The sequence below is a fragment of the Lissotriton vulgaris genome, chromosome 11 (assembly GCF_964263255.1).
Source record: "Lissotriton vulgaris chromosome 11, aLisVul1.2, whole genome shotgun sequence".
Classification (NCBI taxonomy): domain Eukaryota; kingdom Metazoa; phylum Chordata; class Amphibia; order Caudata; family Salamandridae; genus Lissotriton; species Lissotriton vulgaris.
In genome coordinates, this window is record NC_141699.1 from 380,563,918 (window position 1) to 380,708,096 (window position 144,179).

The following is a 144,179-nucleotide window of genomic DNA, read 5'->3' on the forward strand; positions in this document are numbered from 1 at the left end:
CTCAATAAATGTGCAGGTGATCTGCGACGCTGGCAACATAATTACCGACATTGTTGCCAAATTTCCTCGGAGCACCCACGACTCCTACATATTCCAGAACAGTGGGATCTACACACGCCTTGCTGCAGGAGAATTTGGGGAAGGATACCTGCTATGTAAATCACTGTGACACACACTGATAGATACTGCAGCCAAATATTTTTTAGGGTGTAACTAATGGCACTCTCTTTCCCACCTAGGCGATAGCGCTTATGCTGTGCCGCCTTTTGTCCTCACCCCCTACCTGAACCCATCAACCCGGAGTGAGAGACGTTAGAATGTGGCACACAGATCAACACGCAACGTTGTGGAGCGCACCTTTGGACTATTGAAAAGCAGGTTCCACTGCCTCCAGAAAAGCGGAGGTGCACGTCAGTACACACCCATCATCTGCTGTAAAATCATTGCTACCTGTGCTATGCTGCACAACCTTGCTACAAAGAGAGGTACAGAAGTTGAAATAGTTTATCATGAGAACATTGATGATGGCCTTGAACAGCCAGAGCCCTACGCAGCAGGAGCAGGCCCAGCAACAGATGGGAGACTGAGACGGGCGGAGATCACACACAACTATTTTTAAATAAGTAAGGAGACACAGCCAGGCGTTGCATGTGCATGACGTAGTTTAATGAGTGGGCACTACGTCAATCAGAAATTGGCACACCATGCCAGTTAAATTGGCAACAACCTTAATTGGTAATCACAGGTTACTTCACCCAAATAATGTTCATGAAGCTGTGGGCAGCATTAATGTCTACGCCCACGCATTACAGTGCTGGATGCCTGCAGCTGGCTTTCCACACTGGCTGTTGATCCAGGGCCCGCAGCATGGCACCTGCTGCTCCTCTGGGTTTCTGGTACAGGTGTGCTATTGCTGCTCCTGCTGGTGTTGTCTTTGCTCTCCCCCACACCTAGAGCACCAGCATTGGCTGACTGGGTGGTCAGCAGCAGTTCCATAGCGGATGTCACCTTCCCCATCCCTCTGGAGCAGAGGTCTTCAAACTTTTGGTTGCCGAGACCCCCAGTCAAAATTTTCAGGCGTAAGGACCCCCTCCTGACAAACAATTCTAAACCTATAGGCAGAGCTACTGGAATTATGAGGCAGGTGAGGACCAAATTATAGTATTGCTTCATTATTTTGACATTTGTACGCACAGTAACACTGAGGAAAAAAGATTTCATCTCATCAGTACCAGTTTATAATGAAAATACAGCAATAAACAACAGAAAGATGTCTAGTTAACCTTTGTGAAGGGCCTTCCACTCCGCAGGAATAAGTGCTGCCACATTAGAAGCTCACCTGGCACTGGCCTGGAGCCGCAAGGGTCCCATAAAACCCTGACAGCCTTATGCAAAGTTAAGCAGTTTACCCATGCCACTTTCCTCTCAACCCCTCCCTTCCATCCCTCTCTACTCTTCCAACCCTGGATCCCTCTCTTACTATGCAAGCCATTTTCTTTCTCCCCTTTTTACAACTTCTGAACTCTCCCCATTCAACCTCTCACTTCATGTTTAATCACCTCTTGCCATTCTGTCTTTTCACTGCCCTCCTCTCTCGAATTTATCTAATGGCCTCTCTGGACACATCACCTCTCTCTCCCCTCAGCACCTCTCATTCACCTCAAGTCTCTTCCTTCAAGTTTCTGTCTATTTATATCTTACACCTCTCCAGTCCACCGTTCATCTTTCACATCTCCCCTTTGTTCTTCCACACCTTCTTGAACCAACTTCCCTCTCCCCTATTACCTTAGCACCCACCTCAGTACTCCCTCTCTTCCCTCATCGCTGTTGTCCCTCACCCACATCGTACCAAATTCTCTTTTTATGTCACAGATCGTCACTCAGCTGTCTTCTCTCACGTTTAACAGTATCCCTCCTCTGTGCCCTCACCTTTCGCTCACACTCACTTCTCCTCTTGCTTTTCTGCACTTCTTCAGCACTTCACATTTCTCCTCATCCCTGACCTCTTCAATCTAATTCTCTCGCTCCCATGCTGTCCTCTCTCATCCCATCTACTCTTACCCTTTCATCTCTCCTCACTGGGCATGCCTGTATGCTCCTCTCGGCCTGTGCCAATCTTCTTATTGTTCCCTACTGCAAAAAAACATGAATAGTCGGCCTCACTATTTTGGTGCCGGCCGCACAGTTGTGGAACTTTCTCCCACCTTTGCTTCACTCCACCATTGATCTATTATACTTTAGGAAGCTATAAAAACCTGGCCCTATACCCTGTGGGTTACCCCCTTTGGCTGGTTTTTCTTCCCTCTCTGTGTGTTTCTTATTTGCCATTTCAGCCAGCAGATGGTTATTAGCCCCAGAACACCTTTTTGGAAATAATAATAATAAACAGAAGTTTGACCTGGAAGGTGGGACCCACTTTCTATCAGTCCATGACCCCCCTGGGCGTCGGGCCCCACAGTTGGAAGACCCCTGTTCTGGAGACATCTGTGCAGCAGTGAACAAGCCCCCCCTGCATTGCCACAGAGCGCCTGCATAGCAGGGAAGTGGCTGATGCCAGAAGGTTCATCGCCTTGGTGTGCTGCTGCATGTACTGCCTCTCCCTGCGCCTTCTTGCCCTGTCCTCATCAAGTTTGTCACAGAGTCCAATCATGGACTGGGACATGTCCCGCATTCCCTCTGCCATTTCCCTCATGCTCTCCGCCATGGAGCTGATGCCACGGTCTATGTTGCCCATGTTCTGATTTAAGTGCCGCATCTGTCTCTACACTGATTGCATGGCTTCCCCTGCAGGTGCTGCACTTTAACCATGGTGGCCTCCAGCCCGCAGAAGACCCCCTCACCCTGCCAAGTTGTGCTGCTCTCCCGGACCCTACGGCGTCTTGCACCTGTGTGCACACCCTCGGACGTGGACTGCAGCCCAGCATTGGTTGCCTCCAGTGTAGCAGTTGTGGTGTCACCCTCCCTTTCGTCGTCAGAGGACGTCTTCATGACATGGAGAGGGGGTACAGCATGCCTCCTGGGCCTTACCACTACTGATGAATTTGAGGCTGGTGAGGCTGACTGTGCTTGTGAGTCCAACTGTGGTGATTCATTCAGCAGTGGCGATGCTGGCTGTGCAGTTGTGGCTGGCTCTGGTGGTGAAGCTGCCTGTGGTGTTGGTGCGGGTGGTGGTTCAGTGCTGTGGCCTGCACTCGTGCCGGTATCCTCAGATGTTCCCTTACTGGGTGCCCTTCTATCCTTTTCCTGTGCTGTCCTGTGCGATGACTCTCCTGTGGAAAGACAAGGATGTTAGCTCAGTGGTGCCGCAACCCTGTATTTCACTATTAAATTACAATCCTGTCACACTATCTCAATGTTCTCAACTGCTTCTGAATGATGTTTGTGGCATGCCTTGTTGTTTTGTATGATGACTGTCATGATGGGTCTTTCAATGACTACCTCTCCCATGATGCATTGCTGGAGTATCCCAATACCTGTACTGGAGTGTGAGTCACACAGCCACATTAAGAAGGAGGACAGGGTAGGGGGTGAGAGGATTGCTGGACATGCTCCTTGTTTAGTTGCAGCTCCGGCTGAGCTGTCAGCATCCGCGATCCCAAACACACTCTTGGGCTCCAGGGTCGACTCCACCAGCTGCTCCAGGTCAGTGAGGGCAGGTGCCCTGCTCCTTCCTCCCCCTGTGGCACTGGCCTCTTTCTTCGGTGCTGCCAGCTTCTTTTTGTTAATGATCCTGAGATCATACCTGCGTTTTTTTAAGTCGTCTATCTCTTGTGGGCTCACACCTATAGCGTTAACCTTCGCCTGGATTTCCAGCCAGGTCTTCCGTTTCACAGCCTCTGCTACCTGCAGGGACTGTTTCCCAAAAAGCTGGGTGTGGTGTTTGACCACCTCCTCCACGAGCACCTGAAGCTCACTTGTGCTGAACTTCAGCTTTCTTTTTCTTTCACCTCCTTTCCTCTGTGATTCCTGGGATGCCATCCTGCAGTTCTAATTAGCTCAGTAAAGACAGTGGCTCAGTTGATCACAGTTCTCCAGAAGGTTCTGATTGTCTGCACCTGCATGGGTGTGGCCACTTCCTGGTTGTGGGGTGGGATGGATGCACAGGATTGGCTGGTTCCTCAGTAGCCTGGTTGTGGGGTGGGGTGGATACACATGATTGGTTGAATCCTCAATTGTTTGTTTTTTTAATCTCCGGTTTGGGGTATTTACCGATTAGGTAATTCCCATTCATAACTATGGGCCTGGAGGCCCATAGGAATGAATGGGAATTACCGAATCGGTAAATACCGAATCAGTAAATACCGAATCTGTAATACCGAATATTACCGATTCAGTAAAATATATCAAATTTTTATCTACATCCCATTTACCGATTCTGAAATACCGAATCAGTAAAATTCGGTATTTTAGAATCAGTAAATCGAAATTACCTACATATGGCCCTTAATCTCCCAGTGTCTAAAAGTAAAAAAAAGAATCTGACTTTGTTCTTGTGTAATGTAATTTGGTGCTCATGTAGTAGGAGGATTGCAGGCTGCCATGATCAGGTGTAGCACTGCCCCAAGCCATAAAACCATGAGGCCAAAAGTGTCAGCTTTTGGGAAAAGTTTTGGCTTCCATGCAGGGCTGAACTGAAAGTGAAGGCGCTGCTGCCCTGTTCTTCCTATCTGCACAGTGAGAGAATGGGAGAACTCATTCAGGAGATGTGGAGAAAGGAGGAGGAAAGTCCAGGAGTCAATGCAGAAAAGTGCCTATAGGCCAAACCGGAGAAGGGAGAAGGCGGGACCATCACACGCTGTTACATTAAAAGGGTAATAGTTTCCTTCAGGATTAACTAACCTTTGAAGCTGTTTGAAATGCGTACACACCTTGATGCTAAAAGAGAGAAGGGTCATGCATGCGCCTATGATTCTGTGGTGCTGATAATTAATTGTATTGTTTCTCAGCATGTTTTCAAAGAGGTCAGTGTTAGTATAAACCAGATGTCATGAGGGAGGAGGAAGGAGGGGCCGTCACACACTGCAACAAGAGAAAGCGTGAAGGAACTTCAACGTAGTATGATGGTGATCCAGCGCCGATACCAAAAATTGACCAGGGGTCAATAATCAATACCATCATAACACAATGGCTTATATATATTCTCTCCTGACAGCCTAAGCTCCAACCACACCCCCACAGGCACCCCAATTATACTCTAAAATTGACATGTCCATCCCCAAATTGTTGCAAACTATCATCAAACTCGCAAAGGGATTGGTGGGCTTGAGAGGTGGTGTTGACACACCACTACGATTTAACCTTTCATTCAACAACTTCATTGGGTAAATTAGTTCCCAGGGTCTGAGTCTTAGTTTGTTGTCACGTTCCCTACATAAGATACAAATTTTAACTTTTTCCTTTATAATTTAACATCATCCACAGTGTGCATCTCCAGTCCCACACCTGGGTACAACATTTGGAAGTCGTCTGACACTCTGGCCTTCACCCTTTTCATGTCATCTCCGAGGCAGAGCGCGTCTTGTCTTGCCTCATGACAGAATGGATTCACTCCTTGAAGCTCTTCCTCCCACATTAGCTAATTTTACAAAGATGGCTGCTTCATTCAGCACATTAAAGTAAATGAAAATGAACATTTATTAATGATATGATAAAAAAAACCTTCACAGTTTACCACACCCCTTGCACTATACCCCATTAATGTTACCTAACATAAGCTTAGTGCAAGAAGCAGCATTAATAATTACTTCAAAGCAGGATGCAACATGATAAACACTGATACACATGTGGCCTATTCATGCAACTTTTTCGTTTTCTTTCAAAGCACAAAAGTTATTACAATACTATTTATTTACGTGTTAGTTCAGGCATGCCCAAAGTGTTCATGTGAGGGTACATTCGATGTTCTACAACTGCTTATTGTTAGTGCATATTATGGGGGTGTCAATTCGTGCACATTTTATTTTTGCGAAACCCTGCTCCATCAATGGGCAACAAAAATGTTCTGTTAGCGAAAGCGACGGGGAGAGAACTAAGTATACAAAGGAGGGACATTTAGAAAAATGCTCCAATAAGACAAGCACAGCACAGAACTAATGGCAATACATAGGCATGCTTAAGCCCATCGAGTGATTACTAGTTGTCTTGCAGACAGCGCAAGCACTGCCTAAGCTTGACCTAAAAAGGAAGGAGAGTTTCAAGACTGAGAGTCCTCAATATGACTTTAGGAAGGAGCCACATATGTAAAAGAACATGAGAAAATACTAGAAAAAGGAAGGTTCATAAGCAAAAGTGGAGACTGTAGGGTAGGGAGCTTGGTAGCATGAGGTCACAATATGAGAATATGGAAGAGTGCAATGTCCCAGTATCAGAATGGAGGGTAGGGGGCTCAGAAGAGGATAACGTCTGGAGCTTGAACAGAGATGGAGGAACATAAGGGCACAATATCAGAATGGAGGGCAGGGGTTTAGGTTTATAAGGCCACACTATAGGAAATGCATTGGCTTTTAGGCATATGATGGCAGAGCATCAGTCTGGAAGATATAGGGGTTAGGAGTAAGAGGCCACAGTATGGGACTTGAACAAGGATGAAGGATTATAAGGGCACAGGTTCAGACCGCAGTGCAAAGGACTGTGATTTAAGAGGCCATAATATGGCACTTGCCTGAGAATAGAGCAGTATGATGTCAAAATATCACACTGGAGAGCAGGGGGCTTAGAGAGCCTGGGAATGGAGGAATGTGACTGCACAGTATGACAAAGGAGGGTGGGGCACCCAGGAGTGTCTGGTGGTAGAGGAGTGTGACTGCACAGTATGAGACTGGAGGGTTTGGGGCCTGGGAGTCCCTGGGGATGTAGGCATGTGACTGCACATTAAGACACTGGAGGGTGGGGGCGTGAGAGTGCCTCAGGATTGAAGAGTATGAGTGCACAATGTGAGACTAGAGGGTGGAGGCCTGTGACTGACTGCGATTGAGGAGTGTGACTGCTCAGTGTGGCACGGGAGTGTGGGGGGCTGGGAGTACCTGGGGACTGAGGAGTGTGACTGCGCAGATTGGCACTGGAGTGTGGGAGCTGTGAGTGTCTGGGGAAGCAGAAGTGTGACTGCACAGTACAAGACTGGATGGTGAGGGGCCCGGGAGCAGTGCTTAATTTGTGCCAGTGCTTTCTGGTGCTCAGCACCGGCACTGATTCTACAGGGCGGGTCTATTAAATTTCATGACACTGGTTGTGATTGCCACTGCTTGTTGGACGCCAAGGTGTATGTTTTCATGGTCCTGTTCAATCTCTGCATCCCACAGTATTGTCTCCGCCTCAGAACGGAAGGGGAATCTGAGTGGTAACTTGGAGTTCGAATGAGAGGGAAAAGGAAGTACTGCTGCTCAGACACTGTGCATATTCCGGCCGAGCTGGTGGGGGCCGAAGAAAGCATTGCTCCGTTCTTCCAGCATTTTCTGGATGCAGGGGCTTAACATACGGCTCCACAGCCACGCAGTGCGGGGTGGGGGGGAAGGGGACAGGTCGCCTAGAGGGGCCTTCTCAGTCTGGATTATGTATTACAAAGTTAATATAAAAAACGTTTCGCAACTGCTATTGCCAGGCTGGACCCTGCCCTGGCAATGCCATTTCGGGAATAGAAATGTTTCTATTTCGACATTTTCGGGAGGCAGGAGGCCCGGACTTTGCCTTCCAGGAGTGGCGCTGGCCTCCCTAGGTTCAGTGGATGAACTGATGGGCCCCCGGGCCCTACCTCCTTGAAGCTAGAACTTAGTTTCACGCACAGCCATCACTCCAAACTGAACAGCTGAGCTGTGCTGGAGAAGCATGTGGCCTGACCTCCAGACCCTCTTTCCATCTGCACAGCGCTCGGAGGTGCTGCAAGAGCCTGTGCCCCGTATTCCTGCTTTGAAATCAGGTAAATCAAAGTAGCGACACCTCTGTCCTGCTGGCCTCATTTTTATTTCATGTTTCTCGACTCTGCAGACTGTTATAACATGAACTGATGATCTTTACTTTTCTCTGGGAAGGTTGTCAACCCTAAGCAAAGGCCTGGACAGTATTCTTAGGAAAAACATAATATGAAAAGGCCTCTACTAATTTTAACATGGGATTTCTGTCTTTGAATACTTTAATTATCAGTCTGGTCAGTAGAGCAACTGCAGAACACGTTTCTGCATCTGGAGGAGTAGATCTTCGGGACACTATTGTTTCCACTTTTGGCGTCTGGAATTTGTTTTCTTTATCGCTATACTGACATTGAAATCTACAATGAAAGCTTGACACAGCACCTCAAAGATTAAGCTGTATGCCTTGAGAGCTGACATTTACGCATGAATCACAGCAGCAAGCACACGAACCTTCTAAGCTATGATACTAGGATGACGGAGCGTGACATTATCTTTCACACCGCTAACCAGCAGGCATGTTAACATTCCAGGGCTTTTTTATGATGTAAACCTGAGATATTGCTGCTGTTTGAAAACGGAGCCTGTTATACTTTGTGTGCAACACTCTCTTCCGTCTAAAGAAATCTCTTATGAGATCAGTGGAATCTTTGGGACAGCTCTGCTATCTAAAGCTGAAGTTGGAACATTCTGTACATCTTTAGGTGCAGCTCTTCGGAGAGGCCTGAGCCTGCAACTTGTGTTGCCTTGGGAATATCACTGCTGTCTAAAGACAAATTGTGAGTCAGTTGCATGTTGTGAGGCCTTTTCATTGTGAAATTAGGTGGGGTGCTAGTGAACTCTAGATATGACAGGGGCCCCAATAGGATACCTTGCAGGCCCCCCTCTAAGGATTTGTTACGCCACTGTTTGGATGGTATGGGAAGGGGAAGATGCACAAATTGAGGCTGTGTGATTTTTTGCCACCTCCTTGCCCTTTGAGCTCTCAGCAAACACTGCACTTTGTTTCTAAGGTAAGAAACCACCAATCTTTGATATGCAACGCTTGAATGTAGTGCTTTATGTGAAAGAGGTGGGTGTGGGACTCGGCCTCTCCTCTGTGAGCTTCATAATTTGTACCTGTATTCATGGAGAGGTAGAAATAACCTTGCGTCTAGAGCGGTCGACCTCGCAGCTGGGGAACCGGGTTCGAGTCTCAGCAACAACGCTCAACATCCTGTGATTCAGGGCAAATTACTTAATCTCCCCGTGCCTAACAAAAATGGATGTGTCCCTGTGTAACGAAACTGGTGCTCATGTAAATTGCTCTGATACCCGATATCCTCGGGTCTAGTGCGTGCTATATAAAACTCTAAAAAAAAAAGAATTTTTAAACTGTACACTAAATTGTATTTATTCATTTGTAACCTGATTCTTACCTTTTGGGTGACGGTCTGGATTGCTGCATAACCAAGGAGGAGTGGGAATTGTACTTTAAACAACTGTATTTTTCAGTGGCCGCTGTAAAAGGTGAGTCACTCCCTGGCGTTAGGGGAGGCACTATCAGGTTTGATAGCAGTGAGGTTATGGAGGCCAAAGAAGGACTTACTGCTAGAAAAGCCCCAGAACCTGATGGGATCCCTCAAGACTTGCATAAGTCTGACCCGAGTTTTTGGGCGCCCATCCTGGCTGCAGTTTTTAATGCAGCTGCCAAAGTGGGCTGTCGATGTCCTGGGCACTATCAACAATTGTTCCCGTGTTTAAAAAAGGAGACAAGGGTAGTCCCCATTGTTATCGTCCAATTTCATTAATTGACTCTATGGTCAAAATTATGGGGAGAATTCTGCTGCAGAGAATAACATGCTGGGCGTCTAAGAATAACATCATGTCAATCTCCCAGTATGGTTTCTGCGATGGGCGCTCCACCATAACCCAGTGCCTTAACCTCTTTGTTGTACTGAGCAAATACACTGTTGTGCAGAAGGAAACTGTCCACCTCGCCTTCATGGACTTGTCGTCAGCCTTCGACTGTGTTAACAGGGGAAGGCTGTGGCAGTCCATGAGGGAGAAAGATGTGGACACAGGGATAGTTGATTTTTTGGTGGATATGCACAGTAATACCAGTGCTAACGTCAGGTATTCTGCAAATGGGGATACCATTGGCAACTTTGAAATTAAGAAGGGAGTGCGTCAGGGTTGCATTCTTGCCCCATTCCTTTTTAACTTTTATATTAATGAGTTAGATGCTGTTTTACAGAAGGTACAGGCAGACTGCCCTAGAGTTGGCAGGCAGGGTATTCCAGTTCTTTTATACGCAGATGATGCAGTTTTAATTTCTAGAACTGTGAAGGGACTCCAGGCGCTTTTAAATGCTTTTAACATCTTTATGACTGACAGAAACCTACTGGTCAACAACTCTAAATCATACATTATGCATGTTGGCCGTCAACCTAAAAAGAATTTCGTTTTTAAACTGGATGATGTTCCAATCCCCGTCACGCAAACATTCTCATATCTTGGTGTCTTATTTGATACCAAGCTTAGCTGGGGCCCTCATCTGGCTAAAAAGAAAGGGGAATTGACGAGGGTTAATGCCTCTATTTTTAACTTTGCAACGAAATTGGGGAAGAAGCCAATTAACGCAATGATTAAACTCTATAATGCTAAATCGGTTGCAACAGCTGCATATGGCAGCGAACTATGGGGTTATGTAACTGGAGAACAGTTACAGGTTGTTGAAAACAATTTCCTAAAACGTCTTCTCTGCGTCCCCGCCAGTACACCCAACCTGGCAGTACACAAAGAACTGGGGACACAGTATCTATGTGATATCTTTGCTCTAAGGCCTCTGACTTGCTGGGTAAAACTGTGGATAAACCAAGATATACTTGTTTGAAAACCCAAGCGGGATTGTAAAGGGGGATGTAGTTGCAATCAAACATGCTTTTTACAAGGATAGGCTGGCCCAAAGAGAAAGTGAGGAGCTCATGAAACCAAGTATCAGGAAATATGTTATGCTAAAATCCTTTGACAGTATGGAGCACATATTTAATGGGTACTTTTACTTCTCACGAAAAATTCTTGTTGTCAAGGTTTAGATTCAATATTTTCCATCATTTTTTAATTAGACCAAAGTCAGACATTTTTAACAAGGTTGCAGCTCCCTGTGGCTGCGACGGGAAGTCTCCACAGGATATGCTGCATTTTATGTTTTTATTTAGGTTTTATGAATATCCTTGCAGACGTTATCTTGTTGCCCTCCTAAGAAAACTTAATTTTAACCAAATCAGACCAGCATTTATATATTTACAGCTTTTGTACAGTGACAGTGTTCTCCAGGTAATAGAATTCTTAAAACTAACTGTTAAACTGAGAAACTGCTTAGACAAGTGATACTGTATTTCCCAATGACCGTCCAACCTATTGAAAGATATTTTTCTGCGGTATCATACCCGGCACCATTTGCACTTTACTATCTATCCGGTTTACTTAACTGCCATTGGGACACGTGTAATATAACTTTCTTATGTGACTATGAATTATTGTAATACTATGAGTAATGTTTTTAATTGTATTGTGTATATGTGTACCTTTATGGTGTGAAATATAACCAAAATAAAGTCTCTATTGAATTGAATTGAATTGAGAGAGGTGGGTGCGGAACTCGGCCTCTCCTCTGTGATCTTCAGAATTTGTACCTGTATTCATGGAGAGGTAGAAATAACCCCCTTTGAATTAGAGTTTATGAATGGGGGAGGGGGTCTTCATTAGAACACATGGATTGCTACATTTTGAAGAGTAAAATACAGACCATTTGTTGCTGTTTTAAGAGCCTGCAAAAACCCAGTCGTGATACTAAATGGAACGTTAGGGAAGAGGATGTAGCCTTGCGGCTAGAGCGGTCGACCTCTCAGCTGGGGAACCGGGTTCGAGTCTCAGCCACAACGCTCAACATCCTGTGATTCAGGGCAAATTACTTAATCTCCCCCGTGCTTAACAAAAATGGATGTGTCCCTGTGTAACGAAACTGGTGCTCATGTAAATTGCTCTGATACCCGATATCCTCGGGTCTAGTGCGTTGCTATATAAAACTCTAAAAAATAAAAAAAAAATTTAACTGTACACTACATTGTATTTATTCATTTGTAACCTGACTCTTACCTTTTGGGTGACGGTCTGGATTGCTGCATAACCAAGGAGGAGTGGGAATTGCACTTTAAACAACTGTATTTTTCAGTGGCCCCTGTAAAAGCTGAGTCACTCCCTGGCGTTAGGGGAGGCACTATCAGGTTTGATAGCAGTGAGGTTATGGAGGCCAAAGAAGGACTTACTGCTAGAAAAGCCCCAGGACCTGATGGGATCCCTCCAGACTTGTATAAGTCTGACCCGAGTTTTTGGGCGCCCATCCTGGCTGCAGTTTTTAATGCAGCTGCCAAAGTGGGCTGTCCGATGTCCTGGGCACTATCAACGATTGTTCCCGTGTTTAAAAAAGGAGACAAGGGTAGTCCCCATTGTTATCGGCCAATTTCATTAATTGACTCTATGGTCAAAATTATGGGGAGAATTCTGCTGCAGAGAATAACATGCTGGGCGTCCGAGAATAACATCATGTCAATCTCCCAGTATGGTTTCTGCGATGGGCGCTCCACCATAACCCAGTGCCTTAACCTCTTTCTTGTACTGAGCAAATACACTGTTGTGCAGAAGGAAACTGTCCACCTCGCCTTCATGGACTTGTCGTCAGCCTTTGACTGTGTCAACAGGGGAAGGCTGTGGCAGTCCATGAGGGAGAAAGGTGTGGACACAGGGATAGTTGATTTTTTGGTGGATATGCACAGTAATACCAGTGCTAACGTCAGGTATTCTGCAAATGGGGATACCATTGGCAACTTTGAAATTAAGAAGGGAGTGCGTCAGGGTTGCATTCTTGCCCCATTCCTTTTTAACTTTTATATTAATGAGTTAGATGCTGTTTTACAGAAGGTACAGGCAGACTGCCCTAGAGTTGGCAGGCGGGGTATTCCAGTTCTTTTATACGCAGATGATGCAGTTTTAATTTCTAGAACGGTGAAGGGACTCCAGGCGCTTTTAAATGCTTTTAACATCTTTATGACTGACAGAAACCTACTGGTCAACAACTCTAAATCATACATTATGCATGTTGGCCGTCAACCTAAAAAGAATTTAGTTTTTAAACTGGATGATGTTACAATCCCCATCACGCAAACATTCTCATATCTTGGTGTCTTATTTGATACCAAGCTTAGCTGGGGCCCTCATCTGGCTAAAAAGAAAGGGGAATTGACGAGGGTTAATGCCTCTATTTTTAACTTTGCAACGAAATTGGGGAAGAAGCCAATTAACGCAATGATTAAACTCTATAATGCTAAATCGGTTGCAACAGCTGCATATGGCAGCGAACTATGGGGTTATGTAACTGGAGAACAGTTACAGGTTGTTGAAAACAATTTCCTAAAACGTCTTCTCTGCGTAGCCGCCAGTACACCCAACCTGGCAGTACACGAAGAACTGGGGACACAGTATCTATGTGATATCTTTGCTCTAAGGCCTCTGACTTGCTTGGTAAAACTGTGGATAAACCAAGATATACTTGTCTGAAAACCCAAGTGGGATTGTAAAGGGGGATGTAGTTGCAATCAAACATGCTTTTTACAAGGATAGGCTGGCCCAAAGAGAAAGTGAGGAGCTCATGAAACCAAGTATCAGGAAATATGTTATGCTAAAATCCTGTGACAGTATGGAGCACATATTTAATGGGTACTTTTACTTCTTACGAAAAATTCTTGTTGTCAAGGTTTAGATTCAATATTTTCCATCATTTTTTAATTAGACCAAAGTCAGACATTTTTATCAAGGTTGCAGCTCCTGTGGCTGCGACGGGAAGTCTCCACAGGATATGCTGCGTTTCATGTTTTTATGTAGGTTTTATGAATATCCTCACAGACGTTATCTTGTTGCCCTCCTAAGAAAACTTAATTTTAACCAAATCAGACCAGCATTTATATATTTACAGCTTTTGTACAGTGACAGTGTTCTCCAGGTAATAGAATTCTTAAAACTAACTGTTAAACTGAGAAACTGCTTAGACAAATTATACTGTATTTCCCAATGACCGTCCAGCCTACCTATTGAAAGATATTTTTCTGCGGTATCATACCCGGCACCATTTGCACTTTACTATCTATCCGGTTTACTTAACTGGCATTGGGACACGTGTAATATGACTTTCTTATGTGACTATGAATTATTGTAATACTATGAGTAATGCTTTTAATTGTATTGTGTATATGTGTACCTTTATGGTGTGAAATATAACCAAAATAAAGTCTCTATTGAATTGAATTGAATTGAGAGAGGTGGGTGCGGAACTCGGCCTCTCCTCTGTGATCTTCAGAATTTGTACCTGTATTCATGGAGAGGTAGAAATAACCCCCTTTGAATTAGAGTTTATGAATGGGGGAGGGAGTCTTCATTAGAACACGTGGATTGCTACATTTTGAAGAGTAAAATACAGACCATTTGTTGCTGTTTTAAGAGCCTGCAAAAACCCAGTCGTGATACTAAATGGAACGTTAGGGAAGAGGATGTAGCCTTGCGGCTAGAGCGGTCGACCTCGCAGCTGGGGAACCAGGTTCTAGATTCAGCAACAACGCTCAACATCCTGTGATTCAGGGCAAATTACTTAATCTCCCCGTGCCTAACCAAAATGGATGTGTCCCTGTGTAACGAAACTGGTACTCATGTAAATCGCTCTTATACCCGATATCTACGGGTCTAGTGCGTGCTATATAAAACTCTAAAAAAAATTTTTTTTAAACTTTACACTAAATTGTATTTATTCATTTGTAACCGGACTCTTACCTTTTATTACTTCATTATTAGTCAAGGATCCTCAACTCTTAAAGTATGTACAGATAAGATCTAAAAATACTGGCTTTAGGCGATTCTACTTATTTATGTGCCAGCCAGAATATTAAAATAGCATTGGTGCCATTAGAAACCGATCCGGTAGCAACCCTAGAAAGTGCAGGGAATATGGCAATTACATTTGGGGTGGATGTTAGAGGGGAGGGGGGTATATTTTCACATCTCAACAACAGCAGGGCAGACTCCATTGAATTTTGTGCTTGACTAGTTCAAAAGTGCATGTGGAAGCCTCTCTGAATGGAGCTGAGTGTCTGACTTAATTTTGAAATAGGTGGCAGTGGGATGTTGTGACTTATAGCCTGATTGTGTAATACAACTATTTGTTTGAAGCATGAGAGCCTGATTCTCCATCAAAGCTTAATCCTGATGGTATAACTGGCACTTTATTATCTTTTATCAAGAATACCTATTGAGATGCCACAAAACATATTTTAAGATCAGAAAATAGTAACCCAGTTAAACAAATGCTATTGTGTGTCTTGGACGGCATAGCTATGCATTGATGAGACAGGCCTAAGAATGGTACAGCCCTGTCACCCCATAACTTTACAACATTAATTACTGTATATTTAATAAAGCAGAGGTGTACTTTTTTCTTGTTCTCCCTCAGTATCTGCTTTTCTTCCTCCCCTACACATCTCACTCCTTCTCTTGTCTCTATTCTCCCTTCATTTTCTGCCCTATATCCGCATTTCCTCTTAATTGCGGCCTCCCCAAACTAACTGCTTTTCATTTTCTACCTTCCCATCTTTCTTTTTCACTCTCCTTTCATGTGCTCCTAGCTGTCTGGTCTTCTTCCCTTCCCTTTCTCCTCTTTCCACTTTTAATTCTCATCATATTCCAATCTAAATTTTTGCTTCCTCCACTTCTCTTCACATTCCTTGTCTATCATATTTATCTTTGCATTCAGACCTCTCCTTCCAGCTCACTCTACCTTTTATGTTTTTTCTTCTTGCACATATCTTTACATCCACTCCAAGATTCCATGTATGAGCTCTGGATCATAAATGTAAATCTTGGTGTGGCCACTTTGTCTTTCATCTTTCACAGGTCGATAAAATAAGTGCCATTGGGTTGGATAACAACATTTTTAATTTGGTGTCAAGATTCTCTCTGGTAAATATGTGATGTACAAACATACATTGTGTGTTTAGGACGCAGAAATGCATTTTAATCTTTTGTTTTTCAATTTCTTTGCAACATAACACTGTAATTATTCCCGCTGTCCCTCCTTGACCCAGTATCTCCATGCCTCCTTTCTTCCTTCCATTTGTTTCCTTCCATCCACATTCATTCTCCATTCTTCTTTGGGGCATTTTTTCCCTCTTCCTTCATTAATTTTTTACTTTATTTTTTTCCTGCTCCTTCCGTCACCCCTTCTTTAATTTCTTCCTTTCTTATTTGTAACCCTTCCTTTTGCTTTTCTTCCTCCATTCGTCTTTCTAGTCATTCATTACACATCGTTCACTTCCTTTCTCCCTCTACCCCATCATTTCTTCCTTTCACATTGTTTTCTTGTTTCTCCCTTTCTTCATCAATTACTTATTTCCTCACTCCAATACTCCCCTTCCTGACTGCATTTGTTGTTGACTTCTTTAATGTATTCCTTCCTTCATCCCTTCCTTTTTTTTAAACAGCACAGTACAAGCACATTTTTCAAAGCTGCCTCAAGTCCTCAAATGACCTTTCCAAAAGCTGCATATTGAGATATACACACATGCTCTAATATGAGTTAACTTTTGAGTTGCTGTCATAGGCTTTCCATATGTTATATTATGAAATGTTATATTGATTTGTATATTGCACTAATCACCCAAGAGGGTATCCAGGTGCTTGGATAGGTGTGTAAGTGTGGGGTCTCGAAGGTGCTTATTTGAAGAGCCATGTCTTCAGCTTCTTGCAGAACTCAAGAGGTGAGGAGGTGGCTCTGATGTGTTGAGGTTTGTGGATGTGGGTGGAGCCATTAAAGGAGATGGGTGGAGCCTGGGAAGTGGGTGTGGCCTTCTAAAAAATGTGAGCACCTGCACTTAAAATTTTACAAATTAAGCACTGCCCGGGAGGGATCACTAACAAAATATCGACCAAGAAAATATCAACCTACAGGAATATCGATGCAGAAATATCGAAGGCAAGAATATCGACATAATTTCTACTACACGGTAAGTACAAAAATATCGAAAAAAATACATAGATGTTAAAAATATTGATGTTAAAAATATTGTTTTTTTGTGGTAAAAATATAAATGTACAATAAAGTACATAACACTAAAAAATAAAATAAACATAGTTAAAAATATCTAATAATGTTTAAATTTAATAAATTATACATATATAATAATACATTAATTAAACATATGCAGAAAATACATAATATATACATACTTAACAATAAATTGTAATAATTATTTTTATAGTTTATAAATTAATAAAAAATATTATAAATTACAAATACATTTACAAACAAAAAAAAAACATAAATACATAATAAAGAATTATGTTTAATAAATTAAAAAAATTAAATATACTTTTAATATTTTTAAAATTAATTATATACTACATTATCTAAATTTATACAAAAAAACTTAAATAGCTAAATAAATAAAAATACTATTCAATATCCATAAGTAAAAAAAAAAGTAATAAAAATGTTGGATAGCATATAACTTAAAATTATCATTCCCACTCCACAGAGCGCAACAGCAGACCCATTTGAATTTCCATCTTTCAAACTTCCTTGACACCTCAGGCTTCCTGGACGGGTCCCAACATGGCTTCAGAAAGCTGCATAGCACGGAGTCTGCCTTGACGAAAGTCATGGATAACATCCGCAGAAAAGTAGATTTGGGTCTCACCACCGTACTGGTGCTGCTAGATCTTTCAGCAGCATTCAACACCCTGTCTCCCCTGACTTTAACATCTAGGTTAAGGGAGGCAGGGGTAGATGGACCGGCGCTCAGCCTCCTGAGCTCCTTTTTACATCAACGAGAGCAGCGTGTCATGCTAGGTGAATACCTCTCCCCTGCTAAGTCTTTGCAATGTGGGGTGCCACAGGGGTCGGCATTGAGTCCGACCCTGTTCAACATCTACGTGGCCCCCCTTGCAAGACTAGTAAGATCTCAGGGGATGGAGGTAGTGTTGTATGCTGACGACACGCAGATTATGGTATCCCTGACCCACTCTGTAAGTGAAACTGCTTCTAACTTTAGGGCCTGCATGCAACTTGTTGCAGAGTGGATGGTCTCTAACTCCCTAAAGTTGAACGGGGACAAGACAGAGGTCCTGGTCTTTGGCAAGGACCAGGACATGTGGTCAGGTGATTGGTGGCCTCCTTCTTTAGGTAGCTGCCCTATACCTACACAATCTGCCAGGAACCTAGGCGTCATCTTTGACACCCAGCTCTCCATGGAGCTTCAGGTTAACAGAACGGTGGCTACCTGTTGGGGTGTCATCAAGACCCTGAAAAGGATCGTGCACTATCTGTCCCCACAGGCACGGAAACAGGTGGTGATTGCCCTTGTTGGCTCAAGGCTTGACTACTGCAACTCAGTATACGCCGGGGCCAACAAGGGCCTGCTTCAGCGTTTGCAGGTCATACAGAACGCTGCAGCGCGGTTTGCTCTGGCTTTGCCCTGGTTGGCATCCATGACCCTAGCGAGGAAGAACCTCCACTGGCTCCCCATTCCTTCAAGGATCACTTTTAAACTCCTTTGCCTTACATATAAGGCTCTAACTGCAGGCTCGGCTGATGCCCTTGGTTCATTACTCACCAGATATGTTCCGAGCAGATGTTAACGATCCAGCGAGCTTAATCAACTGGTAATTCCCAGAGCCAAGAAGGCTAGATGGGGGAGCAAAGCTTTCTCCATACTGGCACCTCTGATGTGGAATTCACTCCCCCTTGAAATCAAACTACTTCCTTCCCTCGACCTCTTTAGGAAGTCACTGAAAACTTGGCTCTTTATTAAGGCATACCAGTAGGCTCTGTTTCTGTCTGCTAACAGCTTTTTATTTGGCTTAGGCGCCTTGACGCCCATTGGGCATAGTTGCGCATTACAAATGATATTTCATTCATTCATTCAGATACCGTTGGATAGCGTAGGGGTAAAAATTACTATTCCAACTCCTGTGAGTGCAACAGTAGGGAAAACGTTGGATAGCGTAGAGGTAAAAATTACTATTCCAACTCCAAAAAGTGCAACAGTAGGGAAAGCGTTGGATAGAGTAGGGGTAAAAATTACTATTCCAACTCCAGAGAGTCCAACAGTAGGGAAAGCGGTGGATAGCGTACAGGTAAAAATTACTATTCCCACTCCAGAGAGTGCAACAATAGGGAAAGCGTTGGATAGCGTAGGGGTACAAATTACTATTCCCACTCCAGAAAGTGCAACAGTAGGGAAAGTGTTGGATAGCGTTGGGGTGAAAATTACTATTCCCACTCCAGAGAGTACAACAGTAGGGAAAGCGTTGGATAGCGTAGGGGTCAAAATTACTATTCCCACTCCAGAGAGTGCAACAATAAGGAAAGCGTTGGATTGCATAGGGGTGAAAATTACTTTTCCCACTCCAGAGAGTGCAACAGAAGGGATAGCGTTGGATAGCGTCGGGGTAAAAATTACTATTCCCACTCCAGAGAGTGCAACAGTAGGGAAAGCCTTGGATAGCGTAGGGGTAAAAATTACTATTCCTACTCCAGAGAGTGTAACAGTAGGGAAAGTGTTGGATAGCGTAGGGGTAAAAATCACTATTCCCACTCCAGAGAGTGCAACAGTAGGGAAAGCATTGGATAGTGTAGAAGTTAAACATAACATACTTATAAATAATTGCTGTAAATAAAATAATAAAAAATTTAATTTTTATATAACTCTACTTTTGCAAATACCCATTAATAATTACTAATAACATAATTACAATTGAATAATTAATTAACAATAAAATAACAATAAATACCAATAAATATTAATCAATAAATATAAATAAAATAAAATAAAAAAATACTTAATTACAATTAAATTACTTCCCACCCGATTTCCCTATAAACCCACAACCCGCTGCAGAACTTCAACGCAAAAATGTATGAAAATTAATTTACAATTACTAAAAATTAATAATTAATTTACTATAATTAAATTACTTTCCACCCTATTCCCCTATAAACCCACAACCCGCTCCAGTACTAAAACACAAAATTAAATTAAAAATAAAATTTTTAATATATAAAAAATAGTACACATATAATTTAAAACAAATAAAATACTTAACAAAAAACATATAACACATACATATAAAATACATAATAAAATACATAACAACAAACAAATATCGATATTAGTAACATCGAAATTAGTGACATCGATATATTTGATATCGATATTATTAATTTAGATATTACTTACATCGATATAAAAAAAATCGATATTACTTACCTTAGGGTCGATATTCTGTCCAACGATATTCTTGACCTCAATATTCTTGGCCTTCGATATTTTTGACTCGATATTACTGTAGGTCGATAATAGGGAATCAATATTTTGACCTTGCACCACCCGGGAGGGCCTGGGGATGGAAGCATGTGACTGCACATTAAGACACTGGAGGGTGGGTGCATGAGAGTGCCTCAGGATTGAAGAGTAAGAGTGCACAATGTGAGACTAGAGGGTGGGGGCCTGTAAGTGGCTGTGGATTGTGGAGTGTGACTGCACAGTAGGGCACTGGAGTGTGGGGGGCTGGGGATTGAGGAGTGTGACTGCATAGATTGGCACTGGAGTGTGGGGGCTGGGAGTGTCTGGGGAAGGAGGAATGTGACTTCACAGATTGGCACTGGAGTGTGGGAGCTGTGAGTGTCTGGGGAAGGAGGAGTGTGACTGCATAGATTGGCACTGGAGTGTGGGGCACTGTGAGTGTCTGGGGAAGGAGGAGTGTGCCTTCACAAATTGGCACTGGAGTGTGGGGCTGTGAGTGTCTGGGGAAGGAGGGGTGTGACTGCATAGATTGGCACTGGAGTGTGGGGGGCTGTGAGTGTCTGGGGAAGGAGGAGCGTTACTCACCCTGTGAGTGCCTGTGGAAGAAGTAGCGTGACTTCACAAAATGAGACTGGAGGGTGGGGGCCTGTGAGTGCCTGGGGAAGGAGGCGCGTGAGTACACACTATGAGACTGGAGGGTGGGGCTCTGTGAGTGCCTGGGGAAGGAGGAGCATGAGTGCACGATATGAGACTGGAGGGTGGTGGCCTGTGAGTGCCTGGGGAAGGAGCAGCATGAGTGCATGCTTTGAGACTGGAGGGTGAGGCCTGGGAGTGCTTGGGGAATGAGGAGCACGAGTGCACGATATGAGACTGGAGGGTGGTGGCCTGTGAGTGCCTGGGGAAGGAGCAGCATGAGTGCATGCTTTGAGACTGGAGGGTGAGGCCTGGGAGTGCTTGGGGAATGAGGAGCACGAGTGCACAATATGAGACTGGAGGGTGGTGGCCTGTGAGTGACTGGGGAAGGAGGAGCGTGAGTACACACTATGAGACTGGAAGGTGGGGCCCTGTGAGTGCCTGGGGAAGGAGGGGCTTGAGTGCACGCTATGAGACTGGAGGGTGAGGCCTGGGAGTGCCTGGGGAAGGAGGAGCATGAGTGGACAATATGAGAATGGAGGGTGGTGGCCTGTGAGTGCCTGGGGAAGGAGCAGCATGAGTGCATGCTATGAGACTGGAGGGTGAGGCCTGGGAGTGCCTGGGGAAGGAGGAGCATGAGTGGACAATATGAGAATGGAGGGTGGTGGCCTGTGAGTGCCTGGGGAAGGAGGCCATGAGTCCATGCTATGAGACTGGAGGGTGGTGGCCTGTGAGTGCCTGGGGGAGGAGGACATGAGTGTATGCTATGAGACTGGAGGGTGAGGCCTGGGAGTGCCTGGGGAAGGAGGAGCATGAGTGCACGATGTGAGACTGGAGGGTGAGGAGTGCCTGGGGAAGGAGGAGTATGAGTGCACGATATGAGACTGGATGGTGGCCTGTGAGTGCATGGGGAAGGAGGAGCACGAGTGCACGCTATGAGACTGGAGGGGGAGGCCTGGGAGTGCCTGGGGATAGGGCAGTATGATGTCACAATATAAGACTGGAGAATATGGGGCTTGGGAGTAAGAGGACGCAATACAAGAGTTGAACGAGAATTTAGAAGTGAGATGGCACAGCATGAGACTCGAGGGTGGGGGGGCCTAGGAGTACCTGGGGATGAAGGAGTGTGACTGCATAGATTGGCACTGGAGTGTGGGGGGCTGTGAGTGTTTGGAGAAGGAGGAACGTTACTGCACAGAATGAGACTGGAGGGCGGGGGGCTGTGAGTGCATCGGTATTGAAGAGTATGAGACTAGAGGGCGCGGGCATGTGAGTGCCTGGGGATGGAGGGGAGGGATATCACAGTATTGCCAGGAGGGTGGGGGGGGGCAGAGAGTGCCCAGGGATGGAGGAGTGTCGTGACACAGGGTTAACCCGAAGGGTGGGGAGCTTGGGCACCTCCAAAGATGGAGGAGTGTGATGTCATAGTAAAAGCCTGGAGGGTCTGGGGCATGGGAGCTTCTGGGGAAGGAGGGTGTGATGTTGTATTACAAGCCTGGAGGGTGAGAGGCTTGGGCGCCCACATGGATGGAGGAGTGTGATGTCACAGCATGAGCCTGGAGGGTGGGGGCCTGAGAGAGCTCTGGGATTATGGAAGGTTATGTCACAGTATGAGCCTGGAGGGTGGGGTCTAGGGAGTGCCCAAGAATGAAGGATTGTGGTGTTACAGTATGAGCCTGGATGGGAGGTGGACAGAGAGTGCCCAGGTATAGAGAGGTGGGATGTCATAGTATGGATCTGAAGGGTGGGGCAGAGAGTGCTCGAGGATGGAGGGGTGTGATGTCACAGCATGAGTCTGGAAGGTGAGAGGTTTGGAGGGGTGTGATGTCACAGCATGAGTCTGGAAGGTGAGAGGTTTGGAGGGGTGTGATGTCACAGCATACACCTGGAGGAAGAATGGCTTGGGCTCCTTCAGGGATGGAGGGGTGTGATGTCACCGCATACACCTGGAGGATGAATGGTCTGGGCGCCTTCAGGGATGGGGGGGTGATGTCACAGCATACGCCGGGAGGTGGGGGCCCGAAAGTGTCCAGGGATGGAAGGGTGTGATGTCATAGTATGATCCTGCAGGGTGAGAGGCTTGAGCCCCTCCAGAAGGGAGGGGTGTGATGTCAGAGTATGAAGCTCGAGGGGGCTCCGAAGTACTAGCCCACGATACGGATCTTGAACAGCGGTAGAGGAGTACGATCCCACTGAAGGAGCCTACAGAGGGCGGCTGATGGGAAACAGCTCTCAATGAATGGCTGGAGAAGGGAAGCGAGGTTTGGGAGAAACATTACACAGAATGAACCTTAAAGCAGGGAGGGCCAGGAGGAAAGGGACACAACGAGGAGGGGCAGAAGTGATGTAGAACATATATTTTAATTGGAACAGCGGTGAACAGCAAGGCACCTTCAGATGAAAAGATGAAAAAACAACAAAAACGTAAAACCTTTGTGACTGACAAAGAGCAGCTAGGCAATGCAAAGTCGGAGAGCAGGTGTGCAAGGTGCGAATTATAGACAGGAAATGAGACGACTCTAAGAACTCCTGAAGCCCAACTCTGTGGTCATACTCAAAGTCTTGTTTGTACATATTTTGATGAGATAAAATAGGAATTAATTAATTTTATTGTAACGATTATTTGAAACCACATGCAACCTTCAACAACTATGGCGACCTAATAATACTAATTTCAAGCAAGTAAGATCAATTATTAATACAACCTTTTCTAACTTCCCAATGAGAGATGGATTATGCATAATATAAAGACTTCTAAGGTGTATGCAACAGCCCTCATTGTGACTTTTATATATACTTTACCCATAAGTCACCTGCCATCGGCCTCAAAAAATTGAACTTCATATCAGTAAAAGTGCAAAAAGGGCACCGTCTTCCCTATTTCTACTAATTGCACATGAATATTCCCTGTCTATTCCCAGTTCAGAAGTTTTGGGACCAATTCACGAATGCATGCAGAGGGACAGGTTTCGATAGAGAAATGGAATAGACAGAAGCCAAATATAGAAAATGTTTACCTATTAAAGGGGGGAGATTAAGGTTCTAAGCAATTGCCCACTTTGCCTGTGCCTTAAAACATCACATTTATGACGACAGTGATTTATTTTTCAAGCTCATGCTTTGACCTAGAGGAAGAAAGAGAAAGAGGCGGAAAGAGGAAGAGAAACGTGAAAACGGCTACAAAGTGAGAAAGCGGGGATGACAAAAGAACCCGAAAGAGTGAGATGAAGAAACAGACAGTGTAGGGTGGTGAAAGAAAGAGGCATGAGGTGGAATCAAGACTGGGTTACCTTGGTATTTAGCAGCACTGGCATCAGACTCCTATGAAAAGGTTTGGGCTCCTACACTTATATTTTTACAAAGTAGGTTCTGGGTGGTAAAACACAGTAGCCACCTTGCAAGCTGCCCAGTACTCTCTACCTATCCCAGGTGGGCATAAGTAGCTGGGAGAAGCTTGAATATGCTGCAACCATATCAGTATCTGCCAAACCACTACTGCAGTTCAATCTGAGTAATGACTCAGATACATCAACAGCAGGTGGTATGACAGAGGCACGCATGGTTAAACCACCCATGCCTCAACTACACTATCCTAGCCATGAATGTGTCTAAGTAAAGCATTCCTTTACCACACATGCCTTTACCACGCAATTTTGTGGTAAAGGCATTATTGGTAAAGGGATATAAGTGATAAAGATTACCACTACCCTGACCCCCCTCCCCGCTCTAAGCCATAACATCCTAACCCCTACCTCGACCCACTGCCCTGAGGCCTAAAGCCTACCCCACATTACCCTTAAAGCTACCCCAACCCCTTCCACTGCCCTGAGGCATACAACCCTGCGCCATTAAAAATACTACCACGACTCTCCCCCTTCTCTGAGCCCTAAAACTTATCCCACCCTTCCACTAAAACACCCCCCTCCCTCTACCTGCCCTAAAGCCTAAAACCCCGCCCCTGCCATAAACTACCCTGTGCCCAGCCTCTCAACCTGAGTCCTAAAACCTACCCCTGCATTGTAATTAAACTAACCCAACACCTTCCACTGCCCTGAGGCCTAAAACTGTGCCCCCGTTTAAAAACGTTCATGGACCCCTTACCCTGGGCAGTAAAACCGCTCCCACTCCTAACCCCCCCCAAGGACAAGCCCTTAAAACTACTCTTCCCCACTTCCCATGACCTGAGCCCTAAAACCCTGTCCCCTTCCAAAAAATATCCCATTTCCCCTTACAGTTAAAACTGTCCACCCCTAAAAACTACCACCCAAACCCAGCCCCCCCACTTACTTCTCCGCATCTGGAGCTTCCTGTTGTGACTCTTCCTGTTCCTCTCCCTGCCCATCCGGGCAATAGACCTTTATCTGGTTCAAACAAGCAAATGCGTGGTTAAGGCATATACGTGGTTAAGGCAAGCCTTTCGGGGAAACTATATGTGAAGCTCAGACCGCACTGTAAAGGTCGCTTCTCTCAACAGCATAGTAGCCACCAAAGTGGACATTGTCGAGAATGCTGTGGAGTTAAACTTTCGAACACTGCAAGATGCAATTTCGATTTGGACTCTCATGCACCTATGCACATAACTAATTGTTGGACATTCTTCTCTGGAAAAGAAACAGATTCAGAAAGGTCTTTGTTTCCATTGTGGGCAGACAGGGCACTGCTGTCTTTGGCAGAGGGTTCTCCTCCGATTCTCTGATATGGTGGTAGAAGAGTACTCAGAGTGAAAATCCTTGTGTCCTTGGATCCCACCAGTCTTGACACGGTAATACAGTCTACCTCGGTTATCACTGACAATAGAGTGAAAATCGACCCCACAGTGAGACAGAGGGTCATAGAATATAGAACAGTTTGGGGGTTAATACATGAACTCAGACGGTTTACCGGTCTTGTGCAGTGTTGCCCTATGACTGCTTTAATATTGGAATCTGTGGGTAGCGTTATTCAATAGGAAATCATTGCGAAGATTTCAGCCATCCCTAGGTCCCTTTCACTCTAAAAGTTTTTATGAGTTTCAAATGTCACAAGATGGCCAAGGGGGTAAGGTGGCAGCCATAGGGAAACAATGGAAAAATTAGTGCCTGTTGTTTGTTCTAGTTTTGCAGCCTGGGTTTCGGGTAAGTTGGACATATGGTATGAACCAATCTGCATCACCAATGTCCCAACCAAAACCTTCTGCCCGAAAAAGCAATGCAATGGGAGGTATTGGATGGCACAGCGGAATGGACAAAGTTCTCAAGTCACAAGAAGTCTGGGGTACCCCCTCGAATAGGCGATGGGGGTTACCGGACACAATTCAGGCATCACCCTAGCAGACCATGTTGCCACTGGTGATGAGAATTCTCCATCTTGTACCACATCCGCAGCATTCTAGCTAGTAACACCATTCACCAGCATCCACACTCCATAAACACCACAAAACACCATCAGACCACAGAGACTCCCTACATACCACATATCACCATCACACAGCATACACTCAAGTGGGAATGAAGGACCCAGATAATGGAGTCTAAATTCAATTTCCAAAGCCGCAGGAAGGAGAGTTGGCATTTGATATGGCTATCTGGTTCACGTGGCATATTACATTCTGCAGAGGCCTCCTACTGCTGCTGCTATCTAAAGAGTTTGTGATATGGGGTGCACTGCTTGCACTTTTGGCAGGTGGGCAATTGAATGGTTGAGGGAACACTGTAAGGGTTGTTGGACATCAGTGGGAATACAGGAGGTTGCAGTGAAGCCCTGCAAGAGGTGTGAGTCAGAAGGCCACGCCTGTGATGCTGGTAATGGATCCTGTGTACTGGAACCTGTTGTATGAATTGTAACTTTGTGGAGTGTGTTGTTGGTAAGGAGCACCTCAACAACGTTTTTATCATTGGACATGGTCACTGAAGCCCTATGTGGTAGATTTCCAGAAAATCTAGTAACGGAAAAACTATCATTACATATTTTTCAGTTTTAGAACCAACAATCATCTTTTGATATGGATATGCATGTACGTAAATACATAGAATTAACAACATCAGGAGTCATTACATTTTGCCCACTACATCAGGAGTCTCTACATTAGGAGTACCACTACTTGGATATGCTGGTATGTGGTGAAAAAACTCTTTCATTTTCTAAAATGAAAAAGTAGTATTTGGGTGGCAGAAAGTTATTTTTAGAAATGTGCAAGCTATTCTTTGTGAGAATTGAATTTATTTAACCAAAATAAATTGCTTACATTTTGGAAAATGTTTGATTTTTTCATAAACTGTGAGGCTGATGTTTTTACACAAAATAATAAAATGTTCCTAATATGTTTAGAAGTGAGCTTTCAGTGATAATTCATGTTGGGGACATGTAACACTGAATCTAATTTTATGGTGCCATATGGCACTTGCTGTTGTGGCTGTTATTTAATGAATCACTTAGGGCCTGATTCTGATCCGGTTAGGAAAGCATTCCCACCTTTGCCCCGATTACGATGCGGTTAGGAAGGCTTCCTAATGGCATTTGCTTCTTCCATATCGGCTCGGGAACGTGTCTTCCCGCCCGGGGGCCAGATTACGATGTTGTTAGGAACATAGGCTTCCACAGAAGTCAATGGGAGTCCAACCAAATTGTATCTGGAAGGACTCGGATACATCATACTTGGCCAGTTGGACTCTCCCGATCCGAGTCGGTCGGGAACCATTTCCAAACCGATTAGATCGGGAAGATTTCCTAACCGCATCAGAATCAGGCCCTTAGAAGCACTTCTTCGTCTATAATATTAAACAGTTTTATAGCATTGTAATAATTTCTAAGTGTGAAGGCAGAACATTTGTAACCCTAGTGGAAGCTTTGGTTACTGAGCATGTTAGATCTGTCCAACTTGAAGGACAGAGCTGTTTTCTTCTCTTTCGGCATATCTGTATATTTGTTCATGTTGACATATGCAAGTACAGTTTCCGTAATAGCATATGACTGCAAAGCTGCTTGGGAGGTCATGGTGGGGAAATTAAAGGAGCAAACACAAGGAGATGATGGACGGAGCGCTGAAACTTTTCAGACACTCACCCCCAGTCACCGACCCGGGTTGAATCCATCATCGTTCTTTAGCTCACTTTGCCACCTCATTTCAGACCCAGCCATATGCAAATCTTTGTTGACCCTGTGCCTCATGGGAACAGTCCAGACAGAACTGCCAAGCCAGGAGACAGAAGAAACATGAAGTAAACTAAAAAGTGTATCAGTGGCATCTTGAAAATGGTTGAAGGTCAGATCAAACTGCCTAACAGATTGTTTGAACGGCCTTGCATCCCATAAAAGTATCAGAACATTGGGGAACCTTTCAAAATCATATGATTTTACTAACTACATAGCATGCAAATCGGGGTGTAAAATGCAGAATATGGCTCAATCTGTCAAATTTTTCCTGGCAAGGAGTGACTCTTCCTCCCAATATGTCTGGGAAGGTCAACTTCAGGTGTTAATTTTTAAAACCATCTTGAAAAACTTGCTGGCTTATGCTCATATTCTTTGCGAATTGAATGGCAAAATGCACCATTTTCCTGTTCGTGTGAAAAATTTTGAAAGTGAGTGGCAGCCTCCCAAACCTTCCTAGGAAGTATTATAAACGTTTCATCCCTCTACCGCTTAGTGATATTCAAGATATGGTTCAGTTTCAGGGGTACTCTATGGGGCTGATTCTGATGCTGGTTGGAAAGCTTCCCGACCTAATCGTTTTGGAAATGGTTTCTGACCCACCCGGATCGGGAGAGTCTGACCGATGGAGTACGATGCATCCGGATGCTTCCTGATACGATTTGGTTGGATTCCTATTGACTTTAATGAGAGCATATGTTCCTAACCGCATCATAATTGGGTCCTCGTCAGTAAGCCATGTTCCTGATCCGATTTGGAAGGAGCAAATGCCATTGGGAGGCCTTCCTAACCGCATCAGAATCAGGCCCTAGGTGGGAATGCTTTCCCTGTCTGGGATTTATTCTCTTGCATAAGGAATAGTTCTTCAACCTTCCAACCCACAAAAAATAGGAAAGTGAAGCCAGCAACACATGCACAGACTAAGCAGTGCAACAGAACAGCGGATAACGTTTCCAGCAAAATAATACATTTAAGCCAATTTAACAAAACAGACGAGCGCTGCATTTACATTCGAAAACCTCAAAGAATTTCAGATCTGTTACTGAGCGCCCTTGCAAGGCGATTATTGGAATCATGAACACATACAGAAATTAAGATAGCAGGAACAGGTAAAGAAAATACAATGCTCCAAACAGTGGTGTGATTGTTGTTCAAGAAGCCCTTGTGGTGTAGAACACTGTCATTTTATAATCTTTACACAGGAAAGCAAATAGCCTTTGAAACACGGCAGACACAGAGTATTAACGTGCATCTCTCCCCACTCTGTGCTCAATACATTGGCATTTTTAATCAACATGACCAGTAGTCAGTATAGTCATGCTTGGTCCTATTAGTCAGTTACGAAGCTGTTGCTTTCCTGTAAGGTTGCTCTGAGTTGCATCTCCCATATTTATTTAGTACTACATACTAGAGTTTTTGCAATTTCTAGACAGATTTTCTTGAACATTTGACTAGATTAGAAAAATATAAGAAAAAAAATCTCTACAAAGATTTAGTAATGGTCTTAGACCCACCACACCTTCCTATCCGGCTTAAAAACATGGGGCCCAATTCACAAAGATAAACTGAGTCAAAAGGCTAACTTTACTACTCGTAAATGCCCTTTGTGAAAACCGAAAGCCGTAAAGTTAGACTTTCATCTCATGTAACCTTTGTGAATCGAGTCCATCTCTTTTAAAATAGGAATGTATGTTCAGGCAACATCAATGCTTTCTGGCAGGCCTGGCAGCAGGAGATGACAGGTTCATGGACATATGTCAGCAGTGCCATGTCTGGAGCCTCTAAAATACTAGAATCCTGGGGAATTGCCCAGGTTGTTTATTCATTAAACATATTGAGGTGCATATGGAAGTTAATGGACAGATTGAGGTGCAGTTCGTAGGGGAAACATGTGAAGGGTCAGTGAGTAACATGCCTAGCATTCCTTGGGCCAGGTTGAAAGTAAGGAGACAGAAATCCATGCTACTAAAAGTAGACGGGTTTAGAGAAGCTGTGTTGGGTTGTTTGCTGAATTAGTAACTTTACAGTAGCTGCTTTTAAGTCAATTTAATGTGGTGCCTGAGTAATCCTATCACAGTGGCTGTCGCAACAAGGCAATGGATCTGACGAGTAAAGAGCAGTTCACAGGCCTCACGGTTTCATGTATAAAGAGTTGTAGTATTCGCTAACCTTCTGATTCGGTAAATCAGATGGTTTGAAAATGCGAACCCCTTTTTTTTATATGTACTAAATCAATTTCACAATTTGGAAAGGGTTTTCTGAATCATTAGTGGGTTTAGGGAACTATTTGGATAGGGCTTATTAAAGGCGTCTCATTTAAATTGAAACTTCTGTTATGGAATAATGATTTGCAACCAAAATCTGATTGGAGTGGAACAGTGGGCAGAAAGGCACAAAAAACGAGTGGAACAGAGGGCAGAAAGGCACAAAATACGAGTGGAACAGAGGGCCGAAGGGCACAACAAACGAGGGGAAAACGAAGTGGAACAGAGGGCAGAAGGGCACAAAAAACGAGTGGAACAGAGGGCAGAAGGGCACAAAAAACAAGTGGTACAGAGGGCATAAAGGCACAAAATACGAGTGGAACAAAGGGCAGAAATGCACAAAAAACGAGTGGAACAGAGGGCGGAAGGGCACAAAAAACGAGGGAAAAACGAGTGGAACAGAAGGCAAAAGGGGAACAAAAATGAGTGGCACAGAGGGCAGACAGGCACAAAAAACTAATGGCACAGAGGCAAAATACAGAATACAGAAATATAGAAACTAAGAACAGAAGGCAGAACGGGTAGAGAGGCACAAGGCAGCGAGGAGAACAGAAGGGAAAACTGGGCAGAGACACGGGCAGCGAGGGGTACAGAAGGAAAGACCGGGCAGAGAGAGCACAGGGACAGCAAGGGGAACAGAGGGAAGAAAAAGGGGCACGGACCACGTACAGGCAGCGGGAAAGACAGACAATAGCAGTCAGAGACACAACAAGCAATACAATAAATTTGCAAACTGCCCTGCAGACCCTTATTTTTGCTCTGTAGGTGTGAAAATGCACCATCTTTTCACTTTTTAAAGTAAACGTTTTGAGTGCCATTTGGCGCCGCAGACACGCACAGTTTGGTTCCTAGCGCACATAGCCATGGTTGCAGCGCACAGAGACCCTCCACTGCTGCACACAGAGGAAAGCAATTAGAGGGAACATTGGTGGTAAGCCATTCAGAAACCAGAAGGGATCCCCAAGACCCCTTCCTCTATGGGAAAGTTGACAAAAATGTTGCTCCGGAATAAGCAGTATGACCACTGCCTACTCCTAAAAAAAGTTTGTTTAACTTTTCATGTTTTTTTTAAAATGCATCCTGTTTTCCCTTAAGGAAAATGTGCAGCTTCAAAGATATGGTGGTATGAACCCAGCAGGCTAATCTTATGATTGCGTCCTATCGTATTGGGTCGCAATTTGTGACTTATGAATATTGTTAAGGCAAGCCAAATCGAAATCCACAGGACGGTTAGCAAAATATTAAATATACTTGATAGAAGTCGGTTCTTTTTATTTGGAATCTTTGTACATGAAGCCCAAAGTGAGTTGAGAATGATTAGTGAGTGTGTAACATTTTCCTGCATGCTTAAAACCAGGTGTTTTGGGGAGTGGAGGCAATGTTATACAGGATGCCAAGAATTTTCAGGTTTATAGCTGTCTTGCAGGACAAGAAGATGTGTTCAGAAAGATGGCCTGAGGCGTAGTTGAACAAAGTCAATGAGGGTGTTTTGAGCTGTCTGACTGTGAACATTTTATTCTCTGTAGAATTTTTTCAAGAATCTAAATTGGATGTTAATCTACTTTTTCCACCATGAAAGTAGGAAACCTTTCAGATGCCGCACAAAACTTCAAATTCCTTCCTTTCACTTTGTGCTTATGCGCTGTGTATTACAAATAGCACTCCTATAGTTTTATATGAAAAACATAATATTTATTTTTTTAAAATTACAAAAATATTCCTTTGAATCACATTTCATAAACACACATATTAAAAATGACAAAAACTTTAAAATATAATTATTCCCAAATTGCAAGCAAATAATTACGAGTGGTTTAAACAATAATTTGTATCAAACATTCAATCCAAAGAATATCCAATTGGATATAAATTATTGTGGCAATGAGTTGTAATTAATTTTCTATAAAATGGAAATAATTTATGACAGATTAGATATGGGAAAGAAAATCATGAGATACAGTGAGAGAGCAACCCATACACTGCCATTATTTGACAAGACATGGGAGCCATGCATCCGCTACCTTTCAGATGAATTTTAAGAACTGACAAGTCCCACATATCTTTGAGTTTTGCACCTAAGACACACCGACAGCTTCCACATTCAGATGGATGGCAGATGATTACACATGATCGTGTTCTGACCCCCTTCCCTTGCTTCCATAACACGCTTTTGATGGCTTGTTTCATCTACTAGTCGCCACCAGGGCCGGACTGCCGTAGCGGGCACAAGGCAATCCCCCGGTGCGCCGCACGGGTGGGGGCCTTTTTTGCCCTCCTGGGGGCCGTTTTTGTTACAGGGCCGTTTTTTTGCAGCATAGCTGCAAAATTGGCCCTGTACCAAAATTGGCCAAAAACCGGCCCTGGCAAAGAGCTTGGCAGCACCCACACAAACCCCCCGACTGGGGAGGGCCGCCGAGCACTTTGCCAGGGCCTGTTGTAGTTCCCAGTCCTGCCCTGGTCACCACCACGTTCCTTCCGTCTCCTCTGTCCCCTTTTCTCTCCCTTTCCTCTACCTCACTATCTCCCTTCTCAGTTACTCAGTTATTTAGTAACGCCATACCGGCCATTGGATGTATGTGGATGATTGTTTTGTTGTTGAATATATCCCTAATAAAATAGATCTTAAACCTAAACAAGCATTTACAATGCAACGGTTTCGCCTTTGCAAAAGTTAGAGCTTTTGGCATTGTAAATGACGAAATTGTCATTTATGTGTTGGTTTTGAAAACGGATAAATAAATGGCATTGTCATTTACAATGCCAATAGCTTAATCTCTCACAAATGCCACACACAGACCCACACCTACACACACACAGACCCACACCTACACACACACAGAGCCCCCCCACACACAGAGCCCGCCCCCCACACACACAGAGCCACACTTATGTCTACTATAGTCAACAAAAACGTGTCCCATCAAAAGAAAGATAGAAGGGCTCATGTCAAAATAGAGGATGCTCTTCCAAAACGACTACTCAGTTTTCAAAATTTCAGCCATTATATCTTTGAAACATGTTTGACATCTCAGTACACGGTACTTCGACTGACAGAACAAGTTCAGGTTGCCCTAAAAAGGGAGGCACCTCTTCGCTTTAGAAATGCGCCCAAAATGACAGCCTCTAGCACTCGTGACACGCTGAGGTCGCGGCCTCAGCAATTAGCATATAAACTGATTGAAAACTGCATGAATTAAAAAGCTTTCCAGAAATGCCCTATGATAGCATGGAAAGCCAGGTCAAATACGGTGTCAGCGGAAACAGGCCGCAGTGACAGCAGTGGGAAGAGCCCGGGGGAGGGAGGCTGACAGTGCCAGGAACGGCAGCTCAAGAAACGAAACCTAGTGCCACTGACAGCTACCCACGTGTGAGTGCCGGTGGGGGCGCGGTTATCAACTGATAAGATCCACGGTCGGAGGCTACAGAGCTACCTTTAGGCACACACGTCTTCTAGAGGCGCCAGCCCACTCTCTCTCAGCATTGGCAGATGTTTCACATTTTGTCTGTGTTCCCGCACTGTGTCAAATAAAAATGTGGTACCAGATCTTACGTAATCTTGTAAAGAATCAGATAATATTTACAAGAGTACTCTGATACTTCCCAAAGTTCTATCCAGATTTCTTAGTGGTATTTACCGCACGCACGGCTGCCTTTACTGTTTGAAGATGCCCTCCAGGTACCAGACGGTAGAAACAATTTCTATCCAAGAACTTGGTAAACAAGTTGGGCCGGAGACACGGATAGCGGGAGGGGGGGCGGGAACGGGCACACGGACAGCGGGAGGGGGGGCGGGAACAGGCACACGGACAACAGGAGGCGGGGCGGGAACGGGATAAAAAAGTAGTAAAAAATGCCTCTTACCTGCAAATCAAGGAAAGTGAAATCGTGCAGCCCACCCCTGCAAAGCACACGTTGGAAATGAAACAAACATGCCAAGACAAAAAAAAAAACAACCGCCCACCGCTGCATGACATTGTTAAAGGGGCGGAGAGCGAAAAAATCGCCGGAACGCCCACGAATCTGCTTGGGCAATGACTGACAGATCTCTCTTCCAATGGCTAGCCTCCATTTATGGAGCTAGCCAATGGAAGAGAGAGGCGGGACAAAGCCCCGTACTGCTAAACAAAAGATTTCGCCTGCGTGAACACTGCTGCGCAGTGGACGCCAGGCGAAACCTAGAAAGGTCAGTAATGCACTTACAGCACTCCCTTCTCCTGTTCTCACAACCCTAGTCCCTGCTTGATGAAGTGAAGTGAGAATTGCTGTGAAATGGGGAACAAGGTGACAGGAACAAAGTCAGCTGCAACTGAGTATTATATATTGTGCATGTGCACTAGTTATGTTAATAAATGTGTAGAGGGTGCTGTTACCCATGGGGTGCTCTGATGGTTGATACATCGCTTTGCTAATTATAATCTTCCTGGGCCTTTTCTCATTATGCTTAGCCTCATGTCAGTCTTCCTGGGAGAGGGCGTTGTTCTTTTAAAGGACAGCATAGTTTACTCCTCAATACTTTGTTTTCAAGAAATTGTAACTTTTGCTGGCCCTTGGGTTTACCCAGGTGGTATACATGCTAAGGTGGACTGTATACCTCTTGGGTAACCTGAGTCACTTTAAGGGTTGATCCCTTCAATTTAATTCTCGTCAAGTTCCCTCGCCCCTGAGGGACCTGGTAGAGGCCCGGAGCGTCAGATCCTGAAGCAGATATAACATCATGTGGAATTAGGTTATTCTTAAAGGTAGCTATGCTACCCAATGGGTAAGTAACCACATTGTGCTAATGTTCCTAAGAACCACAGAGTAATTATCTTTTTCAGAAGGAAGCTACATCCTGTGTGGAATTCATTCTCAAAACAATTTTCAACAGGCTTAGTAGGGTGGAACTGTGCATATGTTCACCCTATGTTCGCTCCAAAGTCATGCTCAACACCTTTGATTTGTCTAGGTTGACATTAAGCACCATGACATTCCCAAAGCCCCCAGTTTCTGCCCCCAGTGGTCATGAATCTTTCAGAACTAGACGTGGCACTCTTATGAGATTTGCAACAGCACCATCATTTCTAATGACCTACTGATGATGTAGTTAGCAAAGTCAGCAATGAGAGTGTTGTAAATCTCATAAGAGTACGATATTCTCTCAACCACAACATTATTCTTAATTGTGTGTGCATGGAGATCTTCTTCTAAAGCAGCGGTTATGTTATGTTTCATTTGTATAGCGCTTAAATCAGTAAATATTCCCTCAATGGTTTGAAAAATGGCATCTTGCCTAGTGCCCCTACACAAAACCACCAATTTGACAGGAAGTCACTCAGACTAACCCTCACACTTGGTTTTGTATGGAGTATAAAATGACTTTATACGTTTGGGATCCAGACCAAGTCAGTTAGGCTGTCAGGAAAGAAGGGCCCATCAATATGGCTTAAAGGTTTTCCACATTGAAAGCAATCACCACTGCTGCAACTGATTGCCTTTTGCCAACATCTATAAGTAGATCACTCTATCAATGTTGTCACAAGCTTACATCCGTTGATAATCCATGCCCAATCAACATTTATCAAGTGTGGGACATGTGTCTTCTGCCTTGTGGCTTAATCTTTGGCATCGAGCTTCCCATCGATATCACACTCAACATGTGGAAGTTTTACTTGCTTAGATGCATTATTCATGGGTAATCATGGCCTCCCAACATAGATGGCACCAACACATCTCTATCATTTCAGTAATTGAATAACTTGTATAAAGTTTCGATGAGGGGCTGCTAGAAGGCACTATCAATACCATAATCAGATCCTTCAAGCATATTGCTCTTGTTAGATTTCGAGGTCTCTAGTTGGCACAGGTAGGTACTTGTGACAAATAGGGACCCTGGCCTCTAGTCAGGGTAAGGGGGATACACTCTTTAGATAACCCCTGCTCACCCCCTTGGTAGCTTGGCACGAGCAGACAGGTTTATCAAAGGCAATGTGTAAAGTATGTGTACCAACACTCACAGTAACACAGTGAAAACACCACAAATGGACTCCACACCAGTTTAGAAAAATAAACGTATATAATCTAAACTAAACAAGACCAAAAAGACAAAAGTCCAACATACACAGTTCAAGAATATGGTTTCAAAAGAGTTCTTAAGTTTGCATTAAAATAATCCACAGTTGTGTCACGTTTTAGCCAAAAGTACCTTTAGATGCAACAAAAGTCCCAAGTGAAAGCTGCAGCGTTGATAAACAAGTGATGCATCACTCCTGAGACCCTGGGGAGGCAATGCGTCAACCCAGTTGGACCCAGTGAGCGTGTTGCGGTGACTCCGGTCTGTATGGGGAGGGATGCGATACCTTGTATGGATTCCGGTGCGCAGGTTTCATAGGAAGCGTCTTGCAAAGGTATGATGCGACGATCTTCGGGATGGTGACAATCTCAGGTGCGGCGGCGATGCGCAGCGCTGCATCAATCTTCTCCTCTCGCGGCCCCTCGATGCGATGGCTTTGCGACAACTCTCGCAGCGACGTGAAGCGGTCCGCAAGCAAGAGGTGCGACGATCTCACCTAGCGACGACAGGCTCTGCGATGATAATCGCAGCCATGGTAATCTTCCCGCACCGGAGTGATGCGTTACGTAATCGGAGGGTGCGTTGGTTCTTGCAGCGGCAACAGGCGCCGCAACGATCTCGATCTTCGCGGCGGCGGGAATTTCCTCGCACTGTCGGGGATGCGCTCCCTAAGCGAGCGATGCGTGAAACTTTGCAGATTGTCCTTAGTTTCTTCTTGTCCAGCTTCCCAACAACAGGTACAACTTCCGAAGGCACCACAACTGGCTCAAGCACTCTAGGAAGGACAGATCTCTCTCAGTAGAGTTCAGGGGGGAAGCTGTGGGTGAAGTCCTTTTGTTCCTGGGACTTCTTAACAGGGAGCCAGCTCTACTCAGGCCCTTGGAGATCTCTTCAAGCAAGGGGACACAGCGCAAAGCAAAGTCCTTCCCTTCTCCTTGGCAGCAAAGCAACTGCAGGTCTGCCCACAAACATACAGCAGGACAGTCCTTCCTCTTCAGTGTTCCAGCTTTCTCCTTGGCAGAGGTTCCTTCTTGATTCCAGGATGATCTAATTTTCTGTAGTCTGGGGTTGTATACTTATACCCCTAAAAGGCTTTGTTCCCTTTGTGCAGGAGGGCTCTGAGTCCGGTCTGAACCAGTTCTGGGTGTTCATTGAGCCCTTTGTTTTCCTGGCTTCTCCTTTCCTTTCAGAGAGAGGGGCAGGGTCGTCAGCAGTCCTGCAGGAGGTGGAGCCAGCATTGTGAAAGGCAGGCACAGCCCTATTCAGGCCCAGGTGCTACCCCCTCCCACCACTCTAGATGCAGAACGTGCTATTCAGCCCAGGTATGGCCCACTCAGCCTCTGGGAGCCACCAGGCCCCTGCCACTCACAAACCAGACAGTCAATTCACAAACAGGCCAAGGCATACAGAAAGGTCAGACAAGAGAACAGCCACTTTCTAAAAGTGCTGTTCTCAAACACAGGATTTAAAAACCACCTTTCCTAAAAGATGTGTTATTAAATTCTGAGTTCAGGGATACCAGACTTTTATGTCCTATCTTGCTCCTATGGGAAGATATGCAGGTAACCACTGTACACATCATTCCCCATTGTAGCCTATGGGCAAGATAGCCTTACAGCAGTGAAAAACAAAAATGGCTGTGATTCACTATCAGAGCATGTCACCTGCACTAGTATATGCTCTACCTCCCACATACACTACACCCTGCCCAAGGGGGTACCTTGTGCCTTCCATGAGGGTGTCCAATGTGTACAGAAAGGGAAGGGTTAGGCCTGGTCAGTGGGGACACTGGCCAGGTTGACATGGCAGTTCACAGACTGCACACAGGCACTGCGGTGGCAGGCCTGAGACACCATTTTAGGGCTGCTCATGTGGGTGGCACAATAAGTGCTGCAGACCCACTAGTAGCATTTGAATCACCAGCCCTGGCACACTCAGTGCACTTTACTAGGGATTTATTGGTAATACAAATATGCCAATCATGGATAACCAATTACAATAACAATTTACTCAGGGAGCACTTGCACTTTGACACTGATCAGCACTGGCAAAGTGCCCGAAGCATCTAAACCAGCAACAACGAAATCCAGCACAATGTCAAAGCTACAGAAGGTAGAGGCAAAAAGTCAGGGGAAACTACACCAAAGATGCCAGGTCTAACAGCTCTTATTGCTCTTCTGTGTTTTAACTGATGGTACAATTTTCATTGTGGTGATAGGGTCATTCATTTGCTCCTTATCCTCAGCAGAGATTCTAGTTAAGGCTGCCCTACCCAGATATGATCTGGACTCCTCTTTACCGATTCAGCCATTAGTGTACAGCAGCTGGTAAAAGTCAAAGGAAGATACCACTTTATTGTTTTGTGTGCTAAGTGTGAATGTGGTGCAACTCTGGCAACAAGACTGCAGTACCAATCCGCATTCTGATCCACGGATTGATAATCCTGCTGGTACTCAAATCTGCATCGCAAACTCCTGCTTAGCTGGGATTCTGGTAAATCTGGGCTACTCTTCCATTTTGAGTTTTAACCAAGACCTGAAAGTTGGATGGAGGTAGGGGAAGGAAGCCCATACAATGCTTCTTGCTGGTTGCTCAGGACTCATCTGGTGATAATGTGCACAGCCATTGGAGTTCAAGTGGTCCATCCCTTTGTTAATTGAGGAAAACCCCAAATCTTCATAACACGCTGCTAGATTATGGGCAACAAAGGACAAACCATGAGGTAGATGAAATTAAGAAAGGAAGCCCCGGAAAGACAGGAAATCATAGGATGCAACACATCCCCCCCTTAATACCCCAAAGAAAAACCACAAAAGGTCTTCTTGCAAACATTGATACAGAAATATAACTTTTAATATAAGTAGTACGCCAGAAGATGGCATGGTTGTGTAATGAATCATTGGCTAACAAGAGCAGTGAAACAAGTGTCAGACATCTAACATTATATATCCTAAGGGCAACAACATAATCACAACATACAATGGCAGACAAGGTGAAGGTTACAACCACAAGCCTAGATCCAGAACTGGCTTCAGCCAAATTCATGCCATCAGCCCCCTGTCCAAACTTGTAGATGTGAGCTAAACCTGTTCCATCTTCACTTTTCACATGCCTTCCACCCTCTTCATAACCCACATAATTGACATGGCCATTAGTCCACCATCCACATCAAATGCATTCGATGTTACTATTCTGGACCAGTTAGCTCTCCGTAAATTCACTCAGGCATGAACCTCAACTCAATGCTTTTGACCAGCATGTGCTTGTCATATAATGCCTTTGCTTCCCAGTTAAAATTGTGATATTTCACCCAGTGTTATATCCGAGTGAAATTGCATTAGCCAAAATTACAAGCATGCCAGGGTCCAAATATCTTAGGTGGAAAACTCCAGACCCATTAATGTCTTGATTGGGAGAATTGCTGCAGGGCACGTGCTGAGGATTGAACATCATTCCTTGGCCCCTGCCCACCCACTGCAGCTGTCCGGGGGGAGATGAGGGGAATGCACTGCTCCCTTTGAACAGGCACCAGTGTACCATGAACCTCTGCACCCACAGCTCATTCTCCACTAGCAGTCCCACATACACTTTCTGTCTGCTCAGGGCAGGTGGAAAATGCATTCCAGTGTCACCGAAATCCTGAAAAACTTTACTGTTAAATACCCAGTGAATGCAGGTCTGAGCAGCTATCATTCTCCATTTCAGGGGGGAAAGCTTGTTATGGTCGCACAGGACTTTGTATTAGAGATACCAACTGGTAAATTTAATGTATTTGGCCCCTATGCTTTTTCTGTTTCGAAGTCCGGCCAACTCGTAATGAGGGCCCGAGTCTTTTCTACCAGAGCAAAAGCGTAGAAGACTGCACCTCAATTGACTCCTGACATTTTACAACATCCCCTGATGGAAACTGGTGAGCTTTATTCTCTTCCTCCACATTTCCAATGGTGTCAAACATCTGATGCTCTGAATAGTGTCAGGGTAAATCAAAAGTTTCAAAATGTTATTCTTGTGCTCCTCTCACTCCAATCTTAAGGATATTTGCATGACTCCGGTTTCTTTTAGGTGGTGCACCTTGTGTGATACCCCACCTACGTCCTTTTGCTTTTATCGCTAAACTGTTATGGTGCAAATCTTCCCCATATACCTTTAGCACTCAGTTGTGTGAAAATAACATCTACTTTGTTTTGCATTTAATTAATTCAAACATATATGTTTCATGCAGCTATTTCCAACTTCTTTGTTTTGTAAACCAAAATGAAGTTATGCTCAGCCCAGTTTTGTAAATATCAAAATGCCATCCTGAAATACAGTGACTGCCTTCAATTTTGTGAAACAAAACATGGATAAATTATTGAAGATGAGGCAACTGATGAAAAAAATAAAGGGGTAATCGAGGATAAGGAAAGCTCTGTTCTGTGATACAGATGTGGTAAGGAAACTGGACTAGGGAGTAGGTAATGTCTGGTGGTATGCAGCTAGGTTGGCGTGTTGAGAAAGTTTTTGACCGTAGTTTCTTGTATTTTAGGAAAAGGATGAAATCAACTAAAGTATTTACATTGGGAGACCTTAGGTCTTTACAAAAATGTATATCCTCGGATTTGTTTTTCTATCAATGCCTGGAGGAATCAATACTGATGCACCTGCTCTTTCAATTACTTTGTCCCTACACAACTACTTTCATAAACTTACTCTAAAATCATTTAGAAGGTTCCTCACCTAGTGTTAACAGATATTGTGTCATTTTCAAGACAGTATTTAGCATGAAATGAAAGTGGCCCTGAGCAGCATCATCATAATCTTGCAAGGTGACGTTAATGCTCCTCTTCACGAAATTGCTTAGTCTTTATTCAGAGAATGGATGAAGCATAAACCTCTGACTTACTGATGAGGCCAACCCAAAATGTGCTGGCCTCTCTCCTTGAATCATAAATGTTATGAGTTAAATTGTGTTAAAAAAAGTAAGTTTTCTTAGGAAGGAAACCAAAAGATTAATAGGATTGTGTCCATGAGCGCCTGGGGTGCATTAGTCCTGTGGGGCACAACGTTAATTTGTACTAATTGTATTCACCTCAGGGCACTTTGATATTAAATAAGGGGCCACCGCCACAGATGCTTGTGCGGGCTCGTTTGTAAAATGGATGGAGCGGGTGCACATTTTGTGCCTGACCGATCAAAAGGTGGCATTCCCTCATTTGTGTGCAGGTATAGTCCCATGCAAATGAGAGAACTCTCTGCACCCGCTCACTATTACAAACCAAGGCAGAGTGGAAAACCGTTGTGCGAAGCACTGACAATGCTCAACATACAAAGTAGCAAGCAGCCACTGAGTAAACTGAGGACACCCCTAGTGGGTTCCAATACCCAGAAAGCTTTCACAGTAGGCGCATGTGACACCCTATGCAAGAATAGGTCGTTCTCCAAAGCGCAGCGCCACCTTTCAAAAATGCACTGTCTCACTGCAGGTAGAAGGTGGCTGGGGCAGCGAATTGCATTTTCATCATACAACAGGCACACCTTTCTGACGCAAACCAGGACCATGCACCATATTAATGTAATATCGGCCCCGGTGTTGCATCATAGCTTCCTGACACACTCCCTCAATTTCCCAAAAGCCCAAACCTCTGACCCTGCTCGCCGGCATGTCGCTCCCCAAGCTGCTGCGCGGCTCTGCCTGCATTGATTTTACCTAATCTTGTATTTTTCCCCTATGCCTAACTTGCTTTCTTGCCCAGACTTGTTTTAATTCCTCTGTGCCTGTACTTGCTTTCTTGCCCAGACTTGTTTTATTCCTCTGTGCCTGTACGTGCTTTCTTGCCCAGACTTGTTTTTCTTCCTCAGTGCCTAACTTGCTTTGTTGCCAAGACTTGTTTTTATTCCTCTGTGCCTAACGTGCTTTCTTGCCCAGGTTTGTTTTTATTCCTTTGTTCCTGTACTTGCTTTCTTGCCCGGACTTGTTTTTATTCCTCTGTGCCTGTACTTGTTTTCTTGCCCACACTTGTTTTTATTCCTCTGTGCCTGTACTTGTTTTCTTGCCTAAACTTGTTTTTCCTTCTTGTGCCCAGTTCTCCCGCAGCCCCTGCCCGTTTTTCCCGCCGCTGCAAAACTGCGGCCCCGCCCCCCTCTAATCCCATTCGCCACCCGCCCCACCTCCCAGCTGCACCTCCCTCCCACATCCCCTCATATGGAGGCCACACAGCGGACGCGTACGGCGCGCACACTGCAAGGCAAGCCTGTCTGCGCCCGTCCACGCATGGACCGTGCCCAGCACCAGGACCCCTGGACCCCATGAACGCCACGATGCCTGACACCACTACGATGCCAGAACCCTCCATGCACTCAACACCGGACGATCACACATCTGCTTCCTGGCTGCCCAGAAGCACACCCACAGAGCTTTCACCTGCCGGAACTGCAGCTTCACAAGCATCTGACCCACCATGCAGCCGACCAGGAAAGCACCCAACCACCTCAGATGCATCCTTCTCAACATCCGCTCCGCCCGCAAACGCGCCGTTGAACTCTGGGACTTACTCGACTCAACCTCCCCAGACAACGCCTTCCTGACAGAGACCTGGCTGAACCCCACCTCGGCACCCGACATAGCCATAGCCGTCCCAGAAGGCTACAAGAACACCTACAGGAACTGCACCAATGGAGCAGGAGGAGGAATCGCCATCGTCCACAGGAACACTCTCGGATTCTCGACCAACACCGACGACACCCTCAGCACCGCCGAACACCTGCACTTCCAGATCCACACCGGCCCCAGCACCACCCTCACAGGAACCCTCATCTACAGACACCCCCGGACCCAGACCACAGTTCATCGACTCCATCGCTGACTTCGTCAGCATACACGCCCTTGCCTCCATGGACTACATCCTCCTCGGGGACCTGAACTTCCACCTCGAGAACAACAACAACACCAACTCCACCACCCTGATCGACAACCTAGCCAACCTCGAACTCAGAAAACTCGTCACAACACCCATCCACTGCGCCAGTCACACGCTTGACCCCATCTTCTCCCCAAGTCCCCATGTCTCCTTCAACCACACTACCTAACTCCACTGGACCGACCATCGCTGCAGCCACTTCTCCTTCAAGAAACCCACCACGCACCACCGCACCCAACAGATGCCTCACCGCTGCTGGAGCAAAGTCACCGAAGACCACCACCCTCGCCATAGAACTCACCCCCCTACCCCACCGACCCCGACACCGCCGCCCGCAATCTCAGACAGTGGATCAATGACTGAGCCAACACCCTCGCCCGATCAAGAAACCCTCCAACAGTCACACCAACAAGAAAGCCAGCTGGTCCACTGAAGACCTCTGGGCCTCCAAGCAAACCTGCCGAAAGCTGGAGAAGATCTGGCTACGTGAACGAACAACGGACAGCCACGCAGCCCACAAGAACGCCATCCGCAGAAACCATCACCTCATCAGATGCGCCAAAAGGGCCTCCTTCAAAGACGACCTAGACAACAACGCGCACAACAGCAAAGAGCTCTTCAACATCGTGAAGGAACTCTCCAACCCCAGCTCCAACATCAATGACGTCCCACCCTCGCAAGACCTGTGCGACTCGCTTGCCACCTTCTTCCACCGCAAGATCGCAGACATCCACGACAGCTTCAACGCCATGACCGCCCGACAACCACTGAGACCTTTACCCCTACGACCACCATCCGCACCAACCGCCTGCTCTCCTGGACCAACATCAACAACAATGACACCATCAAGATCATGAACACCATCCACTCCAGATCTCCGTCAGACCCATGCCCACACCACATCTTCAACAAAGCCAGCACAGCCATCGCACCCCATCTCCGGAAAGTCATCAACACCTCCTATGAGACAGCAACCTTCCCGGAGAGCTGGAAGCACGCAGAGATCAAGGCCTTACTCAAGAAACCCAAGGCGGACCCCAAGGACCACAAGAACTTCCAGCACATCCCCCTGCTCCCATTCCCAGCAAAGGTCATCGAGAAGACTGTCAACGAACAACTGACTCGCTACCTCGAGGAGAACACCATCCTGGACCCTTGCCAGTCCGGGTTCTGCAGCAACCACAGCACCGAGACTGCCCTCACCGCCGCCACCAATGACATCCAGTCCCTGCTGGACAATGGGGAAACGGCGGCCTTCACCCTCCTGGACCTGTCAGCCGCCTTCGACCCGGTCTGCCACCACACACTACAAACACGCCTCCACAACATTGGGATCCAAGAGAAGGCCCTGGACTGGACCACCTCCTTCCTCTCTGGCAAAACACAGAGCGTCCGCCTTTCCCCCTTCCGCTCCGAAGTCTCCGAGATCATCTGCGGCCGAGCCCATGGCTCATTCCTCAGCCCAACTCTATTTACCATCTACATGGTACCGCTCGCCCACGTCACCCGTCGGAACGACCTCAACATAATCTCCGACATCGATGGCATCCAGCGGATCCTCTCCCTCACCAAGGACCCCCACACCGCCGAAACCAACCTTCACAAAGGAATACAGGCCGTCGCTGAATGGATGAGGATCAGGTGACTGAAGCTGAACTGGGACAAGACGGAGGTCCCCATCCTTGTATCCACCCCTTCGGCCTGGGAAAACTCCTGGTGGCCAACCACACTGGGAACCGCTCCGACACCCACCGACCACGCACGCAACCTATGGGTCATCCTCGACTCCACCTTCTCCATGACTAAACTGGTCAACGCTGTCTTCTCCTCCTGCTTCAACACCCTCCACATGCTCCGCAGGATCTACAAGTGGATCCCTACTGAAACGAGAAGAACGGTCACCCAGGCCCTCGTCAGCAGCAGGTTGGACTACAGAAACGCCCTCTAAGCAGGATCCTCGCCCAAATTCCTGAGACGGCTCCAACGCATCCAGAACGCCTCTGCACGCCTGATCCTCAACATCCTTCACCACATCCACATCACACCCCACCTGAGAGACCTGCCCTGGCTCCCGGTCAACAAGAAGATAACCTTTAAGCTCCTCACCCACACACACAAAGCACTCCACAACACCGGACCAACGTACCTCAACAGACGACTCAGCTTCTACACTCCCACCCGCCAGCTCCGCTCCGCCGCCCTCGCCCTCGCCACAGTCCCATGCTTCCGAAGAGCAACCTCCGGCGGCAGATCGTTCTCCCACCTCGCCGACAAGACCTGGAACACCCTCCCCATCCACCTACGGCAGACCCAATACCTGCTGACTGTCAGAAAACTCCTTAAGGCCTGGCTTTTCGAGCAGTAGCAGCATTCCCCACCCCAGTGCCTTGTGACCCTCACGGGTGAGTAGTGCGCTTTACAAATGATATGATAGATATATATATATATATATATGATATGATATATACATGATTTATATGGTCCTTCTTCTACACAACTCTCAATACACCTGTCAAAACCAATTTACTAATGTGACATTGTTCTTCTACATCCAGTACTTGAAAAGTAGTGACTCTCCTGATTGTGGCACATCTTGGCCTAGCGTCTGACGTTACCTCTACTAACATTGGCAGTAAAGAATCTAGACCCACATCTACAGACACTTAGAATTGCTTGTCTTGACTACATTCCTCTTGTATGTACTCCTGTTTCCCTCTGGATTATTCATGACGTCATTGAAATTCTTCTGTAATTCAAATTCCCTCTGTACTACACACACGCTGCTGCCTGAATATTTCACCCTATATGTTATATGTTATAAGCTGTTTTGTAACATGCACAATTACTACCGGAGTATCCTTGGGCGGTATACCGCTGGGGAACCTGTCCTGGCTTTCCCTGTGGGATGGTCCCGACTGGGAGTCCCCAAGGTGGAGCCAGGCATCCCCGGCGTTGATGGGACAGTTGTGGAGATTAGGCAAGCTAATGCCCAGAGTTGCCAAGTGGGACCCCTGGTTAGAGTAGGCACCGAGGCGAGAATTATCGAGTCCGCTGACCCTGATCCACGACCCTGCCACTTAGGGAATTGAACCCTGGTCCCGGGCCGACTCCTGCTTCCGGGTCAGCCACCTCTAACCAGTGAGCCACACCACTCCACTATATAGATTCTTGTTTAGAGGGTGGCTGTAATGACAGATCTCCCTGAAATTGTGAGATGTTCCCTCTGTCATTCTCTCTGTTACCCAATCATATTCAGAATGTGCAGAAGAGCTGCTTTCATTATGGCAGAGCCACTGCCTCCTCCGGTATCAGGACAATCATTGTGGGCACCCAGCACATGTGGAAAAGGAGTTAAGGCTTTTTTCATCAAAAAATACCAAGGACAGAGTGGACAAGTTTAAATGATCCCCTAAGTTCTATGATTACATTGTGTTTTAAATTGCGTTTCCAAAATATCCAGTACGACCCGCTCAATCAACCACAAGCAGAAGGGAAAAGACGCTTTGTTGGTCAACTTCAAGGCAATGGAATAAATAGGCCTTTTCACTCTCTGGGTCCAATCTTTTGCCATCAAAAGAAATGAGACAGTTGGTGAATATTTGGTTACTATGTTTGATGGGTCTCTCCCCCAAGAATGGCATAAACAAAGGTGGTCAGCTGAGCAAGGCTACTTTCTGTAAGAGTGGATTTTGGTGCCCAATATAAGTACGTGGCCATGGCATGAACCACCAAGAGTTAATGGCTCACCATGGTGTAGAAAGCAAGAAGCAGAAAGTGTACTAAAGATTACTTGGTGTGCCGGGTTCCCCAAGGCAGCGATCTTTTGAATCCCCTGGCAAGGATCTCATTTCCAGGACTATGGGCCCGATGTAGGTAAATTCCATTTACCGATTTTGAAATACCGAATCCTACCGATTCGGTATTTCAAAATCGGTAAATGGTATGTAGGTCCCAACATCTGGATTCGTTACCGAATCCTTAGCAATTCTTTAATTACCGATTCGGTAAATACCGAATCGGTAATGCCCATTCATTCCTATGGGCTTTGAAGCCCATAGGAATGATTAGGCATTACCGATTCGGTATTTACCGAATCGGTAATTAAAGAATTCACAAGGGTGCAGGGGGTGTCACTTTGACACCCTCTGGCACCCCCAAAACAGGCACAGGTGCCATGTGGCAGGCATACCTGCCCTAAGGGCAGGTCTGCCTGTCACATGACATAGGTGTGCATGCACACATGTGCATGCACACCGGAATCGGTATTTTACCATGGATTTGTATTCCATGGTAAAATACCGATTCTGTAAGCCATGTGCAGAAGGTACATTGCCTACCTACATAGCATTTTCGGTAATTTTACAGAATCGGTAAATATTACCGAATCGGTAATTATTTTACCGATTCGGTACATATTACCAAATCGGTAAATTTACCGATTCGGTAATGATACCGATTCGGTAAAATTACCGAAAATGTGCCCCTACATCTCGGTAGTCCTTTACCGATCGGAAACGGCCGAAAATCGGTATTTTCGGCCGTTTCGGATCGGTAAAGGGCTACCTACATCGGGCCCTAAGTTCCTGCTCGAGGCTCTAAGTGTGCACCACCGGGCATGCAGCCTGGAGAGCCGATAGCTAATGGAGGCTGTCCGTCATGGAAGAGAAGGTCCTGAGGCTCCCTCCAATGTACTCTGCAGATGGTGCTGATGCAGCTAATGGAGTTGATGGTGGTGCTTCAGTGGCTGCCAACTCCCAGAGTGAGGGGAAGGGAACAGGTCAGAAAGCATTGGTGCATCTGTGTTCTGGGAAACAAGCATTGAGGGGCGTATTATCTAAGACAATACAGCATTACAGGGGCTGTGGCACGTTCCAATGTTGATGGAGGAGGGCCTCAGACTGCTGGAAATGAGCTGGAGGTCTGCAATATTTCCTCAATTTCTGGAGAACTGCGACCCATTCTTCATCTGGGCTGTGGAATTGTCCTTCATGGATCTCCGCCCCGGTGGCAGACCCCTGGGACTGCACTGCGGGAGCATTCCCTTGATTGCACTACTTGACTCATTTCCAAAGGAGGAAGTGTTTTTTGCTGGTATAGGTCTCATTGTTTTGCCTCTTCTCTCTGCAGCTACGAGCCAGCGGCAGTCATGTCTTGGAGGAGCATGGGTAAGAGGGATTGCTTTGCATCACAAGGAAAAACTTAGTGGCCTGGGGCAGGAAAACAGCTATAATGAACCCTTCATGCCATGGGAGATTTTTGTTTTCCCAAAAAACAAAGTCCTGCTCTGGGAGTTTGTTTTTGAGAATCAAAAAAAGTTACAAGTTTGGTGAACAGTCATCAAAACAAACGGACATCCACTAAAACGTTTGTGCATTGAAAGGAACAGCTGTGACACACATAGTGGCATACCGAAACGTGAGAGCCCCCCCCGCAAAATACATTTAGGGGCCACCTTCGAGCTCTCTGGACAAGACATTATGCTGAGGGGGGCCCCTCCAGCTCCTGCCCTGGGTGGCTGGGGCTGCAGGGGGCCTTTGTTACGTCACTGCTGTGACAGTTGTTCCCACCAGTGTACACAGATGATTACTAGACCAGTGGTCAGCTTTAAATTTGGCAGGTGACGCTCTGTCTGTGACAGAGGTAATCTCCTCCACTACCTGGACGGATAGTACCAAACTCTAAATCAGACCCTTAGGCCTTTGATATGTGCACATAACTGCTGAAGTTATTTTTTAAATATTATGAACTCTAATTGTACTTATGACAATAAGTGGAAGAAGAAGGATCCTCAACTTGCACAGACTTGTTTATGCATTTTTAACTCATATGAGACTAAGTTGATGAACTTTTTTACTTTAAGCACTATTCAGAGTACAAACTTAATTTATGAATTCCAGCAGCTCTAGGAAGTCACAGAGCTTTAAACACATGCAGAGAATCAGAAATACTCATAGGTTACATTAGGAATAGTGAAGTGCAATTTAAATACTAAGCAGGTTATCTCTTGTTTTAGTTATCAGTGCATCTGTAGAGTAGGCTGGGCCCAGCTGTACAAAGAGGTAGAGTGTACATAGCAAGAATCTCTGTTTCTTTCACTTGTCCCATTCCTTTTATCTCAGTTCTCCAGCTGACTAACTCAGTATCCCTTGCATGGTTGTCAGTCGGTTCAGGGAAGTGAAGAACTCAACTGATTTCAGTTTAATATCTACAACCTCACTGCACGTCTCAAATTCCACACCATCCGGTGTGCAAAAGATCACACAGTTTACCTTACAGAGTAAATCCATGTCCACCAGGTTGACTGGATTTGCGTCTCATATTACAATTTAGTGGTTGTCTTCGATGGACCCTATTTTTACAGGAACCTTAGTTGTTGCTGGTTTGTAATCTGTTTGTTGGCTATGCCTACAACTTGGACTTGTTGTCTAGACAGGGGTAGCTGTGGAACCTCCACTGTTCTTACAGTAGAGCTGGTATGTCCTGTATTGATCAAAATAATACAGCAGCCATTCACCCCTCCATCTACATATGGTCCACTCTGGTCTACCACTATAACTGCACCACGTTTCCAATCCTCCTCCCCTCTCGGGCAGAGTCATTCTGATTGATCTGATCTGATTGAGTTCAGGCGAATGAGATTGTCAAAAACCAGAACTGTTGGAGGATATAGGTGGTTATGAAAGGGTTCTGCTGAACCTTTGGATTGGGGTTCAAGTTGTATCTTTCTGTTAGCCATGTGTTGTTGCTTCATTGGGCCTTGGCGCATTTTGGCATTATGTGACCTTTGAACATGCATATTCTGCATTGGAGTTGCATTCAAATTTGGCATTTGAACATCAATTTTGCATTTCTTTTGGGTTCAGTCTACTTTCTCGTTTCCAGTGTCTGACCCTGTTGCAGTGCTCTTCTTTAACATCTAAATGTCCCTCCCTGCACTGGAGTCAGTAGCTAACTTTTGGTCCCTGCCTTGCAGGCCAAAAGTCTCTGCTTGTGTCATCTGACCAATGCCTTGAAAACCAACTCTGTGCATTACTGCAGTGCCACTGAAGCAGAATTATACCCTGGTTCTGCATAATATGGGCGATTCTCACACCCTTTCTGTGCCTACTTGGTCTGTGTCAGCACATTTTTCTCCATAATCTTTTTCTACTTCACCCCTAAATTGTCACTGCAATACTTCATGGAATGGAGAATTTCATCTAGGGAGTTCGGTGGCCAACAAATCTCATTTGAGAGCTGCACATGAGAGCTATTTTCTTGATTCAAACCAAGAACAAATTGAGACTGGAACTAACTAAGATTCTCCCTTTCAGGATTTGTAACATCACTGCAGTCTGAAAACTTACATCAACATCTTACAATAAGCATGCACAGACTCCGAAGACTCTAGTGTAGTTTTTGTTATTTTAAGCCTATCAAGCTCTTTCTCTGGGATGTTGTCTTCAAATAAGCAATCACATGCTTATACTTGTCCATAACAGTAACAGAAGGCGTGTTTTTCTAGCATCTCTCTGTGGCTCAGTATTTGCCCAATCTACAACCATATAACATTCTGCCCACAAATCCTTAGGAACCACAATGTCAAAAAAGATATTCAAGTCTTGCCAAAGTAATTTTAAAATGTTTACAGTTCTGTCCACCTCTATGTGCCATTTATCAGGATTCTCCCATAACTTTGGAAACTGATTTTTTAATTAAAAAAGAACACCACATCTCCAGGGCACCTCTCTCAATGGGAATGATTCCACCTCTGTGTCACCCATGCTAGAACCTCCTGTAATCTCTTTCTTTTTCATCTTATCGCACGTTCACCATTGATCATTGTACTCTGTGTCTCCCACCACTCTCTAATGCAATCCACCAATTCTTTGACATGCATTTTCAGGCTTGGTGATCTAGTTTTTTAAATAAAACAGAAGGCAGAATTTTGCGGTATTTAACCTCAGTTAATTCTGCCTGTTCCATGGGTGCCCTTAGGTTGGAATTTGGTCCACGTAGTAGTTGGGTTCAGGGTCTTGCAAGGATAGTGCGATGGGTTTCAAGCCTCGCAAAGGGAGAACCTGGTACACTAAGAGCACTTATTCAGAAAGAATTGTTAGGAACTCTAAAAGAGCATTCTCTAATTGAAAACATTTTTAGAATTGCGGTTAACCTGCTTCAATTAGATGAATCTGTACTTTTTACTCTATCTTCATATCAGCTAAAGTCCACTTTGAAACTGGCTTCCTGGAAATTAAGTTCACTATGAATAGGGAAGCCCGTATTTCTAAGAAAGGTGTTGTTCCGGCCATTGACTCTTGTCTGATAAGAAAAGTACAACCTTATATTACTTGGAATCTCCCCCATAGTGTACGCCGTTTTTGGCTTTTATTGAGGCTGGATCTTCTTCCTCTGAATAATGTATTGTCCAGAGGGTATGGTTCTTCAGCTGTGTGTAATCCTTGAAATAACTCAATTCAGGATGTTACTCATGTGCTTTTTGTCTGCCCGGCTCTACTTTTACATCGGCGTAAGTGGATGAGACCAATCTGTCTACAATTAACTATTTTGTCTGCCACCGCATTTATAGACGGCATTTATAATCCACCAAATGAAATGTTCTGCCACAGAATTTTTTACTTTTTTAAAAGCTTTTTAGATATATATTTTAAAAAAATGTTTTTATATGGATGTCATGATCCTTATAGAGACTATATTTAATGCCCTTAAATTGTTATCTCTGTATCTTGTATTCAATTGTATTAAAATGCATATTTTATTTCGGTTCTTTATTTATGTGGATCTCATTGGAGTTCCAAAACCATAAATAAAAAAAAATGAATTAAAAAATTGAATAGTTTTTTAAAATGCATCCTCTGTCATGAACAACCTAACGTTCTTCTTTAATTTTTTACATTTATTCAAATCTACCCCAAACTTGTCAGCCAACCCTTCTAATCTTTCATGTGCCACACAGACATACTTTGCAGATTCCATACTCAGGAACTTAAGCTCAGCCTCACTGCACTGCACTGCACCGGGGTTCTCTATCTTCAGGCATGACAGACCACTCAAACATGGGGAGGGGGATTGGCCATAGTTAGCAGCACAAATCCGAAAATTGAGTGTAAGTCTATTTCATCTACACATTGTGAAGTGCTTATTTTTTAAATTTCTCTGACAAACACTTTCTCATTCACTGGAATTCTTTTATACTGCCTGCCCGGCCCTGGATTCCCTTTTACACAGGAAATCTATAGTCTCTTAGAAGAACATATTCTTTCTGCAAATTTCACTGTCTTCGGAGATTTTCATTTTTACTTAGAAGCTCCTCAAAATCTGGAAACAGCAAATCTTCTCCAATCCATGTCCAGTTTTGCCCTTCCCCAAATGGTGAGTGGTCGTCCACATTGTGCAGGGCATATACTAGAGCCCTAAATATTGTTAAAATTCTTCCACTAGCATGGTCTGACCATAATTTGATTCTTTTTAAGCTAACATACATTGTATCTCCCACTAGGCCCCCAATCAAACCAGGTTCACATATTTGTCTGGCTTGGCATACCATACAGCCAGATAGGATGTTGGAAGAGCTTAACAATTCTCTTCCTGATCTTTCCACCAATATCGACATTGCGGCCATTCAATAAACAGCATGGCTTGATGAAGCTACCCAGCTGGTAACAGCATCCAAGTTAAGTAAAGCCAAACAAAAGACTTTATCAGCTCCTAGGTTTACGGAAGAACTAAGAGCACAGAAACAAAACTGCCAAAGGCAGGAGAACATCTGGAGATGAAATCATAAAGAGATAGAGAAAACTAAATATAAGCAAGCTAAGTCTAGCAACCTACAAATCCCTTATTCTTAGAGAAAAATCATCCTACTTTACAAAGAAGATAGAGGAAGCAAAAAAACTCCTCAAAATAACTTTTTCAAATAGTAACAAAGCTAACTTTGGTTGTATCTGATACATTTAGTCTATACAGTCAATCCTTTTGTAATAGTTTAGCAGATTTATTTCTGGAAAGGTAGAATGAGTTTACAATCTTTTTTCTTCCTCGACCTCCACTCCTGATAATATTGCAGCTTCTACTTTGACATGGTGGAACAGACTAAATCTCAGTACATTTATGCCACCTACCTTAGAACAGGTCACAAACTTATTGAGAGCAACCTCATCCGGCTCTCCACATGACCCATGCCCTCCTAAGATAGCAGGCTTAGTGACGGAGACTATTGCTCCCCCACTCATGGCTATTTTTTCACCCATGACTGTGACCAGCCAATTTCCATCCATCTGGAAGAAAACATCGATTCTTCTCCTTTTGAAAAAAACTACCCTGGACCCAAAAAATCCAAGTAGCTACCGTCCTATATCACACCTCCCTCTCCATTCCAAGGTCAATGAGAAAATAATAAACATACAACTGATGGACCATATTGAGGCCAAAACCATCTTGACACCATGCTGTTTTGTTTTCTCAGCGGTTATAGCACCGAAACTGCCTTAATCAACTAAACAAATCAATCAGGCAGTCACTCGATCAGAAACAAGGAGCAGCACCTATATTGCTGGATCTCCCGGCTGCTTTTGATACGGTGGATCACAAACTGCTGCTAAACCACCTACAAGAAATCAAAGTCAGCAGCACTGCTTGGAACCTATTAAAATCGTTTCTCTCTGAAAGAGAACAGTCCATCAGACGTGGCGAGTATACATCTTAACCATTCTCTTTTCCTTGTGGAGTTCCCCAGGGCCCTTCACTCAGCCCTACAGATTGTCGTAGCACTGGCCAAAAAAGATCCAGGAGTCAGCGACAGATTTCATGACTGTATGCAGGCTGTAAACACATGGGTAAATAAGAACTGTCTTAAATTAAACGCGTAGAAAAACGAAATTATTCTCTTTGGAGCATAAACTTCCTTTTCGAGGCCGTCATGCTGGCCAGCAAAAATGGGCAACCTGCCCGCTCCCATTACCAAAGCTCCACATCAGGGAGTTTTGTTTGACCATAAACTAACCTATACTAATCACGTCAATGCTCTCTCGTCTTTGACTTTCTTTACTTTGAGGATGCAAAAAAAGATTATTCCTTTCATTCCTTCACATTTGCAAAAAACCCTTATCACATCACTAGTTATGTCTAAACTAAACTATTGTAATGGTCTGTTTCTCACTGTGCATCAATACACTTTTAATAGGCTGCACATTATACAAAATTGGGCGGCAAGGCTCTTGTTAAAGATACCAAAACACCAATGAGTAACCTCAACCATTAAAAACCCGCACTGGCGTCCTATCAGACGGAGGTGCACTTTCAAGGCACTCTGTATAAGGCGCTTCACGGTTTAGGCCCAACCTACCTGCAGCATAGCTTCAAGTGGTACATCCCAGCTACAACCCTATGATCGGCTTCTGTGAAACTCACTGTTCTACCCAGATTTAGACTGTCTACCTGGGGCGGCAGGAGCTTCTTTTTAGGTTCAGCTGAAGCCTGGAACGCTCAACCATTAGATGTTAAAAATGCTCTCAACCTGCTGAACTTTGGAAAACATCTAAAAACTTGGCTATTCAGCCCTTGCTAACCAAGACTTATCTGCTTATATTTCTCTACCTTACTCTAAGCTAGCACAAAGACACCTTTGGGTAATCGTGGTCTTTATAAGACTTTTTAGCATAACAAAACATACCACAACATAAAATTGTATGCATTTATGAAATCAGGCTCAAGAGATCCCTTTACAAGCTCCTTGAATTCTGCTTATAATGGTATGACATTCAACTGTTTAGGAGGGCAAGGGGTACCTTCTCCGGTGGTTGTGTTTCTGTCTCTTCTACAGTGGTGACAACAGATGTATTTCTGAGGGGAACATCTTCTGAAGGGGTTTGTGCTCCAATATCTAGAATAGTAGCAATAGCACATGTTATTAAGGGTTGTCATGACAAATAGATACACTAGTGGTGGTAATGACAACAGATGTACTAATGATGGATCTGGAGTAGCCAAGTTTAAAATATCCTATGGGTGTAATGGAGGCCCCCACAGCCCCCACGGTGCAGGGTCCCCCAGGGTTTCCTGTTTCAGAGGGGGGCCCCTCACTATCTAAGCCATGCCATCGCCATTGCATGCCTTGCAGATTGCGTGCAATGGCATGCAATAAGAAATAGTTAAAAGTTCGGAAAAGCCACAAGCAGGCCCGTGCAATATAGGGGGCTCAACCATTTAGGGGCCCCCCATTGAGTCCATTCTGCAGGGAGGGCTCATCATTTTGCGTTACGCCACTGAAACCTCCCCTGGGGGACTATGCTCAGCATGTCACTTGGACCCTCTCCCATGTCTGCTCCTCCTCCCAACACTACATAGGTTGGAGAATGCGCTACAGGTGTAGTGGCAACATATGGAGGCGGTCAAGAATTTAGCAAATCCTGTAAAAACTCATCACCTGAATCATTGTCAGCCTATAACTCTCTTTTTTCATCCCCACCTCCCTCTTCTGACTTTTCTTTACCTCTGTCCCTTCCTTTACTTTTGCAGGATACCACCTAAACTCCTCAATCACATTCTCTCAGCACCCCTGCTATTTTGCATTCTATCTTGACTCAATCTAACTACAGACTGTATTTCTTGTTTGAGTTTTATATTTCTCCTTCTAATGTGAAGCATTTTCCCATGCATTTAACACTTCAAACTAAAGAGGTTTTAGTTGGGGGTTCATCTCATAGAACACTTGTCGTAAATTCTCAATGCTTCTCACATTCAATGTGCCATGTGGGGGAAATTGCAAGCACCCATCTTTTGCCTTTATCTTACACCATTGTGTGGTCCAAACATGTGATCCCTTCATTAATACCAGATTGGTAGAGGGGGTGACCTCTGGAGGATCTTCCTCCCCCTCACAAACAAGCACTCACATCATTTCTCAACTTAGCTCTTATATTCTTAAATCATTTCATATTCACTTTGCAAACAGAGGCCTTGTGTTAATGACCAGCAGCAGAGCTGGTGGTGGGCATGGCCAGTAAGGGCAGCTGCCCAGGGCGTCACAGCTGCTCACAACTAAGGGGCCTGCACCAGTACACAGCCTTTCAAAAACATTACTGTTAGGAGGGCCAGGGAGCAGCAGAGGTGTGTGCTGCAAACCCCAGGTATTGGAGGAGGGGGACCCATCTTCTGTGCCTACCAGCCATGGGCTGTAAGGGCTTCAGAAATCTAATTGCTTTATTTACTTGATAACAGCGTGTAAATGGGTACTTAAAGCGCCCTTAAATGTGAAGAGAGGCATGCATGAATGAACAGCAGGGTGTCCTGCAGGGCTCACAACAAAATAAAGAATCATGTCCCATCACCAATGGGTATTACTGACCTAGGATGGAAGAAAGCAGAGCCTCCAGCATTTCGCGATTCACAAAATAATTGCAAAATCGGTTAAGCAGAACAAAGGAGGCAACATTTAAAACATTGGTTGCAAAAACAAGATTTTGTCTCTCATCAATGAAAGCAGAATGTTTCACGCTCTCAGAGAGTTTTGTTTACCTAAGTTTCTAAATGGCTCTTAACAAATTAGCTGATATAGTACAGCCCTGAAAAGTAGTAACGAAAAGTAAATACTGAATATCTCCACCATATTGTTGAAAGCAAACAAATATAAAACCAATAAATCAAAAGCGAAAATTAACTATATCTCATAATAACAATACTAAATATTCGGGATAACAAATCCTTCCCTGCTTTATTGGACTCTTATTTCAATGTAATATCATTCAACCTATAAAGTTGAAAACTGATCATGTAGTTAAAGACCAATTCCATCAAAAAGCGGCAGTTCAACGCTACAACAGACAGCGGGTGCCTTCGTTGAAATACTAGATTATTATAAAGACCATTATCTCGTCCTAAAAACACTGTTCTTTAAGTGGGGTGATACTGTTTCTCGTATTTTTTATCTTTTATGAAAAACTTTATTTTATTGTGTTTGTATATAAAATTGTGAATATGATTTTTAGGGTTGTCATGTATCAATCAATCAATCAATCAATCAATCAAAGCATTTATATAGCGCGCTACTCACCCAGAGGGTCTCAAGGCGCCAGGGGAGGGGGCTCCGCTACTGCTCGAACAGCCATGTCTTGAGTTGCTTCCTGAAGGCGAGGTGGTCCTGGGTCAGGCGGAGGTGGGTCGGGAGGGAGTTCCATGTCTTGGCAGCGAGGTAGGAGAAGGACCGTCCCCCTGTGGTGGCTCTTCGGATGCGGGGGACCGTGGCGAGGGCGTGGCCGGTCAATCGAAGCTGGCGTTTGGGAGCGTAGAAGTTGAGGCGGCTGTTGAGGTATCCAGGGCCTTGGTTGTGTAGGGCTTTGTGTGCGTGGGTGAGGAGTCGGAAGGTGATTCTCTTGGTGATCGGGAGCCAATGCAGGTCTCTCAGGTGTCCGGAGATGTGGCTGCGACGGGGGATGTCCAGGATGAGTCGTGCTGAGGCGTTCTGGATCCGCTGAAGTCTTTTCTGGAGTTTGGCGGTGGTTCCGGCGTAGAGGGAGTTGCCGTAGTCCAGACGGCTGGTGACGAGGGCCTGGGTGACCGTTTTCCTGGTCTCGGTGGGGATCCACCGGAAGATCTTTCGTAGCATGCGCAGGATGTTGAAGCACGACGAGGAGATGGCGTTGACTTGTCTGGTCATGGAGAGGGTGGAGTCCAGGATGAAGCCCAGGTTGCGTGCGTGGTCTGTTAGTTTGGGTGCGCTGCCTAGGGCGGGGGGCCACCAGGAGTCGTCCCAGGTGGAAGGTGAGGATCCCAGGATGAGGGCTTCTGTCTTTTCCGAGTTCAGTTTCAGGCGGCTGTTCTTCATCCATTCGGCTACCTCTTTCATCCGTTCGTGGAGGTTGGCTCTGGCGGTGGTGAGGGAGAGAATCAGCTGGGTGTCGTCGGCGTAGGAGATGATGTTGAGGTTGTGCTGGCGTGCGATGTCTGCGAGGGGGCTCATGTACACGTTGAGGAGGGTTGGACTGAGCGAGGAGCCTTGAGGAACGCCGAAGATGACTTTGGTGGCTTCAGATCTGAACGGGGGGAGGCGGACTCTCTGTGTCCTTCCGGCGAGGAAGGAGATGATCCACTCCAGTGCCTTCTCCTGGATTCCGACGTTGCTGAGTCGTTGCACTAGTGTACGGTGGCAGACAGTGTCGAAGGCCGCGGAGAGGTCTAGGAGGATGAGGGCCGCTGTTTCTCCATTGTCAAGCAGAGCTCGGATGTCATTGGTGGCTGCGATCAGGGCGGTCTCGGTGCTGTGGTTGGCCCGGAAGCCAGACTGCGAGAGGTCGAGGGATCCGTTCGTCTCGAGGAAGGCGGCCAGCTGCTTGTTGACGGTCTTCTCAATGACTTTTGCAGGAAACTGGAGCAGCGAGATGGGGTGGTGGTTCTTGAGGTCGGTGGGGTCGGCTGATGGCTTCTTTAGATGGCTTCTTTAGTAGAGCGCTGAGTTCGGCGTGCTTCCAGCTCTCCGGGAAGGTAGCGGTGTCGAAGGAGGTGTTGATGATGTCCCGCAGGTGGGGTGCGATGACAGCGTCGGCCTTGTTGAAGACGTGGTGAGGGCAGGGGTCGGTAGGAGATCCGGAGTGGATGGAGTTCATTGTGCAGACGGTGTCTTCGGTGCTGATCGGGGTCCAGGCGCGGAGGGTGGTGGTGGGGGGCGGTGGTTCGGTCTTGGCGTGCGTCGGTTGAGTGCTGAAGCTGTTGTGTATGTCCGCGATCTTGTTGTGGAAGTAGGAGGCAAGGGAGTTGCAGAGGTCTTGCGAAGGGGTGATGTCGTTGTTTCCGGCGTTGGGGTTGAAGAGCTCTTTGACGATGTTGAAGAGTTCCTTGCTGTTGTGTGCGTTGTTGTCCAGTCGTTCCTTGAAAGCAGTTTTCTTGGTGGCGTGGATGAGTTGGTGGTGTTTTCGGGTGGCGAGCTTGAGGGCAGTCATGTTGTCCGGTGTTGGGTCTCTGCGCCAGGTTCTCTCGAGGGCTCGGCAGTTCTTCTTGGAGCTCTTGAGTTCGTCAGTGAACCATGGGGCTTTCTTGCTACCGGGTCTGCTGGGCGGGGTCTTCAGAGGGGCGAGGTCGTCTGCGCAGTCGCTGATCCACTTCGTGAGGTTGGTGGCCGCTTGGCTGGGGTTCGTTGCGCTGGTGGGTGGGTTCTTGCTCGGGCGGTCAGGAGCTGGTTGGCTGTGATCTTGTTCAAGCTTCTGCGTGCAACCTGTTGCTGGTGGTGGTGGATCGTGGTCCTTCTGAAGCTGAAGTGGACGCAGCTGTGGTCCGTCCAGTGGAGTCTGGTGGCGTGGCTGAAGGCGATGTCCTTGCTGGATGAGAAGACTGGGTCGAGTGTGTGTCCGGCGTAGTGGGTGGGGGTGGTGACCAGCTGCTTGAGTCCGAGGTTGGCGAGGCTGTCCAGCAGGATGGTGGTGTTGCGGTCGTTGTTGTTCTCCAGGTGGAAGTTGAGGTCCCAGAGGAGGATGTAGTCAGCGGAGGGAAGGGCGTGCGGGCTGATGAAGTCGGCGATGTCTTCGCTGAATTGTGTGCGTGGTCCCGGGGGTCTGTAGATGAGGGTGCCTCTGAGGGTGGTCTTGGGGTTGATGAGGACCTGGAAGTGCAGGTGCTCGGCGGGTGCGAGGGTGTCGTCGGTGTTGGTCGTGATGCGGATGGTGTTCCTGTGGATGATGGCGATGCCTCCTCCGGTGTGGTTGATGCGGTCCCTTCGGATGATCTTGTAGCCGTCTGGGATGGCGATGGCGATGTCGGGCGCTGAAGAGGCGTTCATCCAGGTTTCCGTGAGGAAGGCGACATCTGGGGCTGTGGTGTCGAGCAGGTTCCAGAGCTTGACGGCGTGTCTGTGGACGGAGCGGGTGTTGAGCAGGATGCATTTCAGGTGGCTGCTGCTGTTGCTCATCTTGATCTTGGTTGGTGCTGGAGTAGTGCAGGTCTGGATGCAGGTGAACTTGCAGGAGTTGCAGCAGAAGGGTCCGTGGGTGCGTCTCGGGGTGGCTCGGTAGCATCCTGGGATTCGGCTGGCGTTGAGTGCGTTGAGGGTGGTGGCTTCGTACGTCCGGTGGGTGGGGTGGGGTCTGCGGGGGCCAGGGGTTCTGGCACTGGGCGCGGTCCAGGCGCGACTGGCGCAGACGGCCTTTCCTTTGGCGCACCTTCGGCGCTCATTTGGTGCTCCCGCTGCGCGTGTCCGCTGCGCGGTCGCTCTGGGGACGTCATAAGAAGGGAGCCGGTGGGGAGGGTCTGCGAGGAGGCGGGAGCGAGAGCCAATCGGCTGGCGGGGGGTGGGGCCATGGGCTGGGGCGGCAGGAAAGCTGGAGCGGGCTTGGCGACCCTCTGGGTGGCTGGGGCTGCGGGAGGCTGGTGTGGGCTCGGCGGCCATCGGGTGGCTGGGGCTGCGGGAGGCTGGTGTGGGCTCAGCGGCCCTCGGGTGGCTGGGGCTGCGGGAGCAGGCACAGGCACAGGAGCGTGGGGGTGACCAGGCCGGGAGGCGCAGTGGTCACTCCCTGGTTCTGGTCAGGCTCCCCTTCAGAAGGGAGTCAGTCGAGAGGGTCTGCGGGGTGGCGGGAGCGAGAGCCAATCGGCTGGCGGGGGGGCGGGGCCACGGGCTGGGGCGGCGGGAAAGCTGGAGCGGGCTTGGCGGCCCTCTGGTGGCTGGGGCTGTGGGAGGCTGGTGTGGGCTCGGCGGCCCTCGGGTGTCTGGGGCTGCGGGAGGCTGGTGTGGGCTCGGCGGCCCTTGGGTGGCTGGGGCTGCGGGAGGTTGGTGTGGGCTCGACGGCCCTCGGGTGGCTGGGGCTGCGGGAGCAGGCACAGGCACAGGAGCGTGGGGGTGACCAGGCCGGGAGGCGCAGTGCAATTAATAAATTGTGGAATAGCATTATGTAATATATGTTCTGTTTTCACTGCTTCGGAATTTAATCCCGAATTTTAAATATAAAGGAATGGTTTTTAAAAATGAGATTTTGTATTTGAATAAAATATCGTCAGCACTTCATTCTACTGTGTGAATATATTGTGAAATAAATCAGACCCTATTTGGGTCTGGGATGTATGTTGTAAGGAGTGGATTTAAGTGACGCATAGTGGTTTCCAGGGATTCCTCTAAGGCCTTTTGGTTAGTATCGAATAAAAGCCACTTATCTCGGGAAATAACACGTGAAATGTCTTAATCAAATTGATTCCATGCCAAACCAATGTACTAAATTTGGCATGCAACTCAAATATAAAATTCTTCACTATGTATAAAAGAGCAGAACGGTTAGTCAGTGAACAGTATTTGAAAAAAGTAGTGGATAAAGAAGATTTGTATAAGAAGACAATACAGGGTATGCACAAGGTAATATGATACCATTCATTTACAAAATATATAAATGTTAGAGCAGCAAGCAAATTCATTGATAACCAAACAATCATGGTAATTACATATCTTCCAACCTTTTAATTCCTACAGTAGTAATAAGCTGTATATTGTTCAGTCATATGTCTTTCTAAATATAGAGTAGGCACAAGTTAATATAATAACACTCATTTACCATATATATAAATGTTTGAGCAGCTACAAATTCATTGATAACCAAACAATGATCGTAATTACGTATCTTCCAAATGTCGAGTTTTAAGCTCCCACAGAGGTAATGAGCTGTATATTATTCCATCTTGGGTCTTTCTGAACACGAAATGCATAATATATTTCAAAACGTTAAATAAGTCCTTACTGTACAATGTTTCTATTAATGGAACAAAAAGTACATTTTATGCATGTTCCCCCCAAAAAATAAGAAAATATCATTAATACACAGTCTATTCCTGATGACATCTTGCTGTATTTCAGAAAGAACAGCCATTAATGACATTGTCTGTTTCATTGCTAAAATATAAGCAGTTTATTGTCCAAGGAAATATTGTAGTTCATTATCAAAATTCATGCCAAGTTCTACTGCCCTCAATTTCATTATCCAGAGCGCTTCCTTGCACCTGAGTAGTAAGTCTCTATTGCCACCACGAATATCCATTTTCACATGTTCGATTCCATGAAATTTAAACTTATGATTTTCTGTATCATCATGATTCTGAACAGTATGTGCTGCTATAAGATATTGGGTATCCACATTTTTCAGGACTCTAAAATGTTCCATCATCCTGTCTGAAGTCGCCTGATTGTACTTCCAATATATATCTTGTTACAAGTACAAATTATAACATAAATGACAAAAGTGGTCTCACAATTGATAAACATGTTAATTTTATATGTACCTGTATTGTTATAACTGAACTCAGTAAACGTATTAGTAGCCCACCTACATGAATTACAACATCCACATTTGTGAAATCCTATCACTTGATTACTCAACCAACTCTCTTTCTGTGGTGGTCTAGGATAGCTAGGACTAACTATATTTGCTATTGTTAATCCCTTCCTAAATGTCAAACAATTTTTTTTTAGTCAAGAATGGCATAATTACTTTATCAGATCTCAACATAGGCCACTATTTGTTAAGTGTTCTATATAATTTATTACTCCCTTGGCTATAATCTGTTACTAGTCTGATCTTATCGCTGCCATAATCTTGTTTTTTACTCATTTTCAGTTTCAAGGTCTCTTTTCTCTGTAATTTATGAGCTTTTGTTGCTGCAATGTCAACTAGTCTGGGGTTGTAACCCCTAGCTATAAATCTAGATTTAATGTCTTCAATATTATCCTCAAATTCTGTCTGTTCTGAGCAATTCCTATGTGCTCTTATCATCTCTCCATATGGAATTGCATTTATTTGGTAGCGAGGGTGACAACTCTCCGCATGTAATAAAGAGTTACAACTTGTACTTTTATGATACATTTTACTGCATAATTTATTATCTTTAGCGTACAGTTAGACATCTCGAAAAACAATTCTCTGAGTGTCATAGTGTGTAGTAAATCTCAAATTCAAATCATTAGAATTCAAATAACCAAAGACAGACTCCACTTCAGGGGCTGTCCCTCTCCATATTAGGAAACTATCATCAATAAACCTTCCCCAATAATAAATACTGTCAATCCAATCTCTGCCCCTGTGACCCCAGATCCACTCCGTCTCAAACCAACCCATGAATAGACTGGCAAAAGACGGAGCGAATCTGGAGCCCATGGCAGTACCGAGTTTTAGTCTGTACCACTTATTGTCAAATAGAAACACATTATTTTCTAATATTAATTTCAGCACCACCTAGATTTATTTGGATTAGTGTACTTACCCATGACAAAGGTTGAGCACCCTTCAGTTGTACCTGGCTACCTAAAGTGCCTAGTAGAAGATTTGAGAGTTTGCTGTCAGTACATAAAAACATGAAGGTCTTGAGGTTGAGTGGGTCAGCACTGGTGGCAGCATAGTGCCATAGTGCCTGAGCGAAAACTGCACTTAACATTAACATGCAGATGCTTTGACATTGTTCCTTCATATTATAGCACTGCACTGAGTGCTTATTAAACATGATAGTTTTTAAACATGAACTTAGAACTATGCCCTGCCCAGCCCTCACCCTAGCAACTGTCCTAATGGTGAAGTAAGAGGCAAGACAGTTGTGTGAACCCTATATGTGGCTCATATTCTAATAGAATGAGCAATGTTATAGTCGATTAAATCAAACACAAGAGGTTTTTGTACAGCTGGCATTCTGAACCGATGTATTTGAAGGAGCTTTGATGTGTAAAAGTGAAGAAAAAGTAGGATTGGTAAAATAAAATATTTGCCTAGGGTCACACAATTTGGTCAAGCAGGGTAGCCATGATTAATCCAGGTTTTTTAGATTAATTTTGTTCAAATCAACTGTTAAATGTTTCTCTTTTGTATCTCACATATTATTGTTCTATTTTTACCACTAGGTGTATGAGGGTACAGCGAGATTGGTAGGCAGAAGCCACATGAAAGCACACCTTGTTATGGGCTCAAGATTTCAACATTACCTTGAACTGAGCCAGTCTTCAGGCTCGAGCATAGCTCAAGCGTATTTGTCTCGCCCACCTCTACACACAAGTATCAGTCTATTATGGGAGAGAATGTGTAGCCGAGGCAGGGAAGAACCCCTTGCCCCGAGGCAGGGACAGGGACAAGGGGTGCTGCACCCATGTTATTTCCCTCTGCACGGAGGTCTGTGAGAGCTGTTGGGAGAAGAGCTGGGGATGCAGGGTGTGCTTGAATGCACCTTTACGTCTGCTCAGGAATGGGTTAGTGTAAAGAATACAATGAGCTCCTGTGGGGTGGGATGTGAGGGGTGCTAAGAGTGTGGGGAAGTGAATGGTGTTTATATGGTGCTCCTGCATGGAGTGTTGTGGGGTTGCATTGAATTGATGTACGGAGGAGAGTATGGGCTATTGTGTACTGGTGAGAGTGCTGTGAGGGGTGCAGGAAGTTCCTGCAAGGAAGAAAAGGAGAGGTGCAATGAGGGTCCTGAAGAATAAAGGAAGCGCCTGTAAGAGTGCTCCTTCTGGAAGTAAGTGAGTGGTACAAGGAGCTCCTGTAGTGAGAGCTGGAAGGGCTGCAGAGAGCTTATTGAATGATGTAGTGTTGTGAGGGTTCATAGAGTTTGTGCAAGGAAAAGAGTGAGGGGTGCATTGGTCTGCTGTAGAGTGGAGAGTGAGGGGTGATGTGAGCTCTTGCAGGGAACATTGTGAGGATACAGCAGAGTCCGTGCAGGGTGTTGCTAGGATTTTGCATCAGGGCTGCGCTAAAAATGTAACACAAACCCAGTGCTATACCTTTGTAGGTCTAGGCCTACATGTTTTAGCACCAACTGACTTGAGGAGTGAAGCCCTTGAGGCTTTCTTTTTAGGATAACTAGCAGGTTATGAGTTTGAATCCTGGCAGAATCACTTCAGGCTTTCATCCTTCTGATGTCGACAAACTAAATGGCAATATCAAATGAAGACTCTCAGATACCGTAAACATTACTATACCAAGGTGGAGTACTCTGAAGGAGTAGTTTCCATTAATTTAAGGCTGAAAAGAATGATTGCAAGTAAAATAAAGTGCCACAACAATGCAGCAGAAAGTGCAATTGTGTGCTGCAAAAGTTTGCTAATCGTGTCCGCAAAATCCTGGGAGGTCTGAGAAAAAGAGATGGTGTCATCAAAACCATTTTTAAATATATTTCTTTAACACACAAAAGCGTTTTACCTTTGTATATCATATTATATAACTACATTTGAGCTGTATTTAGTAAAAGTGTGAGTTTTTAAACATGTACTTCAAAACATTCCTGCCCTCGCCCTGGTGATAATGGTGTTACTGAACGAAGAGCGGGGCCACTAGAATGTAGCAGGAATGGACTAAAATAGGCAGTAGGGAATGATAATTTATGGTGCAAGAGAAGACAAATAATGTGGCATACTGTGGCATATTTTGTGATAGTAATAACATGGTAAAAAGGACAAAATAATGAGGTATTACTATCTAGGCAATGGTTTCATCTCATTAGTAGGTATCCGCAACCCAAGTAAACCAATAAGCAACAGGCAGATCACCAGTAAACCTTTGGGAAGGTCTTTCCACTATGCAACTGTTGCTGCGTTTTAGTAACTTTTTGATCTGTTTGAGCTATTAACAAAATATTCATTTTATTAAAAGCTGCAGATTACACAGATAATGATGTATGTGGCAAATCCATAACTATGCAGGAAAAACAACAATCACCACATTGCATAATTCCTGTAGCCCTGACTAAGAGGCATGTCAGGATTAGTGAGTAACCTATATATGGGCTAGAATTGTATTGAACATGGAGCAAAATTATACTCTGTTATATCAAACACAAGAGGTGTTGGGCAGCACACAACTTGATAACACATATTTGAATGGGTAAACAACCTTTACAACGAAACCTTTACAACGCACTACCATTACGACGCAACTTTTACAACGCAAACCATTACAACGCATTGCGCTGGGGGGCGCTCTAGGATAGGGAATAGGTTTCATTTACTATCCAACACCTTCCCTACTTTCCACGGGGACTGGAGTTGGAATAGTAAATTAAACTATTCACTATCCAGCGCCCCAAAGCACTATGCGTTGTAAAGGCATGTGTTGTAAAAACCGCGTTGTAAAGGCATGTGGGGTAAAAGCATGCATTGTAATGTCATACATCCATTTGAATGTGTTCTGATGTGTTATAATGAACAAAATGGAGGTTGGCATAATACAACATTTGCCTAGGATTACACAATTTGTTTGTTCAAGTATGGAAACTGTGATTGATCCTAGATCTTCCAGTTTCTCACTTTACAATTCAGCCACTGCAAAGGTATCTCTTTAAGATATGAAAGCTTATTGCTCTGTCTTTAATTTGTGGAGAATGAGACTAGACCCTGAGTGACAGGGACAGTCCAAGATGTATTTTTGGCAGTTTTACATTACACGAACCGTGGCTATGGACATAAGAGCGCTTTACAATAGACCTGGCTGGAATTCAAGCCTGGCTCCCTGTGATGCATGGTGGGCAGCTCTAGCCACGAGGCTACATCGATCCTGTGAAAGCTTGGTTCATTTTAGGCTCAAGGTTCAAAGAGGGCCTTGAGCTGAGCAGAGCCAGGCCTCTGATTGGAGTTTTCAGTGGTTTAACCACCTATAATTGCATGCAAAAGTGAGCAATGTTATTAAGGGAGGAAACAATGCAAACTGTAAAACACGTTCAGAGAGTGGAAAGGTGGAAAGGGAGAGATGGATGTAAAGGATTATACCAGCTGAAACAAGGCAAGAGGCTAGGGGAGAAGAGTGGTAAAGAGCTGCATATTTAAGAAATATGTGGTTGTAAGAGGAGCAGAGATAACAAGAAGAGGCTGGGGAAAAGGGAGAGGTTGATGCACCACAGGGGACAGAACCAGTGAACAAAGTTGAGGTAAGAGAAAGTGAGAGGCTGGTTGGGATGAGAAAAGGAGAAAAGCATTGAGGGGAAATATCTATGTACGAGTGGCAGAATCAGAGAGAGAAAGCAAGATGCTTAACGAGAGATGAGAGATGGATGTAAATGGGAAGAATCAGCAAAAACAGTAAGAGGCTGGAGAAGAGGTACAGATAGTGTTGAACCAGTGTATTCTGCTAAGTCCATTGACCCACCTGCTGAAGTTTACAATTCCATATCTCTTTATTTTCCATGTACAAAATGTAAAAAACGTGTCTCAGTTCTGATATAAATGTAACATCCTTCACAATGGTTTGTCATTTTATACTATCCTCAGTGTGCCTGCTAGATTTCAGCCTGCTCTCTTCGTGCTTTATTACTTCGCTTAACCTTTCTATGAATTCTCACACCCAGTGGGACCCTTTCCTGCACATGTCCTGACCAGAGATCTAGAGATCATACCTCCTGCCCTGAGCTCCTGTTGCAATGTCCTGCTTTCCTCATTGTAAATTCCCACCAATGTAAAAATTGAAAAAGCTGTGCTGGTTTCTCTTCAAACTTCAGTGGGCTCAAAACTTCTCTACATCTTCTGACATCTCTTTTCTACCCTTTTATTGAATGCCTCACAATATTTTTCTGTAAAATGAAAATAGCAGAAGTATATTGTGAGACCTTTTCTTTGGTTCAGGGGCAATAGGTGATTAATTGGAAAAATCTGTTAAGAATACCATTGTTTATGATTGCTGTTTCAGAACTGACTTTGTCATTTCATTTGGATAAGTGTTATTCCTTTTAGAAACTTGTCTCTCCAAAAGCGGCAGTAGCTAGCAGTCAAAGTAACCCCCGGAAGTGATAAAGGCATTGGAACTCAAACGCAGTAAGCCATATTAATTATAGCAGATTATCACATTTTAAGCCAACCAGGCTATGTCTTTGAAAAGGGATTGATTTAGAGACGGTGGTTGTGGAATATAAAACCAAAAATGTGTTTTGTTATGTTATGTTATGTTAATATCATTTATTTTGCGCACAGATGCTCCAGCTAAGGAGCGTCCTGGCGCAAGGAAAAGGTGAACATAACACAACGCAAAAGGAAACAGAAAAGTGAGTGAAAAATGAATTAAAACAGGTGAGTTTTCACGGCCCTACGGAATGCTAATAAATCCTCTAACAGGTGGATTTCTAAAGGGAGGGAATTCCAGAGAGCCGCAGCTCTTACACGAAAAGAGCAACCGCCCATCCGGCTAAGCCTGAAACGCGGGACAACCGCAAGGGATTGCCCGAGAGATCTAAGAGAGCGAGTCGGGACATAGGCGGATAAGAGATTATTAAGAATCTCAGGTGCCGACCCTTTTAAAATTTTGAAAGCAAGGCTAAGGGCCTTAAAATGGATTCAACTTTTGATCGGTAACCAATGTAGGGACCGCAGAGTATTGGAAGTGGGACAGGACTTTGGCAGACCCACAACTGCTCTCGCAGCTGCGTTCTGTACGCGCTGCAGGCGAACGATCTCAGATTGGTTAACTCCCAGCAGGAGCGAGCTGGCATAGTCCAGCCGGGAGATAATCGTCGCTTGAATGACCAACTGTCGTGTCGGAGCATCAAAAAATTTGAGCACCGGTCTTAGCCCACGCAGGACACCAAAACAGCATGCCGCCACTCTCTTAGTGTGGGTAGTGAAGCAGAGGGTGGGATCTAACCACACTCCCAGGTTTCTAAGTTCCATCACTGGTGTAGGGGCCGGCCCTAGCTCAAGAGGCCACCAGTTGTCCCCCCAGCGATCCGCTCCCCTCCCGACGATCATCACCTCAGTTGTTTTCGCGTTCAGCTGGAGACAGTTGTTATTCATCCAGCTGGCCACCTCTCTCAGCCCATTTCGGAACCTGGAGGCATCCTGTTCGACATCCCCGCTGATCGTGACCGCTAGCTGCGTGTCGTCGGCATAAGAGACCATGGTTAGGCCCCACTGCCTGGCGACATCAGCCAGCGGCCGCACGTACAAGTTGAAAAGCGTGGGACTCAGCGAGGAGCCCTGAGGGACCCCCAGGTCCAGCTGATGGTATTTGGACTGAAAAGGAGGGGTGGCAACACAGAAGGAGCGATCGCTAAGAAAGGAACGGAACCACTGCAGAGCAGAGCCACAGATGCTAATGTCCTCCAGGCGGTGTAGAAGGATGCGATGGGACACAGTGTCAAAGGCAGCGCTAAGGTCTAATAAGATGAGCGCTGCCGTTTGATCTGCATCCAACACAATCCGCAGATGTTCTACCATTGCCAGAAGGGCAGTCTCCGTGCTGTGACCAGCACGGAACCCATTCTGCATGGGATCGAGGACATTGGCCCGGGCCATATGCTCGGAGAGAACCAGGTTGACGTGAGCCTCCATGACTTTGGCCGGCCAGGGAAGCAATTAAATGGGGTGGTAGTTTTCCGGTTTTAAAGGATCCAATGATGGTTTTTTCAGGATCGGAGAAACCACCGCCTGCTTCCACTTGGCAGGAACTGTACCTGAAGACAAGGACAGGTTAATCAGCGAACACACTACAGTGCGCCCCTGAAAAGAAGGATCTCTAAAGAGGGCAGGTCTGAGCGGGTCCGCAGAAGAACCGGACTTGACTCGTTGTGCCCACTTGACAAATCCATCCCAGTAGAGAGTAGGGAGAGAGTGTAATTCCGGGCAACTGCGAGGGCCGTTCAAAGGAATGGAGGGCAACGTCGTACTGGGGAACGACTGATAGATGGTCTTGACTTTCTCCAAGAAGAAAGCGGCCAAGGTCTCACAATGGGAGGTAGAACCGTCCACTTGCGGATCCGCTCTCTTAGCCAACAGATTTTTAAGGGCTTTGAAGATGGTCTTAGATGGATTGAGGCTGTTACGGAATTCCGTCGCGTAGAACGCCGCACGGGCTCTACAAATAGCTCGATGGTAGAGCTTGACGGAAGCCAAATACGCGTTTTTTTTTACGACATCATACGTCTTCCGCCACTCCCTTTCTGCCCGTCTACATGAACCCTTCAGAGCGCGGAGGGCACTGTCATACCAAGGACTCGACTGCCTGGAGCTGGATTTACTTGAGATGATAGGCACCAATACGTCAAGCGCCTTGGTAATCCAGCTGCAGAATTGGTCGTAGCCCGAGGTGGCGTTAAGCAGAGGGCCTAATGGCTCTTCAGCCAAGATGTAATGTAGGTCCTCTAGCCTAAGCTTATTCCAGTGACGCCGAGGGATCCACTTAGGAGATGGAGTAGTGGGAGTTTCGGGGAGAGGTAGCCAGACGGACACCAAAAAATGATCGGTCCAGCCCACTGGAGAAATAGCCAGGACTTGGACATCCGCTAAGTTAGTAAAAAAACGGGTCCAAAATGTGACCAGCCACATGTGTAGGTTGAGTAACAAGTTCGGTCAGCTGAAGGGCCTCCAAATCCGCCAGAAAACCACTGATAGCCGAGGTCTGTTGATTGTCAAAATGGAGGTTGAGGTCACCTAAGATGGAAAAATTGGCGCAATCACTAGCTAGCGTACTAAGCGCCTCAGGGAAAGCTCCCCTGAATGCTACATCACTGCCTGGGGGGCGGTACACAACCATCCCAGACAGCGGGAACTGGGGACTGATGGTGATCTTAAACAGGGCGCTTTCGCACCCAGCAATATGCAGACCCGTCCAAGTGCACGCAAAAGTAGATTTTATAGCTAGGGCAATACCTCCACCTCTGGACAGGCGGTTCCACGTAAAAAGTGAATATCCTGGGGGGCAAGCCAAGTTAATTATGGCTGCGTCTGTGTCCTGGAGCCAGGTCTCAGTGATGACAAACAGATCTGGCTCCTCGTCAGTGATAAGGTCCATGATAGACAGGTGATGTTTTACCAGAGATCTGGTATTAAGGTCTAATATCCGCAGACCATGAACAAAACACTTACTCAGCAGAGGCGCACTTATGCCTTCCCGTGGAGCTGCAGAGTTGTCATAGTCCCGAATACCCACTGGCTGGTCGAGCGACCATCCCTTGCAGGCACATTGATAGGGGCCACACAACGGATGGGTCGGTGCTGAAACGCACCGCGGGAGGGACTGCCCAATCGCCCGGAGCAATGCACTGGTGTAAACAATCATCCTACCTCCCAAAAGGTGCTAAGCGGGAGGGGCCCGCTGCGCCCAGCGCGTCCTTAGCGCGGACTCCGGTTTTGTGACTTATAGAACCCCAATACCCAACAAACGTCTTGCAATATCTCTTGTGTTCAGTGTCCTGGAAAGCGATAACGAACAGTAGTCCACTTTGCAAGATTTATGTGCTGCCCGGCCAAAGGAAAGAGCTAGATTCAAGCAGGAAAGGTGGAAACTCCACAGGTAACTGATGGGCCTATGGCCAGGCCACTTGGTGAAATTATTTTTTCATTACTGTTGATAATCTGCTCCATGCTTGGGGTTGCTTGGATGCTGGTGCACAACCCAAAAGGCTGCTGCAACCTTAAGCTTGGTGTGCACAGAGTTAGTCTGACTGTGCACACAAAGCCAGCCGGCTCATTGTCATGTGCAGATTGGCATCGGGCCAACCTGGCACACAGTATGATGTGCTTATCTTCCCACAACAAATAATCTCAAACCTGGCTATTTTTCAGGAGCACCGTTAGAATTGGCCTCCTGTGGGAGGTGAAGAGAAAAATGAGTGTACAGGAGCTGGGGATACGGGGGAGGATGGCGACTTAGAAGCGAGGGGGCGTTCCATAGAGAACATCAATGCACATGGAGGATCTGCAAAATACTGAGGGCCTGATTACAATCTTGGTGGTCAGGCTTACTCCATCACAAACATGGCGGATATCCCGTCCGCTGTATTACAAGTCCATTACAGCCTATGGAGCTTGCAATACGGTGGACGAGATATCTGTCACGTTTGTGGCGGAGTATCCCATCCACCAAGATCATAATCAGGACCGTAGCCTTTGTAAGTAGGTAGCCAGCATGTTCAGGGAAGCAGCCCTTGCATTGGAAGTTGGAAGACCAAAGGTGTTAGGTTAGTTACCGGAGGAGAAACTGGAGTAACGTCTGGATGATGGAAATGGTCTGGCATTCAATTATTTCTTTAACCAAGATCTAATGGATTTCACTGAGGGAAGGTGCAATGTGGTTATTACTTCTTTATCTAAATATGAGTTAAGTGACATGGTTCTGGCCCTATTGTAATTTGACAAGTGTCTTCTCAGATATTAGTGGCATGTGATTTACATTTGTTTAAACTGTATGTTTCTGGCATTACTTTAGCGTTACTTTGCAAGTCACTCACAACTTCCACCAACCTACCTTATTACACATTGCTGTATTTCCTTTCCAAATAGCTGTAAACTGCACAAAGTCTACTACAGTAAGCCTTTTTTTGTTTTGTGGTTTCAATGTATCTCTTTAGTGAATGGCACCCAGGAAAACGTTGGCAGTCTTTTTTTACTTCCCTGGGCGCAAATTGTTTTCCCTTTTTTGTCATCTCTTCTGTATATCTTTAAATTCATTCCAGTCTTTGCATCTCTTTAAAAATTGAGTTTGAGAGTAATTGCTGTATTTAAGTTTAGTGTGCAGGTGTATTCCAGCATTTGTTACTTCTGCCCGCCAATATAGATGTCTCCTCTTCTTTTCTTTTAGAATCTGTGCTTCTGTTTGCTTCAGATCATGCAGGTCACTCACCCAACCTAGCATGTATCTATTGTGTTGATACACCATGCCTACTGAAAACCAAGGGTTAAAAAATGATGATGCATCGCTGGGCAAAAACAACGATGCTTCACTTTTCATAGCACCATCCTTACGACACCATGGATACGCCGTATTTACAATATGGCACTCCCTGGTGCAAGGATTTACAGATACCTCAGGAATTTGGATGTATCTGGTGGTGCAAAAATGATGCACTGATGGAGTGTGCCAGAAAACTGACGCAACTGCAGCAATGAATCATAACCCAGACCTGTGTCAATCCATACACCCACTTGAAGCAGGCGTAAGGATTCACATAAATTTGACTTCACCAGTTCTGTGAGGATGTTTAAGGGGGAACGCCCACCCTGCACACATTATCCCTGATGCAGGTATAATGTAGTGCAGGCATTTACAAAATGACGCACCTGCCTAGATGCTTCACTTTGTGAATAGGGTGCAGTGTGGTGCATTGATTATGCCGCCGCAGCGTCACAAAAAAGTGATGCAATGGGGGGTGCAAACCCTTCATTAATGAGGGCCCAAACGCCTCCTCTTCAACTTAACTAGCTTAAACAGTGGGATGGAAAGTCACTTGAAGTACAACTGGATAGTTTTGAGACAATCTGACTTGGAATTTGAATTATGGCCTAATTTGGAAACTATTAGTGAATATTGTTGCGATCATATCAGTTTTTGAGAGTCAGAGGCCTAGCTATTTCAGCCACACAATAGAGCTTTAAAATATATGTACTTATTTTATTAGGATTAATATTTATAACTTTAGCCATTTTAGTGATATCCACACTGAGTACCTAGTTTCTTGCAAAGCTGCTTCAACAATGCCTGAAAATGAATGTTCAATTGATGTTACTTCCTGTAATGTCACTTCATGTTATGCTAGTTCTTAGATGGGCCCTCATGTTTGTGTTTTGCCCGGGGCCCCACAAACCCTTGAACCAACCCTGACTGTTGGTATTGAGAGAAGTCCAGGAACCCTGTGTGAGGAACATTTGTAAATACCTGCTGATTCAATTAGTATGGTCTGCTTTCACTTGTGTTTTGCTGTGTAACCTCAGTCTGCACAGAGTGTTGTCCAATACAGCAAAACAAAAAATCAAACACATGACTCATGGGAAGCATTTCCCACATGTGCCAGCTTTTATTTTAGTTTGAAAAAATAGTTTCTGGTGTGTTTAAAATAAACGTTTTCTTTTCCAGTACTGTGGATGACTCGTTGAAGTCCACCGCACTGTGAAGGTAGCATACTTTACATCAACGGGTCATCATTTGCCGTAAAGCAGTTAAAATCCCCCAAATTCATGCAGCCTGATGTCATGTCCAGCATTTGACAACAAGCTGCAGGAATATGCCGGCCACATTGCACTAACTTTTTCCACGATCATAGGGGACTTCTTCAGTTCTTCAGTTGCAGGAGGCCCCCAGGATGTTAGACTTCTGGTACAAGAGTACAGTGGTCTAAAAAAGGGGCTGCTAATGGCAATTCACAGCCAGGAGAACGTTACGGTTGCCATACATGGCCTATGGATCAGACGACTAGCGAGGAAATACAGAATTTTAAGAGGTACAGAGAAGACAGAAAAGAAGATAGAGAGAAGAGGTTGTATAAAAGAAGAGATGATTGAGAGAAAAGAAGGAGAGTAAATAAAAAAAGCAAGCGAGAGAGCAGGAGAGACAGGAGTGGGAGGATAGATGTAGCAGCAAACAGAAAAGGGTAGTGGGGAAAAGGTTGAGAGAGTAATGGGGACAGAGATTAGGAGATGGGGAGAGAATAGAAAAAGTAAGAGAGAGCCTGAAGGAGTAAAAAGAGACCTAGATACACGTGGAAAAAAGAAGATTGGAGATTTTAAGTGGGATTTATAGCCTATTATATTTTGGACAATACACCTGACCCAATGTGTTTTTTCAATGCACTGTTTTGCACTTTATTTTCTTAGGGAGACCTTAATAATGTGAGACCTAAAAATCACTCTCTAAAGTGGTCTTTGAAGTCTTAATAAGGTCTAACCATTGTTACTTCTACATTGAGTTTTTCAAATTACTTAACAATTTGCTAAGCTAAATAACCCCTTGTTACTTGTGACTATATGCTCTTGGTGAGAAGTGCTGACTCCCCTGGTAATGCATATCAGCATGTCTACATTTGCTGGTATAGTCACAGGAAAGTATGACCTACTTGCTGAGAAGTTCAATTTCTATTAAGATCGTGATTCGGCTTTCTAGTGTACATTTAAATATGGTAGTCTCTTAACTGTTTCGAAACATGAAGCTTGACTTTGATGTGCACTTGTAGTAATCCGGAACAATCCCTCTGCAAGTGAATATTTTCCATTCCTAGTACACATGGCAGGCTTCCATGCTTTCTACATTAACCGCTCTGAAAAATGCAATCAGCGTTAGCCACAAAGAGGGTACCTATGCAAAGAGTCTGCTGCATGTGAAAGAGTGGAGAATGTCCACAATTCTGGATGTGGACGACTCTGTAGCATCGAGATGGGAGGTACCTTGCGAGCAGCTTCAAAGAGAATATTATCTCAGAGCGGGATCCTAGATGCAAACAGTGAATACACCACTCAGAGCTTTAGAGGCAGTGCTGCTGCCTGCCTATCTTTGGCTTCTCTAACTGGAGATGGAACTAGTGTTTTCTGCCACGCCACAGGCCTCAAATGGACACATCCCAGGCTCACACAATCACTTATCCTCTACCATGCAAGCTGTCTTGCTGGGTGATGCCTAACGAAGGTCTTCTTATGTACAACACTTTTCACACAACCTGCCTGTAACTATAAGTGGAGTATGCCAATGTAAGAGCCTGCTTCAGTACCATGACGTTTTGACTGGCTTTTAGATCAAATATAATTGAACCATTCACAAACAAAAAGCCTGACAGGGGAACCCTCAGAACCACAGCAACTGAACTGCTATCCCTCTGATATTCTACCCCTCTATACTTCTTGGGGTTTGTGTGCACACTGAAACACACCCACCATCACAGTGCAAATCCTCATAGGATCATAACAATTTAAAACATAAGCACAGGCGCACCACACATAAATTACAAAAACTGAGAGAACAAATGTATAATCTGTATACAACGTAGATATTATTAAAATTTTTCCTTTTATTCCTATTTTCTATTGCTTTAAAAATGTGGTCATAAACATCAGTTTTCACAGTGATACAGCCGACGTGTTTCGTCCCACTAGAGGACTTCTTCAGGGCAATGATAACTTAAAATGAACAATCACGGCAAAGCGGAAGAGTCAAACGAGTAATCAGAATAACTGCCTATATGCTGTTTCCCATCTAAGTCATGTGTATCCGAAACACTCAAAATCAAATGTCTATGCAGCGTTCCTCAAAGTCATGGATATTAATAAGATACAAAAAACAAAGATGTCGATTTGGTCCAATGAAGGGGCACCGTCGGTTATGCAAAGTAATGCTAAAACAAGAGGGGATTACACCTGGATCGGTTGAAACTGGGTTTCAGTATAAGTCAGTTTGCAGGTTCCTTATAAAAGAGGGGAAAGGTATCAGTATGAACTTAGATCTTGCAAGCCTGCTTATACACGCCCGGATGAATCAAACGCGAAACATCACGTCCATCTTGCCGTGATGTTTGGCGTTTGAAGACTTGATAATGGTCTAATATCGGCTGTCAACATTTGGTCTTGCACATACAGCTTGCATTTGAACTGACAAAGTTTGGGTCTGCTGCCTACGCTATTGGGGCTAATGAGATTGTGCTTATGTGATTCAACTGGGCGTGTATAAGCAGGTTTGCAAGATCTAAGTTCATACATGCACTTTTTCCTTGGGGTGCTATCTGTATTACTATCCTGGGTTAGTTCATTTTTAAGACAGCTATCCGGTATATCTTCAGTTAGCACACGAAGTTTAGGGCTACATCTAGAATTCTGGTGTTTAAGTAATTTAAGGCCCAATTTAAATATTGGCCAATGGCCCATTTCTCTGCCAGAGTGACTGTCGCTGTAATGGAGGTGCTGCCCACCAAATTTGAAAATGTCTACTGGCCCAGCAGATATTTTTAGCATTGGAGGGAACCACCGTACAGGCGGTTCCTGTGAATGTATTGTAATTTTGAACGGTGACTCCGTCACCATGAATGAGCCGTATGGCAAACGTAAAATTTGAAAAAGAAAATCAAAGCTGGGTTGTTTTTTTGCAATAAAAACAACTATGCTCCCCTTGCCCTGGAGTGTTCTCCCATGGTGAGGGGAGCATAGACCCCTTTCTATTGCCTCCTACCACATGATATCTCCTGGCGGTGACGGGTATTGAAAATCAACCTTTTATCCACCCATCTAAATTACGTGGGTGGACAAACATCCAAATCTCTGGTGGCCCCTACTCTCCACGGTCATTAAACCTTTGGTCCACACAATACTAAATTGGGTGGACAGAACATAATGTTAATGGGGAGGGAAAACTGTTGCTGTTGCGATGGAGTTCCCTCTTCACCAACATTTAAGTCAGGCCCTTAGTCCTTCACAACAGAAACTGAGATTAAAATGATATTTTAGGAAGGAAAAAAATAATAATAACATCCTTCATTTTTTAATTGTAGGCATTAAACATATATATTATTTAAAACATGAGTGTGTTATTGTAATCCATGGTCATGGTCTTAACTCACAAATATAAGAAGCAGAGTTTTGCCAACAAGACCCTCTTCAGATCAGGGAGCATTCACTATGGAACGATTTGGCGGTCGACTCTGAGTGCTGCGCACTGCAGGTCCAAGCAACGAGCGCTGAGCAAGCGAGTGTGCGAGGAGGGGGCGGCAGCGGTACAGCACTTGCAATTTGCGGCTGCTGTCCTCAGAGAATTCATGGTCTTGGTCCCAGACCCGAGCTCAGCCTCTTGGAGGCCCACTCCAGTGACCAATTATGGCTGCCACCTCCCGCTCCCCCCTCCACCTCCCGCCCCGTTCCAGCTCAGGAGAATATCAGGAGCTTTGGGAGTCTTCTCACCTCAGCCGCCTTAGCTCCCTTGGTCCCCTCAGTCCCTGGCTCACCCACTGTGCCATTGCTAGTTCCAGAGGAGCCCAGAGGGGAGAGGAGGGGAAGGAAAAGAAGAAAAGAGAAGGAACATCACTAAGCTGGCCCCTGGAAGCAGGCCTCTGGTCCCTGGAAGCGGTCAGGTAACTGCCTGCTGAGTTCGCTGACTGCTCCTTTTTATCTGTTATTTGGCTATAGCCACAGCAGCAACTGTAATCCTTATAATCTCAACTGCAGTGTCTACAACTAATCTGGCTTGGTTGACTGGCAGTAGGAGCTGACAGTAGGAGCTTGAGAGCAAAGAGAACAAAGAGTGGCAACGCCTTTGGTGTTGGTTATGGTGTTGGCGTACTCATGGCCCCACACCCCTGATCCAGCTGCCAGTTGCTTGTACACCCATGCTACCGTACAGACAGCACCATAGACATTTGACTGACGGTTCATCACACTCCCTTTCTTTCCAGCTGCACACTTGATCCCTCTGGTAAATGCACTGCTACAGATCCCACCCGGTGGCAGCCAGGCAGCAGTATTTTAACTTTTAACTTTGCATTTACCTTTGCATGCTCCTACAACCTTTGGTCAGCTCTACTCATAAATACAGAAAGAAAATAGCTGTGGTGTGCTTTCTTGTTGGCATTTGGCTCTGGCCTTGGCTCCCGTTAGTGGCGCTGACACAGCAAGCGGTTTACTGTCTCTGTGACTCTGGTTAAGGCCCTGTGATTTTCAGACTTCCACAGGCAACACATTGTATCTTCCTGGAGTCCTTGTGTATTGCTAAGTGTTGCAGGAGAGGAGGTCAACTTGTCACTGCCTAACTTGAATTTCTGCAGCTCAGAGGGAACTGGTGGACTAATATACTGGAGGTCAGGTCATCTAAGAAGGTTTCTACAGTCATAGTCACAAAAAAGGCCGAAGATTGTCATGAAAGCCCAAGCCCAAAAAGCTACATCACTGGGCAATTAGATGGATTTGAAGGGAACTCAAGTCTATATTGAAGTATCATCAAGTATGAAACATGTGAAAATGCCCCCTGATCAAGCATCTAAGACTGTTATCGACATTGGGGCTCAGCTCTCCCAGTCCTGTATTGTGGGCTATTTCAAACGGTCAGATAAAGTTCAATATAAGGGTGGGATCTCTTTACCCATACTAGCCCCAGCAACTTTATGCTCACCAGCAATAGTTTTGGCAGTGTTTGATGGTGTGTTATTTCAGGGAGATGTGACGGGTGATTGTTTGCTACAGTCTGCTGATAATGATGTCTCCTGTTTAAAAAACTACTGCCGCAAAACATATCCCATCCAAAAGAGGGGACCCCATGTAACAGTACTTAAGGCCCAAGTACATTTGGGGCCTGATTTTGACGTTTTTCAATCACACATAACATCAGATCAAACAATGTTGCCTGTTCAACAGATCCGTCCCCTACAGGTAGATGGCAAAGCTCAGGTTGTAATGGATCGTTATAGTGATCTAAGTGAGTGTGATGTCTCTGTCATATGTTTAGACGATATGCAATCAAATCATAGTTTTTCCAAATCACGTATACCTAAGAATGTAAGGGTCTGTGAGAATTTAGGGGAGTCTATAAATAGGTCACCAAATAAAAAAATAACTAGTATCAATTCATTCAGCCCGTAATACGGGAATGTGACCAATACTCTGACTCACACCTAACTTTATTCCCTCAAAAATGTTATTTTAGAGGCTCTGACCAGGGGCTTAAGAAGACTGATCAAACAGATAACTCATTGAATTCAGCAGATCCTTCATTCTTGGATAAATATGATGTACCCTACTAGTGGAAGAGATCCCTCCCCCCCCCCAATTATAAAAGTTTTTCGGATAATGGAGTATGGCGAAATTTGCTGAGTACAATGGATGCAATAACAACGGTATTGCATTTTCATTCCAACAAACTTGATATCTGGGTGGAGAATTATATACCTTAGCATTATATGTGGTAGGAATAGAAACCAAGTTGCACAAGCTAACTAACCTGGTGGTAAGAGCCCAGTCTGATGTTAATAACCAACTAATTAAATGTACATGTTCATATATTTTAGATAATGTGTTGGAACTTCCGAATAGAGTAGGGTCTCTTATTGATGAAGTTAAGAAATTAGCCGTACAACCAAAGTTAGAACTACCTTTACCTCCCCATATTGGCTTAGGGTCAGAGGTAACCAGTTTGAGTGCAAAGCTCCAAAATGTTCAGTGTAATGTTCTCACACATATCTCTAGTGGTTTAGCTGGGGATGCTTGGAAGTTGGAGGGTGGTTTAGGGCTAGACATTGACACAGACAAAAGTCCTATTGTAACAGGAATTGCTTATATAGAGAGAAGTCACATTTTAAATTCCGCTGCCGTAGGTGAGGGTTCTAATGGTGACTCCCCTTTAACAAAAAGGGCTAGAAAAAGGTTGCAGAAGGCCCAGAATAAAGCTGCGATAACTATAGATAACGATTAAACTCAGGGATTGTTATGCTATCTTCAAACCGACTGGTCAGAAAATACAAAGGCAGGACCAAACTCTCAAGGGTGCAGATATTCCCTCTGATTTTATCCAGACAAACCATCTAAACTCCCTATTGAAGACGCAGGTACAGAGCCTTTGAATAGGCAGTAAAAAAGAGTCTGCAAGCATTAGTGACGTCCCAGTTACTACTAATGGGATTGTGTCTGTGCAAAATGATAGTGCTACTCAGAGTAGGCAAGAGAGAAAGCAGGTTCTCGGAAATCGCCTTGGAGAAATAGCTTGTCATTTACAAATGCTGACTGAACCAATTATAAATAATGAGGCTATGTCCTTGTCACGGGGTCCTGTTTTTCATAGAATCCCTGGGGCGTTTTTGGTTGATGGGAACAGGTTTGGTGTTACCCAGAGATCATCATCTTCTAGAGGACATTGGAATAAGTATTTTGCCAATGACATTGAACCAGGCCTAGCTATACCTACAAGGGTCGTGCCAGAAAATCCATCTTCTAATGCTCTGAAATTAGTATTCCGCCACTTATGCGAATCTAGGGGCACACACAATAGTTAGAATCCAAGCTCAATTCTAAAACTTATTTCAACAATTTCTAAATTAACATTTATTAAATCTACGGATCTTCTTTCGTCCAATTTAAACAAATATAACCAAATCCAGCTCGTGAGTCTACTGTTTCAACTTGGACTACCAATGAAATAGCAAACAAAATTCTTGTTCAAGTTTATATTTCATGGAATGGGGCATTGAGATTAAGAAATGTACCCTTTCAAAATACCCTTCTATTTTAGAAGTAGTAGTTCCAAAAGCTGAAAAAAAGGTTGATTGTACAATGTCAATTCCATTACTCAGAGATGCGAATGGTCCATTAAATAAACCAGTTCACATCACAGGTCTGTTATCTACAAACACATCAAAAGGAGTACACTCCAGTGAATTGAAAAGCAAAAATAAAATGCCATTTGATGATTGGACATGGCTCCCAGCGACCCTTGCAAATGCGTCTTGAGGAGTTGAGGATTGAAACTTGGCTTTTGCTAGCCAAAATGATATACAATTAAGAATATGTTCTTGGAATGTCCATGGGTTAGCTTATTTGCTGGCTGACCCAGATACACTCTCGTTTTTAAACGCCTTTGAAATTTTAATGTTTCAAGAAACATGGATAGAGCAGACTTGGCTTTAATGAATTTATTCTCCCAGCCACACGCACTAATAAACAAGGCGGAGCAAAGGGTGGTCTCTCATTTTAAATTGCAACCTAATGAAGAGTAAATGTAGAAGCAATTGATTTGCAGTTGGCATGGATACAATGTGTCCTATTACAGTAGTACTGATATATGATGATAATATTGAATGGTTATCCCAGTACGAGGAAAAATAAGATGACCCAGCTGTTTACCTTGTGGGACATCATAAGAACATTAGCACTTCGGTATCCAAATGCCAGTTTGATCATCTCTCGAGACTTTAATATACATCTGGTCAAACTTAATTCTTTAGATAGGACGAGTAATGCTATTGCTAACATGTGTCACGACAATCTGCAACAGCTTGGGCTAACTTTGGTAAATGAATCATCCTTGTGCAAATCAAGGATAGTTCCATCTTTTAAACAGCCCAAGCATGGTTCAATTATTGATTACACTTTTGTTTCAGATAAATTGGGTTAAAAAATTGTTGAATATAAGGTGACTCCTCAACTCTAAAGTGACCATTACCCTCAGATATTAACTCTACAACTGCCAAGAAGCTGAAATCCCAAGTCCAAATGAGCTCCAAAATATTGTCCAACCTTCCTATAATTTGAAAAGGCTGGTATGGCACTCGGAAAAATAAGTTGAAATAATGAAGTTTGCTGAAGTTTTAATAAAGGATAGTGATCAGGGTCTGGTGGGACTAGGATCAATAATAGATTAGTGGAACTATGTCACCCCATCATTGGTTGGAAAAATTGTCAGCACAAAATCAAGCAGAAGTGAATCCATCACTAACCACCAGTAATAAATGGTATTCATCGAATTTACTCAAATTAAAACAGTCACTTAATAGAGCTGCAGGGGAAGTTTTTATTCATAGATATCGGCAATCGTACCATGTTCTTAAGGATAAATTGAGGTCACTACGAAGGTCATACAGACAAGAAGTGTATTCGACGAAATCACGTTACCAATTAGGGCTATGGCACAGATTATTAAATGCCTCTAGGCTAAATAAGGTAAAACTTTTTGGGATATAAATAATTATCTCGAAAGAGGAGGCAATAGGGCCTATGGTATTAATATTATGGAGGATGATTGGGTAAGACTTATTACCAACCTATATGGTGCGTGAGCTTCAGATACAAATAGGCCAGACTTGAGCCACCATTGTGTGAATAACAGTAAGTCATTTACAGAGCAATTGAGAAGTTCTAATCTGGAGAATGACTTGGATTTTATAAGCAGTATTGAAGTAGCCACTCTTTTGCGCTGGCTTAGATCACATGGGGCTCCTGGCCCAAACGGGTTCCCTAATGCTATATTCCAAGATAATGCTGATATGTGGGCCGAAGTGTTGACTCCAGTGTTTAATGAGGTATTGGCATTGAATATTGCCCCGTGTCAGAAAGCTAGCATTATACAGCAAATAATCAAAAGCAGCCCAGTGGATAATCCTGCCAATTATCTTTTAATTGCCTTAACTGATGTAGAAGCTAAGGTTTTTGCTGCTTGATATCTTAGGAAAATTGGGCAGCAGCGCAGGAAATAATCCCAATTAACCAGTCAGGAGTTTGCAAGGGCCAATCTACAATTACTAATTTGTTGGCTCTCACTTTACTAGCTGATCAGGCTGTTTTAAAAAAAATCTATACATCTGTGTTATAGATTTAAAAGCTGCCTTTGATTCAGTTCTACTAGTATTACTATGGCAAAAACGTGCAGGATGGAGTATTCCCTGTAAGTTGTTGGATGCTATAATACTCCTGTATTACAATACTTGGGTTCAGTTCAAGTTAAGTGACGGTTTTATTTTGTCTCAAAAAATTTAAACTTGTAATGGCCTTAAACAATGCTATATACTTGCACCTTGTCTTTTTAAGCTTTTTATGTCAGACCTACTACAGCACCTTGAGCCTATCAATGCACATCCTCCGTAACTTGCTGAGGTGCATCTTAGCTATTTACAATACGCTGACGATACAATTTTGTATCTGACCCTGACTCCTAAGCAAATAATTGTTGGTGTGAAATAATTCATGATGTCTACACAGACGACTGCAGTGCCCATATTTTAAAATGCCATCAGAGTTTTGATCTGCAGCCAGGGTTTCCAGGAATGACAATGCCCAGTTTAAAAAAAAATGCATTTACTTAAAGCGGACAAGGCAGCTTTAGTGGCAAAAACAGATGCTTGGTCAGTAATTAACTCTCATCAGTCTTTGAAAATTCAGCCCTATTTGAATGCATATTTCTCAATTCGTATGATGGAAACATTTTTTAAATTAAGACTTGGCATATACCCTACTAAGGAGGGCACACCAACCTGGATACAACAATGGCCAATTACTGAATGTAGATTGTGCGGGTGGCCTTGTGAAACCTGATTAAATATTGTGTTAGTGTGTCCTAAATTGCTTAAAACACGTTGTGCATTGCCAAAACCTTTCGGCCAGATTCATCAAAGTAAAATCGGCAATAGTCATGCCAAGTTCTACTGCCCTCAATTTCATTATCCAGAGCGCTTCCTTGCACCTGAGTAGTAACTCTCTATTGCCACCATGAATATCCATTTTCACATGTTCGATTCCATGAAATTTAAACTTATGATTTTCTGTATCATCATGATTCTGAACAGCATGTGCTGCTATAAGATATCGGGTATCCACATTTTTCAGGGCTCTAAAATGTTCCATCATCCTGTCTGAAGTCGCCTGATTGTACTTCCAATATATATCTTGTTACAAGTACAAATTATAACATAAATGACAAAAGTGGTCTCACAATTGATAAACATGTTAATTTTATATGTACCTGTATTGTTATAACTGAACTCAGTAAACGTATTATTAGCCCACCTACAAGAACTACAACATCCACATTTGTGAAATCCTTTCACTTGATTACTCAACCAACTCTCTTTCTGTGGTGGTCTAGGATAGCTAGGACTAACTATATTTGCTATTGTTAATCCCTTCCTAAATGTCAAACTTTTTTTTTAGTCAAGAATGGCATAATTACTTTATCAGATCTCAACATAGGCCAATATTTGTTAAGTGTTCTATATAATTTATCACTCCCTTGGCTATAATTTGTTACTAGTCTGATCTTATCGCTGCCATAATCTTGTTTTTTACTCATATTCAGTTTCAAGGTTTCATCTCTCTGTAATTTAGGAGCTTTTGTTGCTGCAATGTCAACTAGTCTGGGGTTGTAACCCCTACCTATAAATCTAGATTTAATGTCTTCAATATTATCCTCAAATTCTGTCTGTTCTGAGCAATTCCTATGCGCTCTTATCATCTCTCCATATGGAATTGCATTTATTTGGTAGCGAGGGTGACAACTCTCTGCATGTAATAAAGCATTACAACTTGTACTTTTATGATACATTTTACTGCTTAATTTATTATCTTTAGCGTACAGTTAGACATCTCGAAAAACAATTCTCTGAGTGTCATAGTGTGTAGTAAATCTCAAATTCAAATCATTAGAATTCAGGTAACCAAAGACAGACTCCACTTCAGAGACTGTCCCTCTCCATATTAGGAAACTATTGTCAATAAACCTTCCCCAATAATAAATACTGTCAATCCAATCTCGGCCCCTGTGACCCCAGATCCACTCCGTCTTAAACCAACCCATGAATAGATTGGCGAAAGACGGAGCGAATCTGGAGCCCATGGCAGTACCGAGTTTTTGTCTGTACCACTTATTGTCAAATAGAAACACATTATTTTCTAAAATTAATTTCAGCACCACCTAGATTTATTTGGATTAGTGTACTTACCCATGACAAAGGTTGAGCACCCTTCAGTTGTACCTGGCTACCTAAAGTGCCTAGTAGAAGATTTGAGAGTTTGCTGTCAGTACATAAAAACATGAAGGTCGTGAGGCTGAGTGGGTCAGCACTGGTGGCAGCATAGTGCCATAGTGCCTGAGAGAAAACTGCACTTAACATTAACATGCAGATGCTTTGATATTGTTCCTTCATAATATAGCACTGCACTGAGTACTTATTAAACATGATAGTTTTTAAACATGAACTTAGAACTATGCCCTGCCCAGCCCTCACCCTGGCAACTGTCCTAATGGTGAAGTAAGAAGCAAGACAAGACAGGCAAGACAGTTGTGTGAACCCTATATGTGGCTCAGATTCTTATAGAATGAGCAATGTTATAGTCGATTAAATCAAACACAATAGGTTTTTGTACAGCTGGCATTCTGAACCGATGTATTTGAAGGAGCTTTGATGTGTAAAAGTGATGAAAAAGTAGGATTGGTAAAATAAAATATTTTCCTAGGGTCACAAAATTTGGTCAAGCAGGGTAGCCATGATTAATCCAGGTTTTTTAGATTAATTTTGTTCAAATCAACTGCTAAATGCTTCTCTTTTTTATCTCAAATATTAATGTTCTATTTTTACCCACTGGTGTATGAGGGTAGAACGAATAGATGGGTGCTTTTTTATCAATGGGAAAGCCACCAAGTTATGTACAATGCCAAGTCTTAACCTGGTAAGGAAATACTGGTGGGATTGCTTAGTAACCACCTTCAGATATTTAGAAAAGCCAGAGATATTCAGCTTGTTAGAATAGTAAAGTTGGTGGGTGGTGAGCTGACTGGTGACATCACCATACAATTTAGCTTTAACCCCCAGATAGGTATTTTTAAGTTCCTTTTTAGAGATATCAGTAGCACTAGCGGGGTCTGCAGAGACATTCAAATCAAATATGTCTCTGAATGAAGTTATAACATAATTAAGCCATGGGATCAAGTTACAATTATCTAGGCGTAGGCAATTGTTAATAATTCTCCTGGTGAAGCCAGTTTCTTCCTTAGCCCAAACCGATCTCCAGGCCATTAGTGGTCTTAAACCAATAAGGCCCGTCAAGAAGGCCAACCCAACTTCCTGGTGAGCCAACCCAGTGGGGGCAGATATTGGAAGACAAAGAAGTCTCTTTAGGAACCTATTTTCCTCCACTTGTAGATCCCCGTGACGGCAATGACCCCATACGCCTGAGCCATATAGTGCAACTGGGGCACATCTGTGGCGATAGACGTGCAGCATATCAATTATACGTCTACTTCCTAATTTGGAGGCAAATTTAAAAACACCAAAAGCACTTTTGCCCATCTTGGCCTTGTCATTAGATATTTCCTGTGCCCACGTACCATTACTATGGAAAGTGATGCCAAGATAGCAAAATGTATCGACCACTTGGATTTTCTGGTCTTCAATCTGAAATGTTTGTAATTTCCTAACCTTTTTCCCACACGCCATGATGAATGTTTTAGAATTGTTAATCCTTAATTTCCTCCGCCTAATAAAATCTGAAAATCTGTCCATTAGTCTCTGGAGACCAATAGGGGTTCTGGAAAGGAGGACCGTATTGTCTGCATAAAGCAGGACGGGGGTCGCGTGGCCCTCAACTAGCGGAGCATCAGAATTAACAGATTTAAGCTCGAGATCTATGGCATTGATGAAAAGGGAAAAAAGGAGTGGGGCAAGAACACATCCTTGTCTGATGCCTGATTTGACCTTGATGTCATTGGTGCATTCCCCCGCTTGACCAAATCGAATCCGGGCTAATAAGTTGGTGTACAATCTGGCCAGAAAATAAATGATAGCAATTGGGGCCCCCAGATCTAATAATGTAGACCACAATAACTCATGGTCCACCAGGTCGAATGCGCTAGATAGATCCACAAAGCAAAGAAACAGCGATCCGTGCTTAGCCCGTGTATATTTACCTAGAATCAGTCCCAGATTGATACACTGTTCAATAATACGGAGGCCCTTGCGGAACCCATACAGGGAGTCTGCTAGAATACCATTGGCCTCGGCCCACTCCTCCAGACGTACCAAAAGTACCCTACTCATTATTTTCAGGGAGGAGTCTAGAAGGGAGATAGGTCGATAATTCTTGGCCTCGCTTCTATCTCCCTTCTTATATATGGGGATAATTATAGACTCACCCCAAGTGAAGGGGATGCTTTCCATCGCTGCCGCGTTAAAAACTTTAGTCAGAAAGGGGGCCCATAGCGTTATATCAGCCTTATACAAATCAACGGGCACTCCATTTGGCCCCGGTGCCTTCCCTCCCTTGCTATTACAGATGGCCTTATCCACCTCTGTGACTGTGATATCTAGGGGTAAATTTTGGCTACAAACTTCAGGCCCAGGATATATGGTGGCATCTTCCCCTGGATTAAAAATGCCAGTAAAATGCAAAACCCAACTTTCCTCGCTAACCTGGTCTGTTAAAACAGGGTATTCCTCCTTTTTAAGGAAGGGGCTATTCACGGTATCCCAAAAGAGCTTACTGTCGGGAAGCTCCGCCGCCTTAGAAAGATTGTCCCAAGCTTCCTCACGTAGCTCTTGCTTCCTATGTTTCAAATGATTTTTATAGTTTTCCCTGAGAACTGTAATGGCTCCCTTGTCCCCGATATTACTTTAGCGCTTTCTTTAATTCTTGTAGGGACTTGGTGCAGGCTCCATCAAACCACGCTATATTATCCCTCTTTCTACTGGCCTTAGCTATTGTTAGTATCTTTTTGGTTAACTCGTTAATCTTCCTAAAACCAGCAAGAATGCATGCGGCGCCTGCGTTGACATCTAAACAACTCTGCAGCTCCTGTATACTAGCCGCAACAATTTTAATAAGCAGCCTCTCTGAATTGTCATTGCACCACTTAATCCTAAAACCATTTGGCCTACAAGGGGCTAATTCTGCAACAGTCCTTCGAGGAGCTTGGTCCTTCAATCCCCAAATGAAAATGGACATGGTGATACAATTATGGTCGCTGAGGGCCAAGTCTAAAATAATCGGGACATCACAGAAAATGCTGATATTCTTGGTGATCAACACATGATCAATGACAGTGGCTGAGTTCCTGCCAGTAAAAGTCGGGACAGGGTTACCCTCACTATCTTTTGCAGGCTGATATATTAACAGATCAAATTTAAGCAAAAGTGAGTTAAGCGACTCTCCATGCACAGTGTGTATAAAATGGGCACAATCCTCCCCTCTAGCCCCATCAAATCCACAGACATTCGTGAAAGAGAAGGGGCACAAAGAAATATTAACACCCCCCCCCTTAAATGATATCAAAAGGGCCTGGATTGGCACCACGTAAATTAACCAAGGCATGCTCTAGTTCATTAACTACTAGAGAGCTGGAAGGGTCAAACACATTATTGTAATGGTTGATCAGTAAAACATTACGGCCCCGGTATGTTGCAGCCAAAGTACTTGTGAGTGGAACCCAATTTTTATATAAGATTTGACTTGCACTGGGGAATTTACAGAAAGTAATATCAAGAGTACCCCTTTGGCCCTGCCCATGGTTACACTCTGGGCAGGGGGGTTATAAGAGTTATAAGAGACATACCCATCGCAAGACCTCTGCAACTCCCTCGCCTCTTACTTCCACAACAAGATCGCGGACATACACAACAGCTTCAGCACTCAACCGACGCACGCCACGACCGCACCAACGCCCCCCACCACCACCCTCCACGCCTGGACTCCGATCAGCATCGAAGACACCGTCCGCATGATTAACTCCATCCACTCCGGATCTCCGACCGACCCCTGCCCTCACCACGTCTTCAACAAGGCCGACGCTGTCATCGCACCCCACCTGCGGGACATCATCAACAACTCCTTCGACACCGCCTACTTCCCGGAGAGCTGGAAGCACGCCGAACTCAGCGCTCTACTAAAGAAACCAACAGCGGACCCCACCGAACTCAAGAATTACCGCCCCATCTCGCTCCTCCCGTTTCCAGCCAAAGTCATCGAGAAGACCGTCAACAAACAGCTGGCCGCCTTCCTCGAGACGAATGGATCCCTCGACCCCTCACAGTCTGGCTTCCGAGCCAACCACAGCACCGAGACCGCCTTCATCGCCGCCACCGACGACATCCGAGTCCTGATGGACAACGGAGAAACAGCGGCCCTCATCCTCCTAGACCTCTCCGCGGCATTCAACACTGTCTGCCACCGCACCCTAGTGCAGCGCCTCAGCAACGTCGGAATCCAGGAGAAGGCACTGGAATGGATCATCTCCTTCCTCGACGGAAGAACACAGAGAGTCCAACTACCACCGTACAAGTCAGAGGCCACCGAAATCATCTGCGGCGTCCCTCAAGGATCCTCGCTGAGCCCCACCCTCTTCAACGTCTACATGAGCCCCCTCACGGCCATCGCACGCCAACAAAACCTCAACATCATCTCCTACGCCGACGACACCCAGCTGATCCTCTCCCTGACCAACGACCCCGCCGCCGCCAGAGCCAACCTTCACGATGGGATGAAAGACGTAGCCGAGTGGATGACAACCAGCCGCCTGAAACTGAACTCGGACAAGACGGAAGTCCTCATCCTGAGCTCCTCGCCCTCCGCCTGGGACGACTCCTGGTGGCCCCCCGCCCTGGGCACCGCACCCAAACCGACAGACCACGCACGCAACCTGGGCTTCATCCTGGACTTCTCCCTCTCCATGACCAGACAGGTCAACGCCATCTCCTCGTCGTGCTTCAACATCCTGCGCATGCTACGTAAGATCTTCCGGTGGATCCCCACCGAGACCAGAAAGACGGTCACCCAGGCCCTCGTCACCAGCCGACTGGACTACGGCAACACCCTCTACGCCGGAACCACCGCCAAGCTCCAGAAGAAACTCCAGCGGATCCAGAACGCCTCGGCCAGACTCATCCTTGACATCCCACGGCACAGCCACATCTCCGGATATCTGAGAGACCTGCATTGGCTCCCCCTCAACAAAAGAATCACCTTCCGTCTCCTCACCCACGCACACAAAGCCCTACACGATCAAGGCCCGAGCTACCTCAACAACCGCATCAACTTCTACGCTCCCAAACGCCACCTCCGATCAGCCAGTCACGCCCTCGCCGCCGTCCCCCGCATCCGGAGAACGACAACAGGAGGAAGGTCCTTCTCCTACCAGGCCGCCAAGCCCTGGAACTCCCCCCCCCGACCGACCTGCGCCTGACCAAAGACCACCTCTCCTTCAGGAAGAAGCTCAAGACCTGGCTGTTCGAGCAGTAGCAGCACCCTCCCCCCCCCCCCAAGCGCCTTGAGACCCTCCGGGTAAGTAGTGCGCTCTATAAATGTCTTTGATTGATTGATTGATTGATTGAAGATTATCGGTTCCGTAGACCACGTCTCTTGCAAACAGAGAATATCATAAGTATTAACAAGCTCTTCCTTTTTGCGCCAACCAGCAATGTTCCAACTTGCAAGTATATACCCACTACCTTGAAGTCCCCAGCCCGATCCTAGATCCTCTTCCTGGGGCAGACAAGAGCACACTGCTATTGTTGTAACATCCAGGCTCTGGGTTTGTGTATCACATAAATGCAAAGCAGAGGTCTGCTGGAGAATATCCCCTGGAAAAGCTATCGCCTTTGGCAGACACTCTATTGGATCCTGCCCTATTTGATCAGTAAGCCCCCCTGGGCATACTTTTTTCCCTTCAGGATTTCCACCCTCGGTTGACGTCTGGCTAACATGGCGCAGTCAGTCTACTGCGTCAAGGCAACTAAATCGATTAAAGTTGCAAAAGGGATCGAGGGTAGGCATGGGACCAAGGGTAGGCATGGGACCAAATCTACCAGTGTATCTCCTACCTATATACGGTCAACCCTTGTCCAATCATCATTACTTCTCCCATGGGCCGTACCGCTAGGGGGATAAAAAAAAGACAGCGGCAATGTCTGGATTGTAGAGTCAAATGACCTATTAAAACCCGCACATATATGAGAGACAGTTCGGGGATCCCTAAAGTTTATGGTTATGCAGTCCCCGGTTATTGTTTTTACTCTCTTGCCCAACCAAGGTAACCTTCTTAGCATAACAATCTCGCTAGATAGATGTGCTGGCAGTGGTCTATTCCAGTTTAGCCATTTGGCAACCTTGCTTTTTAAAGAGCTAAAGGATTCATTTTCCTCCTCTTCTAGGGCTGGGACGCCTGCCAGGACAACCATGAAACGGTTTGCTTCTGGAGGCAGGTCAGGTAGGCGGGGTTTTATAACTCTGCACTCCTTTACGGGTACTGGCGGGACGAGCTTACAGGTGTCTACATCACTGTTACAAGGGAGGACATTTCTGCTAGGCAGGGAATCAGGGATCTGCTTGGGGGGGTCCTGAAGGGCCAAGTTAGTATCTAGTTGGCTAGATAAAATAAGATCGTCAATGGGCGGTCTACAATCTAAAGTAGGAGGCTTCCCCCCCATTTGGCTCAGTGATTTCGTGGCTGTACCCTGCTTATTGGCCAGACATGGGTGTACTACTAAGTTAGATGTAACTTTCTCAATATTGGCAAGCCTAAGTTCTATTTGATCGATTTTGGCTTCTAGGGGATGTAAAAGGGATTTAAGTAGGGCGCCCAGGTTTTCAATAGTCAATTCAGTGCCATACTGAGATTGCAGATTGGTAACAGGGACAGGCATAGTTAAGTCAACCCTCCCGATCATGGTTTCTTTTGGACCACTCATAGGCCTGGTTGTTGAATTGGTACTGCTTTGTCGTTTGGCTATTTTGGCCCTACTCTCATCCTTTTTGTTATATACTCGTTTCCTTTTGGGAATAGACCCTTCTTTAATACCTTGATTCATGGTACTAGTTACGGGAACAATAGGAATAGTCACATGGTTATCAAGAATCAAATTAATTTCAGGTAAAATTTCATTGACCAGAGTGGCCAAGTCCTGTGTAACAAGGTCCTCTGCTACAGTTGGAACCACTGGATCGATTGTACAGGATACAGGAGTAACTGTATCCAAGTTCCTATCAGGGGTTCTTGAATTTGCGATGGCTCCCAGGGATGACCTTTTAGTTACAGGGATCTCATGTGAAAGACGTTTTTCCAAAGCGGAGATTTCAGTTTCTATTAGAGTGTTTGCTCTGATTAAAAACTTTTCCATACCTCCCGCCACGGAGCCTCCAGCCAGAGTTGATTTACTTCTTAATTCACGGCCGGCCATTCTCCTCAATGTTCCCGGTGGGGTAGTAACATAACAGACCAAGAGGGGGGGCCCGGTCCGGAACGGGAAGAAACGGGCCCGCCCTTGACCCGGGCTTCGCCCCGCGCTTCGTCCCGCGGTAGCGTGGTGGGCCAAGCTTAAATTGGAAAAGAGGGAGGGGTCACGGGAAGAGGCGGCAGGTGCGCGTGATGTTCGAAACGCACTGCCCTGTGGGCCTCGCAGTCCCAGACCCCTGAATCTACCTGCGATTCGAAGCCAGCAACGTCAATCCCCGAGGTCGGGATAGGGCAGTTCTCCTCCAACAGTTCGGCTCCCAAGTTAGCAGCGATGCCCTGACTACGAGCGGCACCCCTTAAAAGAATAAGGGCACCGGTATTGCAGCAGGAAGTGTATAAATAATATACTGTATTGTATTGTATTGTGTTTTTCCCCCCGCAAAGATGCTCAGAAATGTTCAGCCGCAAACCAGCAACCAGTACCTCAGAAGAAAGAGGGGGGGCTCCGGTAATGAGTATTTCTCCCCTCTGCACTGAACAGCTGCAAAGCTGATAAGTTGCTGTTTTGACTGCCGAAGGCAAAGGGGGAGAACTGATGAAGCACGCAGCAGTCCACCAGCCACCGCCCGAAAAGGACCAAGCAGTTTTCACAGCACTGTTTGGGAGAAAGAACTGCACGGAGTCACACCTGTAGACCGTTCACGCCAATAACGAGTTTTAAAGTGTACACGCAGTAGATAAATTGGTCTTTTACACTAAGAAAGCAGCATGTAATTATTTTACCGGCCACGGCTTGGTGCTCTCCTGCTCTCCTGCAGCGGCCACTCGCCTGCCAGATCCTCCGCCGCAAATGCCCGCTGCTCATCGCAGCCGCGGGAAAAATCGCCTGCCCGGATTACGGCACTGCAGCCTCTTGCAGCCGCCGATATATCGCTTACTGGCAGCGTCACCTCAGCATTCCCCAAAACACGGCTCCTGGTGCTCCTAGTGCTCCGTCAGAATCGGAAGATCCGAGAACGCCAGCCTGCCTGCTTGCCGCTGCCGCAGCTCGCCGCAATCATGCACGAGAGAGAGGGGAGGAGTGTCCCTAATAATAAATACTGTCAATCCAATCTCGGCCCCTGTGACCTCAGATCCACTCCGTCTCACACCAACCCATGAATAGATTGGCGAAAGACGGAGCAAATCTGGAGCCCATGGCAGTACCGAGTTTTTGTCTGTACCACTTATTATCAAATAGAAACATATTATTTTCTAATATTAATTTCAGCACCACCTAGATTTATTTGGATTAGTGTACTTACCCATGACAAAGGTTGAGCACCCTTCAGTTGTACCTGGCTACCTAAAGTGCCTAGTAGAAGATTTGAGAGTTTGCTGTCAGTACATAAAAACATGAAGGTCTTGAGGTTGAGTGGCTCAGCACTGGTGACAACATAGTGCCATAGTGCCTGGGAGAAAACTGCACTTAACATTAACATGCAGATGCTTTGACATTGTTCCTTCATATTATAGCACTGCACTGAGTACTTATTAAACATGATAGTTTTTAAACATGAACTTAGAACTATGCCCTGCCCAGCCCTCACCCTGGCAACTGTCCTAATGGTGAAGTAAGAGGCAAGACAAGACAGGCAAGAGAGTTGTGTGAACCCTATATGTGGCTCAGATTCTTATAGAATGGGCAATGTTATAGTCGATTAAATCAAACACAATAGGCTTTTGTACAGCTGGTATTCTGAACCGATGTATTTGAAGGAGCTTTGATGTGTAAAAGTGAAGAAAAAGTAGGATTGGTAAAACAAAATATTTGCCTAGGGTCACATAATTTGGTCAAGCAGGGTAGCCATGATTAATCCAGGTTTTTTAGATTAATTTTGTTCAAATCAACTGCTAAATGTTTCTCTTTTTTATCTCAAATATTAATGTTCTATTTTTACCCCTTGGTGTATGAGGGTAGAGCGAGATTGGTACGCAGAAGCCATATGAAAGCACACCTTGTTATGGGCTCAAGATTTCAACATTACCTTGAACTGTGCCAGTCTTCAGGCTCGAGCATAGCTCAAGCTTATTTGTCTCGCCCACCTCTACACACAAGTATCAGTCTATTATGGGAGAGAATGTGTAGCCGAGGCAGGGAAGAACCCCTTGCCCCGAAGCAGGGACAGGGACAAGGGGTGCTGCACCCATGTTATTTCCCTCTGCAGGGAGGGCTGTGAGAGCTGTTGGGAGAAGAGCTGGGGATGCAGGGAGTGCTTGAGTGCACCTTTACTTCTGCTCAGGAATGGGTTAGTGTGAAGAACACAATGAGCTCCTGCAGGGAGGGATGTGAGGGGTGCTAAGAGTGTGGGGAAGTGAATGGTGGTTATATGGTGCTCCTGCATGGAGTGTTGTGGGGTTGCATTGAATTGATGTACGGAGGAGAGTATGGGCTATTGTGTACTGGTGAGAGTGCTGTGAGGGGTGCAGGAAGTTCCTACAGGGAAGAAAAGGAGAGGTGCAATGAGGGCCCTGAAGAATAAAGGAAGCGCCTGTAAGATGGCAGAGAGGTGGAGATTGCTCCTTCTGGAAGTGAGTGAGTGGCGCAAGGACCTCCTGTAGTGAGAGCTGTAAGGGCTGCAGAGAGCTTATTGTAGTGTTGTGAGGATTCATAGAGTTTGTGCAAGGAAAAGAGTGAGCGGTGCATTGGTCTGCTGTAGAGTGGAGAGTGAGGGGTGATGTGAGCTCTTGCAGGGAACATTGTGAGGATACAGCAGAGTCCGTGCAGGGTGTTGCTAGGATTTTGCATCAGGGCTGCGCTAAAAATGTAACACAAACCCAGTGCCATACCTTTGTAGGTCTAGGCCTACATGTTTTAGCACCAACTGACTTGAGGAGTGAAGCCCTTGAGGCTTTCTTTTTAGGATAACTAGCAGGTTATGAGTTTGAATGCTGGCAGAATCACTTCAGGCTTTCATCCTTCTGATGTCGACAAACTAAATGGCAATATCAAATGAAGACTCTCAGATACCGTAAACATTCCTATACCAAGGTGGAGCACTCTGAAGGAGTAGTTTCCATTAATTTAAGGCTGAAAAAGAATGATTGCAAGTAAAATAAAGTGCCACAACAATGCAGCAGAAAGTGCAATTATGTGCTGCAAAACTTACATTTTTGTTTGTTTGCTAATCTTGTCCGCAAAATCCTGGGAGGTCTGAGAAAAAGAGACGGTGTCATCAAAACCATTTTTAAACATATTTCTTTAAGACACAGAAGCGTTTTCCCTTTGTATATCATATTATATAACTTCATTTGAGCTGTATTTAGTAAAAGTGTGAGTTTTTATACATGTACTTCAAAACATTCCTGCCCTCGCCCTGATGATAATGGTGTTACTGAACGAAGAGCGGGGCCACTAGAATGTAGCAGGAATGAACCAAAATAGGCAGTAGGGAATGATAATTTATGGAGCAAGAAAAGACAAATAATGTGGCATACTGTGGCATATTTTGTGATAGTAATAACAATAGTAAAAATGACAAAATAATGAGGTATTACTATCTAGGCAATGGTTTCATCTCATTAGAAGGTATCCGCAACCGAAGTAAACCAATAAGCAACAGACAGATCACCAGTAAACCTTTGGGAAGGTCTTTCCACTATGCAACAAGTGTTGCTGCGTTTTAGTAACTTTTTGATCTGTTTGAGCTATTAACAAAATATTCGCTTTAATAAAAGCTGCAGATTACACAGATAATAATTTATGTGGCAAATCCATAACTATGCAGGAAAAACGACAATCACCACATTGATTAATTCCTGTAGCCCTGACTAAGAGGCATGTCAGGATTAGTGAGTAACCTATATATGGGCTAGAATTGTATTAAACATGGAGCAAAATTATTATACTCTATTATATCAAACACAAGAGGTGTTGGGCAGCACACAACTTGATAACACATATTTTAATGTGCTCTAATGTGTTAAAATGAACAAAATGGAGGTTGGCATAGTGCAACATTTGCCTAGGATTACAAAATGTGTCTGTTCAAGTATGGAAACTGTGTTTGATCCTAGATCTTCCAGTTTCTCACTTTACAACTCAGCCACTGCAAAGGTATCTCTTTAAGATATGAAAGCTTATTGCTCTGTCTTTAATTTGTGGAGAATGAGACTAGACCCTGAGTGACAGGCACAGTCCAAGATGTATTTTTGGCAGTTTTACATTACACGAACCGTGGCTATGGACATAAGAGCGCTTTACAATAGACCTGGCTGGAATTCAAGCCTGGCTCCCTGTGATGCATGGTGGGCAGCTCTAGCCACGAGGCTACATCGATCCTGTGAAAGCTTGGTTCATTTTAGGCTCAAGGTTCAAAGAGGGCCTTGAGCTGAGCAGAGCCAGGCCTCTGATTGGAGTTTTCAGTGGTTTAACCACCTATAATTGCATGCAAAAGTGAGCAATGTTATTAAGGGAGGAAACACTGCAAACTGTAAAACACGTTCAGAGAGTGGAAAGGTGGAAAGGGAGAGATGGATGTAAAGGATTATACCAGCTGAAACAAGGCAAGAGGCTAGGGGAGAAGAGTGGTAAAGAGCTGCATATTTAAGAAATATGTGGTTGTAAGAGGAGCAGAGATAACAAGAAGAGGCTGGGGAAAAGGGAGAGGTTGATGCACCACAGGGGACAGAACCAGTGAACAGAGTTGAGGTAAGAGAAAGTGAGAGGCTGGTTGGGATGAGAAAAGGAGAAAAGCATTGAGGGGAAAGATCGATGTACGAGTGGCAGAGTCAGAGAGAGAAAGCAAGATGCTTAAGGAGAGATGAGAGATGGGTGTAAGTGGGCAGAATCAGCAAAAACAGTAAGAGGCTGGAGAAGAGGTACAGATAGTGTTGAACCAGTGTATTCTGCTAAAGTCCATTGACCCCCTGCTGAAGTTTACAATTCCATATCTCTTTATTTTCCATGTACAAAATGTAAAAAACCTGTCTTAGTTCTGATATAAATGTAACATCCTTCACAATGGTTTGTAATGTTATACTATCCTCAGTGTGCAAGCTAGATTTCAGCCTGCTCTCTTCGTGCTTTATTACTTCTCTTAACCTTTCTATGAATTCTCACTCCCAGTGGCACCCTTTCCTGCACATGTCCTGACCAGAGATCTAGAGATCATGCCTCCTGCCCTGAACTCCTGTTGCAATGTCCTGCTTTCCTCATTGTAAATTCCCACCAATGTAAAAATTAAAAAAGCTGTGCTGGTTTCTCTGCTTGAAAAAACTTCAGTGGGCTCAAAACTTCTCTACATCTTCTGACATCTCTTTTCTACCCTTTTCTTGAATGCCTCACAATATTTTTCTGTAAATTGAAAATAGCAGAAGTATATTGTGAGACCTTTTCTTTGGTTCAGGGGCAATAGGTGATGAATTGGAAACATCTGTTAAGAATACCATTGTTTATGATTGCTGTTTCAGGACTGACTTTGTCATTTCATTTGGATAAGTGTTATTCCTTTTAGAAACTTGTCTCTCCAAAAGTGGCAGTCGCTAGCAGTCAAAGTAACTCCCGGAAGTGATAAAGGCATTGGAACTCAAACGCAGTATGCCATATTAATTATAGCAGATGATCACATTTTAAGCCTGCCAGGCTATGTCTTTGAAAAGGGATTGATTTAGAGAAGGTGGTTATGGAATATAAAACCAAAAATGTGTTTTGTGATTTATAGAACCCCAATACCCAACAAACATCTTACAATATCTCTTGTGTTCAGTGTCCTGAAAAGCGATAATGAACAGTAGTCCACTTTGCAAGACGTATGTGCTGCGCGGCCAAAGGAAAGAGCTAGATTCAAGCAGGAAAGGTGGAAAATCCACAGGTAACTGATGGGCCTATGGCCAGGCCACTTGGTGAAATTATTTTTTCATTACTGTTGATAATCTGCTCCATGCTTGGGGTTGCTTGGATGCTGGTGCACAACCCAAAAGGCTGTTGCAACCTTAAACTTGGTGTGCAGAGAGATAGTCTGACTGTGCACACAAAGCCAGCTGGCTCATTGTCATGTGCAGATTGGCATCGGGCCAACCTGGCACACAGTATGATGTGCTTATCTCAAACCTGGCTATTTTTCAGGAGCACAGGTAGAATTGGCCTCCTGTGGGAAGTGAAGAGAAAAAGGAGTGTACAGGAGCTGGGGGATACGGGGGAGGAGGGCGACTGAGAAGCGAGGGGGCGGTCCATAGAGAACATCAATGCACATGGCGTGATCTGCAAAATACTGAGGGCCTGATTACAATCTTGGCGGTCAGGCTTACTCCGTCACAAACATGGCAGATATCCCGTCCGCTGTATTACAAGTCCATTACAGCCTATGGAGCTTGTAATACGGTGGACGAGATATCTGTCACGTTTGTGACGGAGTATCCCATCCACCAAGATCATAATCAGGACCGTAGCCTGTGTAAGTAGGTAGCCAGCATGTTCAGGGAAGCAGGTCTTGCATTGGAAGTTAGAAGACCATAGGTGTTAGGTTAGTTACCTGAGGAGAAACTGGAATAACCTGTGGATGATGGAAATGGTCTGGCATTCAATTATTTCTTTAACCAAGATCCAATGGATTTCACTGAGGGAAGGCGCAATGTGGTTATTACTTCTTTAACTAAATATGCATTGAGTGATATGGTTCTGGCCCTATTGTAATTTGACAAGTGTCTTCTCAGATATTAGTGGCATGTGACTTACATTTGTTTAAACTGTATGTTTCCGGCATTACTTTAGCGTTACTTTGCAAGTCACTCACAACTTCCACCAACCTACCTTATTACACATTACTGCATTTCCTTTCCATATAGCTGTAAACTGCACAAAGTCTACTACAGTAAGCCTTTTTTTGTTTTGTGGTTTCAATGTATCTCTTTAGTGAATGGCACCCAGGAAAACGTTGGCAGTCTTTTTTGATTTCCCTGGGCGCAAATTGTTTTCCCTTTTTTGTCATCTCTTCTGTATATCTTTAAGTTCATTCCAGTCTTTGCATCTCTTTAAAAATTGAGTTTGAGAGTAATTGCTGTATTTAAGTTTAGTGTGCAGGTGTGTTCCAGCATTTGTTACTTCTGCCTGTCAATATAGGTGTCTCCTCTTCTTTTCTTTTAGAATCTGTGCTTCTGTTTGCTGCAGCTCATGCAGGTCACTCACCCAATCTAGCATGTATCTGTTGTGTTGATCCACCATGCCTACTGAAAACCAAGGGCCTCATTTATAAAAAATGATGCATCACTGGCCAAAAACAACGATGCTTCACTTTTCATAGCACCATCCTTACAACACCATGGATACGCAGTATTTACAATATGGCACTCCCTGGTGCAAGGATTTACAGATACCTCAGGAATTCTGACGTATCTGGTGGTGCAAAAATGATGCACTGATGGAGTGTACCAGAAAACTGACGCAACTGCAGCAATGTATCATAACCCAGACCTGTGTCAATCCGTACACCCACTTGATGCAGGCGTAAGGATTTTGACGCAGTCAATTTGTAGAAGAGGTGCAGTGGAATCGCATAAATTTGACTTCACCACTTCTGTGAGGATGTTTTAGGGGGAATGCCCACCCTGCACACATTATCCCTGATGCAGGTATAATGTAGTGCAGGCATTTACAAAGTGACGCACCTGCCTAGATGCGTCACTTTGTAAATAGGGTGCAGTGTGGTGCATTGATTATGCCGCCGCAGCGTCACAAAAAAGTGATGCAATGGGGGTCCAAACACTTCCTTAATGAGGGTCCAAACGCCTCATCTTCAACTTAACTAGCTTAAACAGAGTCTTGGAAAGTCACTTGAAGTCCAACTGTATAGTTTGGGGACAATCTGACTTGGAATTTGAATCATGCCCTAATTTGGAAACTATTAGTGAATATTGCTGTGATCATATCAGTTTTTGAGAGTCCTAGGCCTAGCTATTTCAGCCACATAATAGAGCTTTAAAATATATGTACTTATTTTATTAGGATTATTATTTATAACTTTAGCTATTTTAGTGATATCCACCTAGTTTCTTGGAAAGCTGCTTCAATAATGCCTGAAAATGAATGTTTAATTGATGTTACTTCCTGTAATGTCACTTCATGTTATGTTAGTTTTTAGATGGGCCCTCATGTTTGTGTTTTGCCCGGGGCCCCACAAACCCTTGAACCAACCCTGACTGTTGTTATTGAGAGAAGTCCAGGAACACTGTGTGTAGAAACTTTGTAAATACCTGCTGATTCAATTAGTATGGTCTGCTTTCACTTGTGTTTTGCTGTGGAACCTCAGTCTGCACAGAGTGTTGTCCAATACAGCAAAACAAAAAACAAAAATCAAACACATGACTCATGGGAAGCATTTCCCACATGTGCCAGCTTTTATTTTAGTTTGAAAAAATAGTTTCTGGTGTGTTTAAAATAAACGTTTTCTTTTCCAGTACTGTGGATGACCCGTTGAAGTCCACCGCACTGTGAAGGTAGCATACTTTACATCAATGGGTCATAATTTGCCGTGAAGCAGTTAAAATCCCCCAAATTCATTCAGCCTGATGTCATGTCCAACATTTGACAACAAGCTGCAGGAATATGATGGTCCACTTTGCACTAACTTTTTCCACGATCATAGGGGACTTCTTCAGTTCTTCAGTTGCAGGAGGCCCCCAGGATGTTAGACTTCTGGTACAAGAGTACAGTGGTCTAAAAAAGGGGCTGCTAAGAGAACGTTACGGTTGCTATACATGGCCTATGGATCAGAAGACTAGCGAAGAATATCATAATTTTAAGAGGTACAGAGAAGACAGAAAAGAAGATAAAGAGAAGAGGTTGTATAAAAGAAGAGATGATTGAGAGAAAAGAAGGAGAGTAAATAGGAAAGGCAAGCGAGAGAGCAGGAGAGACAGGAGAGGGAGGATAGATGTAGCAGCAAACAGAAAAGGGTAGTGGGGAAAAGGTTGAGAGAGTAATGGGGACAGAGATTAGGAGATGGGGAGAGAATAAAAAAAGTAAGAGAGAGCCCGAGGGAGTATAAAGAGAGCTAGATACACGTGGAAAAAAAGAAGATTGGCGATTTTAAGTGGGATTTATAGCCTATTATATTTTGGACAATACACCTGACTCAATGTGTTTTTTCAATGCACTGTTTTTCACTTTGTTTTCTTAGGGAAACCTTAATAATGTGAGACCTAAAAATCACTCTCTTAAGTTGTCTTTGAAGTCTTAATAAGGTCTAACAATTGTTACTTCTACATTGAGTTTTTCAAATTACTTAACAATTTGCTAAGCTAAATAACCCCTTGTTACTTGTGACTATATGCTCTTGGTGAGAAGTGCTGACTCCCCTGGTAATGCATATCAGCATGTCTACATTTGCTGGTATAGTCACAGGAAAGTATGACCTACTTGCTGAGAAGTTCAATTTCTATTAAGATCGTGATTCGGCTTTCTAGTGTACATTTAAATATGGTAGTCTCTTAACTGTTTCGAAACATGAAGCTTGACTTTGATCTGCACTTGTAGTAATCCTGAACAATCCCTCTGCAAGTGAATATTTTCCATTCCTAGTACACATGGCAGGCTTCCATGCTTTCTACATTATCCGCTCTGAAAAATGCACGCAGCAATAGCCGCAAAGAGGGTACCTATGCAAAGAGTCTGCTGCATGTGAAAGAGTGGAGAATGTCCACAATTCTGGATGTGGACGACTCTGTAGCATCGAGATGGGAGGTACCTTGCGAGCAGCTTCAAAGAGAATATTATCTCAGAGCGGGATCCTAGATGCAAACAGTGAATACACCACTCAGAGCTTTAGAGGCAGTGCTGCTGCCTGCCTATCTTTGGCTTCTCTAACTGGAGATGGAACTAGTGTTTTCTGCCACGCCAAAAGCCTCAAATGGACACATCCCAGGCTCACACAATCACTTATCCTCTACCATGCAAGCTGCCTTGCTGGGTGATGCCTAACGAAGGTCTTCTTTTGTACAACACTTTACACACAACCTGGCTGTAACTATAAGTGGAGTATGCCAATGTCAGAGCCTGCTTCAGTACCATGAAGTTTTGACTGGGCTTTAGATCAAATATAATTGAACCATTCACAAACAAAAAGCCTGACAGTGGAACCCTCAGAACCACAGCAACTGAACTGCTATCCCTCTGATATTCTACCGCTCTATACTTCTTGGGGTTTGTGTGCACACTGAAACACACCCACCATCACAGTGCAAATCCTCATAGGATCATAACAATGTAAAACATAAGCACAGGTGCACCAAGCATAAATTACAAAAACTGAGAGAACAAATGTATAATCTGTATACAACGTAAATATTATTAAAAATGTTCCTTTTATTCCAATTTTCTATTGCTTTAAAAATGTGGTCATAAACATCAGTTTTCACAGTGATACAGCCGACGTGTTTCGTCCCACTAGAGGACTTCTTCAGGGCAATGATAACTTAAAATAAACAATCACGGCAAAGCGGAAGAGTCAAACGAGTAATCAGAATAACTGCCTATATGCCGTTTCCCATCTAAGTCACGTGTATCCGGAACACTCAATATCAAATGTCTATGCAGCGTTCCTCAAAGTCATGGATATTAATAAGATACAAAAAACAAAGATGTCGATTGGGTCCAATGAAGGGGCACCGTTGGTTATGCAAAGTAATGCTAAAACAAGAGGGGATTACACCTGGATCGGTTGAAACTGGGTTTCAGTATCAGTCAGTTTGCAGGTTCCTTATAAAAGAGGGGAAAGGTATCAGTATGAACTTAGATCTTGCAAGCCTGCTTATAAACGCCCGGTTGAATCAAACGCCAAACATCACGTCATTCTTGCCGTGATGTTTGGCGTTTGAAGACTTGATAATGGTATAATATCGGCCGCCGACATCTGGTCTTGCACATACAGCTTGCATTTGAACTTACAAAGTTTGGGTCTGCTGCCTACGATATTGGGGCTAATGAGATCGTGCTTATGTGATTCTACTGGGCATGTATAAGCAGGTTTGCAAGATCGAAGTTCATACGTGCACTTTTTCCTTGGGGTGCTATCTGTATTACTATCCTGGCTTAGTTTATTTTTAAGACAGCTGTCCGGTATATCTTCAGTTAGCACACAAAGTTTAGGGCTACATCTAGAATTCTGGTGTTTAAGTAATTTAAGGCCCAATTTAAATATTGGCCAATGGCTCATTTCTCTGCCAGGGTGACTGTCGCTGTAATGGAGGTGCTGCCCACCAAATTTGAAAATATCCACTGGCCCAGCAGACATTTTTAGCATTGGAGGGAACCACCATACAGGCGGTTCCTGTGAATGTATTGTAATTTTGAACGGTGACTCCGTCAACATGAATGAGCCGTATGGCAAACTTACAATTTGAAAAAGAAAATCAAAGCTGGGTTGTTTTTTTGCAATAAAAAAAACTATGCTCCCCTTGCCCTGGAGTGTTCTCCCATGGTGAGGGGAGCATAGACCCCTTTCTATTGCCTCTTACCACATGATATCTCCTGGCGGTGACGGGTATTGAAAATCAACCTTTTATCCACCCATCTAAATTACGTGGGTGGACAAACATCCAAATCTCTGGTGGCCCCTACTCTCCACCGTCATTAAACCTATGGTCCACCCAATACTAAATTGGGTGGGCAGAAGATAATGTTAATGGGGAGGGAAAACTGTTGCTGTTGCGATGGAGTTCCCTCTTCAACAACATTTAGGTCAGACCCTTAGTCCTTCACAACGGAAACTGAGATTAAAATGATATTTTAGGAAGGAAAAAAATAATAATATCCTTCGATTTTTAATTGTAGGCATTAAACATATATCTTATTTAAAACATGAATGTGTTATTGTAATCCATGGTTATGGTCTTAACTCACTAATATAAGAAGCAGAGTTTTGCCAACAAGACCCTCTTCAGATCAGGAAGCATTCACTATGGAACGATTTGGCGGTCGACTCTGAGTGCTGCGCACTGCAGGTCCAACCAACGAGCGCTGAGCAAGCGAGTGTGCGAGGAGGGGGCGGCAGCGGTACAGCACTTGCAATTTGCGGCTGCTGGCCTCAGAGAATTCATGGTCTTGGTCCCAGACCCGAGCTCAGCCTCTTGGAGGCCCACTCCATTTACCAATTATGGCTGCCACCTCCCGCTCCTCCCTCCACCTCCCACCCCGCTCCAGCTCAGGAGAATATCAGGAGCTTTGGGAGTCTTCTCACCTCAGCCGCCTTAGCTCCCTCGGTCCCCTCAGTCCCTGCCTCACCCACTGTGCCTTTGCTAGTTCCAGAGGAGTCCAGAGGGGAGAGGAGGGGAAGGAAAAGAAGAAAAGAGAAGGAACATCACTAAGCTGGCCCCTGGAAGCAGGCCTCTGGTCTCTGGAAGCGGTCAGGTAACAGCCTGCTGAGTTCGCTGACTGCTCCTTTTTATCTGGTATTTGGCTATAGCCACAGCAGCAACTTTAATCCCTATAATCTCAACTGCAGTGTCTACAACTAATCTGACAGTAGGAGCTTGAGAGCAAAGAGAACAAAGAGTGGCAACGCCTTTGGTGTTGGTGATGGTGTTGGCGTACTTATGGCCCCATACCCCTGATCCAGCTGCCAGTTGCTTGTACACCCATGCTGCCTTACAGACAACACCATAGACATTTGCCTGACGGTTCATCACCACTCCCTTTCTTTCCAGCTGCACACTTGATCCCTCTGGTAAATGCACTGCTACAGATCCCACCCGGTGGCAGGCAGGCAGCAGTATTTTAACTTTTAACTTTGTATTTACCTTTGCATGCTCCTGCAACCTTTGGTCAGCTCTACTCATAAATACAGAAAGAACATAGCTGTGGTGTGCTTTCTTGTTGGCATTTGGCTCTGGCCTTGGCTCCCGTTAGTGGCGCTGAAACAGCAAGCGGTATACCGTCTCTGTGACTCTGTTTAGGCCCTGTGATTTTTAGCCATCCACATGCAACACATTGTGTCTTCCTGGAGTCCTTGTGTATTGCTAAGTGTGGCAGGAGAGGAGGTCAACTTGTCACTGCCTAACTTGAATTTCTGCAGCTCGGAGGGAACTGGTGGACTATTATACTAAGAGGTCAGGTCATCTAAGAAGGTTTCTACAGTCATAGTCACAAAAAAGGCAGAAGATTGTCATGAAAGCCCAAGCCCAAAAAGCTACATCACTGGGTGATTAGATGGATTTGAAGGGAACACACGTCTATATTGAAGTATCATCAAGTATGAAACATGTGAAAATGGCCTCTGATCAAGCATCTAAGACTGTTATCGACATTGGGGCTCAGTTCTCCCAGTCCTGTATTATGGGCTATTTCAAACAGTCAGATAAAGTTCAATATAAGGGTGGGATCTCTTTACCCATACTAGCCCCAGCAACTCTATGCTCACCAGCAAGAGTTTTGGCAGTGTGTGATGGTGTGTTATTTCAGGGAGATGTGACGGGTGATTGTTTGCTACAGTCTGCTGATAATGTTGTCTCCTGTTTAAAAAACTACTGCCGCAAAACATATCCCATCCAAAAGAGGGGACCCCATGTAACAGTACTTAAGACCCTAGTACATTTGGGGCCTGATTTTGAAGTTTTTCAATCAAACTGAACATCAGATCAAACAATGTTGCCTGTTCAACAGATCTGTCCCCTAAAGGTAGATTGCAAAGCTCAGGTTGTAATGGATCGTTATAGTGATCTAAGTGAGTGTGATGTCTCTGTCATATGTTTAGACGATATGCAATCAAATCATAGTTTTTCCAAATCACGTATATCTAAGAATGTAAGGGTCTGTGAGAATTTAGGGGAGTCTATAAATAGGTCACTAAATAAAAAAAATAACTAGTATCAATCCCTTCAGCCCGTAATACGGGAATGTGACCAATACTCTGACTCACACCTAACTTTAATACCTCAAGAATGTTATTTTAGAGGCTCTGACCAGGGGCTTAAGAAGACTGATCAAACAGATAACTCATTGAATTCAGCAGATCCTTCATTCTTGGATACATATGATGTACCATACTAGTGGAAGAGATCCCCCCCAAACATAAAAGTTTTTCGGATAATGGAGTATGGCGAAATTTGCTGAGTACAATGGATGCAATAACAACAGTATTTCATTTTCATTCCATCAAACTTGATATCTGGGTGGAGTTATTATATACCTTAGCATTATATGTGGTGGGAATAGAAACCAAGTTGCACAAGCTAACTAACCTGGTGGTAAGAGCCCAGTCTGATGTTAATAACCAACTAATTAAATGTACATGTTCATATATTTTAGATAATGTGTTGGAGCTTCTGAATATAGCAGGGTCTCTTATTGATGAAGTTAAGAAATTAGCTGTACAACCAAAGTTAGAACTACCTTTACCTCCCCATATTGGCTTACGGGCAGAGGTAACCAGTATGAGTGCAAAGCTCCAAAATGTTCAGTGTGATGTTCACGCACATATCTCTAGTTGTTTAGCTGGGGATGCTTGGAGGTTGGAGGGGGGTTTAGGGCTAGACATTGACACAGACAATAGTCATATTGTAACAGGAATTGCTTATATAGAGAGAAGTCACGTTTTAGATTCCGCTGCCGTAGGTGAGGGTTCTAATGGTGACTCCCCTTTAACAAAAAGGGCTAGAAAAAGATTGCAGAAGGCCCATAATAAAGCTGAGAAAACTATAGATAACGACTAAACCCAGGGATTGTTATGCTATCTTCAAACCGACTGGTCAGAAAATACAAAGGCAGGACCAAACTCTCAAGGGTGCGGATATTCCCTCTGATTTTATCCAGACAAACCATCTAAACTCCCTATTGAAGACACAGGTACAGAGCCTTTGAATAGGCAGTAAAAAAGAGTCTGCAAGCATTAGTGACGTCCCAGTTACTGCTCATGGGATTGTGTCTGTGCAAAATGATAGTGGTACTCAGAGTAGGCAAGAGAGCAAGCAGGTTCTCAGAAATAGCCTTGGAGAAATAGCTTGTCATTTACAAATGCTGACTGAACCAATTATAAATAATGAGGCTATGTCATTGTCACGGGGTCGTGTTTTTCAGAGAATCCCTGGAGCGTTTTTGGTTGATGGGAACAGGTTTGGTGTTACCCAGAGATCATCATCTTCTAGAGGACATTGGAATAACTATTTAGCCAATGACACTGAACCAGGCCTAGCTATACCTACAAGGGTCGTGCCAGAAAATCCATCTTCTACTGCTCTGAAATTAGTATTCCACCACTTATGCGAATCTAGGGGCACACACAATAGTTAGAATCCGAGCTCAATTCTAAAACTTATTTCAACAATTTCTAAATTAACATTTATTAAATCTACGGATCTTCTTTCGTCCAATTTAAACAAATATAACCAAACCCAGCTCGTGAGTCTACTGTTTCAACTTGGACTACCAATGAAAAAGCAAACAAAATTCTTGTTCAAGTTTATATTCATGGAATGGGGATTAAGAAATGTACCCTTTCAAAATACCCTTCTATTTTAGAAGTAGTAGTTCCAAAAGCTGAAAAAAAGGTTGATTGTACAATGTCAATTCCATTACTCAGAGATGCGAATGGTCCATTAAATAAACCAGTTCACATCACAGGTCTGTTATCTACAAACACATCAAAAGGAGTAAACTCCAGTGAATTGGATAGCAAAAATGATTGGACATGGCTCCCAGCGACCCTTGCAAATGCGTTTTAAGGAGATGAGGATTGAACCTTGGCTTTTGCTAGACAAAATGGTTTACAATTGAGAATATGTTCTTGGAATGTGCATGGGTTAGCTTATTTGCTGGCTGACCCAGATACACTCTCGTTCTTAAACACCTTTGAAATGTTAATGTTTCAAGAAACATGGATAGAGCAGACTTGGCTTTAATGAATTTATTCTCCCAGCCACACGCACTAATAAACAAGGCTGAGCAAAGGGTGGCATCTCATTTTAAATTGCAACCTAATTAAGAGTAACAGTAGAAACAATTGATTTGCAGTTGGCATGGATACAATGTGTCCTATTACAGTAGTACTGATATATGATGATAATATTGAATGGTTATCTAAGTACAAGGAAAAATAAGATGACCCAGCTGTTTACCTTGTGGGACACTATAAGAACATTAACACTTCGGTATCCAAAAGCCAGTTTGATCATCTCTCGAGACTTTAATATACATCTGGTCAAACTTAATTCTTTAGATAGGAGGAGTAATGCTATTGCTAACATGTGTCACGACAATCTGCAACAGCTTGGGCTAACTTTGGTAAATGAATCATCCTTGTGCAAATCAAGGATAGTTCCATCTTTTAAACAGCCCAAGCATGGTTCAATTATTGATTATACTTTTGTTTCAGATAAATTGGGTTAAAAAATTGTTGAATATAAGGTGACTCCTCAACTCTAAAGTGACCATTACCCTCAGATATTAACTCTACAACTGCCAAGAAGCTGTAATCCCAAATCCAATGAGCTCCAAAATATTGTCCAATCTTTCTATAATTTGAAAAGGCTGGTATCGCACTCAGAAAAATAAATTGAAATAATGAAGTTTGCTGAAGTTTTAATAAAGGATAGTGATCAGGGTCTGGTGGGAATAGGATCAATAAGGGATAAGTGGAACTATGTCACCCCATCATTGGTTGGAAAAATTGTCAGCACAAAATCAAGCAAAAGTGAATCCATCACTAACCACCAATAATAAACGGTATTCATCGAATTTACTCAAATTAAAACAGTCACTTAATAGAGCTGCAGGGGAAGTTTTTATTCATAGATATCGGCAATCGTACCATGTTCTTAAGGATAAATTGAGGTCACTATGAAGGTCATATAGACAAGAAGTGTATTCGACGAAATCACGTTACCAATTAGGGCTATGGCACAGATTATTAAATGCCTCTAGGCTAAATAAGGTAAAACTTTTTGGGATATAAATAATTAACTCGAAAGAGGAGGCAATAGGGCCTATGGTATTAATATTATGGAGGATGATTAGGTAAGGCTTATTACCAACGTATATGGTGCGTGAGCTTCAGATACAAATAGGCCAGACTTGAGCCACCATTGTGTGAATAACAGTAAGTCATTTACAGAGCAATTGAGCAGTTCTAATCTGGAGAATGACTTGGATTTTATAAGCAGCATTGAAGTAGCCACTCTTTTGCGCCGGCTTAGATCACATGGGGCTCCTGGCCCAAATGAGTTCCCTAATGCTATATTTCAAGACAATGCTGATATGTGGACCGAAGTGTTGACTCCAGTGTTTAATGAGGTATTGGCATTGAATATTGCCCCCCGTGTCAGAAAGCTAGCATTATACAGCAAATATTCGAAAGCAGCCCAGTGGATAATCCTGCCAATTATCTTTTAATTGCCTTAACTGATGTAGAAGCTAAGGTTTTTGCTCCTTGATATCTTAGGAAAATTGGGCAGCGTTGCAGGAAATAATCCCAATTAACCAGACAGGAGTTTACAAGGGCCAATCTACAATTACTAATTTGTTGGCTCTCACTTTACTAGCTGATCAGGCTGTTTTAAAAAAAATGGATACATCTGTTTTATAGATTTTAAAGCTGCCTTTGATTCAGTTCTACTAGTATTACTATGGCAAAAACTTGCAGGATGGGGTATTCCCTGTAAGTTGTTGGATGCTATAATACTCCTGTATTACAATACTTGGGTTCAGGTCAAGTTAAGTGACGGTTTTATTTTGTTCAAAAAATTGAAACTTGCAATGGCCTTAAACAATGCTATATACTTGCACCTTGTCTTTTTAAGCTTTTTATGTCAGACCTACTACAGCACCTTGAGCCTATCAATGCCCATCCTCCGTAACTTGCTGAGGTGCATCCTAGCTATTTACAATACGCTGATGATACGATTTTGTATCTGACCCTGACTCCTAAGCAAATAATTGTTGATGTGAAATAATTCATGCTGTCTACACAGACGACTGCAGTGCCCATATTTTAACATGCCATCAGAGTTTTGATCTGCAGCCAGGGTTTCCAGGAGTGACAATGCCCAGTTTAAAAAAAAAAATTTAAAATGCATTTACCTAAAGCGGACAAGGCAGCTTTAGTGGCAAAAACAGATGCTTGGTCAGTAATTAACTCTCATCAGTCTTTGAAAATTCAGCCCTATTTGAAGGCATATTCCTCAACTCGTATGATGGAAAAAAAAATTAAATTAAGACTTGGCATATACCCTACTAAGGAGGGCACACCAACCTGGATACAACAATGGCCAATTACTGAATGCAGATTGTGCGGGTGGCCGTGTGAAACCTGATTAAATATTGTGTTAGTGTGTCCTAAATTGCTTAAAACACGTTGTGCATTGCCAAAACCTTTCGGCCAGATTCATCAAAGTAAAATGGGCTCGCAAAGGGCCAGATTCTGAGAATCCGGCCGTTTGCGAGCGCTATTTTTGCATTTGGGATTCATCATCCCAAATGCAAAAATCGCAATTACAGAACTCGCTAAATTGCGAAGAATCGCATTTAAGAAATATCAATTAGAGATTCCTTAAATGCTATTCATGAACTTTTTAATAATTGCGAATTCGCAATATGGGGCCGCTATTTACCGCGAAATGTAACTTCGTGGTAAATAGCAAAAACTTAGAAAAATGCACTTTAGTGCATTTTTCTAAGTTGTAGGTTACACACACACATGTCCTTTGGACATGTGTGTGCGCAACACCTGTGTACATTTGCATTTCAGGGGTGCTACAGGGTGTCCTTTGGACACCCAGGCACCCTTGAAATCGCATCATTATTTGCAATTCGCTAATTGCTAATCGCAAATAAGGATTGACTCCCCATTCATTCCTATGGGCCTTTAGGCCCATAGGAATGAATGGGAAATCGCATCCTTATTTGCGATTACAATTTGCGAATCGCAAATAAGGAAGCAGTAGAAATCGCAAAAATATTGCGATTTCTACATGCATCTCGTTTTGCAAGTCTGTAATAGCAGTTCCTTAATAATCGCTAATACAGACTTGCAAAAGGGGACTTTGATGAATCTATATGTTTATTCCTTAAGGCTAGGGTAAGATCAGCACGCCAAACCCTTATTTTATGTTTATCAGGTGCGTCGATTCCATCGATATGTCAAATGATTACAATTTTAACTATTGCTGAAAAACTGATGATGTCTGTAGTTTAACTTAACTTGTTTATAACTATTGTTAAGAGATATTTTAATGGTTCATAAAATATAAGGTTACTGTTTTTAGGCAAATGGTACTTTGAATGTCTGTATAGTTTGACCCAATGATTCAGTTTTCCGGCAACTTCTTTACTCAAGCTTTAAAGAATGTTTGAAAGCATAGGGGCAATTTATTGTTCATTTGCATGATGGCACAAAATGTTTACAGCTCTCACACCTAGGCACTTAATAGCTCATTTGCACTATGTCACATAATGTTTCCAGTTTTTGTTGTATATTTTGGTGAACTTGATCATTGTATGTTATTTGTTTTATGACTAATGAACGACTGTGATAAAACATTTGAATATGTGGTATCAATATTCCAGTATGGCATGTAACCATAGAATATTTTTTTGGGTGTGTACAGTTGTATGTCAATTAGCGAATTAGGGAAACGAAAATGGACCGTAGTTAATAAACAGATCAAATGTTTAAAATTATCTAGGAACTGTTTTTATTCATGATACTAATGTTTTAATTGCAGTGATTTTTATTAATCAAGCAATAAAGATATACTTGACCTTTTACTTTTTAACAAGAAGCAACAATAGCAAATTAATTCTTTGTAGTGTCTTTTCGACGTTACTAATTTGAAGGTTTCAGTTGAGGAGTGCGAGGGTGTGCAACAACCTGGTATTAACATAACATATTTTAAAACAGATTTTTATTGTTTTATAAAAACAAGAGCACATTTTTACAGGTAATCATGTACAGTCTTGTAATAGCACATAGGTGTCGTTAGCTAACCTATGGGCAGATGTATCCCTCTCCTATCGTGGTTCGGTGTGAAAAGGCCTAACATATGCATTAACTTGAATGTACTCCAGCAGCTATCTTATTCGATTTGTCTAAACAAGAGGTCTTCAAAATCCAAGGTGCTAGTTAACATTGTAGGAAATAAATCTCTCCCTCCCCCCTCCCCCTCCCCTTGGGCGTGCTATGACCGAGTCAGTCTATAAATATCAATGTAGGAAATGGTACATGTTAATGATGAAGGGTATCGACCCATGGCGATATATATTGTCGAAGGTTTTAGGATTCCCTCTGGTGTCCCAGCTCCAGGGAATCCGTCTGGGTCGAGAGATGAACTCACCTCATCAGATGGAAGTGTCACTTAGAATTTCAGGGGGTATCTGGTGTCTCCTCAGTGTATGGGGTATCTGGCTGTTTCAGCTCAGTCACACATTGCTTTCCATGCCCTGGCAGCCTCAATGGATCCTCAACCTTTTCTAGTTCTTCTCAATTGTATAGCCCCTTCACAATCCGCCCAACGTATGACCTCTCTTTTTCACCTCTCTACTGAGGGCCCCCTCTGGGATTGCCAATGTTTGGTAATCTCCCTCTTAGCTAAAATGAGTGCTATGTCCTGAAATTTGCTAGTCACTTTGGTCTTAGATGTGTGTGGGAACCAATGCCTTCAACCATGTCCCAGGGTATAGGGGCCCTCCCTTTCAGTCACCTCTGCTTGGGTATCCATCACTGTCCTCCAGAAAATCCCAGTTCTGGGTAACTCCAACACATATGTTGTAAGCCAGCTCCTATCTCTTCACAGTGAAGGTATTTAGCAATATCTGTCTGAAAATATCTGTTTATCCTGTCAGGTGCAAGGTACGCCCTGTGGAGTATGTAGAAGTTTATTAACCGTGCATTTCTGTAGACTTTAGGGTATTGCTCCACCACCTCATTCCATACTTTTTCTACAATAGGGACTCTTAGGTCCTCCTCCCATCGGAGTCGCAGAGTATTAAGTGTGGGTTATGCCTCATCTCGAAGACGGTGATATAGACACAGAACTGCTTTATAAGTCGCAGAAGAGGCAACCAGGTATTGACATTACCCCCGAAAGTGGAGGTTCAGCAAGGTCTGCCCCCCAGTGGTATTGAACTGCCATAGCTAGGGCTCTTTGTAACTAAAAATGAGCCTGTTGCAAATCATAATGTTCTCAAAAGTCTTCGAATGGTAGCAGGGAGCCGTTTCCATAGAGCACACCGATGGTTGTCACTTTGGCCTCCCTCCAGACTCTCATCCCACCACATTCTCCCCCATGAGGAAGTTCCAGTAGAAATTCCAACAGAATTTCGGGGCGTATAGGCACCTAGTTTTCAGCTTCTATAGGCTTCTGATCCAGCACTTGTGAAGCACTCTAAATTTTAAGCTATCCCCTCTCCCGGGTAACAGTGACACAATGCTGGAAAGCCACTGAATGCTCGCCACTGCAGGGCCCAAGTGATCCATCCTGCCGACCCTCCCAGTCATCCACTGGGTGAGACACTGCAGCTGCACTGCCAAATAGTATCCCTCAAAGTCTGTAAGTGCCAGGCGGCCCGCCGTCCTAAGTCTTTGAAGGGTGGTTAACGCCACTCTACGCCTAATAAAAGTTGTTATCAATGATTGTAGGGTGCAAGCCTTTCTAGCTAGAATACATACCAGGAGTATTCCAAAAAAGTATAGTAACCTGGGTAAGGCCACCATTTTCAGGAGGGTGACTCTACTAATCAGTCGCCCAGAACTCCATGTTCATCTTCACACCCCTGATAGCCCTCCAGCATTCCCCTTTAACAGGTCCACAGTGTCACGGTAGATATTTACCCCTAGATATAGGAGACATCTAGATTCCCAAATCAAGTCTCTCACCTCGGCCGGTTTATCTCTGCCTGCCGCCGTGGGGAATATACAGGACTTTTTCCAGTTAACTGATAATCCCGAAAATCATCCAAAATGTGCAAGAGCTGTCTTGCCCCTTCAAAATCCTCCCCAATGGATTGGAGGAACAGTAGTAGATCGTCAACATATAATACAATGTGATGGCACCTACCCATTATCTCCAAACCCCGTGGCAAGTTGTAACATAACACATATGTTAAGTGTAAGTCTGGAGTAAGACAACACACCTACAGGAAATGCTTTGTGAATTAGGCCTGGATATTCATGAGTAATTCAGATCCAAGACAGATATAAGACACATCTACTCACAAAAAACACATCTACTCACAAAAAACGCATGGGTGGGCCTCCATGATGCACTGCCCTATGGAACTAAGGTCAGTGGCTGGCTCACTGGCAAAGTTATGTTATGTTATGTTATAGGGGTCTCTTTTATAGCGCACGGCTACTCCGAGGAGTGTCCGGGCACTTTGGCAAAGAGAACTGGAGAAAAGTACACAACACAGCAACCCACCGAGGGCCGAAAGAAAATTACTGCGAGAAGAGCCAGGTCTTCAATTCCTTTCTGAAAGAAAACAAACTGCTGGCTTTCCTTAGAGAAACAGGAAGCTCATTCCAGCAACGAGGTGCCAAGTGTCGAAACGAGCGACCTCCAATGCGAGCACGTCTGATGGCAGGAACGACGGCTTTGGCCAGCAAAGCCGACCTTAGAGTCCTCCTGGGGGCATAGAAAGCCATACGCTTCCCAATATATTTTGGACCAATCGAGGGAAGGGCCTTAAAGGCAAGGGTCAAAACTTTGAAAGTAATTCTCTTAGAGACAGGGAGCCAGTGCAGTCTCTTGAGCAACTCCGAGGTTTTTGCCCTACGCTGAAGGCCACAAATGGCTCTGGCAGCAGAATTCTGCACGATCTGCAGACGTGCCAGAAGATATTTGGGAAGGCCGAGGTAAAGGGCATTCGCGTACTCCAGACGTGAGCCTATCAAAGCCTGAAAAATGTTTTTTTTGTGTTGCAGAGACAACAGTGGAAGAAACTTCCGCAACATTTTCAAGATGCCGAAGCATTTTCCTGTCAGCCCAATAATCTGGGGTCTAAAAGAAAGATCGTCGTCACACAGAACACCAATTTTTTTGGCTTTTGAAGAGGCGGCGTCAGGCGGAAACATATCCTGAGGCCACCATGTCTTCCAACTGGGAACAGGCGGACATCCGAAAAAGTTGCATTTCAGACTGTACCGCTGAAACCAGTCAAAAACAACGCCAAGGCATTCCTTGATCCTTCTGCCGTCGAAACCCAAAGTTTGAGAACATCCACAAACTTAAAATTTTCCTCCTGTTTCCACCATGGAAATTTTAGAAGATCCATTTCCAGGGTGGGACTAGACATGCAACACCCTCAAAATGGATGAGAATGTAGAGGAATGGTGAAGATAGTTCTGAAACACTCCAGGCGTCAGCAGTTGGAGTGGTGGTGATAAACAGTGGGTTTTGAAGGTGATTTGTTGCCAATCACTCTACATTAACGTTTACTGAAGTCTGGGACCACAACCTAAAGAGGGTGTAGCCGAAGTCAGGAATATACCAACTAGTGCAGGGCAGGTTGGTAGATGTTGTCCCCAATACCAACAGATTTCTGCAAAGAAAAATGGTGGACTTACACTTGCACGGTGAGGCTATCCCAAGAGACGTTATTAGCCAATGGAGAGATGGGGCAACAAGAGGGAAAGGAATTCCCAAACTTAACAGCCTAAAATAATCAAGGAGTCTCGAAAGGGAAAGGATCACACAGCACAGACAGGGAGTTTGCTCTTAGAGACCTTTTCTGTTCTTCAGGTTGAATCATGGACACTCAACTGACCAAGCACAGGACCACAGAAACAAAATAACCCTTACAATATGTGCAGCACCTCTCTAGACATTGAATGGGTAGTGCTTAACTTACAAAAATAATGTATTAGTCCTCTCTACATCATAGGCATGTAGTAATATTCCTACTATTTCCTTGAAATAAACTGTGTACTACAGCATATAATTCTGTGACGCCCTAATGTTCCTAAGACTTTCTGTAATGAAGTGCTACTGCAGCTACTTCAATGACTTCAGTCTGATACTTCAGGTTCAAGGAACAATAGTAACTTAGAAATACAAGTAAATTATTAGGGCCTCATTTCCAAGGTAATTTGTGCATGCAACCTCCACTTACAATTGCATTTGCAAACGGCTTGATTTAACAGTGCAAAGTATGCACATAAGAAGCCTGCTATGTACATCCATTTGCTCATGTGCATTGTCACCTAATGATGGTGAACTATTGTGCATTGGTGAATGCTACGTCTGCAGTAGCGACTGTGCCTTCCTGGGTTGAAATTCCCTAGAGAGTTTGAGAACATCCACAAACTTAAAAGTTTCCTCCTGTTTCCATCATGGAAATTTTAGAAGATCCATTTCCAGGATGGGACTAGACATGCAACACCCTCAAAATGGATGAGAATGTAGAGGAATGGTTTTCTATGGGAAAAATATGTACAACTGCATTAATGCCTCTACATAGTCACAAGTGTGAATTCACAAACGTTTTCCAGAAATATCTTGGAAAGCTCTGACTCTTTCAGGTGGCTGCTTGTGTTCTAGGAAAGCTTTGTGAATTCCTTCTATTGGGAATTCTGCACTCCCACAAGGTCATAAGCCAGTAGGTGTAGATTTCGAGTTTTTACTTTTCCTCTATCATGAAGCTCCAGATGTTCAGCCTGCAGACCTTTTGCCACCTAAAGAAGTAAAGAAAAAGTTTAAGGTAAGTTTTTATTAGTACCCTAAGTTTAGCCAAGAGGGCTAGATATGTCCCTAATGGACTCTCCAGTTGACTAATTAGAAATGGCTTGTATTGGCTCCAGTTGATGGCATATTTAGTGCCAGGTCCAAAAATACATATGTCTCAAATGAATGCAGTAGAAACATTTGTAACTGCTCAACACAACAGACATTTAAACTCATAAGGGGTCCTTTTCAAAATATTGGATATAAAAAATGCATTTGTGTCAGCATCTGATGATGCTTCACCTGAGGCTGTGCCCTGGAACACTCAGTTTGGGCAAACAGGTAGGTGAGAAAGGCATCTTAGGTTGCCACTTTTCACAGTAAGCAATGTTGCTACCAGACTATATTAGGTTTGTGTTTCCAAATTAACATCACATTTGAACTTTCTTACTGAGGTTACTAACTATATCTCACCTCTCTCCCTCTCTCTCAGACTCATCACATATCAATAATCGAAGGAAAAGGATTTCCAAACAGTGACGCAATTTACAGAGGATGAAATGCAATATCACCCAGACTGAAACACCATTTTAAACGCTCAGCATGCTGCACTGGAGCAAGCGTCTTTGCTCAATCCCAATAAGGAACTGGAGGCCGAGATCTCTGTTACAAATCTTTCTCACGGTGCTTGTGCTTCTGATAATATTATTCACCTGGTCTCTAACATTTCTTAATTATGATCAGCTGTTAGGTACAGCAATGCTGATTAAAAAGCAAGCAATGTATGTAGTTGAAGAATTTATGCCAGGAAATGAGACCAACTTTCTTAACAAATTAAGGAATCTTGCACCTCCAGAGGATGCCGGAGTGGGGAACAGCTCTGGGACCCATCCCAGCATAGACACAGGGCACCAAATGGAACCCCAGTTCAAGTACATCATCAAGGAAATTGACAAGTGTCAAGACAGCCATCCATTTCTGGTATTCTTGGTGTTCTCCTCTCCTGGCCATACTGAAGACAGGCAGGCTGTTCGGGAAACATGGGGAAATGAAACCTTGGTGCCTGGCATCCCAATTGTCCGCATCTTTTTGTTGGGTGTTCCACATGAGTCCAAAAGTGAGCTCCAGCAAGCGATCATGGCAGAGAGCAGGCAGTATCATGATATCGTCCAGCAAGAATATCTAGACACCTACATGAGCTTGACTATTAAGACCATGATGGGCATGGAATGGGTGGCAGCATACTGCCCGCATACCTCCTATGTCATGAAAGCTGATTGCGATGTGTTTGTCAACACTGAATATTTAGTCCATCATCTTTTAAAGCCAGACATGCCTCCCAGGCAGGGTTACTTCACAGGTTATTTGATGAGAGACGAAAAACCACACCGGAATAGGAATAGCAAATGGTACATGTCAGTGGACCTCTATCCAGACAACCAATATCCAGTGTTTTGTTCTGGCACTGGTTATGTCCTCTCTGGAGATCTGGCAAAGAAAATTTTGGACATCTCACTTAGCATTAGACAAGTGCACTTGGAGGACGTCTATGTGGGCATGTGCCTGTCTGCTTTAGGGATTGCCCCAGTTGCCCCCCCAATTCAATCAGACTTTAATAACATCCGGGTGCCTTTTTCTATCTGTGGGTACCGTCACCTAGTTACGTCACATGGAGTCATGCCTGCTGAGCTCATTAAATACTGGGTCCTGCTCCAAGAGAACAAGCACCATGCATGTTGAGGCAGCAAATACAACACAGACTAAAGTCAATGCATTCTTTGGAAAACTGAAGCCTTCAAAACACACCTACTGTGTTTTTATGTGAATTTTAAACTCTTATTGAAATAATAAAGTACCTGAAAACCCCTATATCCCCAGACTTCCAGCCAAAAGGCCTTCCTAAAATGCTGATTCCATTTAGAATGTGAGGTTTTGAATTACCATGGCGGGTGGTCTTTAAGAAACTCTTTTCTTAATAAGAAATTATTTTTCTAGAAAAAAAGGTGAAAGCCTGGCAAACTCATATGTATGTTGTAATAATACAGTAGGAGAAACACAAAAAGACACTTGAGGTACTCTAATGCACATTGAGCCTGTAGTGGTATTTTGACACACAACACCTCCAAGTAAAGAAATCCGATTTGTGCAAAGTTGTCGATTCATAACATCACAGCTCTAAGACACTGAAGGTATAAACATGCCACAGAAAGTAAATCACGGAATTGCGAGAGATATAAGTAGGAACCTGCCACTGAGCTTTTTGTTTGACAGAAAGAAACGAGACAAAGAATGCCAGTTATATGTGGGCACAATATTTCCATAACAACATGGCATTCCACCTGGCTTTTTACATACCTCCGTTTTCCTGCTTAAATCATGAATTGAAATACTAAAGCAAAAAGAGTGCAACTTTATAAAAAGTTTAGATGTGAACCTTTGACTGCCTTTGATGTTTGTTTGAACCTGCAGTAAATCATAAAAAACATTCAAAGTGACGAATTCGATTTTTTCAAAATTGCAATTGTTAAAGAAAAAGTTGAACTGGTTTTAAAAGGTTGGTTTTAAGTTGTCATAATTACTTTAAGTGAATAAATATTAGAGAATTTGGAAATATTGGAATTGGTAACTTTATATCCTCACCGTTGCTTACGAATTTTAAATAGATCATATTCTAAATTCAACATGTTTTAAAAAGGGATAGAAATTATAAAAAGGAGTTCTTCCTTTATGGAATTCAATTCATCTGTCGTAGTATTTATGGATTTCATGATTTCCCATCGAGTTATCTGTAGCCATTGCCTCAACAAATGGCAGAATACTTCCAAAGAACAATTGTGCATCATTAAACAACCGGTTATCTTGGAGAATGGTATATCCTATGATTCCTAGTCCTGGCTGCTCAGCCTCCATGAGTGTGATGTCATAGGATGATGGGTGTGTGTGCATGCTTTGAATGAGTGACCAGTTGGATTGAGTGGGGCTGAGCAGCAGGATGCTGCTCCCAGTGGGGCACCCTGTACCAACTTACCTTAACTAATAAATCTACTTGACTACATCTCTGGCTCCTGGTCTACCTATGATGACAGTACATCTTCAGATACAAAAATGGTGACGATGATAAAAAGGAACCACGCGTGAAGAGCCAAGAAATTACAGATGGAACTAAAAGATGATAGCCTGAGTCTGAAAAGAAGCCTGAAAATCAAGCCTGCGCAACGCCTGGGATGCCCCACCAGTGTCTTTTCCGACAGACATGTGAGAAGTTGGCCTGATATATGATGTTTCCAATTCTGGAACCACCTTGTATCAGTCCAAACAACCCTTATGATGATCGGTTGTAAGTCAACCTTATAGACCAGTTATCCTAGTGGTAACGTGGGCAAAGCAGTCTTAGGCTAAAATCTTAAAGGCATGTGAAGCCAGCTGTATTACCATACACAACCCCCTTGAATACCAAATGAAAGGACACCACACAGATATATATTGAAAATATATATATATTTATTAACTACAAATATCCCCTGAACTCTTTATGAGCACAGAAGCACAAGCGTTAAACAAAACACAGTTTAAAATACACAAAAGTTGCACAATATGGATGAGCCCTAGGGTCCACCTAAACCATATACTAAGAAAGTGGTATAAGAGATACCAATCGATAGGGAAACAGGCCTAGGGCCTTGGGAATCGCTGGAGCTATTCGGGACTAGCAGTGACTAAGTCTGGAAGGCCCGCGGGACTCGGGTGCAGTGTTTAAAGTGTACGCACTCACCAATGCAAAGTCTATGGTGCGTAAAAGTTAGAAAGTTAGTTAGTTCGGAACCTTCCGAGTGACCTAGAAAGCTGAAACTTAAGACACAGGCCCTAGAGGTGTGTACCAGTGTGCGAACACTGGCGTTGCTGAGTTACCTCACCCACAGGAAGCGGGTGCATAGGGTCGAAGTAGTGTCGGGTTTCGTCACGCTGGTCGATGGTGCTTGGAGCTGAAGATGCTGCAGGCGGCTCGATGTGAAGAGTTCCGGTGGATCCAAGGGTGTATATGAAGATGTGAAGACCTGAAAGCAGAGGGGACAGTGTTAGAAGTCACTAGCCAGTGACTACCTTGGAACCAGATTGGAACCAGGCGATGTCGGGTGCAAACAGGCGTTGAGGTGTAGCTTCTCTCTGCAGCCACGTGGACACCGGTGGTTGAGGACATCTAGGAGTCGGTCACGAGCAGTCGCACGCAGGCTTCTCGCTCTTGGCAGTATCGGCAACTTGATTAAAGCAAACAGACCTTGGCTAATGCAAGCCACGCAGGAGTCGAAAAAGGCTTATCACTCAGATCAGCAAGGTCAGAGCGGGTGCTCCTTTTTACAGGAGCGAGGGCAAGTCTGGAGCAACCAGACCCACAGTGTAGTTCTTCGGTTTCGTTGCCAAGATGGCCGCTGACCATGTGGCTAGTGGCCGGGATGGCGCGTCGAGTGGCACAATGCAAAAGGGCCCCACGCAGATCGTGGAATTGCAGGGGGGCTGATCTTCGGTGCAAGGGCTGCTCGGTGGTGGGGGCTCTAAGTCCCCAAAGCACAACGTCGAGGGTGCCTCTGATGCTGCACAGTCAGCTCTTAGGGTGTCTTCCAAGATGTCCGGTCCCACGCCTCTCGGTGCCTCCACGGGTCCCTTCTTTGCAGGGACTGTGGATCGGGCTGTGAGAAGTCTAGGAGTCAGCGTCTTGTCAGGCTCTGGGCTCGGGCTCCGGCAGGAGGCGGCGGCAAAGCAGACGTCGATTCGCTGGTTGGTGCCTGTGTTCACAGGGTGGCCACTCCTAGGCCACAAGGGAGATGAACTTCAGTCTTCTGTGCAGCAGAATGTCGAAGTCCAGTCGTCTTCTTAGTTTCAAGTTGATTCAGGATGATCTGAGGTGCTCTGGCACTGCTCCCACTCTTATTCCCAATCTGAGGGATGGATCACCTGCTAGGTCCCTCCTCTGGGTGGGACCAGGAAGGGGGACGGTTACACCCCCTTTCCTTTGTCCAGCTCCTCGCCAGGCCTGGGTCTGGAAAGTCCCAGGACCGGTTTGGACTGGCTTATGCACGGGGACACCTTGTGTGCCCCGGGCATGTCTCAATCTATTCAGCCCGGTCCTACCCAATACACAAAATCCTGTCTGGGGTGGTGCTCGCACCTCCCAAGGCAGGAAATCCTTTGTCCAAGCCTCCCTCGCTGGAATGACTCCCAACAGCAGGAGGTCAGACTTGTGTCTGTGGTGGCAGCATCCATTTTGTGATGCTGAGGCTCTGGTTAACTTTAACCGGGGTTAAGGCTACACACATGTCGTGTCCCTCTAGAAGGGTGGAATGCTATTCCCGTCGACAGAACTGTCGAGGGGATAGTATTCCAAATCCTATGACACCTTACTCGACATGTTTTGATAAAGCCAAACCAAAGTTAGCATATAACCGCGAGGATTATAATGCACTTAAGAGTATATGGTATGGCAATATCCCGGAACAGCTAAGGGAGTGGTTCCCGACAGCTGCAGACAGGCTCAGCTCATGCTAGAGCACCATCTCACATATTTCCAAGCACTCTGCCTCCAGGATTGATGAGGCCTTCCATAGGAGTGGCTGATAGGAACATATGTGTCCAGTTTAGGTTAGATATAGGGATACTATATCTAAGTAAGAGGTGATTACACCAACTTACCCCAGCTGAGTGATCAGCCAGTTGTGTCAAATATGAAGGCCAAGCCAGGGGTGGCACAATACATGCTGCAGCCCCTGGTAGGCCTTGGAAACACCTATACCCTGGGTACCTAGGGTACACTGTTACAGGGGCCAATAAGGTGAGCCAGTTCCAATTGTGTATGCACCTAAGGTACATGGAGTCCATTTTAAGGAGAGAGCAATCAGCCTGGGGCCCTGAATAGCAGGATCCCAGGCCAACTATGTCAAAAACCAGCTAAACACCAGGCAAAAAGTTTGGGGGTAACCATAGTCAGATGTCCACCTTCCTACAAGACAGTTCACAGAGGTATGTGTTGGACGTTGGACATTATGTGGCTCGAATGACCTGAAACCTGCCCTTCTACTGACTATCTACTATGTGCTTGGATGTCGCTGCTAGTGCCTGTGACCTGTTCATGTTGGTAGCGCACCAAAGGTCAGTGACGGAGTGTGTTGCAGAGAGTGTGCTCTGATTGCACCAGGGGCGGAGTACAGTGCACGGTAAAGCACAAATAAAGTGCTGTGATGGCACCAGCGGCTGAGTGTGAACAAAGTTGGTGTTAGTAGTACCAGCTGGAAGCGTGAAGGAGAATTAGTGAAGCGTGAAGGGAGAATTAGCATTGAAGGCAAGATTCTCTTTAAAAATAAACTAAGCCTGCTGGTCTTGAAGGTAAATCACCCTGCTGTGCACGTGTGTATCAAGTGCGAGGGAGGATTAGCGCTGATAGGATGCTCTTCGTTAAAAGTAAACAAAGCCTGGTAGTCTTTGAAAATAAATACAAATTATTCATATGGGAAGCTGCTCTAAGATAAATGTGTTTTGGTGTGCAGTGAACTGTGCCCAGTTCCACTAGTTGGCAGCACAACTTAAATGAGGATGGTACAGAAAAGTGTGAATTTTCGTGCTGAACAAAGTTTGACCTTGTGCACCCAATCCTGCGTGTCATATCTGCTGAGAAGGAAGCGGAGTTCTAGTGAGAAGGAGTGGCATTTGAAGGGGTTTATCTACACAAGATCAAAGCGCAACTTAAAAACTGTCAAGAGCATTTCAGATTGTGACTTGTATGGATCGTGGGCAGGTTTCCAACGAGATGTGATTGTGGAAACAGCGCTGCTTTTCGTGAGTCGGAGTCGTGAAGCAGTGTCTTGTGAAATAAGAAATCTGTGTGGAATAAAGAATTGTTTAAATTCCCACCAGAGAAAGGCAAATATGTGAAGCGTCACTTTTAAATGCAATGGCTGGTCAGATTTCTTTACAACTGGAAGCCGCCAGTCTCTGTGTCAAGTTCAAATCTACGCTTTTAAGAGACTGAACTCCATGTTTCGATGCATCTTGAGGTTGGAGCTGCGCATGTATCAACTTACAAGGAAATGAGAGAGTTTAGGAACAACTGCAAAATGTTGGAAGCAGCGTCACCGGAAAGGTTTGATTGAAGACTTGTTATCTGGTGGAGATTTTGTTCTAGCAACTCCATTTAATGACAACGGTGACTACTTTGTGTTGTTTTAGTTTATTATTTTGATCATTTCTGCTAAACAAGCAAGAAGAAATGTTCATGTTTTACCTGCACAGTTAATGCATGTTATACTGTGGTAATGTTATGTAGGACTCTTCAACCAAAATTTTATGTGAATGTACTTCTATATTATCTTAGCAGCTACTGTTATTTACATGCTGAGATTTTCTATAAAATGCCTGTGGGGTATGTACCGTGTTTTGTCCAAGCATGTTTTGTGGGTCATGTACCCTGTGTTGTATTTTTTTTGCTTTTCCCTCACATGTCAGGGTTGCGTTGGGAGTGTCCTTTGCACGTCAGGGTTGCAATGACAATGTCTTTTGCCTCGCATTTCAAGGTTGCGTTGGCAGTGTCCCTCGCATGTCATGGTTGCGTTGGGAGTGTCCCTTGCACGTCAGGGTTGCATTGGGAATGTCTTTTGCCTCGCACATCAAGGTTGCGTTGGCAGTGTCCCTCGCACGTCATGGTTGCTTTGGGAGTGTCCCTCGCACATCAGGGTTGCTATGGGAATGTCTTTTGCCTCGCACGTCAAGGTTGCGTTGGCAGTGTCCCTCGCACGTCATGGTTGCGTTGGGAGCGTCCCTCACACGTCAGGGTTGTGTTGGGAATGTGCATTGCCTCGCACGTCAAGGTTGCATTGGCAGTGTCCCTCGCACGTCATGGTTGCCTTGGGAGTGTTCCTCACGCGTGAGGGTTGTGTTGGAAATGTGCTTTGCCTCGCACGTCAAGGTTGCGTTGGCACTATCCATTGCATTTCGAGGTTGCGTTGGGAGAGCTGTTTTTTTTACCTCGCACGTCAGGGTTGTGTTGGCAGAGTACTCAGGAGTAGTGCTGTATTGTCAGTGTGCATTACATTTTTGTTTCTCCCTCGCACGTCATTTATTGTGTGTTATTACATCCTTGCTGGAACATGTAAAATGTTATTTTTCATGTTCCTTTGCAGAGAGGAGATGGGTGTGTTGTGGTGATTCGTGGTGTTCTTCAGAGTGTTCTGGGTAAGTGTGGTGATTGCATTTTCCCTGTGATGTTCTTCATAGTGTAATGGGTAAGTGTGGTGATTGCATTTTCCCTGAAACATTTGCAATCTGTTTTGATTGCATCCTGCCTGGAAACATGTGCAACTTTTTAAATGTGAATTTAAATGTTTCATTACCATTCTATATGAAGAATACCATTATTTATGCTATATGTTCTTAAGTGAACTATAGAGGAATCATTTATCTCTTACCACCTTATTTGACCTTATTGACTTTAATATCCTAGAATGCTATTTGATTTTTGTTGTGAACTAAGAATGCGATATGATTTTTGTGACCTGATTGGATTTCATTTAAAAGGAACGGAATGTGATTATTTTCTTCACTTTCCTTCTTGATGTTTTATTGTTTCTAAAGTAAGGCGATATGTTATATCCTATGATTCCTAGTCCTGGCTGCTCAGCCTACATGAGTGTGATGTCATAGAATATTGGGTGTGTTTGCATGCTTTGAATGAGTGACCGGTTGCATTGAGTGGGGCTGAGCAGCAGGATGCTGCTCCCGGTGGGGCACCCTGTACCAACTTACCTTAACTAATAAATCTACTTGACTACATCTCTGGCTCCTGGTCTACCTATGATGACTGTACATCTTCAGATACAAAAAAGAACATCCCTCCAAGTGGTTGTGCCATAATACTCTGCAGCTCTTCTCGTCGATGATGATATAACAAAGTCGCTCGACGGCTCATGGGGCATTCATAAAGTGTTGACAGATTAACTTCAGGAATTACCAAAACAGGGACCTGCAAGGTAACCATGGTATATAGGCCATTCCAGTTCAATGGTAGCTGAACGTACAGTAGTTCTCCACACAGCCAATAATAGTCCATGAGGCTGGAGGGGCCCCCTTGCATGTCGGCGTTATCTATTGTGGCACTGCAGTTGATATTCCTGCCTATATTAACGGTGCTGTTTCCTCTGAAACATAAAAAAAAGCCGTTAATTGGAAATGACTGTCTGAAGACTAACTGTACTATCTGTCCAAATATAACGTACAACATTATTATCACATATACGTGCACACATTCTTACTGCATCCTGACTAGTATCAGTACCCTTCCATAAAGAACTGACCCTATAGGAAAAGTTGATATCAGAATGCCATTGATCATGGGCATAAACTGATCCAGTAACTTTAAATCCTGGCCTACAACCACAATCTAGGTGTAAAGGATTTACTAAATAACTATTACACTCAGTGGGTGGGTGTGTTACTCCTAAAAACTCTAAGCCTAAGAGCATGTGTATGCATTCTGCAGTGTTAGGCTGACCTGTTTTCTTCCCCCGTGCTATTTCATCCTTAAATTCCTGTCTATCTGTAAAGATGTATAACTTCTGCTGAAGAGTTATATTTTGTGGCATTAACTAGAGACTGTACTGCCCTAAAATGTGTTGGCTGAATTCTGGCCTTACTCCTACACAGGTAGAGATGTAAAAGGAATAGAGCTGTGCTTGGGGTATTTCTTTGGTTGACTGTAGCCTATCTGATCCTGTGGCATGAGAAATTAAAGAGCAGGGGAAACATCATTCATTAGTATTTTCGGAACCTATGTTTTCCAATCACAATCTTCTTCCCCCCTCTTATTCCATTTACATTGCAGGCTGTACTTGGCATGATGCTGGGTTTAATCAAATGTCTGAAAAATGAATCCAAGGTTTTCCCCATCTACCTTGAGGGCAGTGGGGGTTACCACTGTGATGGTGAACAATCCAACACATGGTGCCTCTTTCCATTTCGAAACAAAATTTCTCACAAACAGTCTTAGCCTACATGCATAATTGGATGGTCGACCTCAGCGATGGAGTGCTTCTACTTCCCTTTGGTTACCTGTTTAGAAATGAACTTTGCAAATTTGTTTTATTCAGAGAGATAAACATGCATTTAATCATTTAGGATATCAGCTGTACTTTCTCCATGCACCTTACTTCTAGTGGCAGGTATTTGCATATTCATAGGTCTCCCTATCACTATCTGATATGGTGTCAGGAGATGATGAGAACTATCAGCCTGATTCATGATCGGGCCGTTTTGCGAGGCTCAAATAGCGAATCATAAGGAATCGCTATTTGAGACTCGCAAAATGGTAATCATGTAGGAATCGCAATATTAATTGCGATTCCCACTGATTCCTTATTTGCGATTAGCTAATTGCTAATCGCAAATAAGGAATAACTCCCCATTCATTCCTATGGGCCAAAAGGCCCATAGGAATGCATGGGGAGTATTCCTTATTTGCGATTAGCAATTTGCTACTCGCAAATAAGATAGCGATTTAAAGGGTGCCAGGGGTGTCCAAAGGACACCCTGTAGCACCCCTTAAATGCAAATTGAAACAGGTGTTGCGCACACACATGTCCAAAGGACATGTGTGTGTGCAACATGCAACTTAGAAAAATGCATTTAAAAGCATTTTTCTAAGTTTTTGCTATTTACCGAGAGGTCTGACCTCTCGGTAAATAGCGGCCCAAAATTGCATTTTCGCAATTTTCAAATGCTTCATGAATTGCATTTAAGGAATCTCAAATAGAGATTCCTTAAATGTAATTCCTCGCAATTTAGCGATTTAGCAATTACCGATTTTTGCATTTGGGATGCTGAATCCCAAATGCAAAAATCGCACTCGCAAAGGGCCGGATTCTCAGAATCCGGCCCTTTGCGAGCCGATTTAGCCTTCATGAATAAGGCTGCAAGTGTGTTCCTAAGGGAGAAGAGTGCCAATCATAAGCAATACAACCACTTCTTATGCAATGAGGTGCACAGCTTGCTGATCTTATTTTTCATCAAGCCATTACCAATGCCATTGCTCTGGAGATGATAAAGAGAATTATAGCTTATTTTTTATCCTTAGCATTATTGTGCGATGTGTGAAGATTGCATTAACAAAGTGTGTGCCGTTATCAGATCTTATCACTTCTGGGTGAGGGGGTGGCTTCCCACGAAAAAAGATGGCCAATTGTTAGGGCGGCTCTGCCGGACTGCCCCGGAAAAGCCCCCAAGTAGCTGAAATAAACATCCAAAGAGGGCCCGAGATGGGTTTTATATGTGGTCGCTCAGCACCCGGGTGTTGGAAATGCCTCAGTGAGCCTGCAGGCTGTTGTGTTCCCCAGCCTCAGGTAATAGGGCCAGAACACAGTCTGTGAGTGTGGAGGGTAGAGTCAGCCGTGAGGCCCGGCCGAGAACTCTGAGGAACCTTGTGGAGAGACGACCTGTCGGTCGGAGTGCTGAGGCTGGTGCCTGAATGTCTCGGGACAAGCATCCACCAGTGCAATGGGAATTGCGAGCGCTGCATGTCTGGGATGGGCTGAAGACGTACCCGGGGGCCTTAAACACTGAGGCTGCTGTAGCCCTGGAGTGAGCTGGGCAGTGCCTCGCCCTTGGTTCCTGGGAGATCACTGGGAAAGAGGAAGCACTGGTCGAGAGAGTGGCTGTTAGGGGGAGCGATCTGAGCTAGTGCAGGCAGAGGGCAAAACGTTTGAGTGGTGCCAGAGTAAGGGGCCCCCCTGAAGCAGAGAAGGACCTTCTAAACTCACCCCTTACGCCCATCCAGCCCAGGGGTCGCGCCTTTCTTTTCTCCTCTGAGATGGGCCACAGAGGATTGGGCGCCTGACTCGGATTGAGAGGCAGATGGACTCAGTGGCTGCTCCGTCAAGCTTATGGATGGTAGGGTGATTGAGAGATATCTACTTGTGGGTAGGTGGCAGAGAGTACTGCTTCCAAAGCTCCTCATCCCCTCCACCGCAGGGCCCTACAGGACAGCAAAATCTTCATGATGACACTGACAGGGGAAGGGCCCCAGCAGCTCAAAACAAACTAAACTAGACAAATATACCTCTTCGACTGGATCCAAAATGATGGCAGCGGGCCTGCCTCCTGGGGCCGCATACTCCACTGCGGCTCCTCAACCTACGTTGCAAGATGTCATGGTGGCTATTCAGGGGGTCATGATGGACCTCACTGGGAGAAATGACTCTGTGTTCACAGAAGTCTCCATACTGAGTTTGATCTGCGGAACATGGGCACCAAAGTGAACGAGGTAGAGGGGTCCATTACTGGCCTAGTGGTGGACACAGAAACTCTTTAGCAACAGGTCAGTGAGCTGAAAGTGGCAACTTGGGCATTGGAGGCCGGAAAAAACAGAAGACCAGCTGTGGACCTATTTGTGCAGGACCTTATAATGACAATGCTCCTGCCCAGGGGGCTATCTAAATACTTCTCTGTGGGGTAAACCCATTGAGTCCCAGGGACTCAACTGAGGCTAGGAGCCCTGCTGCGCCCCATAATCACAAGAATATTTAACTACTGCGACCTGAACGTAATCCTTCAGGCTGCCCGGAGTGCCCCACCACTCAAATACAAGAATTCCATTATCACCTTTTTCTCTGACTTTACCCTGAAAGTACAGCAGAAGCCACGGAGCTTCCTAGAAGTAAAGAAGGTCCTTTGGACAAAGGACATCAAATAGTCCATGCTCTTTCCTGCAACACTCAGAATAGTGCTGATGGCAAAGTCTGGCTCTTTTCTACTCTTGAGGATGCTTGGGACTGGCTCGACGGATGAAGGACAGCTGAAAAATCTCGACACAAGAAGAGGAACACTGAAGCATCGGATAACACTGCGACAGGACCAGCCCCAGACTATATGGAAGGACTTCCTGATGCTACAGATCATTCTACAGCTCAGAGAGAATGACTAAATGGACTGGGTCACCACTAGATTAATAGGTGGCCACTGAACCAGATGGTCAGCAGTATGGATCTGCAATGTAGGGGTCGGATGGTCCGGTGACTTGGCGGACTGTGGCCACTATGCAGCTAAGATCTAAACTTTATTGTCCTCAGATTTACATAGGTTTACATGCTTGATCTTTACATTTGTCAATGTTGAAATTGCACCTGTATTATGCATAAGGGGGGTTGAGGGGGTGGCTCGAGGACCTTCATGTGGTTTAAACCCACCCGCCTTACAGTGTTGTTGTAATGGGGCAAAAGGCACTCTGCAAATTGGGGTGCATGTTGCAAAAACACATCTATTGAAATTGAGCACACAATAAAATATTTCCGTTTCTAGAGCAAAAGAAAAGATGGAAAACAAGATCAAGGAGCAAAGCTGGAGAAGGGGGAAAGAAGAGGGCAAGAATACGTGTCAAGCCAGGAAGACCGGGCATGGCGAAGAGATTCTTAAGTATATGCCAAAACTAAGAGTAAGCAGGTCGGACAAAACAAGAGGGGGTCCAGGTATCAGTAACAATCTAAACCGGTCTACAGAGTTGGGAGGGATAAAGGTAGGAGTGGAAGGGGTTTCCTAACCAAGTTCAACCAGAAGAGAGAAGTGTAGCAGACTCCGTCATCGACCTCTGGAACCTACTAGACACCATTTCTCCCGACGTCGCCTTCCTAACAGAAACATGGATGAATGCCTCATCAGCCCCAGACATCACCATTGCCATCCCGGAAGGATACAAGATCATCCGTAAGGACCGCACCGACCAAACAGGAGGAGGCATCGCTATCGTCCATAAGAACTCCATCCGTATCTCAACCAGCTCAGACGTCAACCTTACCAGCGCCGAACACCTTCACTTCCAGATCCACATCGACCCCAAGACCACACTCAGAGGCACACTCCTCTACCGACCTCCAGGACCCCGTGCACAATTCAGCGACGTTATCACTGACTTTATCACCCCACACGCCCTCCCCTCCGAGGAATACATTCTACTGGGAGACCTCAACTTTCACCTGGAAAAGAGCAATGACAGCAGCGCCACCTCCCTTCTGGACAATCTCGCCAACCTCGGACTCAAACAAGTTGTCACTACGCCCACCCACATCGCAGGCCACACACTCGACCCTATCTTCACCTGTAGCAGGGTTTCCGTTCTCCCACAGAACTGTGCACAGAGATCTAGAACCTGGGTGAATCAGGATGACCCAAAACTCACCTTTGTTTCAGAAATCCCCTTACCAAGCTAGCTACAGTGTCTCATCGGTAGTAATAACTTACCAATGACTTAGACAATCCAGAACATGAACTTAGAATACCTCAGGTATCGTGGAACACATGAACACTCTTTCGTTATATAATCATTACAAACCGAAACTGGGAGGCAGAGAACACACGTGCAAGTTTGAAATGTTTATTTTTCAATGCAACATTCTCAAACGCAGTATCTTGTATAATATCAACATACATATTATAAAAATCAAAGTTAGCAGCATAGTCACTAATCCATAATAAGCAAAAGGCGATAGCATGTTATGATGCAAAAATCTATAGAATTCTGTATCACCTATATTTCGCGCACCCTAATTAGCATATTATATTATATCTAAGAAGGTCTCATCTGGGTTCTAGCAGGGCGGACCCATACCTTTAATTCTCAGTAGGAGGAGATCACATCAACAGCTACCAGCTCTCTGCATGCGAAGTCTCAAGTCCTCGATTCATTTCCTGTAACTGTATCTTAAATCCACGTAGAGCCCAATGTTGGCAGCAACATTATTTGTGTTATGTCTAACGTGGTGCGAGGATCAGGTCTTCAGCAGCCTTGTGTTAGGTTATTCTTAGAATGTGCAGTTCTCGGTGTACAGACAGTTGTACCAAGTGTACCAAGCACGACTGATACTAGAGCAATAACATATTATTCTCAAATAAATCACATCTTTCGTCTAGGGTGAAAGCTACAATAACAATTAGGTGTCGTGTGCAAACTCAAGCTGGAAGAAAATATTGCGTTTAAACATTTAATAAGCTCATGCTAACTTAACACAATATATAGAAACGTAGTAACCATATGACACCCCCCCAATGATCCGAGGACCGGTTAAAAAGGAGAAAACACAAGCTAATACCACATGAAAGGTAAAACATGAAAGCAGAGTTCAATGATATTGAGCCAAGCTAAATGTATGCAAATGTATGTAAAATCTAAAAACAAAAATATGTATGTATGCCTATAGTGGCCACACAAAAATATAAAAGTCGAACTTCAGGCCTACTCTCAGTTCATAGGCCCAGAACATATGAAAATCGAATGTTCGTATTGAAAAAAGGCACCATTCAGAATTACTAAAAAGTCACGTGCCATAAAAATGAAAGTCTTCAAAGTCACTCATGGGTTGAATGAATATGCAAAATAGGTAGCTACCGCTTCCAACATGAAATCACTGTCATCATCCAAAAACAGTTCAGCCATCCAATTAAGCAATGGGAAAGAACATACGTGCTCATCCAATACTGATTCCTCTAGCAACATCAGAGGACAACTCAGTGGGTTCTCGAGAACACTGTGCCAGAAAGTCATGCGCCGCTGCGAATATGTCCCACTGACCCATTAGTCCATGCATCGCTGCCACAGCCATAACCCTTTCGCCAGAACAGACCAACTCGTGAGCCACTACGGGGTTCATCAGCTGATCAAAATCGACATCAGGAGAAGTCGGCAAACAGAGACACAAATCAATGGCCCAGTCGAAATCACAGCTCAGGCAATGAAACACGGGCTGGACACATGTGAAATAGGAAAATCTGAACGATAATCCAAAAGCCGTGCTTAAAGTCGCAAGCGGCAAGGAGCCATAGTTATCAAGCATCCGGTTGCGAAACTGCATCAGTAGGGGCTGAGCGTTTCCTTGCGCAGGATGGGCATCCATGTTTTATAAAGTAAAATATCACCAGAACGCCTGCAGCCAAAGCCAGCAAAACAGGAAATCCGCCAAACAGGCTAGCGAATATAGAATGAAAGAACGCAGGGACAATAGGGCTCTTATACGGCTTAAACCATTGAACTCAGCTTTCAAGGTTGGTATTCGTGGCCAAATTGAAACATCTGAATTCCCATGCGTGGGTGGATATAACACATTCTTGCAGCAAACCACCCTCTCTGATACGGTTACCACATAGGCGATACCGGCCTGTAACCCACAACACAGATCGTTATTCAAAAGTAAATAACTACCGTTGGACAATAAAGTGAACGTGGGAACTATTGCAGGAACTGGGGTCCCTTTCAAAATACAGGCCAAATTAGGTTTGTCCTGATTACAAGAACCATGCAACTGGATGTGTCTGCATACTAGTGAGCGGTCAGGCGACTGTGTACATTCTTCACCATTCAGATTCACTTCATTACCCTCTTTTAGGCATCTGTAAGTGTATGGTAAAGACCATGTCTCACGTAAGAAAGCACTGCCTAATGGTTCATATCTCCCTATAGCTATATATTTCATACACTTTGTAAATTTATACAGAGCAAAAGGTAAGGTAATAACACCATGAATAAGCCATGTAGCAGTAGTCACCTCAGCCACAGAAAAGGGCAAGGATTCTAATTTTTCAATGTGTAACATAGAAAATGATGCATCTCTCATTGATAGCATACGCTGTTTTTCAGTCAAATTTAATGGGGCAAATAGTGATGAGACGTTCATAAACTTCCAAGGCACTCGACCAGACTTCAAAGTCTGTAGTGTCCAAGCAAACTGCATCACAGAACGCAATTGATTTTGACCATGATATAACACGGACACTTCATCATGTATAATGTCAACAACAGAAGACACAATATTGTTCAACGTGTAAATTCGGGAAGAAAGCATGATAATACTGTTATCGACAACTGCAAGCACCTTTTCTAAATTTACTTGATCAATAGCTCTCAGGCGTTTAGCAGCCTCAACTTGGGAAACTTTCCAAATTTCATTGTAAATCGCATACAGCCATCGTTTAGATCTACCTTTAGCTGGGCCTTTTATAAAATCATTCAAATCCACGTTATCATTTAATTGAGACAGATGTAGTTTAACTGCAGCTAATGTGGAATGTTGTAACCAATTTTGACACAGCTTCCCCACAGAATAAGTTGTGACAGTATAGTCTTCTTCAAAACGGGGATCGGGTCTGACTTCTGTGAACCCTTCAGCCAAATCCAGAAAACGGCGTTGGCGAGAATCAGCACTCTTCTGCCATATCAGCCAACCCTTGGAATCCAAACTGGAAATGTTAAAGGACGAATTGTGCAAAAGAGCTTGCAAATCATGAATGGACAAATCAGTAAAATTACCCCAACCTGAATATTCCTCTAAATCTGGGATGGTCGGTGTATTCAATTTTTTAGAAGTAGCCAATCCAAAGCATGTTGTTTGGAAAATGGATGAATTTAAAAACAACATGTGATTCGGGACGAGACATGCACGGTGCAAAGCCTCAGTGCCTTGTACCTGCCAATCTTTGGTACCCCAAACCGATTTAAGGTCAATTGTTCCTTTCCAAAACTCGTAGCCATCTACAGCCAACCTGTCTAGAACGGACTTCGAATACAGCAATTTTGTATCGGTAAGTCTAACTTTGGACATGGACTTTTTTGTCATTTTGAAATAAAATGACTCGGGATTAGATTGATTAAAGTCTGTAAAATAAGTGTATTTTTTCAGAAACGTATTGGAGCTGCCACCTAATGGAGCAGGGCAATGTTCCCATTGTGTATAATTTACAGCAACCCTCCTGGAATTTGTCTTATGTAAAAAATGATTACCATAGTGTTGAAAACAAAACAAATCACCATAATTAGTAGAATCTGAATACAGATCCTCAGCATCGAAGGCAGCATAATACTTCAAATCAGAGAATAATGCTTCTACGGCCTGAATATCCCAATCATCAGAACGTATATTTTGTTTAATCACATCTCCCATGTTTACTCTAAGCACATTTGGAACATTAATCACTTCAGTGGGCCCATGTATCTGAAACCTAACCGCATCCCACACAATCCCATCAAGGACAGGCCAAGCAGTAATGTTGACTGTATTTAAGTTTCGTTTCAGTCTGTGCGCTGAATGTGAAGAGGAAAGAGGGGCCAATGTTCCATTCAAGTACCGAATTCCTGTTCTTTCTTTAACGTAGTGACCATCGATCAGGCGGAAAAAATAAAACACAAAACCAATTGACATAAAAAGGTAAAATGAAAATAAGATCAACCAAATGTATGTCCACGGGGGAATCAAAAAATGTTTTTTAAATAACTTGGCATATTTTGAAATATTTGAGGGTTTCTTTGAAAGTTCCGAAACAGAGTCAAAAGAGAATCTGGATTGGTCTGCCAAACGGGTCTGTATATCAGGCATCGATAAATCAGCAGGATAAGTGTAGTTCAGCTCATCAATGTTAATAACAGGAATAGTATTTAATAAAGGACTGGATATGGCAGGCATCTCGAGGGACACCTCCTGTTCTGCACCAGATCTTATCGCCAGCACAGAGTGCCTCACCATGGAAGGACAGGATACAGCCGGTGTCATGCTATGAAGAATCGGCCACCCTGTGTGTCTTGACATTGTCAATAGAAATAAATCTGTTTTCTTTACGACCTGGAAGTGGAGGTAAAAAGACTGTTCTTGTGCCCTTCACTCCAAGAACTCGAACCGGTGCACGATATGAGGGACCAAACTCTTTCTTGTTATCGATCTTCTCTCGAACCAGTTCTCCAACTTGGGGTAGCCAGCCAACTACCGGGATCTGCAACGCGTCATCCGATGTGGAGGGCAAATTTTCCTTTGCAAGACTGTCTCTGGTCTTTTGTAGATTCTGTAAAACATTGCAATGTTCATCTACGTCAAAGGCCGTGGCCTGGGCCTTGGTGTCTAGCCCATCGAGGTCAGGGACATACAACTTGATACCAAAGAGCATTTCGTATGGGGTCCGCCCACCCAGAGACCTTCTAGGGAGATTATTAAGCACACGCTGCACGCCTATAAGGTGGGCTAACCAGTTTCTGCCAGTGCCTATAACTCAAGCTGTCAAAGATTGCTTTAAGTCGCGGTTCATTAGTTCAACTACACTGTTACCCTCAGGTCTGTAGGGACTCGAAAACTTGACTTGGACCCCCATCGAAACCATAGCATCCTTATACGCCTTAGAGGCGAAAGCCGGACCCTGATCCGAATGGAAAGTACCACAGGCAAAAATTCCCACAAAGACACGCAAATCCTTAATGACAGTACGTGAATCAGCGCTCCGATGTGGCCATACCCACACAAAGCGTGTGCATGAATCTACTGCTACTAAGATGTACTTGTATGCAGAATCAGAAGAAAATGGACCGCAGTGATCCAAATAAACGCATCCAAGTGGTTTATTCGAGATATACAACCGTGTCTGAGGCGGACGCGCAGCAGTTGAAGGCTTAATCTGCTGGCAAATGTCACATTGAAGAACATAATCGCGCGTCTGTTTGTACAGTCCCCGCCACCAGAATCTTTGTTGTAGCTGAGTTACAGTGGCTGAGACGCCCGCATGCGCAGACGCCACACCTTCATGAGCCGCTGTAATCAAAGCAGCCCTGCGATTCGAGTTGGGAACTAGACGTTCGCCAACATCAGGGATTTTCACATAAGGAACCTTATCGGGACTTAAGTGGTATGTGTACTTAGAAGGAAACCCCGCAGGATATTTACTTCCCTTCTCCGTTGCAGCAACTGCTGCCAAGATGTCATCATCTATTTTGCTTTTGGACCTCGTGACTGCTGCAACTAAGTATTTTGATACCGCTGACTTCGCTGCTTCATCAGCAAGCGAATTGCCAACAGCGTGGACCCCCACGCGCTGATGACCGAGAGTATGAATCACAAACACGAGTGGCAACTTCTCTTTAAGTTCCGCCACTCGGACCCAGATCATTTTATGTTTTATTGTGCTACCTTTGGAATCACGAAATTCATTCTGAATCCAAAAGAACAAGTTTTCATTGTAAGACTGGACACAGTAGTACGAGTCACTTACGATCAAAGTCGTCACACTAGGATCTGCGTACTCCAATGCAAGCATCAGAGCCCGAAGCTCTGCTAATTGTGCGGTGCAGTCCCCAAGTGTCTGCGTGTGCACGACACTGGACTTGAACTCATCTTTCACCATGGCACCGACCACAATGGCGGAAGCGGAAACGTAGGCATGTTTAGAGCCATGCGCAACCTGCGCCGAACCATCAGTGTAAATGATGCAATGGAAATCCTCCACCGGCGCATTGCTAAAGAAGCAGGATGAACAAATTCATACTGTAAATACTCCTGCGACCGTAAAGTGGCGTCAAAAATAAACGTGACATCTTGTGACGTCAAGGATGCAGCCCATTGAATCCACCGAGGGTGCAAAGCTTTGGAATTAGGTACACTGGCTTTCGTAACCGCCTCTAAATCAGGACACGGGGTAACAACCAACATGCGTTTTCCCTGTGACAGGGCACGTTCCTTAAGAATTGCCATCTGTACAGCCGTTAAAACTTTCTCCACAGTGGAAAAGCGCAATTCAGCCGAAGTGTACAAGTGTGACTTGTAAGCAATAGGTACTGTGTCTCCTTCATTAAAAGTCAGGTACGTGAACCCCACCGCCCCAGGGATAATTCTTATCACCAGGTTGGTCTGGTTATCACGAGTCTGCAAGTATTCAGAAGCGAGCAAATCAGCCTGCAAAGATCGTAGAATGGCTGAATGCTCAGGCAGCCAGCATGATTTGGAAAAAGATGGTTGTATCAAAGCATACAAAGGCTTGATACGCTGGGCATATTCCGGAATGTAAGTCCTCCCGAAATTCAAAAAGCCCAGCAGAGATTGTAATTTTTTCAGTGTTGTTGGAGAACGCAACTGTGCGCATTTCTCCAGGAAGTGGGGTGCTAAACCCTTCCCTTCGTTGTTAAGCTCGTAACCTAGAAACAACACTGTGTACTCTGCAATGTGCGACTTTGCAAAGTTAAACTTGTAAACTATGTCAGCAAAGTTACAAATTATGCTATTTACTCGACACAGATGCTCCCAAAGATCGTCGTCTGTGAGATAAATGTCATCCACATACGAACAAGCAACTGGGTCGAAGCCCTCCAGAAGAGAGACAATGCGGGCGGAGAATACTCCAGGACTGTTCTTGTAGCCCATTGGGAGTCGCCTAAACATTTTTTGCACACCGCCGCATGTAAAACTGGTCCATTGGAAACTTAGACCATCCAGTCTATGGGCATAAAAACCATTGGAAATGTCAAGCGTGGTTTTGAACCGTTTACGCTCAAGACTATTCACTAACGCAGAGCCATGAGTATTCTGTACTGCGCAGTTACGGCAATGCGAGTTCAAATGCCTATAATCCAAAACCAAACGATATGAGCCGTCCGGCTTGTTCACAGTAAAAAGGGGGTTATTCATCGGTGGCACACACGTTTCAATTACACCTTGATATTCCAATTGTTCAAGGATAGCCGCGACTGAAGCTTTGGCTTCACGCCGTATGGGATATTGAGGTTGAGGCTGTGGCTGAGACCGTAAAGGAATCTCGTGGCTTGGTGACAATTTATCCCAGCCACACTGATTACGGTACACAGCCGGCGCAAGCGCCAGAGCCCACTCTTCTGCAAAATGCAGAGCTTCCACCCTCGGCACAGTGTGTGCGAAACTGGGCAGGATTACCTCCTCCCCTCGCGGAGCTGCGAGAACAAAAGGTGGGGGCCAGTCAGCCTCCGAAAGCAAAATGTCATACGTAGACGAGAGATTTTCCCAAAATACCCCTTTTACAGTCCGCTGCATGTCACCTTCAATTAACAGGACAATTTCAAAAAGACGTTCAGGGGGAGCAACATGCGTATCAGCAGTTTCAATCACAACATAAGTATCAGTCGCTGTCACCTTCAACAGTGGACGGAGGGCCTCTCTCACTATGGTAATCTCTGCTGCGCTGTCCAGCAAGGTCAGAGCCCACGTCAGATTCCGAAGCCGCGTTCTCACTATCTGGGGCATAACGATGCGCTGTCAGGGCGGCGACTTTCTTCGTGGCAAACTGTGGTCTCTTGGGCGTAGAGCCTTCCTGCTGCTCCCCACTGTTTCGCGGGCGGGGCTGACCACGTCCTGGCTGGCCACCCCGGCCCCTGCCGCCCCCTCCACCACCGGTTGGCGGAGCCGATGAGTCCTGAAAGGAACGAGGAGAGCGTTGGTCAGAAGCCTGAAACCTCTCAGGCGATTTAATCATCACGCGGTCGCGCAAATCATAAACACGATCCGACTGCGCAGGCAAAGGAGTCGCAGGAGCAGAAACCTGTGTTTGTTGTTGTTGTTGCATACCCTGATTCTGCTTTTTAGGCCAATTTTGTTTTTTGGACTTTTGTTGACCACTAGTTTCCGATGTCTGACCCTGGGGCTGCTTCTTCTCCTTATCAGGAAAAGCTTTAACCCCCATGGCATTGCGGCCTACCGTTTTGTAAGCAGCCACAATTATCCTTGCCAACCGTCGGGGTCGTTCGGCCTCGGGAACCAACGCCAATGCGTTAGCAACCTGAAAGTTCACTGCATCCCCCTTGACATTCGCAAGGATCAGATCGCAAACTACATCAAAGGAGCCACACAGGCGCATACCCAATTCAACAGCCGACTCCGGTCCTTGTTCGTCTTGAACACGTTTAAGGACCCCACCTAGATTGGTCACAGACGGGGAGCCATACCACCTCGAATAGACCGCTGCAAAAGTCTTACCCCAGGTCTCACAGTCAACAAGTTCAGGAGCCAAATCTTTCGGCAAACTTAGTGTAAGAATCCGGTGTTTATCACCCGGACTCGTGTTGGGAAACACAGCTTCTAGCTGGCCGAATTTCTCAGCAAGCCAGAACGGAAAATCATCCTTGTCCTGGGGCTTTTTACCCATCACGGAATTCACCATGACCGGATTGATTTTCAGACCAGCATGTTCTGCACGAAGCTGTGCGCCTCTAGGGACCGCGTCCTGAACATTACGGCTAGTGTAATGAACAAGCGCTCTAATCACTTCCACCGCGACTTCATGAAGCCGCCGCAGATCTCCCACGTTACAAGTGGCGCGTTGAGGGTGCGGAGTGAATCCAGCCAAAGCGGGCCAAGGTGTGCCCGGAATGGACAAAGGACCCAACCTCGAAGCGGATAAAGCGTGCGGTAGGGCGCCACCAAACCAAACTCCATGCTGCCAAGCATCTATAGGAACCTCCAGTGCTCTGTACGGAGCATACGCAGCTGGTACAGCTGAGGCAGTGTACGAATGGAACACTCCAGAATTAGCGTCCACTGGCGGAAATGTCACCCACGAATAAAACAGTTTGTAAGGGTAAGCATGTTCCGCACTCACTACCAGAACAACAGCCAAGCCTTCCATAGGAACATCATAAGTCCGCAAATGGTCACGCACCGCAATGCGACTATGCTGCCGGATGTCCACGGCTTGTGCCATGTCAGCACAGGAATGTGAAAAAACAAAGATTACTTTGTAGCACAACTGGGTAGTAATTCAAAGAAACCGTTTACAGATAGATTCAAGCTTGAAAATGACCTATTTCAAAAATAGGTAGGTTTTTCCGACACTGCCGTTTTCCGGAAACGGGAATGAAGGCGTTAAGGTTTGAATGATATACTACTCGAGTGTCATGAAATAAGGCCAATCAACGTATGGGCGCCATGTAGCAGGGTTTCCGTTCTCCCACAGAACTGTGCACAGAGATCTAGAACCTGGGTGAATCAGGATGACCCAAAACTCACCTTTGTTTCAGAAATCCCCTTATCAAGCTAGTCACAGTGTCTCATCGGTAGTAATAACTTACCAATGACTTAGACAATCCAGAACATGAACTTAGAATACCTCAGGTATCGTGGAACACATGAACACTCTTTCGTTATATAATCATTACAAACCGAAACTGGGAGGCAGAGAACACACGTGCAAGTTTGAAATGTTTATTTTTCAATGCAACATTCTCAAACGCAGTATCTTGTATAATATCAACATACATATTATAAAAATCAAAGTTAGCAGCATAGTCACTAATCCATAATAAGCAAAAGGTGATAGCATGTTATGATGCAAAAATCTATAGAATTCTGTATCACCTATATTTCGCGCACCCTAATTAGCATATTATATTATATCTAAGAAGGTCTCATCTGGGTTCTAGCAGGGCGGACCCATACCTCTAATTCTCAGTAGGAGGAGATCACATCAACAGCTACCAGCTCTCTGCATGCGAAGTCTCAAGTCCTCGATTCATTCCCTGTAACTGTATCTTAAACCCGCGTAGAGCCCAATGTTGGCAGCAACATTATTTGTGTTATGTCTAACGTGGTGCGAGGATCAGGTCTTCAGCAACCTTGTGTTAGGTTATTCTTAGAGTGTGCAGTTCTCGGTGTACAGACAGTTGTACCAAGTGTACCAAGCACGACTGATACTAGAGCAATAACATATTATTCTCAAATAAATCACATCTTTCGTCTAGGGTGAAAGCTACAATAACAATTAGGTGTCGTGTGCAAACTCAAGCTGGAAGAAAATATTGCGTTTAAACATTTAATAAGCTCATGCTAACTTAACACAATATATAGAAACGTAGTAACCATATGACACACCTCCAGCAAACATGTCTCCTTCAGTCACACCACTACTCTCCATTGGACGGACCACAGCTGCGTACACTTTATCTACAATAAGACCACAACTCACAACCATCCTCAACCTACTCTGCGAAGAAACTGGAACAAAATCACCATCGACCAGATCTCCTCATCACTTCTTCAAAACCCCCCTGCCCACTCCTCCAACCCCGACCAAGCAGCCATTAACCTCACCCAATGGCTATCCAACAGCGCCGACATCCTAGCACCGCTGAAAAAACGTCAAATCAAACTAGGCAGCAAAAACGCCTCCTGGTTCAACAATGATCTTAAGAAATCGAAGAAACTCTGTCGCTCCCACGAGAAGGCCTGGAAAAAAGACCCAAACACCAGCACCAGGGACGCCTTCAAAAACGCCACCCGCATACACCACCAACTAATCCGATCTGCCAAGAAAGCCGCATTCAAAGACCGACTAGACAACAACGCCCACAACAGCAAGGAATTATTCAGCATCGTCAAAGAATTTACCAACCCCTCAGCCAACTCCAACGACATCAGCCACTCTCAAGCCCTCTGCGACTCCCTAGCTTCGTTCTTCCACAACAAACTCGCAGACATCCACAACAGCTTCGACAACCGACCGGGAGACCAACCCACCCAACCTTCTGCAGGACCTTCACCCCCCTTGAACATCCTTAATGACTGGAACCCAATCTCCACTGAGGACACCATCCACCTGATGAACTCCATCCACTCAGGATCCCCCACAGACCCCTGCCCTCACCACATCTTCAACAAAGCAGACTCCATCATAGCACCGCACCTCCGAGATATCATCAACTGCTCCCTCAACTCCGCCACCTTCCCGGAAAGCTAGAAACACGCAGAACTTAGCGCCCTTCTGAAAAAACCCACAGCGGACCCCACCGAACTCAAAAACTACCGCCCCATCTCGCTCCTTCCATTCCCGGCCAAAGTCATCGAGAAAGCCATCAACAACCAGCTCGCCGCCTTCCTCGAAACCAACAAATCCCTCGACTCCTCACAGTCCGGCTTCCGAGCCAAACACAGCACGGAGACCGCCCTCATCGCAGCAACAGACAACATTCGAACTCTACTGGACAATGGAGACACAGTCGCCCTCATCCTCCTCGACCTCTCCGCAGCCTTTGACACAGTCTGCCATAGCACCCTTCTACAGCGCCTCAGAAACATCGAATCCAAGGAAAAGCACTGGAATGGATCACCTCGTTCCTCACCGGAAGAACCCAGAGAGTCCGCCTCCCACCATTCAACTCAGAGGCCACTGAAGTCATCTGCGGCGTACCCCAAGGGTCCTCACTAAGTGCCACCCTCTTCAACGTATACATGAGCCCCCTCGCGGCCATCGCACGCCAACACAACCTCAACATCATCTCCTACGCGGATGACACTCAACTGATCCTCTCACTCACCAATGACCCTAGCACCGCCAAAACTAACCTACATGAAGGAATGAAAGAAGTAGCCGAGTGGATGAAGCATCCAGAACGCATCAGCCAGACTCATACTAGACATCCCGCGTAAAGACCACATCTCTAGTCACCTGAAAAACCTCCACTGGCTCCCCATCAATAAGAAGATTGCTTTCCGCCTCCTAACCCACGCACACAAAGCACTTTACGAACTTGGACCCTAATGCCTCAACACACGACTTTCCTTCTACACCCCCTCCCGCCAGCTATGATCCTCCAACCAAGCCCTTGCTACCGTACCTCGCATCAATAAAACCACCATGGGAGGTAGATCCTTCTCCTACCTCGCAGCTAAAACCTGGACCTCACTCCCCACTCACCTTCGTCTCACTCAGAACCACCTAGCATTCAGAAAGCAACTTAAAACTAGGATATTCGACAAGTAACTCCCCACCCTTCTTCAAGCGCTTTGAGACCCTCCGGGTATGTAGTGTGCTATATAAATCTTTTTACTTGACTTGACTTGAATGAAGAGCGCAGTGCAGGGTAGCAGGGAGGGGGAGTTATGTTTTTGGGAATTAAGTTGCCAACTTCAAGGTGGTTTTATTCTAGGGTTATGTATGATGTTTAGCTTAGCAAGTATAGAACACTGGAGAGATCTGTTAGGGGGTGGAGGGTGTTGAGGTGCCTAACATTGCAGAAAAAGATGGGCACTGCTTGAGAATATAACAAACTAACTTTAGTTCATGAGATGAGCTCCCTGGACTTGTTTCTGGGGTGCTCAAATGCAGGCAAGGCTGTGAGAATCATGATTTGGAACGTCAAGGGCCTCGGCCCCAAAATTAAACACACAATAGTGCTTCAATATCTTCACTGACATACCCGTGATATCATTTCGCTTCAGGAGA

At 44.6% G+C, this 144,179-nt stretch overlaps 1 protein-coding gene across 1 annotated transcript; it reads left to right on the forward strand.

The window, feature by feature from the left end:
* Positions 1 to 7,709: 7,709 nt before the first annotated feature.
* Positions 7,710 to 119,784, forward strand: LOC147679818 (beta-1,3-galactosyltransferase 2-like). Its single transcript, XM_086943371.1, has 2 exons — positions 7,710 to 7,912; positions 117,667 to 119,784. Exon 2 carries the CDS (start codon positions 117,777 to 117,779, stop codon positions 118,911 to 118,913), a length of 1,137 nt encoding a protein of 378 aa, XP_086799497.1. The 5' UTR covers positions 7,710 to 7,912; positions 117,667 to 117,776; the 3' UTR covers positions 118,914 to 119,784.
* Positions 119,785 to 144,179: the final 24,395 nt, after the last annotated feature.

Coding starts and splice junctions, on each gene's coding strand:
- LOC147679818 (XM_086943371.1), top strand. CDS start 117,777: ATGCTGCACTGGAGCAAGCGTCTTTGCTCAATCCCAATAAGGAACTGG.